General features: G+C 29.6%; 8 protein-coding genes across 11 annotated transcripts; 2 read left to right on the forward strand and 6 right to left on the reverse strand.

The window, feature by feature from the left end:
- Positions 1 to 39,293: 39,293 nt before the first annotated feature.
- Positions 39,294 to 45,008, reverse strand: LOC119683278 (protein hugin-like). Its single transcript, XM_038096918.1, has 3 exons — positions 44,882 to 45,008; positions 40,113 to 40,383; positions 39,294 to 39,773 (listed from the first exon to the last, which is right to left on the reverse strand). Exons 1-3 carry the CDS (start codon positions 44,969 to 44,971, stop codon positions 39,574 to 39,576), a joined length of 561 nt encoding a protein of 186 aa, XP_037952846.1. The 5' UTR covers positions 44,972 to 45,008; the 3' UTR covers positions 39,294 to 39,573.
- A 17,192-nt stretch (positions 45,009 to 62,200) lies between these two features.
- On the forward strand, positions 62,201 to 85,908 carry LOC119682814 (octopamine receptor beta-3R). 2 transcript variants are annotated; one of them, XM_038096327.1, is made up of 8 exons: positions 62,201 to 62,950; positions 67,742 to 67,942; positions 70,757 to 71,032; positions 71,113 to 71,284; positions 71,555 to 73,832; positions 77,400 to 77,741; positions 84,387 to 84,495; positions 85,351 to 85,908. In XM_038096327.1, the coding sequence occupies exons 1-8, from the start codon at positions 62,325 to 62,327 to the stop codon at positions 85,559 to 85,561; spliced, it is 4,215 nt and encodes a 1,404-aa protein (XP_037952255.1). In that variant the 5' UTR covers positions 62,201 to 62,324; the 3' UTR covers positions 85,562 to 85,908. The 2 variants fall into 2 exon arrangements, with proteins under 2 accessions (XP_037952255.1, XP_037952256.1); XM_038096328.1 differs by lacking the exon at positions 77,400 to 77,741.
- Positions 85,909 to 91,147: 5,239 nt separating this feature from the next.
- LOC119681943 (putative E3 ubiquitin-protein ligase LIN) lies at positions 91,148 to 92,565 on the reverse strand. Its single transcript, XM_038095255.1, has 3 exons — positions 92,419 to 92,565; positions 91,645 to 92,193; positions 91,148 to 91,574 (listed from the first exon to the last, which is right to left on the reverse strand). The coding sequence occupies exons 1-3, from the start codon at positions 92,524 to 92,526 to the stop codon at positions 91,347 to 91,349; spliced, it is 885 nt and encodes a 294-aa protein (XP_037951183.1). The 5' UTR covers positions 92,527 to 92,565; the 3' UTR covers positions 91,148 to 91,346.
- Positions 92,566 to 94,737: 2,172 nt separating this feature from the next.
- On the forward strand, positions 94,738 to 101,433 carry LOC119680110 (serine-rich adhesin for platelets-like). 2 transcript variants are annotated; one of them, XM_038092782.1, is made up of 9 exons: positions 94,738 to 95,111; positions 95,309 to 95,446; positions 95,509 to 95,642; positions 95,708 to 95,823; positions 95,892 to 96,177; positions 96,234 to 96,371; positions 97,290 to 97,912; positions 97,979 to 98,300; positions 100,358 to 101,433. In XM_038092782.1, the coding sequence occupies exons 1-9, from the start codon at positions 94,996 to 94,998 to the stop codon at positions 101,383 to 101,385; spliced, it is 2,901 nt and encodes a 966-aa protein (XP_037948710.1). In that variant the 5' UTR covers positions 94,738 to 94,995; the 3' UTR covers positions 101,386 to 101,433. The 2 variants fall into 2 exon arrangements, with proteins under 2 accessions (XP_037948710.1, XP_037948711.1); XM_038092783.1 differs by having other exon boundaries at positions 96,237 to 96,371.
- A 2,966-nt stretch (positions 101,434 to 104,399) lies between these two features.
- Positions 104,400 to 107,851, reverse strand: LOC119678819 (BTB/POZ domain-containing protein KCTD3). Its single transcript, XM_038090881.1, has 6 exons — positions 107,429 to 107,851; positions 106,295 to 107,270; positions 105,910 to 106,222; positions 105,721 to 105,840; positions 105,420 to 105,559; positions 104,400 to 105,365 (listed from the first exon to the last, which is right to left on the reverse strand). Exons 1-6 carry the CDS (start codon positions 107,485 to 107,487, stop codon positions 104,664 to 104,666), a joined length of 2,310 nt encoding a protein of 769 aa, XP_037946809.1. The 5' UTR covers positions 107,488 to 107,851; the 3' UTR covers positions 104,400 to 104,663.
- Positions 107,852 to 114,267: 6,416 nt separating this feature from the next.
- On the reverse strand, positions 114,268 to 121,428 carry LOC119682025 (F-box only protein 11). 2 transcript variants are annotated; one of them, XM_038095357.1, is made up of 9 exons: positions 120,795 to 121,428; positions 120,278 to 120,724; positions 120,172 to 120,225; positions 119,230 to 120,056; positions 118,414 to 119,166; positions 118,170 to 118,350; positions 117,685 to 118,025; positions 114,950 to 115,683; positions 114,268 to 114,611 (listed from the first exon to the last, which is right to left on the reverse strand). In XM_038095357.1, the coding sequence occupies exons 1-9, from the start codon at positions 120,886 to 120,888 to the stop codon at positions 114,482 to 114,484; spliced, it is 3,561 nt and encodes a 1,186-aa protein (XP_037951285.1). In that variant the 5' UTR covers positions 120,889 to 121,428; the 3' UTR covers positions 114,268 to 114,481. The 2 variants fall into 2 exon arrangements, with proteins under 2 accessions (XP_037951285.1, XP_037951286.1); XM_038095358.1 differs by lacking the exon at positions 120,172 to 120,225.
- Positions 121,429 to 123,867: 2,439 nt separating this feature from the next.
- On the reverse strand, positions 123,868 to 127,086 carry LOC119682026 (probable ATP-dependent RNA helicase DDX43). Its single transcript, XM_038095359.1, has 8 exons — positions 127,009 to 127,086; positions 125,946 to 126,379; positions 125,760 to 125,873; positions 125,171 to 125,676; positions 124,711 to 125,101; positions 124,505 to 124,645; positions 124,321 to 124,421; positions 123,868 to 124,263 (listed from the first exon to the last, which is right to left on the reverse strand). The coding sequence occupies exons 2-8, from the start codon at positions 126,360 to 126,362 to the stop codon at positions 123,993 to 123,995; spliced, it is 1,941 nt and encodes a 646-aa protein (XP_037951287.1). The 5' UTR covers positions 126,363 to 126,379; positions 127,009 to 127,086; the 3' UTR covers positions 123,868 to 123,992.
- A 7,876-nt stretch (positions 127,087 to 134,962) lies between these two features.
- On the reverse strand, positions 134,963 to 138,263 carry LOC119682027 (probable ATP-dependent RNA helicase DDX43). Its single transcript, XM_038095360.1, has 8 exons — positions 138,116 to 138,263; positions 137,027 to 137,460; positions 136,841 to 136,954; positions 136,252 to 136,757; positions 135,792 to 136,182; positions 135,586 to 135,726; positions 135,407 to 135,507; positions 134,963 to 135,349 (listed from the first exon to the last, which is right to left on the reverse strand). Exons 2-8 carry the CDS (start codon positions 137,441 to 137,443, stop codon positions 135,082 to 135,084), a joined length of 1,938 nt encoding a protein of 645 aa, XP_037951288.1. The 5' UTR covers positions 137,444 to 137,460; positions 138,116 to 138,263; the 3' UTR covers positions 134,963 to 135,081.
- Between the last annotated feature and the right edge of the window lie 2,261 nt (positions 138,264 to 140,524).

The raw sequence follows: 140,524 nt of genomic DNA on the forward strand, positions 1-140,524 counted from the left end.
AAATTAAACGTGAAGTAGTGCAGAAAGTGTAAAGTGATTCTTTGATATTTAATGTAATTTGAATAAGTTGTAAAAAGAAAAATATATGTTAAAAACAATAAAAAAATATAAGAAAAACATTAAACACTAAATAAAAACAATCAATACTAAAAACGATAGTTACTTTAATGAGAAAAAAACAATTATTATTCGAAATTACAATAAATAATCCAACAAATACGCAACCAAAACAAACCATTTAAACTACAACAATAACAGCAAAAACAACAAAAGCAACAACAATAAGCGCACACGGTAATATTCTTAAACGCAACTCGTCACAAATAAACGTGCACTTCTTTGCTTTGCTCGTGCTCATGTCCTGTGTGTGTATGTGTGTGTGTGTGCGCGACATTTACACTTAAATGCATGTGTGTTTATGTAATTTATTTGAACAGAAAACACAAAAAAACAAAACAAAAAAAAACAACTACAACAACAAATAAATAAGGAAACCAAAACAAAACGCTACCAAAGCCGTAAACTTTATTCTCGAATAAAGTAAAAAGTAAGTATGAAACTTTAATTTAAGGCGTTAAATATTTCCAAATAAATTAAATGAACTTTTAATGTTAGTTTATCGAGAATTTTTAAAAGCTATTGAATAAATAAGAACGTTATTTACTTATTGTGTATTGAGAATTAAATTAATTATTTAAAAATAATAAGAATATTAATTGAAATTAACGAAATTAAATGAACTTTTAATGTTAATTTATCGAGAATTTTTAAAAGCTATTAAATAAATAAAAACATTAATTATTAATTTGTATTGAGAATTAAATTAATTAATTAATAATAATTATAATATTAACTGGAATGTTATTAGTTAAGGCAAGAGAGTTGTTGAAAGAAAGAAAGAAGTTATTAGTCCATTTTAAGAATCTTTAATTTATTTTGCTATTTAAGCCATTTCTAATGCTTACATCATATACTCGTAACGATATTAAGGATATTACATTATGCCTCCCACAAATACTTTAAATCGATTTTTTCCTCTTCAAAAAGGTACTAAATGCAACTAAAAAAGAAAATTCAATCAATTTTTATTAAATTCATAAATTTAATTTATAGTTAATTTAATATAAAGTGAATTATAAATTTAATATACATTCAATTTATATCTAATTTATTAATTTTTAATATAAATCAATTATAACTGATGTAAAATAAAACTGTACATGTAAAATTTGCAATACATTTGGAAGTATATGATTGGAAGTCCAATAAAATATTTTAAAATATAATATTTATTAATTAAAAGGAAATATTTAATATTAAATAATATAATAAATAATATATTAGCTAAACTAAAATGGATTATTCAAAATTTTGCTCTGATTCTGCTCAATAGTTATACGGTTAGCAGTTTATGAAATAACTCATCCTTCATATGGGTCATTCTCATACAAGTGGAAGGAATTTTGATCTTCAAAATTTTTTTATTATCTTCTTTTTTAAAAAGAGAATACCGATATCCCGGAGCATGAGTTACGGACCCATTTGGAAATAAGCAGTTTCGATGTATAGCATTTAAATATATACCATTTTAATTGTTTAAATAATTTCTAAAATTTGTGACGAATTGTCTTTACAATGCAATAAATTTTAAGGTTTTATTATTAATAGACTCTAAGATATAAGAATTTAAAAATTGAGCTAAAATGCCAATTCTTAAAATCCTATTAGTCGGTGATGTGGTCAAAAACTGTACCGTTTGTATAAGAATAACCATTTACACTATCTCTTATCTTATAAACTAAAGAAATACGACTATGAAGCTGTCGTAGACCGTAAAAGTGGTGTTAACGAAAATTAAGGGAATAATTTTGGTGAAAATTTGTTTTAGAATTAAGAGCCTATAGCATAACAATAATATGATAATAATATATTTTTATAATCTAAAACATTCAAAATATATCCCTAGATGTTTTTTTAAATTCTCAAAATTACTGTCATTGTAATAATCCAATACCGCCATCATTTACTTCAATAGGATAGACGCATTCTCGTAAGGAGAAAATGCGCTACATTCTTTTAGATGATACCTTCATTGCACTCTTTCTAGCCTGGCATGTGTCTCATATATGATATAACAAAACGTTATTTATGCTCAAATGAGTAGTGGGTGTAGTGGACACGAGTAGTGTAGTGGACACGGCTATTCCGCTAACATAAACTAAACTGTATGATTCAAATACTTGCAGATACAAAATTTAAGATTTTTTCAATTTTTTGTCAAAATACTATTCCTTTATATGTTTTAAAAGCATTTCTTTTTAGTTATTCCAAGTAAGTCTGGACAAGTCCTCATTATTCCAATTTAATTCGGAATTATTCACATGTGCGGTTAATTTGCTTCTGATCAAAAATCATTTTTTTGGAAATTTTTTTAGTATTTCAAAATATTTTAATATAAATGGATATATACAATCACGGTTGCCACTTGAAAATTTTTTTCTGTACCAAAATTGGTTTAAAAAGGTACTATTTTTGTAAAGAAAGGTCCAAAATTTTTTTGGACCTTTTTGTTTTTCGTCCTGTGTTTTACATAGTGTTATAAATGAAGAAAATATAAAATAGTGCAAAGTTGTATTTATAAAAAAAATTAATTGGAAATATCCACATTAAAGTTGGGTCGTCAAAAAAAAAGTACCAATTTTTGGTACTAAAGTACCATAAGTGGCAACCGAGTATACAATCTACAATTGTTTGAATTTTCTATTCCTATTGCTCTGTGAGGAGACAGAATTTTGATGTGCTCATCATATAATTTCGCAATCATTACAATCTATCAACTGCACATTTCATTATCATAACGCAATGACATTGAGATCTTCTTTTTCGGGGCTTACATCCCTCAAATATGTCACTAGGATGGTAAAATATTCACTATTAATACTTCTTCGCTTCTTAATTAATGCGATGAACATTATGCAGATGTTGTATTACCTACCCAAAAAGTATTTTATTCCTGTCACTTAAGATCACTATATTCAGATCTCATTTTTCAAAACATTATACTTGATTTTAGAAAACCTAGGAAATTCGAAAATTTGTTCTAATAGCTACATCGGCTAAAATAACTATATCCTAAAACACATAGATCCACTAATGTACACAATGGTATTCGATGTACACATTTTTAATAGTTCGTCAATCACGTCAAACAATAGTTCGTCAAACAATAAAATCTTAATTAATTCTATGATAAATCAATTTATTAAAACAAGCAACCCGTTAAGCTAAATTGGAAATATTTATACCTCTTTATCTACAAACCATATGAGAATTATAATTTCTTTTGATATTATCATTATTTAACTTTAAAAATAAATGCCAAGTCATGTAAAAATCAAAATAATAGTTAATAAAGAATATATATACAAACAAACGTATACACAAATGTATATAAAAATTTTGAAGTAATTAAAATTTTCAATATTTATTAAAAAATATTATATATTTTGAGAACAAAAATATGAAAACCGCCTTTAATGCAGCATTATTCTAAAAGCACATTTGAATTCAAATTAAAAGATATCGTCTTAAAATTGATTTAAAAATTATAGTAAATTATTTTAATAACTAATTTTTCCAGTGTTTTACATTAATCTCGAGTGTTATACAGATTTACCAAACGAAAATGCAAATTGCACTTAAAGTGAGTCTCGATTAAAAAAGTTACCCCAGATTTACTAATCGTAAACGCCCTATAGCTAGCTAGTACTAGAAATGTACCGATTTGAAATCAGTCCTATGCGGCTTTTTTTTGGCTTTTTATATCTTCAAATCATCTGGGAAGTTACAAACAACAACACTTTGTGTATAATAATATTTAAAGAGATTTGTATTCGAATTTAGTTGAGTATTTCATTTTAACAAAAATAAAACTCTTTAAGTATAGTGAAACTGCAGAAAAAGGTATAAAATAATTCAATAATAAATATAAAATCATTATATGATATATTGATATAAAGACAGTATCGAGAGTAACTGGCTTTTAAAGTAGTGTTTCGGAAAAATTCTTCAAGAAATTGTTGCTTACATTATTTAAGTTGATTAAATGATTTCATTAAATGATACACTAATTGTATTAAGATGAATTATGAATAAAAGCAAAAAGTCTATTAATACCAGCGGCAATTTGATGTTTGAAACCAGTTTGTGGTAAATCGGAAAAGGAAGAGTGTATGTTTATATCACTCAAATTTCACGCATCGCACATTGTTGTGTTTCTTTAGTTTCTAAATTCTTTGTTAGCAAACCTAAGATTTGTTTCATACCTATCGAAACTACACTATACTACACACAAACGTTTTATACGATCAGACAAAATAATACAAATTTTAAGCTTCATACTTAAGCTTAATGTTAGTGTAAACGCTATTAAAGAAAATTTTCCATCGTCAAGAAGCCGCTAGTTCAAATATATATGAGAAACAAAATTGCTTATGAAATATTAAATTTTATTAAAAAATATTTAATTAAAACAATTTTCTATTAAACTCAACGACCAGAAAACGCATTTGAGTTAGGTCACGAACTTTGTTCTTCGATGCACTTCTAATATATTTAAACCCAATATTGAAAATAAATTGAAAAAATTGAAAAAAAAATTGTTAAAAACTTTTTAATCAATATTTTCATTTTTTTTTTATTTTTTTTATTTTTCGAGACATAAAAGTTCATGTTTTTTGTAATTGAAATATTGAAATTCATAAAGAAACAAAAACAAACAAAAAAGGAAAATAAAAATAAAACAAATTTTCTGTTATCCTCTTATGCCTACGAATATTTTTTTTAATTTCATTCTCTTTTTGATGTCATTTCACTTCATCACTCAGTCGAGCCGTTGTTACACTTGTCACTTAACTTGCTGCACTGTTTCATCAATGACGCTTGATCCGAGTCACTGCCATATTCGACTGAAAGAACATGAGCTCAATATGCTTTTCTCTTTTTTTTTTGCTTGCTTTTTTTTACCAACGTGTGTGCTTTACGTTGTTTTAATTTATTTTTTTTTTTCATACTTCAACTTTTTTTTTTATTTTATGCTATATTGACCTAATGGCACGCATATAATCCTTTTTCAACGCACGTTTTTGATCTCGTCAAATTACAATTTTGTTGTCAAAGCAATGACAAATGTCAAAAATAAAATAGAATAAAATAGAATTAACGAAACTGTGCAAAACGTGAAAAATCATGCCAAAATACGGATTTTTTTCTTATTTCGACGAAAATTCCATGCAATTTGTTTATTTTGTCGTTTGGTTTCGTTTCATTTCTGCAAGGCAACAAATGAAATATTTGATTTTTTTTTCGACATTCCGATTCTCGATTCTATTCTTGGTTCAATACTCGATGCTATTCTCGATTCTGCTGTCGACAACATTTGTGTACTCGGGCAATATTTTGCTTTTAGTTAAGCACCAACAAACGCTGGGAAAATATTTGGTTTAGTTCAGCTTATAAAAAAAAAAATTGTTATTAAGGAAACTCATAAAAAATGCTTTTCCGTTAAGTAAAAAATATAGTTACAGTAGAAAAAAAATGTCATATGTGAGCAATTATCGATTGTAAAGCTTAATTAAGAGCAATTTTCACAATTACTTGGTACGTCATTAAAAACTAAATATTTTCAATGCAATCAATAACAATTTTAGTTATGACTACTCTAACTTTTACTGTTGCTAAACAAATTAACTTATGACTTCTGTAACTATATATATGACTATTTTTAGTTTATCATTATAATTTAAAAGTTTACTTAGCGATATCAAATCGAAACGTCATAAACTCACATTGCTCTTTTGCAAAGGTTCCATTGCGTGTACCGTACTCCGGTGCTGAGCAATAAATTTATTAGCGAAAATCAATAGTAATCAATTACGTAAAAGGTCAATAATATATACGAATGTAATCATAGAAATGTTTAAGAATACCTATTGTAGAAGTAGAAATACACACATTAACAACAATTAAAAGTTACCTAGTATAGCAAGCGTCACTCGTCCGTCTTGCTTTTAGTAAAAAGAAAAACAACTTATAACAAAGAAAAATGGAAATGGCATTAGAATCTTGGAAAATTTTATGATTTATTTTGTTTCAATTCAAATTTTCCAAAAATATTAACAAAGCCACATCAATTTTGTATTTATTTTTACTAAAGTTTCAATTATCCTTTCGACACATTTTTTCTTATTAAACAAAACTTATTCTCATGACTAAGAAACACTTAATTGGATAAGTTTAGTACACTGTAAACATACAATCCATGTGCCATAATAAGATGAACACATAACCTCAGAATACATGCCAACTTAAAATTCTGTAGAATTAGGATAACCATATGTAATATTAATTAAGGTGATTTAAAAGGTGATTTAAATGAGCAATAAACAAATTTTAGGAATATATAGCATATAGAAGTATCTTTTCTAAAAATTTTTCGAACAGATAGTTTTGTATTCTTTTTGGTGCATTCATTTTACTTGCATGCAATAGTATCTTATATCATTTCATTTTAGTTTTGTAATAGTATTCAATTGAAATGCAAGTTGCAGTTAAATTATATGGAAAAATAAAGTAATAACATTTAGTATTAATTATATTAAGTTTGAATGATTTGTTCTTCATAACTAACCATCGCATTGCTTTATACGCCCTAGTCGGTTTTCAAAGCAGCACGGCTAAAATTATATCTAAACTAATTAATACCAACAGTAACCATTGATTCTTTATGAAGAGCAGTAATGTGCTTTTTTCGCATTATTTCGAAAATATCAACAATCAAAGTGTTAACCCACTAAAACAACCTCTAAGGATTAAATAGAGAAGGTTTTCCGCTATTGATGCAAAGAACAATGTGGGAAACTGCATTCCAGTAATTAGAGGTGAGAGTTAAAATAAAGACACCTTAAGATCTACAGGTTGTATACATATGTTGTTAGTACAGTAATCACGAACGGAGATATTAGTATTGACATTAGCAATCTGCTAAATATATTCTTATTTAAATTATTTCCTTGCTCCGGTAGATCTTTAACGTATATTCTTTTTCCAACAAGTTTTAATTCAGATTCAGTAAGCAATTGAGAAATAAAGTCCTATCTCGACAAAGAATAATAACGCTATACTAGTCTCTTTTTCTGCTTGATCCTACTGTATGTTGCAGAAGCTTGTACAATAACCAACAGTGCTGAAAAAATGTAAGAAGCATTCGAGAGAAGAATTCAGCGGAGTTCTATAGTCTATTTCACGTTGGCAACAAGTATCGAATTAGGTAGAATGTTGAACTGTATGAGCTTTACATTAACATAGTTGAACACATAATAATGTAGTAAAATGGTACAAGTAAAACTACTGGTTGTCATTAAACATTTATGGAATATATTAGAAGAAATAAAAAAGAAAATATTCATTTCTGATGTTATCACTGTTTCTCTTACTACTTTTTATAAACCTAAAAACCAGAAATATATATCCGATTCTTCTTACTAATTTTTAGTATCTCTAACAGTTTCACATAATATATACAATAACTATTGACTTGTTTGTAGAAAATAGTGTGTGATAAAAATGAAGCTAATATATTATCAATATTCTTATTCTCACGTTTCCTCTTTCTAATCTTGACTGGGGCGTTTGTATTAATTGCGTGTGTATTAATTATTGGATCAAATAAAAAATAATAATATAGACTTCTTCTTATTAATTCTTTGGCTGGTCTCTTAAACAGCTTCGCATTATATATTGCATTAAGTGTACGTATTAATAACTGACTTCATATTTAAGTTGACTCAAGTCTTGTGATTTACTTAAACACAAATTAAACTCAAATATTTTTCCTTAACTAATAAAGAAAAGTTTTATATTAAAATATGAATTTTAAATTGTAACAAAAATATAATAAGGATTTTAATGAAACTTCAACCCTTACAATAACTTAACAATCAATAATATTTTATTCAAATTCAAATATTTATCTACTTTTACTCCTACAAATTTATAAGTTTTGAATTTCAAAAGTTTTGTTTTGAATTTTCGCAAGTTTTTCTGGGAAATCAATCAAAGGCTCGCTTCCGTTTTCTAATTTCACAGCCAAAAATAAACACTTGAGCCAAAACAATTTAAAATATAAGCCAAAAATCGACAAACTTAACACTTTTCATAATTTCAGTCAATGATTGTTTATTGCCAGAGTTAATGTTTGCACAGCGCTGAAGCTCATTTAATAAACAACAAATGCTTGGCCGACGGCAACGAGCAGCCTATGAGGAGGCGATGGGAAGGCGAGAGCGGCGGAAATCTGTCAATGAGCAATGCAAATACATTTGAATCAGTATTTCATTTGGCTCAGCTTTGCGCATAACTGCTTTGGTATTTCATTCACTTCGCATTTTATTAGCCGCTAAATACCTTTAATGTTATTTACTTTGACTCAATCAAAATGGCAAACAGAAAAGGCAAAACTAATTTGTATGGTGGCAGGCAAAAAACAACAACAGCTACACGAATGCCAAAAACATGCAAAACACACAACACACATACAACTCTCCACTCACAACAAAAAGCAAGCTTAATAATATTTAATAAAAGCAAAACCTAAACAATGCTGCAAACACAACACACATTTGAATATCAGCAGGAGAGGCAGCAGTAAGGCAGAAGTGACTAGAATTCATAAACTTCAATATTGAATAATATAACACACACACATATATATACATACACTCATATTTACATGCGCATACATTTATAAACATTTGATTGTTAGGAATATGAAATTGTTTTTGTATTCGATATTCGCACAAAAGCAAATAAACCAAAATGCGAGTATCAGAAATAAAATTATACCAAGCGAGGCTCGTGCATATTTTCCGTACCTTTTTTGAGGTAAATTGAGCGCTACAATGGAAACACATTGGCTCATTGACAATGGCTGAGCGACGGCATTTCCTCATTAAATCACTTCCGCCGCATGGTAAACGGGCGCGTATGTGTCTGTAATACATCCTTTGTGTGAGGCGGCGTGTATATGTTTCTTTTTGTTTATTGTTGGAATTAAATTGTATTTGTATGAGTTGTTACATTAGGCGTTAAGCGCTTTATGTCATTTTTCCCTTTTAGGTTATTAGTACGTCAAAGTCCTTACGTCCAACATATCATCCTTTCGTTGACGACCCAACCAACCAACTTCTATAGAAACTTTGCCATTTTTATTCAATCATTTGTTAGGCAGTGTCTTTTTTTTATATTTTATGTGTTCTTTGTGGTTGACTACCGCAAACCTTTCATCCTTACACCGTTGACAACATCCTTCTTGGGTATATCAAAGTATGTATGTATTTCTAACCAAAAAATTATATTTGTGTGTTTCTAAGCAAATTCACTCACCACTCTAGTGCAGAATGTGCTGTAGAGTGTGAGCAGAAGTGTGCGAGCAGTTAGTCCTTTAGCCTCTTTAACGTTGAATCATATTTTGTCTTTCCTTTTTTTTTATAGACCAAATCGCTTTTGAATATTTTCGCCGTTATTGATTTTGGATATATTCCAAGTATTCCTTGGCTCAGCGAAAATTGTTACTGTGAAAAGTTTCACTTTTTTTGTTCTCGAACGAGTATTGTTATATTGTCCTGCTGTTCACACCTCAATTTTAATCTCTACTTATTTAAAAGTGAAGTTTTATTATTTCGAAATTTCTAGTTATACAGCAAAATATGGAGAAAATGTCAAATCCTGATTTTGAGGTTATATTTTATGAAAAACTTTTTCTTAACTTTGGCTTAATCTTTGATTAAAGACATTATTGAATATCTGCTTCTTTTGTGCAAAACCGATCTGACTATGGCAAGCTGTAAAGAAAGCAACTAACAACAGTTGGGCTGTGAAAAAGACATTCTTTGCCCTTTTATTAAATTTTAAACCAACAATTTGTCCTCAACCAACATAGCTTATATTGGCTTTATGTGGTTTTGACTTAGTTCGGTTTGGCTTGGTTTGATTATGCCTTAGCAAATATTTTATTTTGGTCTGCATCACTTAAGACTTCCCACTGGGCGGGCGGGCGTACTTTCGACTTTTTAACATTTTTAATTTGGAATTTGCGCACAGTTGGGACATAAAAAGCAGTTACAAATTTAAATTGAATTCCATTTTTTTATTTATTTTTTTTTTGCACTTTTATTTCTTAATATTTGTGGTCAGTTGAGCAACTTTCCTTTTTCCTTCTGGTTCTTATTTAAGCTTATGGCTTATCCCTTTCAAGGCAAAGGCAAGTATTCCTAAAACCATCTGAAATGAGGTTAAATATAAGGATTTTTGGTTATTGAACTTTTAAAGCAGTTTCCTTTTATAGGGTCATTATTAAGGATTATTCAGTTGATTAAAAAGCCTTAAAGATACTTTTCAGTTATAAAATTAAAAAAGAAAATACACTATATATACCTATTTCAAATCAATAAATAGCAATATGTAAGAAATTTTTACATAATAATTTTTTTTTTATAAATTTATAACATTTAATAGGATTAAAAATACTATTAAAAAAACTTCGAATTTATAAGCATAAGGCACTTACGCTTAAAAATCTACTGAAATGGTTTATTAATATTAAAAACTATTTTATTTGATATATTTTCGAATAATAATTCTGACTGAAAAGATTTATTATCAATATATAAAATATTTAAATGCAAAATATGTGAAAGGTATAAGATATAAGAAAAGTTTTTCGTTACAAAATATGGAAATTGTATATCCTACAGGCACATGCCACACTTAAGTAAAATTGAACATTGAAATTAGTTTTTATACGCCCTGTTCACTGCATTTAGTAGATTGAAATTTTACTCATGCTTTGATGCTCTTGAAAAGATGTGGAGTGGAAACCAATACATGTACAATATTTTTCTTAGATCATTTTATATCAAATTTATATTAAAAAAACACACCGATAATGAAGCTCATCGTCATGATAAAATTACAGGCGAAATAATTATTAATGATTATGATTAAAGAACTACCTGAAATTGCAGTTTCTCATATTTAATAGCATACCTCGCTTTGTGTATTTTTCAAGATCATGTACACCTTCTGAGATTATAATGATTCGAAAACCAGATAATGACACATCTGTAGTCACCTGATACAGACGAAAAAGTTTTATATCAAAATTTTCAAAAATCTTAGAGAAACTATTACTGTTATACCACGACATCAATTTGGATTTAGAAAAAAACATAATACAATAAAACAGTTACATAGAACTGTCTCACATGTGAGAAAAGCATTTGAAAAAATACAATACTGCACTAAAACTTCATTGTTCTCACACAGTCACTTCTGTCATATTGATGTTAAAATCAAATTTAATTTATTGTTATGGAATAAAAAATAAATAATTAAATAAATAAGTAGTTTTCAGTATTAAAGCATCGTAAAATAGTATTTATATTTTAAACGTTGCACCTTAATACTTAACTTTCAAATGAATACTGAGTAACTCAAGAAATCATTTATAAGAAATAATTCTAATTGAATTTAAAAACAATTATACAAAAGGTAAAACATTATTATAAGTAAACCCATTTTCATGCAACTGCACTCTAATTTGAATAAAAAATCCATTTAGATAGTTATATACGCAAACCTCTTACGCTATTCCTCTAAGGACTTGAAAATTATTACGACGAACGGACGATATTTTTCCCTTCCAAGAAAAGAAAAATAAATCAATACAGTTGGCCTCGCACGTGAACCGTTGACCCCTGCGTAAATAAATTATTTATAATAAAATAGTTAAAGTTTAAGTTATAGAGATTGGAAGTAGAAAAAGCTTTTAACAGAACTGAAAGAAATGGCAAATATTTTACTCAATAAATAACAAATTCGTAAATAATTAATATATATTATAAAAATATTAATGCAAATAGAAAATAATCGATAGCTTAAGATTTTAGCCAAAAACATTTTTTTTATAAGTTTATTAATAATATAAATTATATGTTCGTAATTTATTAACACTATTAGTTTTTTAAGTTGCATAAATCTTTTAATTTTCTAAAATTAACATTAGTAACATTAGCATGATTCTTACGTTACTAGATTCTATACATAAGAAAAGAATATATGAATCATGCAACAGATAATGCCTCTACAAAAGAATAGTATTGAAATTTAACGATTAAAAACATAAACATAATTAATAAAATCAATTATTCTACAGCTGATTTATGATTTCGTTTTAATATAAACACAGCAAGTGTTTTGTTATTAAGACTTTCTCAGTGTGCGAATATAGAAGTCAAGTACGGCTTTAGGTCAGTTGGTTAATGAGCGTTGACTCTAAGCTTCAAATTTGGCAGGGCAAATTTGGTACTCGCAGTCTCAAAAAATTATTTACGAATAATTAAATTCAAGAATTATTTCCAAAGTATTTGGCAATACTCGAAACAGCTGAATGGTCAGCCAAAAATTCAATTAATTAAAATAATACAAAATGAATTTTTGTTGTTGTAGTTCACTACTGTCCGAAAAACCTTTTTACAAAATTAAAAAATAAAATGAAAGTAGAAAATATAAATTTTTGTTCAAAACCTTTCAGTAAATAAAAAATTAAAAATAAATAAAACTATTATAAATTAAATTAAATTACTAAAAGAATTATTAAATTATTATCAGTAGATTTTCAACTAACAATTTTTAAAGCACGGAATATTTAATTGTCGCCATCTTGTGTAATTATTGTGTAATTAATAGGATTTAAAATACCAATGACTAAATATTATGCGCAGATATCTTCTGTCTTTTTTGCCTTTTATTTTTAGTCTAATTTTATCTTGCATATGTTAGCTTACAAGAGTTAAACGCTTAGTCCATGATTTCTCTTATCAAGTATTATTATATTTTCAAAATCTGGCTTATGTTATTTATGTGTACAAAATTGAGACAGAACTCTGTCTTGTTTATTTTTGTTAACATCTCAGATGTGCTAAGTTTATCTTTTATTCAACACTCTTTTTCCACCGTCCCGTTGCAATTAATTTGTACTAATATCTTAATGTCCATACAAATCTCGAAAACCGACAGGCTACCCTACTTAGCACTATCTAATCTCAGAGTAATCACTAACCGCACGGAACAGTACGCAGATCTTAGATCAGTCATTAAATAATCACGAAGCTTATGAAGAAAACACAAATTAGTCATTGAGATGTGTGGGACTTTACAGAAACCCCCAGCTATCAAGGAGTAAAAGTGCCCAGATGCACTAACTCGGAAAAGATTCAACGTATTTACGGGGCCGTGAATTGACTATATATGCACAATACATTGATATAGTTTTACTACAATAAATGATTTAAGTTCAACAATAGTAGTATTATATACCAATAAATTGACTTTAAGAACTAACGTCAGGTAAAATAAAAGTAAGTTCAAACATCTACTATAAACTTTAAAACTGCACGTAAAACTGTTTATACTGCAGCTTTTAGAAAAATTTACTACACTTTTGAGTGCTTTATCTTGCAACACTGCAAACATTAATGTGAAGTAACTTTTGCAACGATTCGAAATGTGAAAATAAATCACTTAAATTCTGCTGAACTTATTCAATTTGCTATAATGCAGTATTATGGGAAATGTAATTAGTAGATTTAGTGATTTTGTAATAAAATTCTGCAGTAGCAACGATAAATTTCGTTGAAGTTTTGAACATTAAAATAGCTTTGTGCGTCATTACTTACACAATTTTACAATAGAAAAAAGCATATGTCACTCTTAAGTGCAAAAAATTTAGTACCAGCAAACGTGGTTCCACTCATAATAAATAAATTAATATATTGAAAAACTGGCATAGAAACAAATGAACACGTCCACATAATGTAATATTGCCGCTGCCGCTGCCGCTGCTGGTACTGCCGCTTCAGTCATTGATGTCATGTCATACGTACAAGTATGTGTAAAGTAAAGGATGTGAAACGCTTTACATACCACATTTTATAGTAAATAATGCTGTGCTGCAATTCGTTTACATTCGTTTTCAAGGTTGTTACGCTGTGGCTTTATATATGTAAGTTGAATGGTGTCATGGTACACCTACGAAAAAATCGAAATTTAATGTAGCTGCCAAAATAAAAGAAAAATATAACAAAAAAAAAACCCAAGTTTAAAGAAGAATGCATTTTATGGAAAACAAATTTTACAAAATGACTGTTTAAGTGTGCATGTATGCCGTTGAAACAGCACATTTTAAGACAAAGTTCATGCACACATACACACGTGCATACACTTATAAAAGGGAATAATGAAAATGAAAAGAACCGAAAAATGTTGGCATATTGCCAACAATTATTTACAAAAATAGGCGCACGGCTGTATTTTACAGTCACAGTGTCACTAACACAAAATGTACTTATACGAATGCATCCTGCAAACACACTTAAAAAATGCACACAAGCATATTTCCACATTATTCACACTTGTCTGTTTGTCTGTTTGTCTATTTGTCTATTTGTGTGTTAGTTGGGAGGGTACGATAAAGAACGTTGCGAAAAGAGAAAAGTGCAAGAATATTTGAATTACTGAATGAAACCTCGAAAAATCAGCTGATACTCGTTTTACTTTTAGTTGAAATTGTTTTCGGTTTTCTGAATTTTCTGAATTTTCTGCAAGACTTTCACCTTGAAATTATGAGTCAACAATGGGTAAAGGACAATTTTCACTGCCAATTGACAGTTATTTGAATTTATTTACTTTCTGCTTTAAATGAGTGTGAGTGACTTTTAAGCTTTGCAAATAATAACGAGTCCCTTGTGCGTATCGTTGTTCATAAATATTTACTTAACTAAGAACACAACACAATGAGCAAAAGAGCAAATAATCAAGGCAAGTAATACATACGAGTTTAAGCAACACAACAAGTGCACAATTGTTATTCATGTGAAAATGTGAAAGAAGAATACATGTATGTGTGTGTGTAAGTGTTCCCCGAAAAATCACTTGATAATGGGTTCACATTGGAAATCGAATATTGTTGTTAGAAGCATTTTTATTGTTTTCACATGTTTTATCAATGGTACATATGAATACCTTTCGGTTAAACATTGTTTAAAAATCCCTCTGTATTTATGTGTACTCGATTTATAATGCCATAGAACAATAAATTATGGAGTTTCGATTTTGTAATTGAAGGTTAGAATAAATTCAATACATTAAAGATTGTACAATTTAAAACATATAGTACAATCACGTACAATAATTCAGATACAAGTAATTTTCTTTCTATTTGAATATGTAATGGATAGCAAAGATATTTAATACATATATGTTTATGTTAACTTTATGATGATTTTTATTGGGATCTGGAAATATAGCTACTCGTCCCACATTAAAATTATTAGGAAAAATTTCTTTAATAAATGGAATTGTTAACTTACGAAATTTTTTGATTATATAAATGGATTGACTTTTTAATACAAAACCAAAAAACCGAATCTATACGATATGGACAATATCTAACTTATTCAATTTCTTTTCATAATAAATTCTTGCGAAAAAATTTTATTGAATTAAGCAAATGTTAGTGAGACAGTAAAATCTCAAACTAAAAATAAATAAATAAATATACAAACCATGCTGATTTGATACCACTGTTTCAGGAAGACATCCTAAACTTTCATCCAGGATTTCATATATTCAGTTTAAGGTTTGCCAATTTACAATACCAATCGTTTAGCAACCGCAGAACGTGTTATTATCTATAGTCATAGTCATATACAAACCATGCTAATTAGATACAACTGTTTCAGAAACATATCTCAATTAGAACTTTCATCCAGGGTTTCATATGTTCAGTTTTATGTTCAGTTTGCCATTTTACAATACCCATCGTTTAACAAGCGCACAATATGTTATTACCCAAAGTCATCACTGATTTAAAATATAATTTATAATAACTTTACAAAGTATCAAATATACTTTAGAGTATTGTACAAAAATTTATAAAGAAATCGAAAAAACATTAACAATTCTACATAAAACTACTAAAATTATTATAAGCACATGTCTGTTTATCTAACTTCAGACTTTAAATTACATAAATAAAGATTTATTTAATAAATTTTGTACAAAATAATTGATTTATTACGGGAGATACTTTTATTTTGAATATTCCACATTTCGCTAAATACACAACAGAGACAAGGACATGTGTGAATTATATGGAATCATACTTGTCTAAATGAAGGAATACAGGAATTTTTTTGTATTTATTTGTGTTGTTGAATACAATTCGTTATATCTTTTCACTACACCATAGCTAAACATTTAAACAGATACAATACTGTATCTGATACTTTGCAATACATTTAACTCTGTTTCGCAACAGAACGTGATTTCTACTGTTGCTGCAATATCATACTTGCTACCAGCCTTCATACTACGGAACATTGTTCATATAATCGTATCTTTATAGTACATAGAAGTTGATGTTTATATAAGTACATGAGTATTTGCATATGCTACGATTATATATATTTACTCTTGCAATCACAATAATTATATTTTCCAACTTAAACTCACACTCAAACACATCCATACACATTGAATGCACATAAATACATGTAATTAAATTGAAATACGATTTAAGATTTCCATTCTTGACAGTCTTTCTTCCAGATTGCTCACTCGTATCCAAGGCATTTGTTACATTCAGAGCTCAGACAATGCCAACATTTGAATTCATCCGCCCACGCAGACAATTTGCACTGCATACATTTGCTACTGCTGCTGTATTTGCTGTCATTAAGGAAAAAGTTATTAAATATTTTTTCAATTTCAGTCAAATAGGAATCCTTAATTTCAGCTTTTGGCGTGAAATGTACGTATACATTTCGCATTTGTAAGCTATATTAAAATTTGCAGTGATGTGCTTAAACAAATCATTTTCGCAACAATTGTGAATTCTGAAAGGATGCCTCTTCACTTATTAAAGAATGAAAAATTAGCAAAATTTTCAGAAAAAGTTTTTAGCTTAATTTCCATTATTTCCTTGCAGTCTTACTACTTACATGCACAATTATGATCATAGTTCTAGAGCTTCCATTTCCAAGTATTCCGAATTTCGCATAATACATTAACTAAATTACAAAATTTCAAGTTCATTTCAAAAGTGAGATTATAAATACCTCTCAAAATTGTTAATTGCACTTTGAGCAAACTATCTGAACTTGAGATTCAAGCGAAGTGAACGCATTATTTTGGAAAATTAAGTAATTACACATCACTGTAATAGACATATAGAGAACAATATAGAGAAATTTTGAATTGAAATAATGTTACTGCATTAAGGTATTAAATTTCATGTAGCATAACTTTCATATTCAAATTTAAATTAATTTGACAATTAAACGACTGGTTATGGTGGCTTCTTATGAAACAAACTTTAGAAGTTTTTAGACGAATCGATAAGGGGTTGGTGTACTAAGTAAAAGTAGGAAAAAGTACCCATTTAAACAAGAGAATAGCAAAGTATACCAGAAAAACTACTGATATATAATTGATAAACGGAATTTAATTACAATCGAACAAGTATATCCGAAAAGGCAGATGAGCACACTACAAATGTGTTCAAAGTAATATTTTGTAATAAAATGAAGCTGTATAGGATAACACTAAGTCAACCCCTTTCCCTTCTGTGTATATTTTCACAAACCTAGTATTGCTGCAGATATTACATTTTAATGTGAAGAATTTTTTTTTTGTAAATTTATGAAAAGTATAATAATAAATATTTACAATTAGTTAATTAGTCTTTTAACTAAACTAGTTTTATGTGACAAAAGTGGCCCTCGGCTCTCCCCATGTCCTCGCTAGGCTCATGTTTACAGTTTACCATAGTGCAATATTAAATGATGTTACTCATACGCTCTGTTGTTTTCTTTAAAAAAGTAAACGTTAATAATTTATTTAAAATATCAATTATAGTGTAGCCGTGGGTAATAAATTTAATATGCTTTTGAAAATATGTTTCTTCAAGAACGAAAAAGTTATTTATTTAAATCATGGTACGCCCATGCTACAATCACATTTAATAAAAAATGTTTTTACTCATGTGTTTTTACGTCCAGGCATCGCTTTTTGTGAGCAAAAAAACTCTAACAGTTCACTTTAGATACCGATCAGAATACACCGGTTTATGATGAGTTTAAAATTCTCTTAAAAATGTGTTTCTAAGGGGATTAAAAAAATAAATTGTGACTTAATTTTTATGTGACATAGACTCTGTTTATCATTTTACATGTAAGTGACACATTTTGATGTATGAGGTTTTCTATGAGATCTCAAAAAAGTTCGTGTTTGCTAGTCTCTCAGTAAAAAACTTCGTGTTGGGATCAATTTGAAAGAATGTGTACCGCACTTTCAATTTCACTAATTTATTAAAAATATAATGGGTTCCAATTCAATATATAATCAATATTAATACTTTAAGTAACATCTGCTTCAGGCACAAATCCAAGTCACCATATCTCTTGTTTATTTACGTTAATATTAAAAATTAGAAACTAATAATATTTACTACAGTAAAGATAACTATAGTTAAAATTTTGGTGCAAATAAAATATTATTTTTCAAAAATTAGTTAATAAGTTATGTATTATTTGAACATTTATCCAATTAGCCTGCTTTAAAGATAAAAATAATAGATAATGATTATTTATTAATTTTATGGATTCTTAAGTAGAGAAACTTTTGCTATCAATATGATCGTCATCATCCGTGACTATACAATCCACAACAGTCCTACTCTTCTCTTTCTCTGTTTTTGCTTTTGTTTTCCAATTTCTTATGTTCGTCCTGCTGCACACTTCCTTTCCATCCTTTTTTTGATCGCCCTCTTCTTCTGCTGGTTCCTCTTTCGTTCTCTTAAATCTTAAGGAGTATTCTCATATCCGCCATTCGTATCATATGTCCAACCCATCTTAATCGCCGATTTTCATAAATTTGTTGATTGTATCACCTTCAGCTAGCCGTACTAGCTCATGGTTGTATCTTATAAGTTACATCCCGTTTTCTTTCACTGAGCCAAAAATGTTTTTGAGTATTTTATTGCTTGCTTCAGTTTCAGTTAATCTCCATATCTCGCAGCCATATGTTACTACTGGGCGAATCAATGTTTTGTACATTTTTAATTTTGTTTTCTGCGAAATATTATACTTGTAATTAGTCGTCTTAATCCATAATAGGCTTTATTTCGAGCTTGAACCTTATCTTTTAATGTAATCATTGATAGATTGTGCTAACAATATATATAAATTAAATTATTACAAAATTTATTTTAACTCTGTAAACTTCAAAACATTTATTCAAAACATTTTTTGAAAAGTTCAATACTTTAAATATTTTAAACATTTTTATAAGGTCTCAAGAGTTTTAATTTATTAATGTATGAATACCTGACACTGACTAATGAGGACTTAAGGTAACAATAACGTATTAAGTGTCACATATCCCACTCATAAGTATCAAAAAGGATTAATTATAAAGATGACAATGCAATATTTTAGTTTAAAATTTTTATTTAATAGTCAACTAAGCACACACATAATTTTCTACTACACATAAAACCGTTTATACTAGATATAATTCCCACAATACCCACAAATTTCACAAATGTCACTAACAAGAACCCAAATTAGCATTTGAAAGTACGTGGATCTAACCAATCTTTCATTTACCTTAACTAATTTCCGCAAACCATGAATTTTAAGCATCATTTTGTGAGATTAACATTTTAAATATTTTTTCTTTATAACGACTTAAATATCTGTGAAGTATTTTAATACAAAATAAACACATTCATTGTCAAAGTCACACGACTCACGACACACGACACAAGTGAACTAACAACTATATCAAAATCTCAAGGATTAAAATTCAAGGCTCTTCTAGCAAGGCAACAAACCACTTAAAATGACTATAACAAAAACAACAACAACAACAAAAACAATAACAAAAATGCCGGATAACAGAAGTGGTAAAGCGGTGGTCGCTCCCAAAGGTCGTTTTAAAATTTTTATATGATGTCAGCAGAAAATATAGTTTAAGTTTCGAAAAAGGATATAAGAAGGCGAAAACGAAAACGAATAGTTAAAGCAAAGTTAAGCCAATTTTTATCAAACCAAAGAATAAATTACAACCACAACATAAATCCATGAGCCATAAAAGCAACATTCGCGTGAGTAGCGAGAGTAGCTGTGAACGTCAACAGCAACGTACACACATGTGTTTATGTGTGTGTGTATGCATGTACACCAGCACAATAGCGGCAGTATGAACACAAGCAAGGGATTTCATTCATTGTCATAACGTCAAACAGTAAATAAACTTTGCTTCCCAATTTCAAAATAAACTCAATACCGAATATGTGACTGTGTGAGTTACGTTTAGTGCTGTCATTATGGCAAACTCCACACAACATTACTCCCAAAAGCACTTCATGCATTGTCCAAGACTTGTCCATCTCTACCATTTGCTTCGACTATCGCTACTGTTCGTGTTTACTTTGCTTTTAATACGAAAATGTACTTCGTGATTTTATTATCGTTCTTCTTGTTTTTGTTGTAATTTTTGTTATTGTTGTTGTTGTTATTGTTATTGTTGAATATCAACTGAAAGCGGCTTGCCGGCTTACTTGTGGGTGCGCCGGATTTTGTTGTTATGGTTAATTTCATTTTTGTTTTTTATTTTTGTTTTTGTTTTCTACCTTTGTTTTTGTTTTTTGCTTTTATTGTAGATGTCATATGCTTAACTACAATTTATAAATTGCAGCCACTTAAACGTAAAACCATAGAATAATTTCACTAAAACACTCACTAAACTGTTTTCACTTTGTGAATGGTTAGTTTAACGAATGTTTGGTTATGCAAGGGGCAAGCTGAAGAGGTGACACGGAAGGAAGGGGTGTTCGCTTCACGAAGTAAGAAACATAAAAAAAACTGCAAAAATGAAGAAACGTGTGCTTTTCTAAGGAAACACACAGGACGCACTTCCTCTGCACAATAATTAGTTGGTTGCGTTTCTAATTATCTTTGCCAGGATATTTTACTGTGCTTATAACGTGTTTCATTTAATTGCTTAGATATTTTTTTCTTTTTAATTTAATTGTTGTTTAATGAGTCGAATGTTTTGTTGATTAGGAAGAATAAAATTTAGCCGAAACTTTCTTTGCAAATTTTCTAATTAAAGTCGAATAAAAAGCATACATATCATTATCATTAGTGGTTGTAATAGCCTAGGTCGGGCCTTAATTTTTTCAAGGATCATTCAAATATATCTGTCTCTCGCTGCTGCCACCCAGTTGTTGATCTGGTGAGTGTTTGTCAACCACCTTGAACATCTATATTGTGTATGATATGTTAGATATGTTGTATCCTCTATTTGCTTCTATCTTTTATTAGTCCCACCCGTTACAATCGTTAGTAACTTTGCGTCAATCATTTGGCATATTTATGCATTTTGCTCGAGATAATCCTGAAAATCAAAGTACCAGATTTGAATCTGGTAATCCTGAGAATCTGGTTAAATACACTGAGTATATGTTCTGATCTTAAATTAAAATATTCAGAATCAAGTTTCCCAGATTTGCGTTTTAAGTTTTTTTTTGAATATGTAGTCCTTAAAAAGACATAAGTAATTTTAATCAATGGATCACAATGTCTATCATGATATCCGCCAGGCATCATAATAACGTTCATCCCCGGTTTGTGGTTCTACAGGGTTGTGTTTTCCGTATTTTTATAAGTGTACTGTTTTCAGTTTTCAATATCTGCTTTAACGTTAGTTATATTATACCAGCGTGCAGTAACACATCAAAAATGTGGCTGGAAGAAATATAATCAAAATTTTTTTGGTATAGAACTGAAAAGATTTAGAATGAAGTCGTGGCCGTAGTTACTAGTGTCACAGTTTGAAGTGGTATTTAATCTAAGAACAGATGATGTTGTCATAGGATCAAGCGGTATTATTTGAAGCGTTTTTTTTTGTTGTAGCGAAAATCATAAAGAATTCTTGCGGGAATAGGCGATGATATATCTAATTTCATTTTTTTATAAACATATAAAATATTCCTGAAATCAATGCTTACAAAAAATGTTGTCTTATTTCGGCGGCAATTGAAATTAAATTTTTTGTTAATAATTCAAATGAAATCAAAGTCAATTTTTTAATTGAAACACTTTGAATATGTATAAAAAAAAAATGAACAAATAAGTAAAAGTGTGAAAATGCTTACCATTTAAAAATATTTATATTAAATTCAAATTTATATTTGCTCTGTATATGTACATATAAATAAAATATTTAACATTTAAATCCAATGCATTCAAGTCAATGCCAAACTTTAATATAAGAGCAATTTTTCAATTTAATACGTACGAGTATGAGAAGCATTTTAAAAATGTTTGCAATTTACTTGAACAAAGAGTATTTATTTAAAATAAAGTAGACATTTTTTCATAGCAAATATTATAACTACTTTTTATATGAAGCAACACATATATAAATATTTTACGTAACACTTTCCATCGCCTCAGGCGCCTTGAATGCGGCAACAGAAAGTTAACTTCAACGTTTTTACGTTAACCCTTTTTTTTCCTACATTGAGGGCACAGCATCATACAAGCCTGTCTGCCTGGCTGCCTGCATGCACACTGTGAGTCACAGGTTGAATATTTCTATAGTTACATTTTCATGGTTGAACGTCTGTACACCTGTGAAATGTTATTGTTTTTCATTTTCCGCTTTCCGAATGTGCTCAACAACATCACACAACATACACAATCCATGAATCCTTGAATCCTTATAACACAATAAATTTTGCAAATTTTGCATGCAATTTTTGTTTGAAGTTGACAAAACATAATGGCCAGGAGCGGCTCAAAAAGCGACTTGTTAACAAGGAAAAAAACAGTAATACTGCAAAATAACAGGAAAATCGACAAAATAATTGACTTAAAGTTTTGTTGAAAATTGTTTTCCAATGATTGGTTTATTGCCAACAAACATTTCCATCTGAACATACCCACCCGCAAGTGTGGATATGCAATGCGATTTGTCAAATTCGAAAGCATACACGTGCTCACCTGGAGCTCTATTTTAAATTTAAATTCATGTACCAAAAAAATAAAAATAATATAAGGATACGGGTGAATCCAATTTTATATTTTTTGAATTTCTAAAATTGAAAACTTTTAAATAAACGTGACTTAAAACCACAGAAATGAACATTTTTAATTTACATAAAATCAAAAAGAAATTTTAAATTAGAAAAAAAAATATTTATTTTAGTCTTAGATCAGAGATTATTATGTTGATCAAACTTATGTTCAGACTTATGTTCGATATTTAATATACTCTTTTTTTGAATTAAAATAGTTCAAACTCCAAATTTTAATATTCTATCTAAAATCATGTTTGAGATTTTCGAAAAAATCGGAAAAAGGAATATTTTTAGTGCGAAATTTAAAAGAACTAAAGGGCATCGATAGTTAATACAGAAGAAATCCCATTTCAAAAACTATTACAATATTAAAGTTTTAAACTAACTTTTTGCTACATCAAAAAATAGTGGATTTTGATCGCTTGTGCTTCGTGTAAAATTTCAAAAAACAATTTCAACAATAATAAAGCCTGAGATGCCATTTAAAAAGAGTTCTCGGAACTAACAAAGATCCTAAGGAAATGAATCATACATAACCTATGTTGGAAATGCACTAGGCAGAAATAAGACAGATATAATACAGATTTCTTATTTTTCAAAGTTCATCCAATAAAAAAAAATCCTCCCAGATATATAAAAAAAAATTTGCTTTTTCATATTGATTCATTAGGATCGTTACACCATTGGAAAGGTGTAAACCATTTCAAAACTTTTACAAAACCTGACATGCATTTTAAGGAAAATTTTGCAATTAACTAATATCCTTTAAAAAATACATCACAGGCATATTAAACCTATATTACATGTGAACTAGATGGTGACTAAATATATATGAAGCAGAATCTTTGAGTTGCCCTAAACATGGTCTATATCCTACCATATTTATTGTAATATTGCCAAGTAAAATTTTTTATTCATCAGGAATATCACTTCGGATTAATGTCTTTACGGGTATCTTAATGAGATTGCTAGAAAGTTTTTTAAGATAATAAATTTTGAGAAGTAAACTGAAGTAAACTATATCAGCTTAAAGCGTTAGAGAAAAATGTACTCAAAAAGATAATTAATATTGATTCTCCATATAAATCAATTTTAAGCTAGTAAAAAGCCTAACTCTCATTTCATGGTGAGATCTTACAGTTAAATATAATTAACTTAGCAAAGATTTCTGAAAAATAACTTAGAAATTCCTTCGAAAATAATTCTCTAATATGTTAAGTTCATCCTATCACACGGTACATAATCACGAAGCAAGTGCAAAGCAATTTCTTCGTCTTCTGCACACTTTTAGCAAAAGTTCTTCAATTGAATATTCAGTATCCTATATATTACGTATCTTATCCATGTATAACAACTAATACTACCGCATCCGTATTAAAAGCATCTCTTAAATTAATTTTAAGAGATTTAGGTGAGGTTTAAGATTTAACAGAAGGGTTCATCTGCGCAAGAGTTTTCAGTTAAACTGTGATATCTTGGTTTAATCGGCAACTTATTTGTTGCAAGTAAGATGCCATTATCTAAGAAATAAATATCAGGGAGCCAAATACCTGCCTTGGCAAGCTCGTCTGTCCTGCAATTGCTCGAGATATCCCTGTGTGTTGAACACTAACACGTTTAGCTAACCCGTTAAGAGAAACGCTGCATTGAAATTAAATAGGCTTTATATATCTTAAGGAACTAACTATATTAGTATATAGTGTGACAAAAAAAAGTGTCATAAAGCAGATGACTCCATTAAAAGCCATTAAAAGGCAATTAGAGTATACCGGAACTCGAGATCATGTCCTTTGAATAGTTTTAAAATTGCTTCTTAAGCAATTAAACATTTGCAATTTCATTGCATAAAATATAGTATATAAAATCATAAAAACAAATAAACAGTAATTATAAAAACGTGTTATTTGCAGCTTCAATTTTTCCCCTGTTAGTTGTTATAAAATCTCTTACATCAGCAGATTTAATGCAAACTATAATAAAATAAAATGATTGTATAAATTGTTTACTTTGCAAGTTTAATTACAATTTTCCACTAGAACTATTTTGTAACATTGCATAAATAATTTAAATTATATGATGCAAAATGAACTACTTTTTAAAATAAACTATTTTATATTATTTTAAACTTTGTTTCACTTTTACAAAATTAACAAAACTGAAGTGGAGAGTTAATACGATGCAAATATTGTAATTATTCTTATTATTTATCCTGAAAAGTTTTATTTGGTCTAGAATATATAATTCAAATTCTAAAGGACTGAAATCCTTTAAATTCAAAACCAAAAATAAAATTGTGTGAAATGTTTAAAATTTGCAAATTTTTGCGCTTCCGAATTTGCCGGGAAATAATGCAAGTAAGTTAATTGTCACCAAATGACAATTGAAATAATGCAAATCATTTGGCAACATATTACAACGAATCCTGTCAGATGCATCAGCACTTTCGCCGCTCACTTAAAACCATTCAAAACTAACCAATAAACTCTAAATCATAATGAATGTGCAAATTATTAGCACACTTTTAGGGGCTGCGCAAATTGAGTATTTAACGAAACGTGATTTATTCAAAAATTGCATCACTGGAACTGAATCAATTAATTAATGCACCGAATTAGGTAAATTACAAAGTTAATAATAATTTTGCAGCAGAACCCAACTCCAATAGAAATACCTAGAATGACATCGTGGCGCAATGACTATTAAATATTCAATGTGAAATTGTATTTATTTCAAATGAACTGCGGCGTAATTATTTTTAAAAGGTTATTTAATTTTAGTTCATTGATTGCTGAAATTAGTTGGAAACTATTTCAGTGATAGTTATAATTAAATAATGAATAACGTTTATGAATGGCCTCCGTGCAAAAAAAAAAAATAAAACTATTGAATCAATAGAATTTTTCATTCATGAAAACTTACTTTTAACATTTTTATGGTGATTATATTTGACATTTAACGTTGACCTTAAAATTGAAAACATTTCCAAGGTATAACATAACACACATACCAAATGCGTTGCCACACTTGAAAATTTATTGCCACACAAATGCATTTAAGTTATGTAAAATACGCCTATAAATATGCAAAATGAAAATGCAGCTCACTTAACACATGTTTGCTAACTTGCCAACGTTAATATTAGTTTTGAAATTGTTGTAATGTTAAGGATCGATTAACATTTACCAACCTACCGATATACTTGAGAGTTGCAACTGCCTATGAACAACAATAACAGCTAAACGAAGTCTTAGATGCAATTACTATGCAGCTCCAATCGATATAATTTTAATATTGGTCGGCATTGGTAAAATGGTAAATGTTTTTCTAGCAAAATGTAGAATATTAATGTATTGTACTTACTGAAGACAAATAGAAAAAGGATATTACTTTAATGCACTGCTAGATGTCATGGAGAATGTATTGAATTTAATAACATCGAGTTAAATAAATTTCATCTAAGGTCAGAACTCCTCTAGTTTGCTCTAGTGTTTATTTGTCCAATAAATTTTAGTACTGTTTGCTTAGTATTTTGAACTTTTCAATTAAATTAAAAATTGAAATTTAATTTAATTTAATTGAACTTTTAAATTTAAAAACATTTTTTTATACATTCAATGCAATAAAATTTAAAAATAATAGTAATTAAAAGTTTAAATGATTGATGCATATAAGTATTATGAGTTGAAGAAATAAATCAAAACCTTTTCTATTTGTCTTCAAGGTATAAAAATTAAGAGTAATTGAACCACGCTATTATTCATTACTTTTTGAAAGGGACACTACCCCTAAAAGCCCTATTGTGCTCCTTAGTCGGATTTGAGTATTTTTCCAAGTCCGATTTCTTTAATGAAAGACAGTAAAAGCCTATCTTTCCTAGTCTTGATCCTTATGATCAATGAAACACCCTCCCAAGCATATGGTAAACAGTTTGTCTCTCTTCTCTAGATTATATGCAGTCTGGGTTGAATTGAATTCCTAATGTCGTTAGGTAATTATTCAATCTACAGTGATCGGTCAATAATCCCGTGATGACTCTCAGTTTATTTTTTGATTATTCTATGCAATCTTTGAAGCGTTTTAAGGTGTAAGTCCCTAAAAGCATTTTAGATTGAGATAGGCTTGGTAGCCTTTCTCAATAGTGTTCTCTTTCTCTTTGTGTACTACGTCACAAGATCAGAATAGTTGTCCTATATTTAATGCCGCTGTAGTTTTCTTAGCCTCAAAATTCCTATGCCTGATGAATTCAAAGACCACAATCAAAGAATTTTGCTTGAATAAGTTTTCGGAATATAAAAATTTTAATGTTATTTTTTTTTTTTTTTGAAAATAGCTGTACATATAAGACCATATATCAAGTTAGAATTTTCTTTGGGTTAAATTGAATTACACAAAATATCAAATTAGAACTATTCGCGTTGAAACTTTATTCAATAAAATTTTCAAGTTAACCGGCTATAATAAGGAAGAAAAATATATTAGCATTAAATGCACATTTCGGCTGTTAAATAATAAATAAAGTTTTGATATATAGCATGCTCTCTAACAAGTTTATTATAGATTATAACATCGTTAAAATGGTGCCACAAGGGTCAATTTTTTTGTTAAAAGAACTCACTGTTGATGGGGACGATCCGGATAGAACTTGAATTTACAAAATAATTAGCGAAAATCTCGTAAAGACAATAAGTGCATTATTATTCATTTTGCGATTCTTATTCTTTAACACTGTTTTAGTGAATTAAAACTGTCATTGAAGATATTTAAGGTGTAAGGTTTAAGGTTTAATCTTTATTTTAGTTGAAAACTTTCAATTCATTTACTATGAAAATTTCAACTATTTTCGCATCCAACTAAAACTTTTTTTATTAAATTTAAAAAACTATTGTCGTGAAATCGCCCTACAGTTGGTGCTATGGCTAGAAAAATAATGCTGTACCAAGAACTATTGTACCAACTTTTTTTAATAATGACATTAATTTCTTGGTCCATGAATATGTTAACAAACCAAATATTCACATCTGGGGCAATAAAAATCTATAGTACTGTAGTCACTGCAGCAGCAACTTTCTAAAAACCATTGCGTCCACAAAAGGTCAGTGTATGATGTGACATTTGGTGCGAACCATACGGAAACGGAACTGTACTTATTGATGATGAGATACAAAGCTTCAACTCTGATTACTACAACCACAAGACCATCAATTTTTTTTTCTTAATAAAATAAAAAAATGGATATGAAAAATATTTGGTTTTAATAGAATTAGAATAGAATATTTTTTGCCACAAGCAAAACAACACGTCTTGTTTTGGTTTAGTTACATAAAAAAGTTCCCGGACGAATGCTAGGTCTAAACAATATACTGAAATAAAAATGTTGACTAAAATCTCAGCCAAGAGCGTGTTTTAATTGCGTTTAATTTCAGAACCAAAAAACGGATTACACCTCATACAAGAGCTTTAGACCTTTAGAACCCTTTATACTTAAGTAAAAACTGTTTTCGTAGGCGCTGTTGCTCACTTTAATTTTATTAAGAATTTAATTGAGTTCAAAATATCGTATATATATTTAAAAAATTCAATTTCTTTATAATATAAAATATTTATATAAATTAAAAAAATATTTATTACTGACTATCACTACCGAAATTATTTGATAGTGTTGTAGACAAAAACTATTAATAGCAAAAACTAATAAAAATTCAGTCATGTGAAAAAATTTATAAATGGTTTGACCTTTTTAATAAATAACTAAATTAGTTAGTTCATATTAGAAATATTTGATATTAAAAAAATCTAATAATAGCAACAAAAAACTTTTTATAGCAACACCTGAAAAAGATTCAATTAAGTAGAAAATTGCATATATGGTGTATCATTTTCAATATATGACTTAAATAGTTAATTTCTTTCGAATATTTTAAAAACTTATCGATAAAAACTATCGATAGATTGCTACCTCTGAAGTTTGAACTCTAAGCCATTAACAGAGTTTGAAGCATATTACAAGCATCTGCCTATTTTAAGATAGACAAGATTTGTAATCTTAGTGTTGGATTTTTTAGAATAGATAATCAATAAATAAATAAATTTGAAAAAATAAATCTTCATTTTAAATAACTAAAGCCGTTTTTGTTTACTGAATCTGGAGTAACTTTTTCAATCGAAACTCACTTTTAGTGCATATTTCATTCTCGAGATTTCGTTCACACTTGAGATTAATTTATAACAATTTAAATATTTTGCTGCAGTAGCAAGATTTTCCAGAAATTAACAGCTGTTTTATGATATGATTTGACAAATAGAGTGTAATTTGATACGGTTTATATACTTATGAAATATATAAATGTCTACAAACTCTGCTACAAAATTGATAGATTACTCCTTGATTGCGCAACAAAATTTGACAGATCAAGAGTAAATCTAGATTGATTCCAGATTTATCAATGGAACACGCCATAATGTAATTAGGTCGTAATTTGAACTTCCCGCATTCAAGCGACTTTATTAAATTGAATTTTAATTGAAAAGTAAAGCTCTTTACTTTTCTCCCACAAATAGTCGGTGCTGAAACCATATAAAATAAAATAAGTAAAAGTGAACGTACCAGCGAACACCACCAAAAATGCAAAAGAATATAAAAAAGTTCTAGTTAAGGTTCTAGTTCTAGTTAAAACCTCAAAAAAAGTGCTGGGTAACAGCACTAAAAATGTCGTAAAATATTGAAATCATCTACTTTTAATATTAGTACGTAGTATTGAAAACAATTTTGTGATTTAGTGGAATTAATACAGCGTGTAATTTATAGTTCATTACAAGTACTTATTTACATAATAGACAGTTACAGACGTGATCCGTCGTTAGCTTCCATCAGCCAGCTTGATTAGTTGCTTGCTGCGCCAGTTGGTAGTAACGAGCGCCCTCAAATCGTTAGTCACCTGGTCCTTCCACCGAAGATGCGGAAGTCTTCTAACGCGTTTTCGAACTGCGAGTTCCCAATCAAACACGTTTCTTTATTACAAGTACTTATATCTAATATAATAGTTAAAACTAATTTAATAAAAAAATGCAAATTTTAACTCAGAAAACTTAAACAAAATATTAATATTATTTTCTTTGATTTAATTTTATTTTTCAGAATCGCTTCTACTTCAGCACTCAGATAAGAATTACACGAGGGTAAGCACTACAAAAGACAATAACTCTTACTTGGAAGCAATTTCTTTACTTTCTTTATGTAAATTTTATTATTCTATTATTTATATTTAGTTAACAAAAAACCTTTTCACTATTACACTATGAACTTTTATGCAGACTTTTGTAATATTTAAATTATTCACTCAGGCTTAATGTAATATATCACATCTACAACTCAAGTACCAACTTTGACATTTGGCTTATCATCCATAGTAAACAATATTTCACAATTTTGTACTTTCACTTTTAATAGAAATTTTAATAAATTTTATGCCTGTCAAATATCACACATTCCTATAACACACACCTACATATACAAATATATACATTTACTATATATATATATTATATATGTACATAGTACAAGTATATATCCTACTTTTCTTTCGTACTGTGCGTTAATATTTCCTTTTGTCACTTTGTACTGTACAAACAGCACCGAGTACAACAAATCACAGGGGATCAGTGGGTCTTAGTATGGAAGAAAATGAATGCACAAATGTAAATAAATTTTTATTAAAATATTTTTCAAACTTTATGAGAAATTTTTAAGCCAGTCATTAAATTTATACACAATGGGCTTATTAGTTTTTCTAAATGAATGGTCTAAATGTCAACTTAGTATTATGTCAATTTAACTAATCATTTGAGTAAAATTTATTTTAATTAAACTATTTCGTATATGTGTATTATTGTAGGAATTTAATTTGAATTTAATAATAATTGGTTTATGTTATTATTCAATATACATAAAATCCCTTAAGCAAATAATAAACTTTTCCAAAATGTTATTCATCAATATTAGTTATTCTTTCAAAACAAAATTTTAACGGATTATTTGATATTAATATTTAATAATATAAATGCATAAAAATATTTATATATGTATATATATATCCAAATGTCCAAAATCAAATATATTGTATAAATATTTAGCTTAAAAAAAAATGAAAGGAAAGAGACAAAAATTCCATTTGCATGCCTGAAAGGTTAAAGTTCATGAGTAGAAATTGACAGTGACTAATCAAATACTTCATTATTTGTACTAATATATATTGACATATTGATGTTTAATATTTAAAGAGAAGTAACATGTTCATTTGATGGAAATTCAGTCAAAAATTATTTCATGTCATACAAAAACTTTTGCTTTTTCTGGCTAATCTTGATAGGGGAGGAAGGAAAAACACAATTTTTATGATTTTTTGTGGTTTTTTCTCACATGTGTTTGCCTTCGGAGTCCTGCTATCTGCTGTGGGCGATAAGGCAACAAGCTGTTGGCCTGCATTATACAAATACATTCATATTTTGCTGCAAAGGAATTAATATAATTTCTTCTACAAGACAACACAAAAAAGTAAAACTTACGGAATCATACATTTAATAAAAGGAAAATATTTAATATATGCGTATTCACAACAATATGGCGTTGTCATTGTAGAAACGCGTTTACATACGCACGAAAGTAAGCAGAAACAGACTTTATGACATAGAAAATCCTACATATTTGCACATTTGTTACAAGGAACTATCTGACAAGTTTTTGCCAACTGCTAAGACTGCTTGTAGTAAGCAAAAATGCTTGTTCAACAATATTTGCCAGTTTACGCTCAATTTACTTAAAGATACTCTACTTAGCAACAAGAAATGAAAACGAACAAAAGCTCGTGCACAAATAGAGTAACCGAACAAGAGGCTTAAATATGCTTTCAAACTCAAACAAGGACAACTCTTTGCTCTTCCTCTTGCTCTTGCTCTTGATATGGTGTCCACAGTACTTTTGCAGTCACAAAAGAATAGTCCTTCCGCTCATAGTAAGTCAACAAATATGCCTTATGCCTTATGCCTTCTATTATTTTAATTGCACATGCATTCATATTCAAATTTATGCAATCTTAATCCTTACTGTTTACACTGCTCAATTACTCATAAGTTCGCTTTTTCAAGTGCATATTTTCATACATATTACATGCCACAAGAGCAGTAATTAAGGCAATATTTTATTAAATTTTAAATAAATTAAATTTATTTTCGTGGTCATGAAAATATTATAGCAGTTTCACTTTTGGAAGTAAAATTTTTATAGTCAACAAAGTCAACGGCTTAATTTTTTTTTTCACCAATTCCTTGGAAACCAATAAAATTTTATATCGTATTCTTTGTTTTTTTTTGTTGATTTATAAATGAATTTTTATATTGTCATTGACAATAAATTCATTTGGGATATTAACTGCATTAATAAAAAAATATTTATATTAAAACAAAATAAGATTAAAATGATTAAAAATGTATAAAAAAAATGACTCAATAGGGAATTCATAAAATAAAATTATGCCTATGCTCTAAAATAAATAAGAGTATATAAATAATAGATTTGACAGAATATTTTATAATTTTTTATAATTACTTTTCTACGAAACATGCTTACAAATTTATACATTATTTACCATTTATTAGGCACAAAACTTTTTACCCACTAATGAAAACATTTGATGAGAAAGTAAAATTGTTAAATTGCAACGTCACTCATACGCACTGTGGAGCGTAAAAGCATGAAATTATCTTTTAAAAGTTTTGAAGAAGAAATTGTTGCTCACCCAATATTTAAGTAAGAATTTTGTACGAAAAGAAATTATAACTTTACTATTACATTGAATGTAACACTATTACAATATAATTAAAAAAAAAAGTAATTGAGTTTAATTGACTTAAATTGTAATTAAGAATACCTTAATAAAATACATTTTGACTTTTATCAAAGGCAAATAACGTTTTTTTTCTTAGTTAAGCTTTGTAGTACAAAGAATTCTCTAAGGTGACAATAATAAATATGTGATTAGATAGGCAAGCGGTCATACAATCAATGACTTCAGTAGTATTACACACGACTGCCCTTCATCAAATCAGTGACCTTGGTCAGATTTAATTTAGACTTTCCTAATATTTTACCTCAGTAGTATTTAGAACGAAATTTACTCAGAATTACCTGGTATCAAATCAATCACATCAGTAGTATTAAGATCAGAGTTTAATCAAAATGAACTGGCATTAAATAAATGGCCTCGATAGTATTACGATCAAAATTTTCTCAGAATTGTCTAAACAATATCTTATCATTATTTTTATTTGGTGCCGCATTTATAGACCTTTAAATTGTTGCATTCTAATTTTTTCTATTTTACACTATTTTTTATATCATACATGTTCACAATATAAGTATTGCCTATTTCTTTTCAATTGTTACCAGAATCCCAAAGATACTTTTTTCTGTGTCTTAGACAAGCCATTGTAAGTTCCTTTGTACTCATTAGATATTATAAATATTAGTCGTCGTCGTCGTGTAATGTGTTATAAATTTTATCGTATTATAAATATTATATTAGCCATGATTAGCTAAGCCATGACTATTAAATCCAAACTGCGCAGCTAGCGTCAGCCAATCAGAAGCCAGTCGTCGTCGTCGTCGTTATAAATTTTATGATCATCAGATATTAGTTCATTTTAATCAATTTCGCATTAAAGTATAAATTGCAATATTTGATTCTTTAAATTTGTCTTAATGTAGCCTAATACCGTTCGATTGGCAAATCTAGGATAAATCTAGGTAAGATTTACTTTTAATGTAATTTTTATTTTCGATTAGTAATTATCGAGCAAAATGGATAATATTTGAGACTAATTAATAATACGCTAGATATCGACGGACGACATTGTGTCACAGTCGCTATTTTAATTATATTTATTTTTATATTTATTTATATATTAATTTAAGATGCATCATACTGTAAAAATGAAATTTAAAATGAAAATAAATATACATACATACTCTAGATATTTCGCCAGAGTAGTTAACAGCTGCTTTAAATAATTTGACAAATATAGTGTAATTTGATACGGTATAAATACTCATGAAATATATAAATGTCTGCTAACACTACTACAAAATTGATAGATTACTCTAAAAATGTTCGATTGGGCAACAAAATTTAACAGATCGAGTATTAATTTAGACCGAGTCATGATTTATCAATCGAAAAGGCCATGAGTGTCTGATTTTTTCCTTAGTTTAATGATAGTGACTGAATTTCCATCATGTTTGTTTATGTGCAAGTGTTAACTATAAGTGACTCTCTCTGCTCTTAACTCTTTCGAAATACCATATTCACATTTTAAGACCTTCCAAGTCATTTTCTTGGTTATTTCTGATTATTCACATGTCCATAGCGTAATGTGGATGAATAATTTAGACAGTTGAAAATCATATTAGATATTATTTAAATCATATGTGTAAACTAGTTAAAACACTGTCAAAATTATATCAGATATTATTATATACATATATGTTAAACTAATTTTATATATAACAGAGCCCTAAAATTATTCACAAAAGTTGATACGTTACCCAACCCCGCCCTAACAAACCATAAGTCTATCTCAGGACGCACTGGAAGATATGCTGATCTACGGTCCGTCAGCAGTTAGAAGAAAAAAATTTTTTTTTTTTTTTTTTTTAATTTAATATAATACTGCAACTAGTTTATTACAATGAAACTAACAAGCAATTTTAGTTTAACAAATATAAAATTGAATTTAAAGTAAAGATGCTTAAGCTAATTACCAACAAGATCGTTGGGTAGAGTTCTTTTGAATCTTCTATCTGATTGCATAGGATAAGAGAGACACATAGCCTCTGCATTTACGTGATGCCTAAGTCTGTAGGCATGAGAATTTGCAAACTTAGTGATGACGTCCGCTACATATTCAATGTCGAGATCCCGATGAAGATCAGAGTTACGTATATACCAAGGCGCTTTAACAATACACCTCAATACCTTATTTTGGAAACGTTGAATAACCATACGGTTAGTTTTATTTGTGCAGCCCCAAATCTGTATGCCATAACTCCAAGCGGGTCTAAGGACCTGTTTATATAATAAAAGTTTGTTTTCTAGTGAGAGTTGGGATTTCTTTCCCATAAGCCAATACAGTTTCTTCCATTTAATATCAAGCTCTTCTCTTTTTATTTAGACATGTTCTTTCCAACGCAATTTCACATCTAGCGTCATGCCAAGATATTTAGCAGTATTTTTGCATGGGATTACACAACCATTCAAATAAACAGGCTTATTTTGAATTTTCCGATTTGTGAAGTTAATGTGAACAGATTTAGTACTATTAAGTTTTATTCGTTTTATTTAAGAAAAATAAATGGTAGTGATTCTAGTATAATTAAAGTTTAGTATGTGGCAGGAATAAGCCCCCCAGCCACAAAAGAGTAAAATTGCGCAATACCACTAACTCAAATCACAACAACAACAAAAACAACAACAACAACAACAACAACAACAACAACGATATATATATATAACTTAATCAAAAGAAATATAATTAAATCTATATTTCCATAGCGTAAAGTAGATGAGTAACCTAGAAAATTGAAAACTATATTAGATATTATAATATACATATGTTTAAGTAATTTTAAATATTGTTAAATCAAGAGAAGCATAATTTAATATGTATATCATACCATGTGAACCAAGAACTCTTGCTGTCATTCTGATGAAAGTCGCCTTCGCAGACAATGGACAATAAATTTTTCAACATTAAATTTGATTAAACAAACCGAAACAGAGAAGGAAATAAGCAATAAAATCTCAAAATTTTAGTAGCTTTACAATTTGTAATAAATTCACAACAGGCTCGAAAACTTTTTAGTGTTATTATGTAAATACAAACCATAAAAATGGTTAAACATAAAATATTTTTGGAATATAATTCAAAGATATACAAATGTTTTTAAAGGGTACATTTTTGTGGTGCCTTTCATTGTTCTTATAATTTTTTTTCTGTTTTTTTTTTCGTTGAGAAAGGAAAAAGGTTTTCTCTTGATGTGAAGTATAGCAAAAAAAAAAACGGTTATTTATTTTGAACAATTTCCCAACACATTTTTTCTTGCAGCTAATTTTGCATATAAATTTTGTTAAGGAAAAATAAATTTTGTAGAACCTACCCATTTAGGCTTTCACAAATACCAAACATGCTTATATGTCTTAAGGTACCAAATATACATACTAACTGTACACAAACAATAACGTGGAAGTAATCCTTTAGTTACTTATTGGCATACAACTGAGCTGAACCTTAAGTCTTTTAAGCTCTACAGGCGCTGTGGCCGTAGAGTACACTAATGCAAAACAAATATAATGGCAGCAGTATGGCATTTAATCAGCAAAATTGTTCTACCACGGCCCCCCCGCCGCTAATATGTACTCATGTATATGTGATCAACTCTACTGTATATGTGCGTGTTAGTATCTCTTCTAGGCAAGTTCGTACATGCTAAGCTCAAGCTCAATTGCTTTGGGGAAAGATTTAAATTTATTGCCATTTACGGAGTTATCATGTTTCGATATATGAGTTATCATGCCACTAAATTTTAGGCATTTCTTTCATGCGGTTTCGTTTCGTTATGTTTTCCCATGATTTAATTTTTATTTATTTTTGTTGTGGTTGTTGTTGTTGTTGTTGTTTTTGTTGTTTTTGGTTTGTTTTTATCTTTCATGCTGCTCAGCTGTCATTTAAGTAGCACGTCTTAAAGCGCTAAAATGTACGTACATGCCATAAGCAATTTAGTAACCGAAAAGTATGCAATGAAATTAATGTTATAGCAGCAGTTTGGGGGCATAAAAAGGTAAAGTACGTCTGTGCATATTTAAGTGTGAACGCACAACATAAATTTAGTTAAGGTAAGTTCAGGTTACGTATTGCAACAATTGATAAGACTCGGTAAGTGCCATTAGCCCAAAAACTTTTCAAAATTATGAGTAACATTTAAGAGTAACTTTTACCTTTGCTACATAGCCTGCAGTAATGTACATACATATACAAATATGTATATATATATTCTGACATGTACACATATCTATACGTATGTAATTGTTATAAATCGAGCATTTGTTATTGTTGTGCTGAACTAAACTTTTCCTTTTCTATAGATTTTATACAGTATAAATGACGCCATTTGAATTTGTTTTTATCTTAATACGTGCCTTTAACGCACTTTTGCATTTTCTTTATTTTTTTTTTAATTTTGTTCTTTATTTTATATATTTTTTCCATTTTATATATTACAATTTATATATGTCCATATATCATTCGGTTGTGTACAATTTTCTTCAACATTTACTCGAGTACTTAAATTTGATTCATTTATTTTAATACATGCAAGTACAATCACTTGAACACATACTGAGACTGTAATAAATTATACCCGCAAAGAAAAGTTAGTAATAATTCAGTTATATATATGAAATAATAATTTTTAAATGGAATAAAGCAATAATGTAGTTAAGTAGAGTGGTAATGGTATAGTTTAAAATGTTAATAAATAACATTATTAAAAATTACATTCCATATTATATATATATGTATATATTTATATAGATAGATATATATGTACACGTTTTTTTATTTTAAGTTTTTGGCTCTTTTCTTATTCAGTAGCATACAGTGCGTATACGTTACTTCATACTGAAGTGTACTTGGCTTACAGTGCGTATGAGTATCTTTTAATAATTAAATTCAACAATTTGTCGCATATTTTAGTTACTAATGAAACTGTCAGAAATAAATTTAAAAGCCATTTTTATAATATTTATATAATTCTCTTTACAGAAAGCTATTATTTCGATCCAATTAAAATCATTGAAAGTCAGAGGTTGTTCTTTATAAGTGATAAATATATATGTATATATACTTCTCACTATATGTCTTATAAATTTTAATAATTAAACATAGTAATATCTTATACACTTCGTTTAATAATAATTGAATTAATATTGAATATTTCTCTAAAAATTAGATACAATTAACGTCATGCAAACACTGAGTTTGTTCTTTATAAAGTTAAGTGCCTTACAATCTTCAGAAATTTGCATAGTAATATCATGTAATCTTCTTTTCTTTTTAATTGTATTAATCTTAAAAATTAAAATACTTTTCTTAAAATTCGATCCAATTAAAATAAAATCATTTAAATTCAAAAGATGTTTTTTTTTGTGATAAATATATATGCCTTTAAAGATTTAATAACAGTAAAAATACAGTAATATTATGGCATCTTCGTTTCTTTTTAATTGAATTAATATTAAAGATTTAAATACTTTTATTAAAGTTCAATCTAATTCAAATCATTTAAAGTCAGAAAATGTTCTTTTTTTGTGATAAAGATATATAAATTAAAAAGTTTAATAATAGACATATAAAGTATTCTTCTTTGTTAATAATTGATTTAATATTGAATAATGAAATATTTTGCTAAATATATTTTTTCACAATTGACTTCTTTTGTCAACACTTATCAGGAGATAGTACAGTGTTTAGTATAGGTTAATTTCTTTATTACTCAATGATCCTTAATTTGATCCGTCAAAATGTTCTTACTTAGAGAATCGTATCCTCAACAAATGCTTTGCACTTTTAAACTAAATTAATGCATAATATATATATATATAATTTTACTTTTAAAGTATTTTCATTTTTTTTTTTTTTTGTCCAACAAATTCTTTATAATAATTTTAATTGAAGGCAATGAAAATGAAATAAAAAAAATTTTCTCAGTTATACAATATGAAAGAACAAAATTACTGCCTGTCTATACTGATATCCTTTTAATAATTTACAAATCGTTACTAATGGAACCACTTTCATGTTGCAACTATATAATTATCGGAATAATATATTAAGTATTTTTAAACTAGTTCAAATTTGTTTATCTTTTTTTTTTTATTTTGTCCTTTCGAAAGTATTCCATTCCATCCTTTTTGTTTTTTTTTTATTTTGTTATTATTTCATTAACATTGAAAATTTTTTCCTAAGCAAAGCCTCAATTAAAATTATCCACATTGTTGGCAATTACATATATTTCAATTACTTTTATTTGTAGTATAAGTGTATTTTTATATATATTTTTTTTTAATTTTTTTCACCTCAACCTTGCATAATTTTGTATCCTTTGACAATGAACGCTAGCAACAATAACAACAATATATATAATTAAGAATAGAAATGAAAAAAATGAAATTAAATAAAATTGTGGTTTAAAAAATTTATTAAAAGTCGCACATTTGTGTACGTTTTCCCAGACGAGGTTTAAATGGCACCGATTTCTTAATGACGCGCGATACAAATTGTCGTGACATGCCAACTTCATCCTCAGGATTGCCATTAGCGCCACCGTCCATTAACTGAAAGTCAATGCTGCGGCCAAGGCGTGGAGTACGCACGCGATATGTGGGCTCATTGCTTTGTACTACAATGGAGATTAAAAATACCACAAGGAAATATATTAGGAATTAGTATTTTTTAATAAAGCAACAGCAAAAAAAATATATATATACCTAACTAATACCTGAACATATATAAAATATTTAAAATAAAAAAAAGTTTTAAAAAATAAATTCCCTCAACAAAACAAAACACCGCATTAGCGTGATAAAAATATCACGAAAATAGAAAATTAATTCAACTAATCAGTCTGACCACCTATTGTGTCTTACTCCATTCTAATATTATGCATATACCATATATATCATATAATTTTATAGGGGTGTTCCTTTCACTCATATAATATAGACTGTTTAATACTCACACTGCTTCAACTTTTGCAAAAGTAAGTAATAGGTAACTGGTGGCATATTATCCAAATCGAAGTCCTGTGTTGGTGTTGTTGCTGCAGCGGCTTGGGCAATGCTATTATCCTCAAGGTCTTCAAGAATGTCATTCAAGTCTTTATATTCAACCAAATCGCGTTGAGATCGCTTCTGCCTCGCCTCAGTTTTTACTGCTGTGTGCCTAATTTGCTGTTCGGGTGTGAATGGTGCGTTTTCGATGTGATTCGGTAAATCCACCTTTTTCGTAGCCTAAATGTACAGGAAGTGTACGGAAAAAAAACACAAACAAAAAACGGAAATGCCATTAGAGTTTCATGAAATTTTTTCATTCCGTTTTTATTATTAAGTGCGACTTTAAGGTTGTATTGTGTCTGTTGATGCTGTTGCTAAAGCTGAAGCTGAAACTGAAGCTGAAGCTGAAGCAGAAGCTGTCACAGTTCATAAAGTACTTTTACAACTTTTTTTTTAGTATTTTCTTTTTTGTTTCAGTTTTATTGCTTTGCATTTTATTTTTCATTTCACTTTGTCGAAGTAAGATTTGCACTGTTATTCACAACTTTCGACACGTGTAAGGTTATTGTTTAATTTTTTCATTTTTTTCCGTACTTTTATTTGCTTGTATACAAATACGAGAAACCTTTGGGATTTACAGGTCTATAGTGTTCCCTCTCCCTACCAATTCATACATACATATATGCCTATACAGATACTTATATTTTAATTTGTAACTTCATTTCAACAAGCCCTAAGTATTCCTTAAGAGAAAATCAATACGCAAACCGTATTAACGAAATTTTGGTGTCAGAATCAAATTAAGTTACTGAAGATAAATTTCTTACTTATTTTTATGACAAATATCCAGAGAATTAAACTCAGTTACAACGAAACTTTTGCCATATTTGTTAATATATATAACAGAAAAAGAAACGAAATAAAAACTTCAGTTATTATTCTTATGAATAATATGATTCTTTAAATAAAATTTTATGTGGCAAAAATTATTAATACTATTAAAGAATAATTCGTATTAAATATTTAATTAAGTAAGTTAATTGATCTATTCAATTAACCTTTTAGCCAACACCACAAAGTTTATTCTTAAACATATGTAGGTATACATAATACACCCGGGAGTATATAAATAAGATCCCGGAACACACGCAACATAAAAGGGTTTAAACATATATTTTTTTAGATATGGTTTTCCATACTCTTCTACCATATTTATTAAAAGAAAAAATATTATGTTTTGAGATTAAAGTTACATCTAATTATTGGAACTCTATTACTCTATTACTTACTTTAACAAAATGCTGAAATATTAAATAATATTTTTTATATGTAAAAGTTATGAAACCTGAACATTATGAGCTTGTTTCATCTACCATAAAACTTTAATTTATAACTCAATAATCTGAATTACTCGTTAATGGAAGGATATCTCTTTATTGACGATGAACGAAATAAGATATTGAACTAACAGCTACATCTCATTTAAAAGTTATAACACACAAAATATCTAAAAACAAGTAAAACAAATGGATTTATTAGTGGAAGACCTTGCGAATGTGGTAGATTATTCAAACCTATACAATCAAAAATTCATTAATTAGGTAATCAAGCTAAAGTTTTGTTTGGGGTAGTCATGATGATACGTTGTTGACTTGTTAACATATCAAAATAATTATTGAAAAATATGATCCATTAAACGCTGAAACCATTAAATTCCACTGAAGAATATCCACTTCTGATATTACTTGAGGAGAACTATCAAGTTATTCTGGATTCTTAATATTTCTACTCGTACAATTTCTTGTATTGTTTAAAGCTTGTTTGACTCTATCAGCGTCATTATTTTATGAGCATTATTGACTAGCTTTAAATTTCATAAGAATAAACTAGATGCGAAAAATTCCAATACCTTCAAAAACTAGACTATAGCCATCGGTTGCAATTTTTCCCATAGCTCAATGTCATTTTAGTGTCATCTAGACTTCTTAGTGCATACTGTCAAATTGATACTAAGTATAGTTTTTGGTCGCTTGTACTGCTGGAATCTGTTGTGGATAATATTTCAGAAAATAATATAAAAGATATAGCACTAAATACTCTATTTACCAAGCGATTTCTTTAAAAAATTTTATTGCATACTATTAGGAGTGAAAAAATTTGATTGTCTATAATTAGACCATTTTGGTAGAGTTGGTATCACAAAGAAAAGAAGAACAATGTAATTAACATTTAGAAACTGAAACATAAGTTTGTGAAATATTTATTATTTTAAATTTATTTCAATTGAATAGCTTTAGTAGATAAAGCTGAATCGGCGACTTATTTCATATTGGAAGACATATAAGATTGCACCTGATTAAATTACTTTTTCGAAATAATAATTTTAATAAAAGAGAGATATTCATAAAATTTCACCTAATCAAGTTACTTTCTGGAAATAATAATTTTAATAAAAGAGAGATATGCATAAATTTTCACCTGGTCCAGCTATTTTTTAGTAATAATAATTTCACTAAAAGAGAGATTATTGAAGGATTGTATTTGATCGTGAATGATATTTTTTGTAAATGCTAAAAAAGAAATAAAGAAATCTTTTCAGTGATCAATATAAATACAAGAAACAATTATTTTTTTAGTAAGAAAAATGTTCTCAAAAAAAAAATTAGTTTATCTATTTCTATCTAGAAATCAGGAATTTTTGAATTTTGATATATGAAATCATCTTCATATGTCTATTTAATCTATTTAGTTTTTTAATTTATCATAAAAGTCTTTTCTTTTCAAAAGCTTCAACCTCAGATATTATTTAAGAAAAATTTCTTAAAATACCTTAGAGTTCAGATTTTATCTATAATAGACAACATCATAGTTTTATTGCCAACTTTCCTTAATTCATTTCGAATTGTTCTGACTAACATTATGTACTAATATACAATGTTAACGAAATAAAAAAAGAGATTTATGACTAATGTTTAATTCTAAAAGAAATGCGCTACAAATTAAATACTTTTACAAAACTAAACATTTTAGACATTTTTAAACAATTTATTATATCATAAATTAATATATTTATATTAAATGGTGAAAACTGTAAGACCCTCTCTGACTAAATGTAAATGTTGCATGAGATAAAGGCGAAGAATATTTGAAATAAATTTACAACAAAACAGTACAGTGTAATACTGTTGTACTTGTTGGTATTTATCTTGTTGGCAAATGGCATTCAAGACATGTTTATAATTCAATAGTTGGAAATAACTTATTATTTCAAGAATGCTCAAGTTAACGCAAGTAAGCCTAAGACTAAACTGTCTTAACAATAAATTGTATTCTACAATTTAGTTTTTAAAATAAAATACTGAGTATAAAAATTCTAAAGTATTAAAAACATTTAACTATTTTATTTATTTAGAAATAGAGTTTCCTCAATTTTGCCTTCTTCCTATTCGAAAACAGATTTCTTAGCAGAGAACATAAAATTTTCATTCAAAATTATTTAATTTATTTAATATTAAAGTTTTCCTACTATTGCCCTTCTTTCGATTCAAAACTAGATTTCTTATTAGAGAACATAAAAATTTATATTGAATTTTTTTTATTTAATAAGTATAAAAGTGTTATTACTATCACCCTCCTTTCTTCCTATTGGAAAATAAATTCCAATTTAAATCATTTCAAAACTTATCATTTTCTACTTATCGCAGTTTGATATGGTAAAATGGAAAATTTGCAAATATTTAAACAATAATGAGAAAGAGAAATGATTACTTGGAAGCTGCTTGCACATAAAACCACAGCACGTATGAATAACCACGAAATCAATTTAAATATAAAATTTACTTAAACGTGAAACATGAAATGAAATGACATGAAATTTTACTCTCGTCGAGCACAAATGAAACCACAAGTGAATTCATTTTGAAATAAAGATCGTATATTCGTAGAATTTTTCTAAATAAATAAAACGTTGTAGCTGCAAAAGTTATATAAAAGTACAAGCATTGCAAATCCCATTACATTCAGCAAATAGAGAAAGAGTAGGAGAAGGAGAAAAAACTAATTGAAAAGAACTGAAGAAAACCAAGAAAATTAAAAAAATTCTGCATTGAAAATTGTTGCATTTTAGCTGTATTTCAACTCAAACTGCAACTCAAACTATGATGTGCATTGACCAACAGAAACTTATGCCAGAAACAATTTTTACCTAAGGTTTTGAGATATATTTTAAAACTTTAAATAATGCTAACATTTCTGCCAAATACAAAATATTTAATTCATTTTAAAGCATACATTTAGGATTATTTCGGACCACTTCGGAGTTCATTGGGTTGCATGTGCTATATTTTGGGTTCAAGTATGCCCAGTAAGCCATGAGTTTGGTGTGTGCTTGAATTTCTATTGGCCTTGTCGAAATTTATGCATTATTTTACTGAAACATGAAATAACTCAAATGGCACTAATCGAAAGTGTATGAAATTTTAAGAAATTTGTTAAATGCATAGAATGTTTTTCGTATATGGAATGCACAATTACATATTTTAGTTATGAATGCCATTGTATGGATAAAAACTTTCACAAACTGAAATACCAATGGAAAATAGAAACAATACTTTATTGAATTCTTCAATGACAATATTTAAAAAGAAATTTTCCTTGAATTTATTTATTTTATTTATTTTATTTATTATTTATTTAATATTTTGAATTTATTTTATTTAAAATTTTAAACTCTTACTTGATGTTCATTGGTTATTGCCTTGCAATTGCTTAAAGAGTAATAGCACAGCAACATTAACAAAAAAGTGCAACAACTTAAACCACTCATTTTTCACTAAAAAAACTATAAAAATAAAATTATTCAATTTAAAATTATAGTATTTGACTTTTATATTTAATTTCGGACAACACTACACTTTTGGCGTTTCCTTCACAACTGATCCTGGTTGCTTGTGGAAGACGATTTTTTATAGTGAATTTAGAATTTAGCGGTACTTCTTGGATATCTTAGAGTCTTCGTCTCTGTTGACGTTTTCTCCTATTAAGTGACAGTTCATGATTTGTTATTTATTGTTTAACTAATTTAGGCGAGCATTATAATGAATGCAGTAATAACAATGATAATACGATAATAAGAGATAAATGTCAATTTGTCACTTTAACTTAATAGTGTTAAACGCTACAGGATATCAGTTGCAAAATAACAAAGACACCAAACGAGCAACAACAACAACAGCAACAGCAACAACAATAACAGCAACAACAACAATAGCAACAACAATAGCAAGAGCAACGTTGACGCATTAATACAACAATACAAATAAGTTCCAGTTGACATCCTGCTGAGGTGTTGTCTGTGCGATGTTCGTGTACAATATGCGAGTGCGTATTCAACTATGAACTGCATACTTTTAGGCGTTTATGTAAAATAGCATCAGCAGTTCAAATCGCTTAATTTGATCACTTGCCTGTGCTGCTGCACAGTGCCACTTGCTGCTTCACTTGCCAATAAATCAATCAATCTTATTTAAACGTTCTAACGTTGCCTCTCTCTGGTTTAATTATTCATGTCGTGTTAAACGGACGATGCTGTGTTCACATGTATGTGGGCGTGTTAAAGGTTGTCTATATATTTCATATATTCTATTTTCTATAGTATGTGAATACTTTAATCTGTTCATTTTTGTATGTTTTTTATTTTATTTTTTTTTTTTTTATTTTGTGAAATTTCATTTATTTTTCTTCTCTAATTTACATGCGAAGCAAGTGGTCATTTCTTTTTCACTGCTTTGTTTATTTTGGTACTTTATTTGTTTTTCATTATTCGACATATTTCTAATCAGTTTAAATTGGCATAAAATTATTACATAAACACCCACGAGCATATTTTACAACCTTTTCACTTTGTGATTTGTGTCAGTTCAATAGATGTGTACACATCCCACATGTGAGTACCAAACTTCTGCTAGGATGAACACCAAAAAAAAAAAGGATTACATATTTGAATATTCAAAATCGACTCAGCAACAGCTTATTGGTCAAGTAGCAAATTTATATAAAAAATATATAAAAAAAAGAAATTTAATACAAAAAAAAATGTTTCACAAATAATAGTGTTCCAGTTAAAAAAAAAAAATAAGAGTTAATAGTTAAATACATATAGCGGAAGTTTATGCGTTTTTTTTTAATTATAACATAGTAAGTGCAACTGTTGACTTAAAAAAAAATATATAATAACTAAAGATATAATAATAGTTTAACATCTCTTAAAAATAATAATAAATTAAACAAAAATAAAAGTCAATAGTTAAACATACCTATATAGCGAAAGTTAATACGTTTTTGCAAAAAACAAATAAAAAAACTAAAAAGAAAATAAAAGTTAAATATATTTCTACATATAGTGATTGATTTTAAATGTCTGTTTTGAGGAAGGAAACGAAATTCTTAATATAAACTAATGTCTTCAATAAAGAGGTTTTCATCGAACAGTAGTGAAACTGCAAGAACAAAAAATTTTTTTTATCATTTTTAATTAATTGATGATGGTTAATTGCACAAAACCATAAAACTGTTTCGAGTATTGCCAAATACCCATCAGCAGTGGTCTTGGAACTATTTATTATATTTAGTTAATTATATAATTATACATATATAATTATAATTATTAAATTTATTATATTTATATTCGTAAATAATTTTTTGAAACTGCAAGTACCAAGGGTTGAGTTTGTACCCTGCCAAATTTGAAGCTCAGAGTCAAAGTTCATAAGCCAACTCGACTAATTAGTGATATTTATATGGTTTTTTTTAATTATATCATAGCAATTCAATTATTGTTTAAACAAGAATGAAAAATAAAAAAATTACAGTTCATAGTTCAATATATTTATTTTTCTATATTTATATGACTATGGTATATATTTAATCATGACACTTGCAGCCCAAATAAATTATGTACGAACTATAAACTAATTTTAGAAAAATTCGAATATTTCCTAAGACGACTAATGATAAGTACTTGGCAGTACCCGAAAGAACATTGTATGGTCAGCCAAATTTCAATACATTAACTAAAATTTTAGTTGTTGTCTTTTTATTTCTACTCGAAACCTTATAACTTTTACACAGTTTGTTTTCGTCATAAAACGAGTCACTTTCGACAAATAAAAATTAATATTAAATATATTTACATATATGTAGCGATAGGTTATGCGTTTTTGTCATTTTAACACAACAAGTGCAGGTGTTGTTTAAGCAACAACAACAAATAAAGAATTAACAGTTAAAAGCAATAATATATACAGCGGTAATTTATGCGTTGCAACAAATGCAATTGCTGTTTAACAATGAATGAGAAATTAACAAAATTCCAAAACGCAATTCAAGTGCAACTTTGGTTCAGTGTTTTATATGGGTTCGATATTTCTTTGATAATATTTAACACAGCTATACGGTCATCAAAAAAACTTCACTGTACTTAAAATAGATTTTTAAATTGACTTATTTGTTTATTTAAACCAATTTTTAGTCATTTACAAATCTATAGTTATCATATAATTTATAGTTTAAAAGTTCGGAAATATCTTTCCGCACCAAAGTTCTGAAGAATGAAAATCCAACCTATTGCCAGTAATAATTTACAATTCCGAAGTTTTCTTATAATTTATGACTATAATGACTACAACAACCCATTACTGGGTTTCAGTCTCACGAGATGTGTCTCTTTAGGCGTCTTTGCTGCGTGCATGCCTTCTCCAACTTTGCTTATTAAGTGCTTCCATAATTTGATCACTCCACCGAATATACGGTGTTTATCTACACTTTCTACAACTTCGATAAAATTTTTTCGCTGGAGCATCTTCATCCCATCTCACAACATGAACAAGCCAACGAAGCTGCTGCATGTTTAATCGTTGAATTATATCAGTTTTGTGATAAAGCTCGTGATTCATTCCGATGCGACGACAAGCTGTACTTTCTTATTCCTCTTCATAGGCCTAATATTTGTAGTAGTCTATTGAAGTCACATTTATTATTAAGGTATGTCAATCTATGAAGAAGTTTAGTAATAACATCTAGTAGCTTTGTAGTGTCATCTATTTGAATGAAAACAAGTCTATGCCAGAATAACTTATTGCCTCTAACTGGTAGAGAACTAAAAATCTTATAGAGAACTTTTCAGCACGAAAATATTAAATAATTTTTAGGTATTTAATTTTCTCTCCATTATTGCCCGATTTACTTTAATTATATTTATTGTCGAAAGGACATAAAAATTAAAATGTAACAAAATAATAAAATAAAAAAATTTAAAATATATTAAAAATAAAATAATTTTGTAATTAAAAATTCTGGAAAACAAATTAAAAACTCTCAAAAAAACAAGTTCCAAATTAAAATGTAATAGAACCGAAAGTAATATTACTTTTAATAATTGAAGTACAATTTATTTTTTTTGTTTCTGTCATATTTTCTTCAATTTATATTATATTTCAAAATCTTCGAAAGAAACCAATTATAAGTTCTTTATGAAATTTCTAAAGAAAAAGTTCTTTTAAAAATAATTTACTTTATTGAATAAGAGAAGTTCTTGAAAACTTTGACAGTCTGCCTTGAGTGTTACCAATCACAGAACAATTGTAACAAATGCACGCCAAAAAATTTAAATTATATAAGCAATTGGACTAATTTATGCACGCACTCGTGTACTTTTGAACTTGAAAAGTTGACATTTAATAAAGAAAATTATCCTTACACGTTCTCACGTTCAACGACTAAAAATTCGTTACATGTCGACGGGGAATGAGAAGTTGGAAAAATAAAATGTTGCAAATGAAACTGAATTATGATACATTATTCTAAAATCCAATTTATTTAAATCGATATACATATTACTATAATAAATTATAATTTAAATAAAAAAAATGTAACCATGTGAAATCTGGTTAAACAGTCTGGTGAAATCTGGTTAATCGAAATCTAAAGGCGAAAGATATAAATAGTCTAATGCCGAGTTCAATGCCTTCATTCAACTTTCATTGAATCGAATGCAGGCTGTAACCTATAAGGAAGAGAAATCATTATATTTATACATTGGCCTTTTTTTCTTAAGATTAACTTGGAGATAACGCAATAGATCTTATAGATCGCAGTGTATAATTGTCACTTCCGATAATAATAAATATCAACTTACAACGATTAAACTATGTTCGAGCCTCGACACTAATTGTTTGATATATAAGAAACTTCAAATCTAAATGGTTTTAAAAAATATTGTTTAGCAATATCCAAAACAGATCTATTGTCAGTTACTCACCTATTTAGCTAAAACAAACCATTGCCGAGTCTCCCCAGGCGCCTCTGCTGCGTGCGCGCCTCACTGGCCTCGTTCATCGTTCGTCCATGCTTCTGCGCCATACAGAAACATAGGAAAGATAAGCGACTTATAAAACGTAAGTTTCGTTTGTCAAGAGAGAACTCTGCATCCCAATTGCGTACTGAGCCCATAGTATCACCTATTAGCAATGATGGTTTTTCACCAGAGTTGACATTAAAAAGAAAATTATTGAATGCTCTTAGTTTTTCACTCAAATTTGTTCAAAAATTACTTATTAATTAATTATGAGTAAAGTATCAAATTATTTTTGATTTTTATTAGGAAACGGATTTGAGGAAGAATTGATAAATCATATCTGAGTCTCATTACACTCTTTTCACTACTATATAATTCAGTATTTTTACTCCTGTCTCATTACTTATTGTTTCTTACTATGCATACTTTATGTTTATAATATAAACATGGACGTGGCAAAGTACGAGAGTAAACATATGGAAAAGTGAAACCCTTCAAATGTCCAAACCAATAATTCACATTGAAAATGGGATCCATGCGATAATGCTCCCTGTGATGCAGTATGGTTATGTAGATGCCTGATCTACCATTGGTTGCATAATTTGCCACCGGATTTTGTCGCAATTTGAAGAATACTCGAAATATCCGTATGGTCAGCCAAAAATTCAATTACTTAAAATAATAAAAAATATTTGTTGTTGCAGTTCATTACTGTACAAAAAAAAGAAAATAAACACTTCCTTTTCTTTTTCAGGATTTCTTCCCCCGAAACCAATTTAGGATTACTTCAGGGAGGATCACTTATAAGTTGACTATCCATGCCACTTGCTTCTCGCAGAACCTGCGTCTAGTTTGCTCTTCGTTTTATATTAGTTTGCATTCAGGTTTTTCTTTTTTTCCCTTAATTTTCAATGAATTATGTGATTTGGTTTCAATTTTCTGCTCATTCTGTCATTTTTGAATTGATATTCTCGACTATAAAGTGACCTACACTGTATTCTTTCTCCATACCATCTTTCGCAATTGAAGAAAGTATACTTAGCATAGTCCTCGACTGATTCGCGGTATATATAGCTGCGCTGTTCTGCTTTTTAAAACTGTATAGATATTTTCCAAAATATCCATGACCAGATAATAATTCCTTTTCATCTACAATTTTAGATTCGGAATAAACTTTGCTATGCATCTTCCTCGGGGGGGGGGCCCGCGTGCCCTCTGGGAGCGAGTACACAAGGCAACGTGTCTGATTGCATTTAACATGGAAAATGCCAGCGCAATCCTTGTTGTCCTCAATCCAAGTTGTCGCACAGCCTCCTCGTGGCACCCCTGGATAGTTACCTGGCACCCGCTGGGTAATGAACTAATAGTGCGTACGGCGAGTCCTATCCCCAGGACTTTAAATTTGGGTTGTGCACAGGGTTTGGTACCCGTCACGTAAAATCAACCACCAATGAAGGACGCAAGAATGCCTCGGAACTGGAAACCGAATAACGTTGACGACCAATGCAAACGATTAAAGGACTATGATTTACGGATATGCACCTGGAATGTCCGGACCCTTTATAGGGAAGGTGCCTCTATCCAACTGGCGGAAGCCCTCAATAAATGTAAGGCTGACGTCACCGCCATCCAGGAAATGCGATGGATAGGACAAGGCTGCTCTAAAAGAGCAAACTGTGATGTATACTACAGCTGCCATGCAAATCGACGTGAATTTGGATGCGGTTTTGTGGTAAGCAAGAGACTATCAAAATTAGTCCAGCGATTCACACCGGTGAACGAAAGGCTTGCCACACTCCGTATCAAGGCAAAATTTTTTAACATCACGTTAATTTGCGCTCACGCGCCGACAGAAGAAAAGGACGACTTGACCAAAGATACATTCTACGCGAGACTCGAGGAAATTTATGACCGCAGTCCCGCCCACGACGTTAAAATTGTTCTCGGGGATTTTAATGCAAAGGTTGGAAGAGAAGAAGTCTTTGGTCCAACTGTCGGAAAATTTAGCCTCCATGAATCAACCTCCAACAACGGTTTAAGGCTAATTGATTTCGCTGCGGCGCGAAATATGGTAGTATGTAGCACCAGATTCCCACACCGTGATATTCACAAGGCAACGTGGCTATCTCCCGATCAAGCAACACGAAACCAGATTGATCACTTCGTGATTGACGCAAGGCACGCTTCTAGTGTGCTGGACGTACGTTCATTCCGTGGTCCAAATATCGACTCAGATCACTACCTTGTCGCAGCCAAGGTACGCATGCGGCTTAGTACCGCCAACAACGTACGCTCCAATGTTCAGAAAAAACTAGACGTTAATAAGCTGCGATCACGAGAGACAGCCGAAGCCTTCGCCGCTCAGCTCTCTAGCCGATTAAACAACCAACCCTCCCGTTCCGATAATGCCGGTAGACAGTGGGGACATATCTCTCACTCCCTACGCACAACAGCGGAAGATGTCCTTGGTTTCCAACGTCCCCCACGGCGAAACCAATGGTACGACGAAGAGTGTCGCCAAGCTACTGCTGCGAAGAACGCGGCCTATAAAAGGACCCTGCAGTCAGCAGCAACGCGAACCGTGCATGAACAATATCGGGAGATGAGGAAGGTAGAGAGGTGCCTATTCAGACGGAAGAAACGAGATCAAGAAAGGCGCGAGCGAGAGGAAATCGAGGTGTGTAGAAATAGGAATGATGCCCGTAAATTTTATCAAAAAGTCAACCGTCTGACTCAAGGCTTTAAGCCTGGTGCATCAACCTGTAAGGACGAAAATGGTAATCTGGTTACAGATACGCAGAATGTACTGAAAGTATGGAAGGAGCATTTCTCCAAACTACTATCTGGCGATGATAACATCAACTCTGCCATTGAAGAAATGCCCTCTGTATCCCCAATCGAAAATGATGATGTTGAAATTCCACCACCTAGCCATAACGAAGTGCGTGTTGCTATACAGCGACTTAAGAACAACAAAGCGGCAGGCGCAGATGGCCTGCCTGCTGAATTGTTCAAGGCCGGCGGCGATATGCTGATAGGGTGCATGCATCAGCTTATCTGCAGAATATGGTTAGATGAAAGTATGCCCAGCGATTGGAATCTCAGTAGCCTTTGTCCTGTCTTGAAAAAAGGTGACCCGACGATTTGCGCCAACTATCGCGGGATTAGCCTGATACCTGTCGCGTACAAGGTTCTTTCAACTGTACTGTGTGAAAGGTTGAAGCCACATGCCAACTCACTGATTGGACCTTATCAGTGCGGCTTTCGACCTGGTCGCTCCACCATTGATCAGATATTCACACTGCGACAAATCCTGGAAAAAGCCCACGAACATAACATCGACACTCATCACCTTTTTGTCGATTATAAAGCAGCTTTCGATAGCCCCATTAGGGATCACGTTTACGCCGCAATGTCTGAGCTCGGTATCCCTGCAAAATTAATTCGACTTTGCAGAATGACGCTGAGTAATACCCGTAGCTCCGGCAAGGTAGGATCGAGTCTCTCTGAACCTTTTGATACCGTGCGAGGCTTCAGACAAGGTGATCCCTTATCATGTGACCTCTTCAATTTCGTCATGGAAGTGATCATGCGCAGGGCAGGTGTTCATCGTAATGGAACAATATTCTACAAATGTGTCCAGCTCCTTGCTTACGCCGACGACATTGACATCATTGGGCGTAGCAAGCGTGATGTTACAGCTGCTTTTGCTGCTATCGAAAAGGAATCTGCAAGAATGGGTTTAGCGGTGAATGAGGGAAAAACGAAGTATATGTCGGCTACTGGTAGAAATGTGCGTCGCTCGGACGCCGGGCTAGTGGCTGGCGACTATACTTTCGATTCTGTCAAGGATTTCATCTACCTTGGCACCGCCGTAACGAATACAAATGATGTCAGTCTGGAGATCAGACGAAGAATCGCCATTGCTAATAGGTGCTACTATGGGCTCAGTAGGCAATTGGGATGTAGAGCTCTCTCTCGACAAACAAAACTTACGCTCTATAGGTCGCTCATCCTCCCTGTGCTTTATCACGACATTGACGTAATTCAGCGCATTAACATCCAGCGGCTTCGCTGGCTTGGTCATGTCGTGAGAATGGATGAAGACGCTCCGGCGAAAAAGGTGTTTGAAGCAGTAGTTGGCGGAAGAAGACGTAGAGGTAGACCGTGTCTCCGGTGGAGTGATCAAGTTGAGGGAGCACTAACTGGACTTGATATACGAGACTGGAGAAGGCGCGCACGCAGCAGAGGCGCCTGGGGAGACATGCTGCGTCAGGCCGAAACTCGGTAACGGGTTGTTATGGCCACATAAGTAAGTAAGTAAGTAATGCATCTTCCTCTTAAATTGAAAGTTCCATCGTTATTGCCAAATCTGAAAGGTTTGTTCTTTTATGTCTTGAAAATCTCTTGAGTTGTTTGTCGATCTCTGGTCCCAGCGTTTTCTCCGTTCATGTGTCTGTAGGTCCATAATTACCTGTTCTATGCGTGATTTCAGCTTTAAAACTGTTCATTTTTTTTTGCAAAATATTATTTATTATTGGTTATGTACTGCTATTTATATGTGACTTCCTTACATTCTGTTGAGTATACAAAAAGTGTATTTATATTAAGCATTTGTAGTATTTATTTTTATAATATGTCAACTTAATGTCGTTCATTTAAAAATCTGACTCTGACTCAAAAACTTTGTCGTCCTTTCAACAAGAAATCCTTTCAAAAACACGTGTCTAAATGTTCGATGTATTTTCTTAAATTGATTTCAGTACCTATTAGGTACAGCCAATTTGCTCAATAAGCAACTCTTTCGATGCATAAATATTTATTTCAGATTTTCTCTAACACAGATTTCAACTAACTTATTTGTAGGTATATGCGTATATATGATTTCAGATTTCATCTATGCGGCTAAGTCTAGGAACACAGAAGCCGTACGTGTTTTGGCATAAATTGAATGAAATGTCGTATTTACAAAACATTAAATGGGGACATAAAAATTGTATTTTAACTGCAATTCTTGTAGTCTCTGATCATTGTTTCAATAATATTTTTCATCGAATCCTGCTATTAAGTTAATAATGTTTATAAATTTCGATTTTATTTTTATGTATTGCTAATATTACAGCCTCTTCAGCGATTCTTTGCCAAATTTACGAATTTTGCTACTGTTTCGCCGGAATTGACGTGCCAGTCCCAGTCCCAGTACTAGTGGCAGTGCCAGTGCCAGAGTCGAGCCGTTCATTGTTTATTCAGTCAGTCTCAACAAGCGCTTAATATTTAATGCCACTTTTATGTCTCTTCCCGGCCATCTTCAGTGCTGCCACTCACATTTATTATTTACATTTGATTGTTGATGCGATTTCATTGCCAAAACCGTTTTAGCAAATGTGCCTTTTTATGAGTGTTTTCTGTGTGTCCTTGTGCCCTTACAGTTTCAATGTTGCTCTGCTAAGGAACTCCATAGTAGAGAAGTACCAAAAAAAATAAATACAAGTTCAATGTTTACAATTAGTATATTCTGATTTACCAAATTTTAGGCAAATAATTTAAAATGTTCACAGCACAAGTGGAATACAAAGTGCGTGGAAAAATTTGAATCCTAAAAAAAGGACACTAAACGAAAAAAAGGTTGCTGAGTACGTAAAAGGACTCCCTAATTGAATTAAGTGTAGTAGAAATACTTAAAAATGATTTGTTCCGTTTATTAATCGAATTTTTATCTATTTTTTTTTTCGTTCTTTTTTTTTCATTTTATTATTTTTTGCCTATAGGCACACATAAGTGCAAATAATACTGCTACCGAAAAATTAAGCCTATTAAGTTTTTATTCTGGATTGTGCATTTTGATGTGACAAAAAGGGTCGAATTTGATAGGATTTTGTCGAAATTAACTGTAGAGGATTTTAATTTTAAATTTTACTCGTTTCTTTTATATTAATTTTGTGTCCTTTATTAAATTTTTGATTAAATACAATAATAGATACAAATTGCAGCAGCTAATACTATATATACGTATTGGGCATGACAATTTCAAATTAAAAATGTTAACGATTATTTATTGACTTATTGGTTATACGCAAGAAATTTTATAGGAATCAATTAAAATAAATTTAACTGTGAAAGTAATTATTATAAAAATCATATTTAAATTTATTTTAAGTATTTAAACCATTTGAATATCAAAGTAAACGGAAAATTAAAAATAATATGTGTACAAACCAACTCAGCTTCAACGATTCCGGGAGAAATGATTCAAAAAGGTGTCCAAGCTAAAATCTCTTGGCTGCTGGGTGAATGAATATTGAAACTATACAAAAGCAGTTGGAACAATTATTTACAGTCATGATTTCAGCACTCAGACGACAATCCGTTAAGGAAATGCTACGTACTGTCTATTTCTTTTTTCGCCATAGTGATTTCGACGACGAAAATGTCGAATATTGAAGGGCTAAGAGCTTTGGAAACCTTAATATTTAGTTTAGTCAATACTTCTCTTAGCTATAGAGATTTGGACAAAAAAAAATTTTAAAAAAAATTTAGTTATCCCCAAACTAGCCAACACTTCTCTTTATCATGAAAATTTTAACGACAAAAAATATGAGTTATGAAAGGAAGATTAGAAGTCCACTAGAATGTATATGGTTAATACTTCACTTCCAACTACTACTACTTCATACTACTACTTTCAACTTGAACTTATTGTTAAAAATGATAATCCAAGCAGCATAGCACTATCGCACTGGAATAATATTTTACGAAAATGTGATGCTGCGTATGCCGATGATATTGATATCATGGCCTGATATTCTGGAAATTTAGACCAGAACATTGACTGATACGAACAGGCTGAAAGCTTTCGTAATTCGAACGTCCCAAAAATTCCGTGATTTGACGAGATCACAAATAAAAAAACTTTGATTAAATTGTAACAAGTAACCTCTGAAAAAGATTAAATATCGAGGGACAGTGTAACCTGATCACATCAAAATAAAGTAAATTGAAAAAAAAACAGATTAGAGAACAAGCTGATTTTGTGCCTATAAAAAGAATCGACTTTAACAATAAAGTTTAAATCTAAATAAATAATAATGAAAACAGTTTTAATGGAATTATTAACAATATATTCTGATATATGTTGCATATATATTTGTACGATATTTATTCGGTGACATATTTTTGATCATTGCATATATTTTATATTATCGCTAAAATTTATAATCGAATGTGCAAATAATGAAGAGTTTTCAATACATTTTGTATATCTTAAAAATCTGCTTCAAACCAAATTATTATAAATAATGAGAAAATAAATAAGAATATTGATTCTCTCATAAACCACATATTGAGAATATTGCATTTAAACTTGTGGAGTTAGATATTATATGTTATGAAATTTTTCGTTTATAAAACTATCGACATACTACAATATTAAAAGTGCTTATATAGAAATTTACTGCATTAATTTCTTTTTTAGTGCAGTTAACTAGCATTTTTAAAAATTTAAGTATTTATATAGAAATTATTTGTAATAAGATAAATTCTTATACAAATGATCTACATAAAATATTTTTAATATTAAAAATATTTGAACAGGAACTAAACTTAAGTTACAATCTTTCTACGTTTTCTAACCTATAATTCATGGATAGAAGGTATCTCACAAATTCACTTCTCAAAAATTAACGTTTGTCGCTTTTGTGAAATGTATATTAGAACGTCTAAATACATTATCGTGAATGATCTAGAATGAACAGCGCACAGACTTGTTATTTCGCATAAAATATAAAATGGAACACCACCATATAAGGTGCTTACATTTAAAAATATCTAAACTTCAGTTAAGACAACATAATGCTCAAATATTAATAATATAAATAAATGTAATAATGTAATATTTGTATTAATTAGATATCAAATCTCAGAATGGCTACAGGCTCCTCAGGGAGGTATGACGATCTAATGTCAATTATTGCTTAGTCTGATGAAGTGATGAACTATAATCCAGTCAAGGCGTAAAGAGCGGTTTTAAAAATACCTCAAGTAAAGAAAGAACAAAAGTGCATTGGTTTAAATAGCTTCAACATAATAAGATATAAGAGATTTTCTTTTTTATATTTTTATGTAAGAATTGACATTGGTTTGCCTTTTCTTTCCTATTTTTGGTGTTGTTAGCTGGCACTTCTGCTTATTTTAACCAGTTTTTGTGCTGTTATCTAACGACTTTTGCTCACATTTGTCGTGCTTGAAACTTTATCTCATTTCTTAACGGTTTTAATTCTATTAGTTAACACTAATATCGCTTTAGGTTATTTAACTATTTATTTATTAAAGCTAAATATCAAATAGATGCTTGCGAACATAGAAAGAAGAATTTAACTCATAATAAGATTAGGTTACATTGGAGTGGCGGTCTTGTGCACCAAAGTTCATTTTAGCACAAATATCAAGTAGATGCTTGCAAATATGGAAAGAAGAGGTTAACTCGTAATAAGATTAGGCTACATTGGATTAGCGATCTTACGCACCAAAGTTCATTTAAAAAGTTAATTCATATTAGTATATGGATTGTATTGGTACAGGTTTAATTACTTTAGTAATTCTTTCAAAACTTTTAGAAATCATTTAAGCCATAACAACATTGATTTACACAATATTCATCTCAAGTTAACGCAAAGATACGTTTCGTATTTTTACTTTTGAAATTTATTTTATTTATATAAATTTAAATAAATTTCGTTTATAAATATTTAAATAATTTAAGTAAAATTATAAAATTATAAAATTCTTAACAATTAGCCAAAAAGTCTATGTAAAATAAATTAAAAATCAAATAATAAGACTAATTAAGAAACACTACAGCATCCTGCACATCCATCTTCATCCTTTCCTTCAAAGTCTTTTTTATTTGAAAAATGTCAAATAAAAGATTTTTATCAAATTTTTCTTTGATTGCAACTAATTTTTCCCTTAAATCCTTTATCGAAACAATGAATGTCTTCTACTTAGTAAATCATTTATTCAAATTTCTTTTTTGTGTTTCGCACCCAGATTTTTGGCTCCTGACCCAATACATTCGGTGATTATTTGCATTTATCTGTTGGTTAAGATTTTTATTCCTTAATTACATTCAGTTTTTCAAGTTCCTCTTATTGTCGCACAATTACTTAATCCACGAAAAATTATCACCTTTTTTTGGTAAATAATTTTTCAATTTTAAACAAAAGAGTTTCTCCCAAACTCAATGAGAATTCGTAATTAATTTGGAGAAATTATCATCAGCCAAATTACAGGTTAAAAGACCCATTAAATAAAAAGCACGTTTATGAAGGCACAACAATTTTAATTTAATTTTGTAGGTGTTTCACTTAATTTGATTAATATTTTAAATTACCTGGAATTCATTTACGAAACTGTTGACAGAGGAGGATGAAATATATCATCTTATCATATTTTTAAATGATTTTAATATATTCTAAATAAATTTTAATAAATTTAAGACTATTAGATATTATTTTATAATAAATCGGCACTTTATTAGCATTAATTATCATAAGTTCACACTTATAAGTTCGAGAAACACGATTTATTTGCGAATAACAAAATTAAAACTTTAAGGACTTTCGCCTTTTCGAGTTATATATTCAAAATTTCATTTCAATCTTTCAATAAAGTATTTATTAAGACTACGTTTGAAGTGTCAGTTTATATTTCAATAATGGAAAAATTGAATATCGGACAGAGATTAGTAGGAAAAGATTAAAGAAAATGGGTATTCATACTGAAATGATAAAAATGTTAAGTAAATCTGCTTCTTTTGAAAATAAACGCCGTATGATTAAGAAGTGTTAAATAGTAGCATCAGAAGGCATCGATAATATACACTACATGGTGTTCGAAAATGTTTGACTGACTAAGAGAGATTTAGTTAAAATTCTATGCAATTCATTAGACACAATTAGTAATATTTTACATCAAATTTTGGATTTCAAAAAGCTATGTGTGGAATAAGTGCCATATTCCATAACAATATACATTCCACAAAAACACTTTGAAATCCACTTTGTCAACAGCTTCTGAACACAAAAAGAGATTCTATAATTTTTTTTTATAATAGCTTATATTATTGGGTTCATCGTTGCATCACTAAAAGTGAGATCTGGACTTTCCATTATGAGCCTTTATCAAAGCAACGGGCTAAAAGTAGAAAAGTTCGTTTCTACGAACCCCAAAATTATTAAATCTTCTGCTGACCAAAGATGGACAGTGACACATTAGATGAAACTCATTTACCTCCTCTTTTATGGAGTAACAACAACGAAAAAAGCTGTTAAGAAGTAGAGCAAGACTCATTGCATGTCACTCAGCAACTGTTATGTTGAGTAGGTTACACTTTTACGCCTTAATTGAACCAACTGAGCTTTTTAGCTGATAAAAAATTCATGACGATCATACTTAAACGAAAAAAATATGATTTTGAAAATGACTAGTTTTGAAAAAGAAGCAAACATATAGTCCCAACCGAGGTCTGGACGCAGGCTAGCGAAGAAAAAAAAAATTTTTTTAATGTTTAACCAGCACGGGGACCCTACCCTGAAGTATTCTCAATAAAATTCCTGGGGAGATACGGTCTGGCATACGAAAGGGATTGTTTTTAGTCCATGCATACCGAGCATACATATTGTGACGGCATAGTGACAATGCGTTAGGCATTTTTAAACTTCCTCTCCGCACAAAAATAAATAAAAAATTAGTTAGGTAATATTAATTTAGAATAGAGTTTGGACTTATTTATTTTGTCTTTAAACTTTAAACTCTACCCTTAATATATTTTTATGGTAGAGTAATTATTAACCAATTCCGAATTCCACAATAATGAACTTCTACTTTCTTATTTAAGAGTCCTCATCCTTATATCCTTTCTTTACAATTTAACACATCAAACATGAAATGAAGCTTTATTACGCTTCATTAGAATAATTCGCAATTATTCATTTTAATATGAATTGAGAGTGATTTTTCATTAGTCGATACATTAATTCAAACAATATTTGATTGAAACTGAAAGGAAATCCTTTTTATTCATTGAAATTCTTTTGAATTTGTGAAACTTCTCGGCACTTAAAAGTCTTTCAAAACTTAAATTTTTGCACTGATTGATTTCATCATTGAAATGATGAAATCCTTGCATTAAAAATCCTCACCAATCCTTACCAACTGACGTTGATGGATTCACAAGGGCAAAGGCAGAACGCAGGCATTTATTCAAATCCATGAAGTACCAACTGCTTAAGTGAAAGACGTTCTTATTTACAATATTACAATATTTCTGGTAATCGTAGCGTTAAAAATCACAACCCTGTAGGGCAACAAATATTTTACTTACGAGTATTTTTAGTTATTTCTGGTATTTTCACATTTTCACATTTTGAGTTTTTTTGTATTTTTGCAGAATTTATGAGTTTATCAAGGACGAATTTTATAAGCCACAAGCACACGACAGCAGTTGAATATCGGCTTTCTATTCGCTTCTATATAATATATATATATCTGACATTCATATATATCATATTATATGTATACAAATGTATAAATAGTATACGGAATCACAGTTTGGCTCGGATGTGGAAGTGGAAAGTGAAAAGTGAGAGTGAGATTTGTACCGAATATTGCTATAATCAGAAAATAAAGGGTCGCTATCAAAATATAGTAAATTACAAACACGCGCCTGTGGCTCGCCAATTTTTAATAAAATATTTCCATAGTTTTTATGGCATTTCCATTTGTTTTTATTAAATATTTTCATAAAATGTGGCAAAAGGATGCAATTAAATTAATGTTTTTCGGTGTTATTGCATATATTTTTAAAATAGCATTTATATAAATATTTTTAAATTTCTATTTCCAATTATTTTTATTAATATTTGCAAATCCTTTCAACTGTAAATATATTTTTACTTATTATTAAATTCTTATTATTAAAAAATATTCACAAAGCTTAGTATTCAGTGTTAAACCAACAGCCGTAAAGATAAACACTTTTTATATCAGCTTAATTGAATTATTTATTAAAATTATAAATTTTTTTTTTGTGTTTTTAAGTAGAATATACAGTATAGAATATGCAAATAATTTAATTAACCAAAATTCTCATTTTAATTACAGATTCATTCAATTAAAATTCATGTGAGGAAACGGAAACAGTAACAATAATAGTCACACCAGCGCATATTGCCTTCTCAGCACATCCATGCTATCAGAAATTTTCGTACAGATTCAATGGAAATAATGTTGCCATTCGAAATGGCACGGAAATTCCTACTATTACCATTGTTGATAATGATGAATTGCGATGCGGAGTCTTCACCTACTATTTGCATTACAAATTGCAATTATTTTTGCAATCATTTCAAATTTCAATCATAATTCATTCGTTATTATTGAAAACGTGATGTGCCCGTAAATGTAAAAATGCTGTTGGCGCCTTATGCATACAAAATCGGGAAACAAACAGCAGTTAGCAGACAAACAACGACAATCGCACTACTTCAGAAATTATTATGGCCCTTTATATCTCTAAAAATTGAAACAACAACAGCAACAGCTACAGCAACAGCTACAACAACAACAACAACATCAAAAATAACAACAAATACAACAACACCAAATTCAGTGAAAAATAATTCAATTAAAGTAAAACTTGCTATCCAACAAATACATAACATAATAGCAATAAGCGCATTTCTCAACCAACATAAAGAGTCCTTAGTCAATTTAGATACAATTTTTGTTAGTTACGCCCATTACCAATCGTACGTATGACAAATACACAATGTCAACGCTGTATCATGTTGCTGACTCGGATTTGTCTCTTAGCAGCACTTACCCCAATGTGGAAACGGCAGCTGCCGAAACTGATGCTGCTTTAACAACATTTGATTCTGACTTGGATGCCAGTACATTTGATATTGATTTCACATCAACTGCACTGACAACCACAACGGCAACTATATCAGGTATATCAGCAAGGAACGCTAGTTTTTTGTTGCCCGAATTGTCGAATTGGACAAATACAATAGCAACAACAACAGCAACTGCCATTTCGAGTGCAATACCAACAACGGCTGTGGCAGCAACAACAGCAGCGAAGTCAGCAATAAATACATTTAAAGATACTCTAATACAAGCACAAACAGCACTAACAACGACAATTCCATCAGCAACTCCAGGAACAGCAACAACAAGTATAGCAGCAGCAATTAACAGTTCGAATGTTCATCCAACCTTATATCCATTTAATGGCACAAACACAAACGATGGCACAGATATCCTTGAGGATAATTGGTTCAACTTGTTGCTTCTCATATTGAAAGGATTTATATTTTCGTCCATCATCCTAGCAGCAGTACTTGGAAATGCTTTGGTTATTATATCAGTGCAACGTAACCGAAAGTTACGGTAAGTCAATCAAAACGTCGACAAATGTCGTTTTCGGTGGAGATATTCCGTACTTTCGCTAGTGGAAAGGTCAGTCAGTTAATTAAATTCCAGTTTGCTAAGATTTCAGGACTGATGAAGTCGATCATCTGAAAAAAATCTCATGTTTTTTTAGATAAGAAAAAATAGCGAAGTAATCCTTGTAACGAAGCAGAAAAATAAGTATACATAGAATGAAGTAAAGATTTAAGTAACTAGTTTCATGTGATTTCTAAAGAAATATAATTTAAAAAATGTTTATCACTATTTTAGTGAAAAAGAAATAATTTTTTTAATAAATTCCTAGAATTCAAATTTTTAACATTAATCCCTGTAAATATACAAAGGTTACCAATTGTTTTTAAATAAACCTTTTCATTCATTTCAATTGTAATTTAAAGATATGTCAACTACTTGCACTATGATAAGAATTAAACGCTTAACTCATATAAACATAAAAATCATATCATCTCTCTCATATAATAAGAGATCCACAGATAAGCATAAGGGTACACCAACTTAAATGAATAAGGCTACAAACTCAAGAAAATAACTCAGATTCATACACCTAAATTTTTAATCAACATTTCATATAGTCAATTTTTTATATTATTTTAGACCAAAATTCCAGCAACAAACAGGTCTATGTTCCAGAAATCCAGTAGTTTAAGACAACAAAGTGTAACTCTCAGCTCTCAAGAATATAAATATTTCTATTGTCCTTTCAGAATTGTACTAAGCTTAAGATACCAGAATCAAACAGGTTTATGTTTTAAAATAACAGTCGTCTAAGACAACAAAGTATAAAAGACATAAAATTTTCTATTTCTTTAGACCAAAACACCAGAAATGGACATGGCTATGTTCCAGAATATCAGTAAACTACAATAAAAATACGCCACATATAACTCTCATTTCACTTTCATCATTCGAAAGGGCAATAAATTTTTTATTACTTTAGAACAGGATCCTAAAATCAAACAGATCTATGTTCGAGAATATTAGTCGCCTTAGAATTATTGAACTAACAGTATACTTATGAAAAAACTCTTTAGGGAACTGAATCACTTGAAAGGATTCAGTATTCTAAGGCAATAGCCTTAGAGGAACGTGACAAATTTATATGTAACCAACTTGCAGTCTGTCACAAACTCGCCTTTAAAGCCTTAACTTAATCAAATATGTCTTTCTTTGCTAACATTTCCAGCTATGTCAGAATTTTTAAACTCTCATGTTTTTTTTTGACTAAAAGAATTTGAAATTAACTATTGCCACAATCTTTAAATCCGACAAAAATTTCATTTCGTTTTAACAGTAATTAATTAAGTCTTTTCTCTCATTTTATGAAACGATTTTTTTCCGTACACTGCATTGTATCATACTTCTTCTGTTAATAATTAAAAGATGAAATGCCTTTGGTTTTCAGTTCTTTAGCGACTTTGTGCCTGCTGACATGCTGGTCTTCTTAAGACTTATTCATAATTTCATTCGTTTTTGAGGTGACTGAAAACTTTTTTCAAAAATTGATAACATTCTCTCTCTCTCTCTGCGTTTCTCTCTTTTTCTCTCCTTCTGCCTCTGAGTGTCTCTCTGTCTCGGTCTCTCTCTCAGTCTCTGTATCTCTATCTCTCTCGGTCTCTGTATGCACGGTTGCCACTTATGGTACTTTAGTACCAAAATTGGTACTTTTTTTTCCGTTTGGTACTCTGGTACTCATGTTCAAAAAATGGTACATTTTCAGCGACCCAACTTTATTGTGGATATTGTATTGTTTTATACTTTTTGTACATTTTATATAAATTGTATTTTCTTATAAAAAGACAATAGAAAAATTTTGGACCTTTTTTTTACAGAAATGGTACCTTTTTAAACCAATTTTGGTACAGAAAAAAATTTTCAAGTGGCAACCGTGTCTGTATGTCTTTCACTCTCTATCTCGGCTTCTCTCTACCTCTATTTTTTTTTTGTAATTTAACTATTGTCACTTAAACTCAAAAATTTATTTAATAATAATCAACTAATCCATTCATTAAAAAAAGGAAATATTACCAGTTTTAACTGACCTTTTCGAAACTATTACAAAAACATAGTCAAACAAACAGAAATTCACCGAATATTTTTTGCCTAACCAAATATAGATTTATGAGAATTTTAGAACTCTTATAATAACTTAGTTTTTTAATGCAGAACAATCATATTTTTGATTCTCTTAATATATTAGAGTCGTAATAAAGCTCTCACCTTATATGCAGATGTCCAGGCTTGATAAGTAGCAGGGTCACAATTTTTGGAAAACCCTTTTTTATTTATCCAAAAGCATTGGTATCGGTACCAATTTGATAATATTTTAAGCATTTTGGAATATTTTTGTTTTTATTTTTTTTTTCCTTTTTATGTTAAATTGTTACGTCAAAACTAAATTGAAGTCGGTTTTGTTGGGGGCTTATCCCTACCCCACACTAAACTTTAACTATACTAGAATCATTATCGTTTATTTATCTTCTAACTGATGACGGACCGTAGGTCAGCATATCTGCCTGTGCGTCCTGAGGTGGACTTACGGTTTGTTAGGGCGGGGTTGGGCAACGTATCAATTTTTGTGAATAATTTTAGGGGTCTGTCATTGATATATTTTTCACTGACTCGATTCTTAAATCTCTATGCATGTCGGTTTTGTTTTTTTTTTAAAGAATTTTAACTTTTATTTCGAACGTTAATTTTAGTATATTTCTATACGTACTTCGGCAAATTCACTTTTCCCTTCATCTGGAGAATTCCTAATATATGGTAAAAAAAATATATGCGACTTATAAACTATTTATACTCATTACACTCCCTACTTATTATTACTTAATTAAAAATAAATATAAGATCTGCAATAAGTATAAATAGTTTATTAGTTGTATAGATGCTTTTAATATTAGGTTTTCCACTTCACCTACTTTATATTTATTAATTTATCAATATTACTATTTTAAGCTTTTAATTTTAAATTTAAAAACTAACTATTTATATAAGCTTATTTCAAATAAAAATTACTGAGAGGATTTAATTGGAATATCAAATCTTTCCACTCACAGGGATTTTATTTTTTCGTGTTATGTAGGATTATTTGCTAACACGAGTATTGAGTTTAAAAACATTTTGTGTTTGATTATTCTCTATGTTATATATCAAATATTAACATATATATATATATATATATATATATGTGTCAATAAAAACTACTATACTTACCTTAACATACTTTTCACTATATATATATATACACAATATAAATATTTTATCTAAACTCAGTTCATCTGTGCAGTACCTGCTGTTTGACAAAACTTTTTAAGCAAATAAATTCTTATTTCAAATTAACAATTACATATCCTTTCATATTGACATAAAGCCGGTCATGTGCTTCATGTTCCTTTTCAGTAGAAAATCCACTTAGTGTCCAACATATCCAACTTATCTAACGTGCAAAACTCATACGAAAATGTGTTCCTTTATTTAATTCTCACAAAATAAATTCTATTTACTGCAGATCCTTTTCTGTGCCATTTGCAGCACACACTGTCATACGTGCTGCAGTGAAGAAACTATTTCATTTAGTTTTCCCTATGAGACAAATGAGCCAAAGTGGATTGAAGTGGATACTGTAATGTTATTGCAGCAAATACTTAATCAAAACTGAAGGTGATGATGGACATTGTCAACGACATTAAAGCCATTTTGCTTTGAAATTATGTGCCTGCCTTGCCTGGCTTATCTGTTTTACTGCTTGGCCCAGTGGTGAAATTAAAAGCTTATCACTTATATTTGAAAAAAAATATACTCGAATGAACGAATTTCACTTGAGTAAAACGTGAAAATGGTGCAGTGGGATCCAATAGGCTTAGAACAAATAAATTAAGTTATTTTTAAAAGCTTGAACCTCAAATTATATATCACTTAAAATTTCGAAGTTTACCTTTCCGCTAGGATATTATCTGAATCAAGAAAGTTTTCAACCTACAGAAACTGTGTCAATGTTTCTACCATTGCCGGATTAATGCCATTTGCAAAATTTGTGAGTATTAGTAAATAATTGACAAACTTTCCTTTGAAATAAAGAAAGTTTATGCTTTTCATGCTTTTAAAGTATAGTAAATCTTTAATAAATTCATAGGACCTGTACTTTTTACCTCTAAAAAATTTCAATAACCTTGTGGTTCGTCTTCTCGTGCACGATCCCCTTTACTTTAATTCAAAATGAAGAGAAAATCAAGCACGTAATGCAAGCACATTCAAGTACATTTACAAATCAGAAAAATATAATTTATGTAAGCACGTAAACTTGGAGTTTGAAAAAGGATGTAAAAATTAGAGTAAATAAAAAGCAACTGCGGAGGACAATGCAGCGAGTAACTCAATTTCGGATTCGTCGTTACAAAATTTATGCGCTTTCAGAACCAAATTATTCTATACAAGCTACGTTGAATAAATGCATCTTTCCAAGGAGTACTAATTGCACTTTGTCTGCGGCACTCTAGGTTTTAGATGCAAAATAACAGCACATCTAGAAAGTCAACTCCTCTCGTTTCAGGCATTTCCGTATCCTAGCAAAATCATAAAGAAAATTTAATTTTGTCGCAATTGTTGGAAATTTTGTTTCTTTCCTTATTATCCGCTATTATTGCATTTTCCACCTTAAGTTGTCGTTGTGCAAATATTTATGCTTTATGTAATTTTCCGTTTTGTTTGTTGTTTGTGTATCCTTTGTAATGATATTACCTCTCCTTGCAGCGTCATAACAAATTATTTTGTTGTCTCCTTGGCAATGGCTGATATGTTGGTTGCACTTTGCGCGATGACATTCAATGCATCCGTGGAGCTCTCAGGTGGCAAATGGATGTTTGGACCATTCATGTGTAATGTATACAACAGTCTGGATGTGTACTTCTCAACAGCGAGCATATTGCATCTGTGCTGCATATCAGTGGATAGGTAAGTAATTCTATAACAATTGGCAGTTTATTGTACGTATGAGTATAAATTTTGTAATAAATATAATGATAAAAGCTTTAAGTGATATTGACTTTAAATTTTTCAAGATGTATAACTAAAAATAGCATTAGAATTATGAATATATTTATTGTACTTTCTAAGTTTAAGAATAAAAAATTTATTAACCGTTTAATTAAAAAAATTAATTATTTAAAGATCCATTAACACTTACGAAACATTTTAACATTTTAATAAAAGGCAAGATCTTCACAAAAATCAAACAAACTATGAAAGAGCTGTAACCAATATTAGTATCATCCATAAATCGCGTAGTTAATACAAAAAGCGATGCATTAGTCGAAATAACGACATATATCTGACGCCAACCGATTATTTACTTATCTGAGCCACATTCCTCTGCCGACTAAATCGATATGATAAACGATATTAGAAGTAATATATAGTCAGCTGCAATTGGTATTGCTAATTTAAACTTTACGTTAGTTTATACAATATCAAATATTATATGCTAAGCGATATCATATTTATCTGAGCCACATTCTTATACCGACTGTATCGAGTTATCGTCAGTGACATCTTTTTAGTTGTGAAAAAAGATTGGTATTTTCTAGATACTCAGCAGTCTTCGAAATTTTCTTAGCCTTTAATCCGTATCTCTTGCATACCATATTTCATATTGTGACCACTATCTTATGTATTTATTGGATTAAGTTATAATATTCATCCTAAGGTTTCAATTATGGCTATTATACCTAATACTGTATTCATCTTAAAACATTCTGAAACTTTTAATGTAAATTTAGCTATTTATAAAAAGAGGTCTCGTAGCTGACTCAAATTCTTCAAAAAGTAAGTCACTAAAATGCTAAAAATTTACAAAATATATCTAAACCATTTTTTTGTCCTCTTTAAAAATCTAGGAGGAAAAGATTATTTTCCATGCTTTCCGACAATAAGACTGATATGTTTACGAAACAACCGATTAACCAACTTGTTTACAATCTCATACACATCAATGAATTATTCAATCCTGTACGATATTAGATATCGATATCGATAGAGAAAATTTTTAATAAGTGATTGCGTTATGGAAACGTAAACCTAGATTTGATATTTCAAATGTATTCCTAGAACAGCCTGTCTTTCACAGGATTTATCATAGGGAATCGCGTTCGTAATTTGGTTTTTGCTCTGTTATTATTCAATTATTCAAAAAGTGTTCAATTTTCTAATAAATTAAGTTTAATTGTCGAATACAACTATTGTCCATAATGATGCTTACTAATACTCTAATCAAAAAACTAAAATTGTGTTCAACCTTAGGTTTGTTGAAACCCAAAAGCTCAGTCGTTTCTCGCTATCTAATCTAGGTCATAGTCTAAGCGATTACTGCATAAGTTATTGGTCCCGCAATGGTGTGGTTTTCAATTAAAAATTATTTCTGTGTAAAATAGAGAAGGGGTTAATAGTAACCAGTAGATGTTTCCAAAAACAACTAATATTAACAATATCCAAATCAGTTGAATGTACACCCCATGAATTCATGTGATTAAAGTTTTTAAAAAAATTTCTGAATTTTTTTTTTCAATAATCAGATGTATTCTTTAAAAGGAAATCAAACCGATGCCATTTCTCTTATACGTGTTTGACTTAGTTCTTATTGATAAAGAAATTCAATAGGGAGGTTTCGAACAGAAGTAAATTATAACAACAAAATTTTTATTTATTTTTAATTAGTAGAATTTTTAGCTGACTAGGCAGTGTTTACGAACACTGAGAAAAATAGTGTGGATTTTAACTAAATCTCTGGTTAAATTATTCTTACTCAATGAATCATGTTGGTTCAAACAAATCACACATGTCAGTTTTCACATCTACTTTACCACATGAGCTAAAATTTTACTAACAAAATGATGGGGTCAATTTAACTAGCAGAGCATATTTTTCTGAGTGGGGAAAATTTAAATAATAAATAAATTTTCTCCTTTGTGTTTGAGTAGGCAACTAAAAGAGAGAGAGAATATATTGTACTTCATTATCTTTGCTGGGTATTCAATTACATGTGTACTATACTTCTATTGTCTGAGAGCAATAATTAAACAATCCAGACATTGTCTACTGTTTTACGATTCTTTCGAAACTTTTCACATTTGTAATAAATAATCGCATATATTAAAGTACTTAAATGGAATAAATTTAATTTACATCTGTTCTACGAGTGTATCTGATTGCTGCTTGTATTACAAGCCATCCCATACGTATACCTCATATACCATTTCAGGACTCGCTGAAAATGGCATCCAATGATGAACGCTGAAACTTTGTCAGTTCATGAGAATAAAAAATAATTGCTGCAAAATTAGTAATTAACAGAAAATTTATTATGTGAAAAAGTAAAACAATTCTTTCCAAAGTGTTTCAAATGAAAGCAATGTGGCAAATAAAATGATTAATGTTATCCTAAATGCAACCGCAAAAGGCAAACAAAGCCTGTTAATTGTTCGGTTTCCTCTTATAAAAGCATTAAATGCAAAGCAAAACCAAACAAAGCTGGAAGGAATGAAAAGAGGTTTACACTTGGGAGTTTCCGATGGCCAGAATTTGTGTTTTTAATTAGTTTTTATATTCTAAGCAAAATGTAACAGCTGATGCCCTCACATTTGCAATAAATATAAGTGAAAAAAACGAGTACTGAAATATATCATTAACATTATGGTTTCCTTTTTCTTTTTTTGCTGCTATTCTGTTCGATTTAACACACCTCCCATGTCATCAACTGCACGCATTTACCAGATACTACGCCATTGTACGCCCACTCGAGTATCCCTTGAACATGACACATAAAACAGTTTGTTTTATGTTGGCAAATGTTTGGATATTACCGGCGCTGATTTCGTTTACTCCCATTTTTCTTGGTTGGTATACCACAGCCGAACACTTAAAGCAGGTGTCGCTGAATCCGGATCAATGCTCTTTTGTAGTCAACAAGGCCTACGCGTTAATCTCGAGTTCGGTTAGCTTTTGGATACCAGGCATTGTTATGTTGGTGATGTATTGGCGCATTTATAAGTAAGTTTAATTACATGGCAAATATTGGTTTTCATTCTTTCACTCAGTCCATTCATAATGCTGTGCTATTGTTCTTACAGAGAAGCGGTACGTCAACGTAAGGCCTTAAGCCGCACAAGTTCAAATATTTTGTTGAATAGCGTGCACATGGGACACACGCAACATGCTACAAATCTGAATTACTTACATCCCAGTGACTGTGATTTGAATCTGACCAAGGAGGAAACACACAGTGCTATCAGCAATTTAGAGGTATGCTTAACTTCAACTGGAAAGCATGACTACTTTAAGATGTTTAACTTCATTTCGTAGAGAATGCTACTTTAATCCCAATTTTATTTCAACTTTTTTTGAAGTTCATAAAAAAGAAACTAAATTAACTATGAGTACATATATCTTCTTCTTTATTAGAGAGTTCTACTTTATTCGGAATTATATTTTAATTTTTGTTGTAGTACATAAAACTGTACTAACTGTGAGCATGTTTTCTTTTCTTTCTCTTTATTTAAATAATGAATTCAGGATATACTGCCGCAAACTGATGATGACGAAAGAGATGAATGTGATGAGTTACGTGTTCCTTCACCACCTCCACGACGTCTGAGTCGAAGTAGCATTGATTTACGCGATCTAGAGCAAGAGCGCTATGAGAAAGTAACACACACAGACAGTGCTCCATCCATGATTGCACTACACTATGCAGCCCAACAGCAACTGCAAGGCGGACAAGAATCAACTTTCAGTCCTCAATTAAAAGCAGATGCACTCTATGATATATCTCAGCCATTTCCCTCCAAACCACTAAACACATCTTCATCACCCATACATTCCAACAGCAATTCACCCACAGCACAAACAAAACAACAGCACAAAAGAAGCAAACAGCAAAAAGGTTGTGAATCTGAGCAATATCAAATTTTCGGCTTGAATAGCGATGATAGTGAGTCGAATGATTACTATGACAGCATACTGAATTTAAAGATAAAACAACAGCACCAACAGGCCCCAATGACATTTCTGCCAATCGCAGAGGATAATAAAGAACTTAAGCGTTTAATTGAAGATAACTATTTGTACTACAAGAAGCAAACAACGGCAGGCGATGCTAAAACTACTGCAGAAATAATGCAATGTGACAGCAAGTTTCCCGCTTTGAGTGAAACTGATTTCATCAAAATGAAAAACGGCGAAAATCGTAACCGAAGTGGTGACTCACAGAAGAAACCGTTTGCGCTGAGCGACTCCGAGTTTCTCAAAGCTTTGAATGAGACAAAATCGAAAAGGAAGTTATTGGAATCACTGAAGGAAGGCAGCGTCAAAGAACAGAAAGGTTTCAATATTATGTCATTATTAACGAAAACTAAACGTTCCAGCACTGAATGTTTCTCCATTGAGAAGAAACGTCATCAAGCAACTTCAGAAGAAATACGCAGCAGTCGTACAAATTTATTTAGACGCTCGCGCAATCGAAAGCTATCACATAGCTATAATGGTGCTATTGGAAATAGAGAACGCAAAGCAGATGCACGTTCTAGGCAACATAGTGATACAGATACAGATAACTTTAACGTTATACTGCCAAGCATGCATACAGAAAGTCAAGATAATCCAGGTCGTTTCAACACACCTGACATACTATTAGACATTAATGTACTTAACGAACAAACCAATACCAACACACAAGATATTGTGCTAATACAAACAAACGAGTTTGAAGCACTAACATCACCCAAACATCACAATATCACATCCATACAACTTATAGATTTGGGCAGTAATAGCATACAGGAAGTTGGGAGTGATGATTTTGCGCTATTGGCTGAATGTTTTACAGAATCTCCACATATACCGGCGACACCGCCTCCATCACTTTCACCGCCTTCGCTCAATGAACCCGTCATATTAGAGCAGCACAATCAAATTCAACAGGAACAACGAATTGTTGAACTACCAGACAAAAACAATTTAATAATCACATCCAGCACTGATTTAGTAGAACTCTTTCGCTCACTTAGTTTTCCTGTGGCTGAAAGACAACCTACTGATCTAGCACCACGTAGAAAATTGCATTCATCTACAACCTCCAGCGAATCTAAACACAAATCAACACAACATATCAAACAACGTTTAAGCACACTCAGTGATCAGGTGCTCGTGGCAAAGAGCAATACGCACTTCTTCATGTCCCCACCAGCAACACCAAATTTCAATTCTGCTCAACATTTACCAGCACTCAAACCATTAAACTACCAAAACACACAAAATAATCCAGTCAATGTGTACTTTCTCTCGCCACCACCCACTGCAGCAGCACAGCAGTTCACCATTCTTTCGCCTAGCAGTAATCAATTCATAAGTGATACTTCCACTGTTTCATTAGATATGGTCACTTCACTACCAATTCCACAACAACAAGTTATGCAGCCGACACTTATAGTACCTACAGCCAGCACCATTCAAAACATGCCACCCAAACCGGAAATCATACTCGACTCAACGCTTTCGCCAACTTCCATACACAGCGGCAATAATGGGGTGGATGGCTCTTTGGTAGGAGAGGACAAAGACTTAACATCGCCAATATTCCGACGTCAGAACAGCGAACCGGAAAACTCACTCACAACTACCTCAGCTGGAAAGCATCGTAGTAGTTTACTGACAGGCTATGAAGGCATACAAACCGTACGTAAACGCCAAGCCTCAGTGGTTACATACGACGTAAATGTCATAAATTTCTCACAAGACAACAGCGATTGTCGCAGCTACATTCCTTTAGGACGTGTTTCGACCAGTTCAGCAAGTAAGTCTATCGCTTATTTTTTCTTTAGTATTTGGTATCATATTAAACAAAACTTACTGCTATTTGTTTTTTTCTTCGAATATATTATATAAACACACAGTGATATAAGTAATTTATAAACTGAATCTTGAAGGGTTATTTCAGTTAGTCTGGTTTTTTTTAAAATTTTAACTTCCAAAGTTACTAATATATAACTATAGATTCTCGTAATCTAAATTGAATTACTGTTTTAGTAAGTCTGGTTTTTTTGTTGTGGTGACCTCCAAGGTACAAATATATAACTGAACTCTTATTATCTAAATTCGGCTCTTTACAGGTGTGTTGTTGTTGTACTTCAAATAATTTTTTAAAAGAAAAATAAATAAAAAGGATACAGTAATATGGATCGAATCTCCACTTTCAGTTTTGCTAAATATCCACTGTTTCAAAAGACTTCCTTTTTAGTTTAAAAACACTACTCCTAGGTTATAGGTTTTGATGGACCTGCACTGTAGATAAAAAAGCTGCGATTATAAAACATTATATACTTTAAAGGACATACATTTGGAAAATATATATTATAAACGTTTTAGCCTCTTCAACTCGAACTAGCACAATTTTTAAAATCTATGCTGACACCAAATAATTTGAAATTATAAAGTTTATCCTCCTCGATCTGTAACAATCACACAACATATTATAGAATGCATTTGTAATCTTTATTTTCTAAAGTTGTTATTAAATCCAAATAATTTCGGCTGATGAAAAAACAAAATAAAGACACTCCATAGTTTTTAGCATAAAGTTTCGACTGATTTACAGCAAAATAAAATTAAAATCACAGAAATCACAGAACTTATATCTAATATGAATGATTATGGAGATTAAATTACAAATCAGTTCTTAAACTACAAGTCCACCTTTATCATTCCTAATAGTCTACTTAATATCCATAATAGAAACCTTTCAAAAAGTTATGTGTTTATCTCCTTGTATAAACACGTTTGTTGCTTTTAGAATAAATTACTATCGCAAAGAAAATGGCTATAATTCCTTTAAACAACTATATATATTGACTTGTTAATAAAAGGAGAAAAATCTAATATATACAATAAAATTATTACAAAAAAGGAACGAGTAAATCACTGCGAAAATCATCAAGAAGATGACGATATCGAAACAGTGAAGGCGAACAGGGAAGTATGTAGACTAAAATAATCACCCACGAAATAATACGGAACAACCACTTTTAAATACTGGATGCATATTAAACGGGTGACCCTTATGGCTCTGTAAATCAAAGCAACAGATTAATAAATATTTTGAAGTGCTGCAATAAAGCACTAAAATGAATTGCGTTGTCTTTACTCAATGGCGGCTTTCCGAACGGATGGCTTTTATGACTCTGTAAATCAAAGCAATAAGTTAATAAGAAATTAATCTAAAGTGCTACAACTAAGCACAAAAATTAATTCTTATTCACAATTATTATAACTTCAATATGATCTATGAAGTTATTAATGTTTTTTATTAACTGTAAGTCAATTTATCGACAGGCTTGATCTGCCTAATTGAACAAAAGGTTTCTACCCAATTTCTCTCATAAGTTACTTGCATTTATTAGCAATAAAGATATAGTCATCATTTCAATGGTCTGTTTTATTATACCCATCCGGAATATATATAATGTCCGATACTAACTTTACTATATTTCAAACATTTTCACGATCCTTATATCTTCTTTATTTTTGGTAATATAAACAACGTTCATCTAACTAAAGATGAAGAATAGTTATTTACTAGATACCAAACACTATATGTTGTTAACAATTGCTGTGAATTTGATAGAAAACAAGAAGGAAAGCAACACGATTTTAAATAAATTTGTATTAAATTACATAAGTCACCAAGGATCTTATTCAATGATCGTTACTCTTATAACTCTTATACTTTAAAAAAACAAGACGAATGCATTGCCTAGCCTAAAATAATGTTCCAAAATTTCCAAAAATGAAAGATTCTAAACTGATTTTATCAATAAACTCGTCAATATAAATCAATTTCATTTCAACGGAATAATGAAGGCTATTACCTGGTGAAACTATCTTCTCACACTGTCCAGATCTCGAATAATTATATAAAAGCAGCATGAGAATTACTAAGTACTTCATTTAGTAACTTTACAGATCATTGCAATCTGTGTTTTCACTTACATAAATTTAACATTTCTGATACTGATATTTGTCGCCTTTATGAAATTTACATAGAAAGCTCTATCATGCCCTGTTCATGATAAATAAACCATTTTTTTAGGTCATCTTGTACTTGACAAAGACTGCTCTATTCACCATGTATGTGTCGTTCTTATACCTTCATATGAACTCTAGAGCACCAAATCCCAAACTGTATTTCAATTTGTAAAATTTCTATATATACAGAGTTAAAACACAAGGTTAGTCTCAGTTGAGCTATTCTGTGATCACTATATCTTATACATAAAGAATTTCTAATAAATTTTTATATGAAAAATTATATGAGAAGTTTTAGTTTTATTTTTTTAAGCTTTGTGTATAGTATTTCTTAAAAAAAACACAAGAATCTTTAATATTGTTTGAATGTACCTTGCTTATACCCTGCCACCTAGTGTATTCAACCCAGAGTTTCTGAAGTCAGCTATGCAAGCAGTGGCGAACCTTTTTATAAGTGCATGCCAAGTATTGGTACTTTTCGGTTAGTGCTTGTGTTCCCTATATTCTGCCACCTAGTATATTCTACCCTAAGTTTTTGATGTCAGCTATGCAAGCGCTAGCAAATCTTTCTATTAGTGCATGCCAAATATTGGAACTTTTCTGTTGTTGATCTTTTGGTGTGCCCAGACCTTGGTATCTTTTAAAATTGTTTCAAACCACAAAAAAGTTCCTCACTTTCATGATCACAAATGCCATCTGACTATTTGTACTATACTATTCTATACTCCGTGGGTTCGCCATCGCTGTTTTGTACTGTAATTATATCAATTGATCTAAGTTGAATATGTGTTTGATTTTCCTAAGATAATATTGATATATCTCAGAAATTTCATTCATTTTAATGAATAAGTTTAAAATAAAACAAAAAATAAAGAAATTTATTAAGCAAAAATAAAAACTTTAAATAAAAATTATTTATTAAATTATTCCTTTTAATCGAATTAATTTAACTAAATTAATCTAAAAAAATAACTTATAAAAATTATAACCAAAAAGTTGTAAGATATTCTCGTGCATGATTTGCCTGCAAAAATTTTTTTATTCATTTTGATAAAAAAAAAAAAATAAATAATTTAAAAAATTTTTTATTACAAAAAACATGTGCTCTTTTTCTATCTATCTCTCTTTCTTCCTCTCTATAATACTCCTTAAATATAACATATATATTTATATGTATACATATATCCTAATCCTATATGTAAATATTGTATTAATGTTTCAAAATGCCCTATTTTCTCTTTCTGTATTTGTTGTTACAACCTCGTAAACTATACGTACGTACCAAACAACTATTTCAACTTAAATGTGTATGTATGTATGAAACCTACAACCACAATAGAACCAGATATATCTAATAAATCATCCCTAACAAGACGTGGTGGCATCTGTATTTTTGTTGATGAAGATGAAATTGATATGATAGAGCAGAACAATGGCGATAGCCAATTGAAAAGTATTACGTTTAAAAATCCATACAACAACAGCACAAAATCTCGCACAAATATTGGCAAATGTCGTTTATGTGGTGCCGATTTAAAATCGAATATATCCGCACAAAACGATAATCCAGTCACTAATCAAAATCAAACAACAGCAAAGCACAAACGTTTTTGGCAAAAAAAAATCTGGCAACGTGCTAAACGGAAACAATGCCTTACCAGATGTAAATGTGGCGCTACCGGTGAGTTTGCAAAGAGCTTACCTAAAGTTTACTTAGATGAACAAGTTATATTTTTTGTTATGCATTTTACATGATATAATATGAGAAACTTAGCTGAACTATAAATAAACGAAATGATTTAATATTGTATGGCAAACAAAATGGCTACAATTCCATTTTGTTTGTTCGGTTTGTTCAGTGCACGACTGCACGACTAAAGTAGAAAATTAAATAAAAAAAAATGTTTAAAATATGTAGCAAAAAAAATTGCAAAAAAAAACAAAAACAAAAACAAAATGTATTAAAAACTAACGATGAACAGCGGCAAGCACTATTCTCTATCTACTACTACTAAATTTAACAACTATGTACTGTCAATGCTGTTACTATTACCACTACCATTACTACTATTACTACTACTACTACTACCACTACTTATACTACTACTACAACAACTACAACTATAACCACAATTACAATAACAATTTCTCTTTCTAGTTGAATGCTCGTTTTTGTAAAACGTTTTTATGTGCGCTATGTTTGCTATTCTTTGTGCTTCTATGTAAATAAGTTTGCGTTTTGTCTTTCGTTAATTGTTGTACTATCCACTCAAATCAAACTCTCACACACACTCATCGCCGGCTTTGACGTTACTTTTATGATAAATGAAATTTTTTGCAGTGTACATATTCATTATGCTTTTTTGTGGTTAACAGAATTACAAGGTTTGCATTTCATTTATCTTCAAAAGTATTACCAATCATTAACACTGATATATTATATAGCGGTTTTAGTCATGAAAGGCCTCACCACATATTGGCTCTCTTAATGAGAAATGCAATCATACAAAACTTTTTTTAGAAATTGAAATTGTTTATTAAATATAAATAAAATTTATTTTAATGCTTTTATTGTGATTGCTTAAAAGGATTACATTGAAATATTTGGAGATAAAAGATTTAAAGTTATAAATAAAAAATTTATAAACATGAAATAAACGTTTTGTTTAAATAAAAGTAAAACAAAAAAAAATTAATATAATAAATAATAATTAATTAAATTAAAAAAATTTAATAAATGATTTTAATTAACTAATTATATAAATTAAAAAATCCAAAAAAAATATGAATTATTTTTTTTGTCATGAAAACAAATAATAATAATTATAATATAAATATCTCTATATCAATTCAAAATTTTTCACATAACATTAAAAATAATTTAATAAGTTTTAAAAACTATTATAAATTTATTTAATAATTTTTTGTTATAAAACCAATAAATATAATAGGATAAATATCTTTAGATCGATTAAAAAGAGCTTATCAAATTTAAGAGAGTAATATTTCTTACTAATATAATATTCAAAAGATTAAAAATAATTCTTAAAAAAAAATTTAATTCTTAATTTAAAAAAAATATAATAAATTTATTATGTTATATTATGTAAAAATATAATAAATTTATTATGTTTTTTTTTAAACGACAAATTATAATAATATGAATATCTTCACATCAATTAGGAATAGATGACCAACTTTAATAGAATAACATTATTTACGGGAACTGCATTCAATAAATTTTAAGTACAATATTAAAAATAATTCTATAACTTTTAAAAAACAAAATTAATTTGTTATATATTTTTTTCATAAGAACAATAAATAGTAATAGTATAAATATATTTAGATCGATTAAAAAAAGATTATCAACTTTAAGAGATTAATATTTCTTACGAAAATTATATTCAAAAATTTTTAAATAGAAGATTAAAAATAATTCTATAAGAAATTCAAAAAAATATATAATAAATTCCTTATAGATTTTTTTTCGTAAAAACTATAAATTATAATAATAATATAATATAATATAAATCCCAAAAATGCTTACTAATTTAAATTAATTTCAAATCTTCAAAACCATTAAATTATATTAAATTATAAATATTTTTCCTGTGTATAAACACAAATATTTTGCCAGTTCTGTGTGCATAGACGAACTCAGCCATAAGAACTAAAATGTTGAAATGTCGGTCTCAGCTTAAGATCAAATTAAAAGGAAGGGTACGAATGGCATAAAAGTAGGGACGAGGGTAGTGTAATAATACCAATGTTAAAATAAAATAAGTAATTGTATATTGGATGCAAAATTTTTAAAAATATTTTTAATAGTTTGGAATTCGTTGTTTTATAATTGACTTTAAATACATACATACTCCCATTAGTATTGTATAGACTGTTCCTCTTTAAGTATACTGCTTAAAGAACTTTATCAAATTAGTATTAGATTTGAATAGACTGTTCCTCTTTAAGTACACTGCTTAAAGAACCTTATCAAATTGGGGAATACACTATTAACTTTTAATGTAAATAACTTTTTTTTCATCTCTAAATATTAAATATTTATCCACTATTGATAAATATTTAATATCTTTCTTCAATCACTTAAAATTCCGCTTAGGAAGATAAACTATTTTATGACGATACCCTCATAACTTATAGTGTGAATATAGGTTTAAATACTTGACAGCTACAATATTTTTTGACACAACTTGAGGCTTAAGTTCCTTGACGATATGAAAGGAATAAATGAAGAATACCCGTAATCATAAGTTTTTATAAATATATATTTCACTTCTTAATCCATGCCCATTTTTCATTAATAATACAAATTCAAACGTTTTTGCTGAAATTGCTTAAATTCGCTTATTGCTTATACATTTGCACATTTTAGATTGCTTCATTCACTTTTTCATATAATTTTGCAAATCGCATTTTTGACATATTTGCTAAATGTACTTGTTGTTGTTATTCTTAAGTCGTCTGTCTTTATTAAGGTTCATTAATCAACTACTTTATTTAAACGTTATTCATTAGTCTGAAACACTCACAGCACCGATAGCAATTCGCTTAATTTATACCTAAGCTCGTTTGAGTTATTATGCCTGAATTTACATGAACTTGATTATGTAGTGGGAGTTCGCAGCATGGCACAATTGTACGGTTTAATTAAGTTCTGAAATTAATATCGTAATTAATATATCTTAATAGTTAGTAACGTAACCGAATATGGCTATTAACCGATTATGCTTTTTACCACAAACATACACATCAATACGGCACTTTGCAGGTAATTTCGCAGGCGAGCATTCATTTGAATGCAAACCCAATGGAAGGAGGAAATTAAATTCCATTTGGAATTGCAATAAATTGCTTGCTTTTATTTATGATATGAAATTCTATACTAGATTAGTTTAATTAACTTTAAATTAAATAATAGGCCGAAGAATTAATGCACATAATTGTTGTGCAATTAAAAGAGGTAAATCAAAGCTGTAGTGACATTTCAGCAATTAATGCAGGAGGACAGTCATTTAAGTGACTGTCAGATAATTTATATATTTCTGTTATCAGATTGTTTATTAGGCAGGAAATTGTCACCAACAAACGCCATTTACTTCCATTGTATGAAAGCAACTATTTCCTCTTATTAATTATTAATAGTAATTAATTTCATACAGAATGCTATTTTAAATACAGAAATCACACCAATACTTTTGAAATAAAATAAATGAATTTTTATTTATTTTTATATTTCGGAACTTATAACAATGATATTTTTGTATTCAGTAGAGACTGCAAAGTTTAAGAATAATAAATTGTATGATGATTTTAATATGCATCTCTGGTTTAATGTTCAATGAATTGTATAAGTGCATAGATAGATTATATAGGCTATAAAATTATAAAATAGGTATATACCTACTTCTTGTGCTTATTTTCTAATAAGTGAAGTCTCAGTGGACAAACTACAAGGTATGCATCCATACCTGTTCAATTTGATTCACGGTCCATTTTTTAATCAACTGTAGTCGACCGATTGAGAACCACTGACTTAAAATCATTCATTTAAAATTAAATTATAAATTACAAAGTTTTATATTATTAAACTCATATAAAACTATTCCTTTTTATATAAGCTCTTTATTTCATATAAACACTTCCTTTTTCTATAAACTTATGTTCTTATACATAAAATCATCGAAGATAAAGTTTATCCATTAACGTTTTTTGCGATCTCTTTTAAAATATCTCTATGCATGCATACTTCCATATGCATTATATAGATTCTCCTTCTTTGAATAAGTTCCTTAAACGACCTAAGCAAAGTAGGGAATAATCTATTAACATTTATTATAAGCAGGATGATGATGCACTCTATATTAGGTATATTAGATGATTTCTGCGTCTAAAAAACAAAAAAAAGTCGTTTCTAAGATAATATTTGTAATATTTCCAGTATTTACCAAGGTACATTTTATCAAAAAAAATAGTCTCTCTGAAAACAGCGTTTATTTAAAATATCACCAATATCTCAAATTAAATTTTTTTAACCAAAAAATTCGTATGCTGTATAGTCCTTTAATCGTCATTGAATACTCTGTCCAACATGTGTTCATATTAAAATAGGTTTAATTAATTTAATAAATTTAATTTTTTTGAAAAATTGTCTTCCACTAATCGTCTCTAAAGCAAAACTGTCTAACATATTTATTATTCAACAAATATATTTATTCTCTTCAGAAGCTATATACGAAAAAATAGTGCATGATTAAAGGAAAATCACATGAAAAATTTATATAATATATTGATCTTCTCTCCTATATGACTTCCGCTATGTCTTAAGCCAAGAATTCATATTCAAATCATATATGCACCATAGTAAAATATATAGAAGTCCCTTGAAATGAAATTATAGTTGGTTTAATACATTTAATATCGAAGTCCTTTGAAAATTAATTATTATCATTCTTATGTGATTAATTATTTTCACTATAGTTCATGACAGTGTTCGACAAAATCAGAGAGAAATGAATGTCATCAACTGGAGGCTAAAAGCCAAAAATAGAGAATAATGGGAGAATTTCGTAAAACAAGCTTAGATTCTACATGGACTGTAGTATAGCTATGGATGATTCTGATGATGACTATAGTCAGTGGCGTAACTACATTTTTTAGGCCTGTAAGCAAATTCTAACTAAGGGGCCCCTACCAACATACTAAGGGGCCCCTCTTTTTATACTCTTTACACGAAAAAATGTAAAAAGGGTATATAAGGTTTGTCAATATTTTCGTAACGCATTAAAGGAAACTTCGGAAATACCATTAAGTATATATCAGTATACTTTTACAGTTCAAACTACTCTCTCAGCTTTTGAACTCTTCGAATAAAACTTTATACACATACTTTTCGGGAGCGCACCCTGTTCACCATTTGATTTGATTGAAATTGGACGTCTATTTCTTGTAGCTGTGATATAAACTAAACAATCGGATATAAGGTTTCTCCGTTTTTAATAAAGGTATTCAAATGGAATATGGTGTATACAGTACTGATATTTGCAAAAGACAACGTACAAAATTATTTTCAAATGGGTTTAAATTTAGATATAGCTTCCATATAAACTCTCGATCAAGACACATATTTTTCTTAGAAAAACTTTTTTATTTCATAAATAGGTTTAATATTTTATTTGAAGTACATACATATTATGTACTTTAAATTTAAAATTTACGTATCTTTTATAAAATGCAATATGAAATTATTCCAACAAAAAACGTTTCGTCCCACTTTTGAGAATTTATTAAAAAGAAATACAATGAATACAAAAATTTATAGTGGGGCCCCCTAAATTCGGGGGCCCGAAAGCGTTGCTTCCAGTTGCTTCCCTGTAGTTACGCCACTGACTATAGTTCATAAAATAAATGTTACAGTGTTGCAAAAGATTTATTTATATTAAACAAATAATATATAAAGCTCTGGTATAATTTTTATTTATTAATTAATTCTATATTAACTTTTTCATGAAATCGATTCTAAAGAAATTTATTTTTTTCGGGACTTGTTCATTTCAATGTACTATTTACTTAAAACTAAAATAGATATATCCAAACTTCTATACGTTTTAAATATATGGAAATATAATTAATATATATATTAATGTATACTGAAAATAAGAACATTTCTTTATACTTAATTACTATTGATCTTGTCTTTGCATAGACTAAATATACTACTCCAAAATTTTTATAATTATTTCAAACGTTCTTAATCCGTCTTGCTTCAAATATAATCCTTTTTGTTAGAGAATAACACTGTTAAAAATATAGATAATAAATATTAAAATATATTGTGATGCATACATAATAATGTAAATAATGTATTATTATATTGCATAAAAATCTCAAATTTTTTTGATAGTTGCAATAACACACAAGTATTTATATCATTAATGAAATACCTTACATTTATATTACTCTTATTCACATTTAAACTTTTATTCTCATCAGACAACTTTTTTCATATTTCAATCTTTTCAAGTATAAAATAACATCAATAAATTTTCTTATATATTTTGCTATTAATTTTTTCCTTTTTAATTATTTATTAACTTTATTATAATATCAAAAAATATTTACAATGAATGCCATTTTCGCCTAAAATATATATTTATACATATCTATATATATAATGAGTGATATTCATATAAATATACGAGTTATAAAAATGTTCTGAAATGCGTTTAATTTACAGCATTGCCAGTCTGTTTTATTTTTTAATAAAGATAATTAATCGCATTGATTGCTTATTATAAACATTTTTCAGGTGGTTCTGTTAGGCCCACAAAAGGATGGAAGGCTGAACATAAGGCTGCACGCACTTTAGGGATTATAATGGGTGTTTTTCTACTTTGCTGGTTGCCATTCTTTTTGTGGTAAGTATATATATAAAGAAATTAAAAAAGAAAGTTAAAACGTTCTAAAGGAAAAATTAAACAAAATAATACAATATAAAAAATATTGGAATATGAATAATTCTTATATACGTATATATATATATATATATTGTACACAAAAAAAAATAAGCTATAGGTTTAGTGAAGTTTAATGATAGTTCTGTGATATATAATTTAACATTAGCTTATGTCTTAAAATACCCTATATATGTACGCTAAGACTGAAAAAAACTGATATATATATTAAATAAATACCTTAATTTTTGTTTTGCAATACTTACGACTTTAAACAAAATAAAATATGATTTTTTATTAATTTAAGCTTAAATATTAAATATAATTAAAATAAATTTTTTTTATTACTTAATTCAATTTACTTTTTTATTTCATTAATAATAAAAATTTTTTATTATTCACCTCTATTCCAAAATAGTTTTTCTTCGCTATTTAATATTTTGAATTTAATTAAAACAAATGATTTTTATTACTTATTTAAATTCTTATTTTTGTTTCATATATAATAAAATTTGTTGTAATCCACCTCTGTTCAGAAATTCATAAATAAAATTTTGTTTTAATTCACGTCTATTCAAAAAACCCTTTTTTAAATAATGTTTTTCCTTCGTCATTTAAAGTATTGAATATAATTAAAATATATTCTTTTTATTATTTAATTTCATTTTTTTTTTTTTTGTAATTTTTATTTTTAAAATTTGTTTTCCTTCATCATAATTGATTTTTAAAATTGATATTATTATTATAAATATTTTTTATTCAATTATTATTATTATTAAATCAAGTATATTGTATTGAATTGTTTATCTTAACCCGCAGGTATGTTATAACTTCACTATGTGGTGCTGCCTGCCCTTGTCCAGATGTTGTTGTGGTGGTACTATTCTGGATCGGTTACTTCAATTCAACTCTGAATCCATTGATTTATGCGTATTTTAATCGGGATTTCCGAGAAGCTTTTCGCAATACACTGGAATGTGTTTTACCTTGCCTACAAAAGCGCAATCCTTACAATGCTTATTATGTGTAGCAGTTCAAATAAATGTAAATAAGACGGAATAAACCTATTCAAAATAATGCGCTTTCCCCACTTAAGATTATACATAGATTATAGAAATTGATTGCAATAAAAAAGTTATAAGTTTTTAATTGCATTGAATTTATATTTAAAAAAGGACGAGACGTATAATTTAAAGGATATTAAGAATGCACGTTATGCCGAACAGATAACCATCGTTTTTTTACTCCTTGGTAATTTGGTGTACGTTTAGAAGTGCTTAAGTTAACTACGATGTCGTCATTATATTATTTAATTAAGATTTGGTAATTTGGTAAGAAGGTTTTATGATTTTATTAGTATAAAGAAATTAGGTTTAATGTTTAGTATGTAATATGTTGAAATATGTAGTGTTAAGAGTAATATATGTGATAAAAATATTCATTTCCTAAGGTAAGTTTAGTAAATAATTACAATTAGTATAATGTTACTAAAAGATTTAGAGAAGAAGCAATAAAACTATCATAAGAATTTATATTTTTCTCTAATTTTGATTTATAGTTTAAAGAAAATTTTTTTAAGTAAAAATTATTTTTATCCTATGGCTAGTAATCCATTTCAAATAAAAATCAATTTCGAATAGAATGTAAATTTTGTAATTTTATGATTAATAAAATGAGTTACTTTTAATTATGAAGATACTAGCATATATTTAGGAAACTATTATAAACCAAAGTATTATATGTACGTGTGGAACTGTAGTCGCAGATAAGTAGTAATTTATAAGTAATAAAATTATTTCTAATTTTTCGATAAAAAATTTAACAAATTAAAGTGATTGTAAATATTCGCTTCTTTAGGAAATAAACTATATTAATTTCTACTGTTATTATCTTTAATGCCATCGTTAATTGTATTCGCATCTCTGACCTTTTCCACTACATAATGTATTCTGTAATTTTTATTTGAATTGATCTCTTGTGTTTTTGTGATAGAACTTAATGGGCTCTATAGAGCTTAAATGATAGAGCTTAAAGAATTATCCATTCAAGTGCAAAATTTATATACTAAGAAGAAAAAAGCAAATTTGCAAAAACAATGATGTTGTGTCGTGTAGAATACAAATATGTTTGTACATATAAAGTTCATTTAAGTGAAATAACAATATCGCTAAATAACAAAATATCTATTGCAAATAAATTATTATAAAATAAAGCTGTATGAAGTATGAAGTATATATAAACAAGAGATGTGTGTCACTTAATAACAAAAACATTATCAAAACCTAATTTTATTACTTTAGTAAATCATATTATGAATTTTGTTTTTGAAAATTGTGTTAATTAATTAACTTAATTATTTCACTTAATTATTAATTAATTTGTTCATTAATAGAATTGAATCGAAAAATATCCGTTTTTTTAACTGAAAACTTAACTTTGCTCGAGTGGTGCAACGTCATTTTATATTCTAACATATTCCTCCAAAATTTCCTATACCTCGGAAATATCATTTTTTGGTCCATGCGATGTTTCTAAAGGCTCATTTAAAAGTTCATTTGTAATTTTCCCCCTAATAACGTAAGCCAGCCTAATTATACATTCAACAACATATACAAAGGCAGAATTTTTGGTGCTTAAATTAAAAATTCAGATGGAAACATTTAATTGAAATATATCAATAAAATATATATAATACATGAAATATATTTAGTATGTTCATAGTAAGTTCATATGAGTACAATTATTTGAAAAATATCAAGTAAATCAATTATAATTCTCATTTTGTTTACTTTGTATATTCTATAAATTTTGGAAAGTGAATTTAGAAAAGTTTGTTCACTTAATATAATACGATAGTCACTCGATCGTTTGTGTTGCTACTTCTATTTCCATTGGAAAAGTACATATATTTGAAACTTTTGTTACAATTGATTTAAAGCTTTTAACTTGTGCCACTAGATTAGAAAAATTTAATTCAGTCAATTATATTTAATGTAAAATATTCCAAAATATTTTAAAAGAAATTGGCAATATGTTGAAAACCATTTAATATAAAAAAATTAATTATATTTAATGTAAAATAGTCTAAAATGTTTTGAGAAGGAATTTTTAAAACGAATTACAAATATATAGAAAATCAGTTAATAGAAAAAATAAATTATACTTATTCAAAAGGTATACATAAACTTTTAATAATTAAATGTTTTAATGACCAAAAGAAATTTTTTTAAAATTAATTTTTTCACGGGCTAATTAGTCAGTTATTAAATAATGATATTTTTTTAAAAAAATTTTTATTATTTAGTATAAAAATCGTTTAAAACTAAATAATAAAAATTTATTTTTTTAAAAAAATATCATTATTTAATAACTGACCAATTAGCCCGTGAAATAATTAATTTTAAATAAACATTTAATTAAAGCATATTAAAAATAATTGATATAGAATGGTCCAAAATATTTTTGGAGTGTTTCGGGATTCAAAGCCCATTCACCTTTGTATACGCTACTGAGTACATCACATTAACTTAAACCACTTCATGAATTTTTTTGATTCTGATTAAGTGAAGCACATTTAAAGCTTAAATTAACAATAATTATTGACACGATTTTTAAAAAAATTGAGTATTAAATTACTATATAATTTCTTTAACATATTAGCTTTCACTATTTTCCACAGTTGTTGATGTTTCTAAAAGACATCCTTTAAATTTAAAGTACTTCCGGATACTGCTTTATAAAATCAGCAAAAACTTAACTCAAATATAGTCAACGAATTATTAAATGCAATTACAATGCAAAATATTCAACAAATTTTATTGTACAAATATTTAATATTGTAGCTATATGTATAAATAATTAATTAAATAAATGAATATATGGTATATTAACAGACACATAACATGCCATCAGGATATTTATTAAAGGCTTCATAAGCTTTTAATTAAAGTTAAATATTGTGGTCAACACTTAGTCATAGCAAGACAAACAAAAAATTAAACTGCATAAACCGATTTGTGTAATGTAACTATATGACACTATGTATTATTATATATACATACATATATATATTTATATATATTAGTTAATCATTTGTGTGTTTATATGTGTAAAATGTAAGATAATATAATAAATATATATACTATTATCAACTGTAATTAAATACTACCAAGCGTAAACCACAGACAACTTCAGTAGGTCAAACGTAACAAGTTACGACAATTAAAATTAACAGAAATTTAAGTAAATTTAATTAATTGAAATGATTAACAAATTAAAAAAAAAAACTGCTAAAATCTAGATGTAAGTCAAAAAATAAAAATAATATTACTGTTAAAAAATAAAACAAATAGGAAAAAAACTATTATAAATTGCATTAAAATTTTATTAAAAATTAAGCAAAATTTTTTTTTTAATGCAGAAGGACAATCCTCAAAAGAGAAAGGACATGTTATGTTAATTAATTTGAGGGCAAAATTAATTATTTTTAGGTTTTAAATAATTTGTATTTAATTTTTTCAAAAAAATAATATTTATTAACTATTTTGGTATTTTTGTGATATTTATATTGTGTGTATGTCTGCTAATTAATTTACAAGCATAAAATTGTATATATGATAAATTAAAATTATGATAAAAATTATAAATTAAATTTTAAAAAGAGAAGTTCTTTCTTAAAACAAATAAATATGAAAGTTTAAAAGAAATGAGTGAGAATTTTTTTCATTTTTAACAAAATATTTGTTGTTAATGGTTCTATAGTAATCGCTGCAAACGCAACAAGTCCGCTTCTATTCATCCTAACATCATGGAAATTTGACAGCATATCCCTTCAGTGATCAAGGACGTATTTAATGGAAATCAAGATAATCTAAAAATAATACAATTCTAACAATTTTTGGATTTTATAACTAAAGATGTATTAAATATAGTTCAAGGGAATATAGAATAGATAATGTGAAGATAGTAAAAGCAACACGAGTCTTTTACTATGTATTTTTGTTTATGACCATTGACGTATTCAGTGAAGATCAAGTGAGTATATACCTATTGAATAGATAATTGAAAGATAATAAAAACAACACAACTCTTATGTACTTCTGTAATAGTAACTAGAAATGTTGATAATGAAATATTAGAAAATTATATGCGCCTTTGGACTATTAAAAACATACACACAAAGAACCTTCAAAGTAGGGATGTTTATTAACAAAAATTTCTTTTTTTGATGAATTTTTTATTTACCTATTATTCATATATGTATTTACTTATATATAATCTACACTTTAAATCGAAACTTGTTATAAGAATATATAACGATAGCATTCTATGAATGATTTGTATCTTTTAACTCGCCTTCCATTGTTCTTTATCAAATTGTGCCCGGAATACTGTGGCCCCCAGACCCTTGCGAGATTCACATAATTTTACTTGTCTTGGTTTTTCAAGAAAATCACCTATTAAATCCTAATATTTTGATATGGTCAAGAACAAAAAGCATACTGGCCAAAAAGCATAATGGGGATGGAGTCTAAAAAACAATCGATATTATTTGGACTCAAAGTCTAATATTGTAAGTTAACCAACATAAGCGAGATTGAGTCTTTAGTCTTTATAACACTAAGAAAAAGGTCCAGTCGAATAATAAACAATGTATTTTGAAAAATTACTATACATTATAAAGCTTTATTCTATTAATGTGCCGTCAAAAGAGTAAAAATTATTTACTTTCATAAACGGCTCTAAAAAGTCGGTAGATATTATAAAATATTGTATTCACTACAGAAATATATAATCCACTAACTTCAGTGAAATCATATAAGCGGACTTAAAAAAATTAAATATTTTGACACTTATATTTGTTACACTTTGTCTTCGAATTATATATACCGATTCTTTGAATTCCATCCCCATTTACCCGGGTAACTTAAAATATTTGAGCTTATGTCAACTGATTCTTAATCCCCAATAAATCAATAATCTAAAAATATTGGACTTTGACTTAAAACTATATCGACTGATTCATGAATTTAAATTTCATCGTCAGTTACGTTTAAATATTTGATCAAATTATTTTGACTGGTTATTTGAATTTAAATCTCATTTAATCGGTTACCTTCAAATATTATACTTTGTCTTCAAATTATATATACTGGTTCTTTGGTTCTTTTACCCCCATTTAGCCGTTTAACTTAAAATATTACACTTTGATGCCAGAATATTTCGACTATTGAAATCGGCTGACTTATAATAATAGAGTCTGATATCAAATATGTACTATGGACTGATCCTTTAGATTAAGGATGAACTCATAAAGTTGGTTACTTATAACCTCTGATATTATATTTATGTTAATGGAGTTTGAATCTAAATGTTATCGATACCGTTAAATAGTTTGGTTGACTATGATTGAAGCATTTCATCTAGTGTTTTTAATGTTTTGTAATATTTAATGATATGATATACATGAAGTTTTACTGCAATATTTATATAAAATTTAAGTATTTATTGAAACTATTTGTGTATGTATTTCCTATACATTCATACATATTTATAAATAATATATTAAATTTAAATGTATTAATAATATGTATGTATCACTACGGTCACCAGACATGTATTTCTGGCATAGACTACCTGTAATTATCAGAATTATGTATATACATATTTTGACAATCTTATACGCACTATAAACAGAATTACTAAGATTTTCTTTAGAAAAGACATAAACAGAAAAGATAGTAATATTTTTGTATAATATAAATTTTTAATCTACAATGTACTTTTTCAGTTATAAATAATTCTTAAGTAATCTGTTAAACGAATTTCGCTCTTCGTATGAGCCCATCACTTGTAGCAATAAAAACATTATTATTCGATCCACAACATAAGAAATTCACACAACTACCAACGTCCACTTCGCCAATATCTTTTGGTCTAGTTGAATCTAAATCAGTTAAGCCTTTAACTTTATTATCGTAACCGCCGGAATAGAGAAATTTCTCATCAGCGCATATGGAATTCACAATCATCTCATGACAATTCTGTTTCAAGAATATTTAATAATGTAAGTATATAAAATTGCTTAAATATTTTAAAAATATTTCAACTAACCGGCAGTTTCCATACATTTTCAAAACGGAGACGTGGCAAATTTTTCACTAACACTATTCCCATACCAGTACGATCTGCGAAAGCTAGGAAAGTACGCTTTTTGTCCACAAGAGGTCCGGCAAATGTCAAAGGTGATTTTCCAGGAAATACTGCTTTGTTACTATATTTACCCGATTTCGTTGAGTTCATTTCCGATACAACCACATCCAAATCACGCACTGTGTATATCAATGATTGCTCCGCCGCTAATGATTTAACTTCTTCAACTAAATTATATTTAAAAACCATTTTGTCCTTTATCCAATTTGTAACGACACCCTTATCATCGCCCGTGTACAAGGTTTCACCGTCGCAGTACATCGACTGTATTGCGTCTTCACAACAAAACAGCTCCTGCACGTTTTCATTGTCGTAGGGTGGGAGCATGAATTTCACAGATCCATCACAGCTACTCGAGTAGACTTTGCCATTACTATTTATTGCTATGGCATAAATATACGCCTCGTGTGCGTCCACTGTTTTAATTAGATTTAGATCATTATCCCAAATCTGTAAGGGAAATTAATTACACATTACATTAGATTACACATTTATGGATTTTATTTTGTGCGTATGCGATGCGAACTATGAGTTTGCCATTGCCTCGTCATTGGCTATTGCTCTTTTATTTATTTTTTATTATTTTCTTTTTTTATTTTTTTGCTTTTTTCTATTTGTTGAGTGTATTTCCTTTTATTACAACATTAACAAATTGTTATATGGAATTATACTGACTTTGATTTTACCATCGGCACCGCCCGAAAACACTTGATTATTGTAGTAAGCCACGCAAGTAGCATCGCCCTCATGCTTCTCCGTGGAGACCTTTTCAATTTTCGCCATAATCACAATATTTTCCGTATTTAAATTAATCGACGTAATTCACGGTACTCTGCTCTTTTGTTTTATAATAGAAGTTAAATTATTTAAATTAAATTATTTTATTTTTTTTTCCTATAAGTTTATATATCTTAACCGACATCGAATCGAAATTAATGGAAATATCTTTTAGTTTTCCAATTTACTTATCTTTTTTTAGAGAACTTCTGGCAGAATTCTTTAAACAGAACTAATAGTAAATTTTCTTCCAAGTCAGATCTCGACCCAATGTTTGCCGAAACGTCTATATTTAGCGTTCGCTATTTATATTTTCACGAACAGAACCAACATCCGCAGAGTGCAAGACATTCAACTACCGGAATTGTTTTCTTTTTTGTATATTTACTGAAAGCGAGAAATGTAATTGGATTTTATAAATTAAAATTGTATTAATTAATGCCAAATATATTGAAAATATAAATTTATTAATCATTTTAAAGATTTAAACAAAAAATAAATAACAAAAATTCACATAGCCAGGAAGGAGTTCGGAGTTCGGAAAACATATTCATAGTTGTGAAAAAGTTTTATATGTATATCTAACAAAACTGTCAGAACCGATTAGAAATGGTCAACTAATCATTCCATAATGTCTGTCTTTTGTCTTTTGTGACGCTGCTGACTAGAAGAAAACTGTGTTTTACCTCATACGACAGTTCCAACTTGGCCTGTGGAATATTAAAAATGTTTGGAGGCTGTTTTCTTACCAATTTAAAGAGCATCTATCCTACAAAATTAAGCTAGCCTCTTTAAGTTGATTGATTTTACTTATATGGGGGTGTAGTGCTTTTTTCTCGAGCTGTGCTGTTATTCGTGCGCGGACGAATCTTCGCACTTTGTACTTTTATTAATGGTCGCCTTCATCTGGCGTGTGAAAAACATTTATCGGAGGACCGTTATAACAGACCGTTATTTACGCCCAAATGTGATTTACAAAGCCAGCAACTCAACCTAACCTAACCTAAACCACAACACAGTGAGGATATTAATTGATCCATTATGATAATGTGTAGAATGAGATGAATTAGTTATTGTAGTAATGTGCGGATCCGCAGTTGAATTTATTATTAATTCACACATTACACAATCAATTAATGATTATTAATCGACCGTTTATATGACCAATTGATGATCATTAATCGACTGATTACATGATCAATTGAGATTATTAATTGACAGATCACATGATGAATTGTTGCGGATGATGCTATATAGTAACGAAAGTGACCTTTTATTTATATATTTATAGATACTATTTCAGCGTAAAGCGTCATCAGCAAATAATGCTAAAGTTATCGGTTGTGGTCTCGGTATATCTGCTCTATAAATGTCGAAAAGCGTTAGATATAATGACACACTCGGTTCTATAAATTGATCTAAGAGTTGCGTTATTTATTTTTACTTGAATAGGACGATCTTTTGGTTAACACTTGTAAACTGACGGCTCTTCCGCCTCTCCATAAGCAGTCTATTAAGCCCTTAAATTAAAGATGTTGGAATGGCCTTAAAAGATTTTTCTCCTTTGTTTCCAGAATGCATCATGTGGCGGTAAGAATTTAGAACATTTACGATTTAACTGTTCCCCTTATGCACCCCTATTTACCTGTTTAATTTCTTTCAATTCTCTTCTCGCCGCTTTGCGAGTTCTATTTCTATATAATAAGGCATTTCAGATATTTATTTATAGTAAAGAGTAATTGTTAATTTTTCTTCCTTTAAATATTAAATATAAGTTAATCATATTTTCCATATTGCTAGTTATACAAGGAATTTTACTATTGATTATCTTCGTCGTTGCGATAGTTTAAATCGAGTGAATTTTAGAAAAAATCGAATGTTCATGCATTCATTTTTGTCTTTTTAAGCTGGGTGGACGTGGACGACTATGCCTAAGTCATATCAAGAAAAAACAAAATATTTTGTCAAAAATTTCATATCTGAATATATATTAAATTAATTTGACTGTCTATAGTTCCCTTTAAACAATTATCATATAAAAACAAATAACTTTTTGCTAAAGTTTCTTAAGAAATATTTTTTACGTTTTTCTAGAAAATCTTGATGCGTTCTGTACCTTATGCACGAAATGTCAAATAATGGTCCATATTCATTTTGTACCGCTGCTGATTCTTTCACTTTATAAGTTTTGACATAAAATGAAAGGTGTGCCAAATAAGAAAAACAAGATGTTTTGTTCATTTTTCATATATAGAAGTGCTTTATTCCTTTAATTTATGAAGTATAAATATTGTTTTATTTAACAAAAGTTTTGATAAGTAATTTATCAATAAAATTTCTACAAAAAAGTGTCCTAAAAGAAGTATAATAAAGATAATTTATTATGTTACTTTCACAAGTACAACGCGACCGCAAGGCGGATTTAAAATAAAACAAAACAAGCGTATTATAGATTTATAGTTTATATTGGAAGTTATGAGTCCAGAGTACCACTTACATAGTTATTACGTGCTCCTTATGACCATTAATGTTACCTTAACACTAATCGTAATGTTAGCGGCGTGCCTATGTTGCAAGAAAAAATTACCAAAGTGAGTGAAACTTTTTTCTTTTTGTATTGGTATGCACAGTGAAATTGTTGTTGCTTGCAAGGGAAAGTGAGCACTGCAACTAATCACTTTTCAGCTGAAATATTGATCCGTCAATATGGACACAATTTAAATTAAAAATATGCACACAAAATATTACATTTAATACAAATCCTTTCTTCTTTTATATTTTTTTTTAGAAATGACCTGCTCGGTCTTGAGGGTATGGTCAAGCTGAAAAACCCCGATGAAGTAATTGTGGTTACGACACTAGGTGTTAGTGAGTCACAGGCCGATCTAAATTTATCTACAATCTCAAATGCAGATTCGGAGAAAAGGTTTATATATTTATTTTATTTAATGTTTTGTATAATTTTTATTATATATTAATGCAATTTAGAGCAAGCACCGCTGCACACCGCAGCTTACCGGATATACCCGTTGCTGAGGTTAATGGCGATAACGGGTCCGAACTATACGAAACAGTCGCTGACAAAAGACAATTGAATGCACAAGACAGCCAGGACAAAAGTCGTACGTACCGTATTAAAATAGAGTATAAAAAAATGTATATATATATGTATAATTTTGTTTATTAGCTTCTCCTAGTTTGAAAAAACTTGCCAGTGTTTCTCAACACAGTTCTATAAGCCAAGCTGACGATGTAAGTTCACCTTATTCTCGTGTTAAAAACTCACCACATGATTACGCTAAAGTAAGTTAATGATATGATCGAAATAGTTGAATTTAAAATTAATATTTATTTACAAAATATTTCATTAGGTTCGTTCTACCGAACATCCATATGCACAATTAAATGTTCCATCAACTTCCGCAGTGGCACAAGCTGCTGCAACGAATAACAGCCAAAATTCTACAAATACTGAATCAGTAAATCGAAATTCACATCACAGTGGTTCCTCGCTTAATCTCAACGATAACACATCACAAGTTGAAATACCAGCAGCATCCGCAATAGCCGGTATGATATCAGCCAGCCAGGACTTACCATATATGACACCACCAATAGCAAGTCAACATTTCAGTGGCGATTCACAAGATTCCTCAAGTAAATTAGCTTATGATCAATGAATTTTACCAACATTTTTATTATTCATTTTCTAGAAGGCTATACCAGTATTAGTGTACGTGAACCATTAGCTAATATACTAGCACAGCAACCAGCAAAGCCAGTAAAAAGAAATGCACCACTAACAAAAGATGTAAATGATTCCCATTATGCAACAGTATCAGATGATTCAGGTAACTTTTTTTTTATAGGCACAAAAGCATTATAGAATTAAAGCATTAACACAAATGTGTATTTAAAGTTAATCGTTTAAAGGTTACTAATGACAGTTTATATCTCCTAAATTAGCAAACAAATGATCACATAAGATGTAAATAATGATTTATGCTCCTATCTTTTGCTCCATATCAATTTAATTATTGCTATTTTAAGTCTACAAATAGTCACCTTTTATAAATTATATCACACATATAACCGCAGCTGAATGTTACTAATTAGCTATTATACTATTTAATGTATTTGAAGAAATTAAAAAGCAACTAATTTTTTGAGTAGTATAAAAATATTTTATATTTCCAAATAATTTATATCCTATATCATATTTTCTACCGCTCTCTCACTCGCTGAATTATAACTTCCATTTCCCTAATATATTTATTTTATAATTTTTATTATTCTATATTATAGTTTATCTTATAGTTTATATTGTTAAAACTCAAGGAAAATTTTGAATTTAAACACTTTCTTATCCTAACACGGTGTATTCACTAGCTAGGTTTAGCCCAGAGTTTTATGTTAGTGAAGAAGTGAAGTGAAGAACTGTGTGCAAAAGCATACCCTGTGTAGACACAGTGTGAGAGTATAAGGCGTTTGCAGCCAGTACTATATAACCGAGCTTAAGGTAGGTTATTTAACACTTAATATTTTAAAAAAATTAATAAGCGTTAAATAATCAACCTTAAGCTCGGTTAAATTAAATGTTAATTAAATTGGGTTCGCAATAATAATTACTAAATTATTATTGAAACTAAATTCTTAATATAAACTATTGTTTTCAATAGAGAGTTTTTTATCGAACTGTAGTGAATTGTAACAACAAAATTTTAATTAATAAAATAACTAAATAAACTTTTTTTTTTGTTTTTGGTTAGATGAAACTTATGCTGCTATTGAAGATCCAAATGGTCGTATCATACCCAATCTTACGGCTGATATATACACAAGCGGTTCAGAAACTTATGCCCAAATCCAACCAATGCAATCCAATTCAATTGTAGTTTCGGTAGAGATAAATAATCTTAATTCCAGCAATTTATCGTCCACAAGTCTAGGGACTAACTACAGTAGTTTTCAACATATAGAACATAGTCCTAGTTCAGTTTCAACACAACAGAGTATCAATCACAATAGACCGATTTCTGATCACGTAACACCCATACCACCGCCCGTTGATAGTTTACGTGCACAAATGCACTCGAGGCAGGCCTCATCATCCTCTAATAATAGTTCATCAATGGGTAATTTAGGTTCACCGAAACCCGAAAAGCGCCAAGCTAACTCTCCGCTACCACCTACACCAAAATCAAATTCTTCTCAACAACAATTGCATACGATCAGTAATAGTAATCTAGCATCTGGGCGTAGCTCTATTATATCTGTAATTGAGTGTGGTATTTTAACAGAGAATGCAGAACGACCAACAAATGATAATTCACCACAGAAAAAAAGTAAAAGTCTTAGTCCCTCCAAAGATATTGAAGGCATGTATGCTAAGGTAATATTATTATATTATAATTTATTTATTAAAAACAATTAATAGTTATAATAAATTTATCAATAGGTTATGAAGAAAAATAAAATAACAAGAAATTCTTCTTCATCACAAAATAATTCACCCGTTTTAACTCGCAAGTACAATGAAAATATTAATGCAATTGGTTTAAGCCCTCTCGATGCAGCAGCTGATGAACTATTGGAAAGTAGTAGAATAGCATTTAATTCGATTAATGAAAAAAATCGAACACGTAGTAATAGCTATACTGCTAAAGATCATAGTTATGAGACTATACCTGCTGATGCTATGCGCGGTGCCGTCGGCATAGAAAATCGAAAATCGGATTGCTATGCTAATATATTGCAAAAGGAACGTCTGCAAGAAAGTGGTGAGTTCGCATTTTAATCTAGAAAAAATAATTGCCAATGTTGCTTTGGTCCTAATTTTCCTAATCCTTTCTATTGTTGTCTCTATTAAAATTGATTTATTTCGCCACATTTCTATTGCAAAATTAGTTTTTCAAAAATGAAATATTTCTGCAATTTGATTCAACAAAAATATCAACTTTTTTATTTGGATGAAGCGGTTAGTATGAATAAAGGCTTGTTTTCAAATCTAAAAATCTAAGCAATTTACGCTACATATTCAAATAAACTATATGCATGCTATTTATTTAATATCAGACATTACTGATTCCTAGTTAGTATGCGAAGTATTTAAATAATTATATTTTATTTTAAATATATTATCTCTGATTCATTAATTTTCTATTAGTTGCTACGAGTATATATTTTTGCAAAACGAATTATGGTAAAATAATTATTTACCTTATTATTTATTTTAAGAAAATTGTTTTGCTTTTTGTTTCTTATTTATTTTTATTATTATAAAGTATTAATTTTTGTTTAAATTATTGTTATTGTGACAGTCCAGAAAGTGCTTGCTTCACATATGCTTTATTCTATCCATCACATCCGCAACGTTAATTAAACATTCTAGAGACTTATACTACCTTTACATTGTGAGATTAAGTTCATCTTTACTTTTAATCTGAACTGTTTACATTATACATTGGAGATATATTTTCATTTTTTATTTGCATTTTCAAATTTTCAATGTTTGATTTGATTAGATTTTGACATTTCTTTTCCAATTCTTCTAAGATCGTAAAAAAATCTATGATATTAAAACATTTACAGAGTTCACACACAGAGAAATAATCACCATTTCTAATGAGATTAGTACTTTAATCTCGATTATTGCTTTAATCTCACAATGTAAACACCGTATTATGTTTTAGTTGATCTTAGTATGCTACAAGTCCTTGCCTTAAATTACATCTTTGTTGAACGTTCCAGTTGGTTTTTAACCAATCAAGGTTTGTACCATAACACAATGTACGAATAGGTTTAAGAGTATCCCTAACATCGCCCTTAGAACTTACCTGCATACCTATTGTATCACTTAAAAAGATTTTTTAACAGAAAGTACTGACATGACCAATAATTTTCTAAGAAAAGCCACTTTTTCACCAGTCACTGATAAGAATTCATCGGTGATACATTTTTTCAACTAATTTGTCTATAAATTTATCCCCAAACCAGTTTTTATATGTGACCATACATAACCATAGTTTATTAATTTATTTCAACTATAAAGATTAAAAAAAATTTTTTTTTACCGATTCCAATAATAATGTGTAACAATTTGACCCTAACGTTTCTCAACTGATATTCCATTTATAAATTTAAAATAATTCGCAAACTTATATGTCAGGACATATATTCAACCTCATACTTCTTATATTTATATATAAATTTGACATATAAAGTCTGAATTTAATGGTCTGATTTAAATCCGCAGAGATCTACTTTTAAGATCCCTTTAGGGGGTGGTGAATTGCATTTGGTCGTTGTGGTTGACGAGTGGCTCTGAGACGTAGACCCAGCCATTCTTGAAATATGCCTTCGTACCTATATTCACTGAATAATAATGACTTACCTGAATAAATACGACGAAAAGCTACAATATTTAAATTTTTAATTATTGAAACACAAACATATGTGTTTCCATTCCGTTAATATTATTAAAATATAAATTATTTATTCAATTATATTTATTAATTAAAATTATATTAATAATAATTTAATAATACAACAACATATGTTGCCGCACATTTTGGTAAAATATTTAAAGTATTAAGATCTATACTGATCTAATTTATTATTCCTTAACACTATTTCTACTTACTATAATATTAGTTTCTTTTATATAACTGCTTATAAAAATATATATTTATATATATATATATATTTAACATTTTTTGTTCATTTTCAACAATATCTTGTAGTTATCTTAACTATATATTTAGCAATAATCATTTTTAAGCTGCACGAATTTTATTTGTCTGGTAAAGTTACTAAATAATACTTTTTACTCTTACAGTTGATCCAAAGGAATCAATGTCTTCAGTAAACAGTAATACAAATAGCCAATTAATTAACCGACTAGACAAACCACCGATAAACTTAGACAGGGAACTTGCCTACCGAAATGAAAAACATTATGAAACTATTGCAGGACCTCATTCAGGAAATAATGATCCTGGTTATGAAACTCTTAATAAATCTAATAATAAAAATGAACCTGGACTCGAGAAAAAGTCATCGGACTATGATCCCAACTATGAAGTACTGAAAGATCCAAAATACTCTAATAAATCTGTAAATTGTGCAGGTTTATCAGATGATGGTTATGCCAAAGTATCGGAAAAGAAACTTAAAATCGATGATGACACTATTGATGGTTATAGCAAAGTACGTGGGGAAGATTGTGATGATGGCACCATTCCTGGTTATAGTACCATTGGAGAGCCAAAAAACAATGATACGAATCATAATTATGCCAGTATTTTAGAAACAAAAGCCGAAGCAACTATTAATACACCTGATACTGAATCTGATCATTATGCACATATAGCAGAAGCACATACATCAAATTCAACGAGTTTACCTTTGAGTTCTTCATCAACTACATGCAAGTCGACAGAACAGGATGATAGCACAACTCTAACAACGCGCTTATCTGAAAATACTTTAACCTCTCCAACATCAATAAACTCTTCGTTTATACTGCACAATAGTTCTTCGACAAATGTTACGAGAAGTACAAGCACTTTAAGTACACGTCAAACCCCAACATCATTATCACAATATGAATCTCTAACAGGCAGTGACACTGATCCAAACTATGAATCAGTATCTTACCTTAACACTAACAGAGAGAATCCATACGAGAGGCTACAAACAGACTATTCAGATACACAATTAAGTAGTCCGGTGACACCTGAAGATAATAAAAAGCCATCTCCCACTGGTGGAGATTCGGCGAATGGTACGATCAAGACAAAAAGTAATACATCGACATCAGACCTGAACGCAGAAGTTCTAGTCGATGATTATTTTCAAGTATAAATTAAATTAAATTTAAGTATTAAATAATTTTAATAAGTTAAAAACTATTAAGGCTTTGCTTAGCAATTTTTATATTTAAGCACATATCAGCAAAAAATAATTTTTTTTTGCTTTAAACAAAATACTTTATAAACTTATTTAATGTATTTTTAAGCAACGAAAGCAGTATAGTGTTAAGCGTTTCATGTACTTTTTTCATGAAGGTTGTAGGTATTATAACTCTTGCACTGTAAACTAAGTTATCGTAAGCATTTATATAAATCATTTTAAATTAAATAATGCTTAATATTAAATTTAATATTAAACGCTTGATAAACAATAAAACTATTTTCAAAATATATTTTTTCCATGGTTAAATCTTTAGTTGAAATGCACTACGCGCTTACATATCAAAATCAAGCTCTACAATAGATTCTATCAAACTTAACGCACATTCGCTATGAAATGAACTCATGCACCTTACTCTTACATATAAGCATATAATATATTGAAACTCTACGTATATGTATATTATTATACATTTACATATGTATACATATATGCATATATATGTATACTTAAAATTGATAACATGCTGTAACAGTACGACATGATGTCTTATTTGTATTCGTCCAGAAAATTTTTCTTTTTTACCAAAGCAACAATTTGAGCTGATTAATAGATAATAATATATATAAAAATACATATTTATTTTTTACATATTTTTTTTTACTGTACATTCTGCTGTAATAAAAATATTTTTCTTACTTGACATATTTTTTTTCTCACATATTTTGAAATGGAAAAATAAACCAAATATTAAGAGCTTAAATGATCAGATATTCACAATCTCCAGTGATACCATATAAGCTCTTAATTTCATATAATATAAATATATTATTTTCAACTTTAGAAACATGTTTAAGTACATTATATAAATAATGTTTAATGTATTAATTGCTGACTATTATAATATAAATTTAAACTACATTTCTTTTTCAAAGTGTACAAAAAGTATTAGATTAAAAAATTAGATTCTTCAATTAAATCGAAAAATTATTCCAGTATGACTTAAAAAGTTATTAAGCGCAACTATGTTATTGCTAAATAATATTTTTATATTTCTAAAATTATATTAGTATGCATAGACAAAAGTTTTTTATACTATGTGTTAATAAGTATAAAGAATATGATTCATACAATTAAAATTTTATTTATTTAAATAATTTTACAGCTTATTGATTTCTAAAAGCTGAATTAATGAAAAAGTTTCATTTTTATTGCAAATGTTTTTTCTGATTTTTATAAATTTTTATTTATATACAATACGTTTATATATTATGTAAATTATTTATATCAACTGTTTTATTTAAAACATATATATATAAATTTTTAGTTAATTTTACAATTCATATATAATATTACAAACAAGTATTCTTGTGTATTTTATTTATAAATAAATACAAAAATGATTTTACGTATATGTAAAAAAAGTGAATACTTTACCTTATTTTTTAATATCGGCAATATACAATTTCAAACTGAATTGAAAGTACATCAAATGTATGACAAAACATTGCACAATTGGGTGAGATGGGGAAGGTGGACTAGTGTAAGACAGGAACAAGAAAATTAGACGGAAATGTTAAGCCTACTTTAAGTCGCGGCGAAAACATGATATCAGCGTCCATGATATCACGTAACGGAATACGTGATATCATTTTCAGCGCTAGTCGTCAGTGTATCCATAATACGAAAAAATGGATCAATGTATTTAGTGGCAAAAAGTATAAGGGAGCATTTGCTACATTCATAGTACCCAAACTATTAACAAGAGATGGTATTAATACTCTAAAAATTAAGAATATAAGTTAAGTAAATGCTTATGATCATAATTGCAACCTAACCTACCTTATAGATCTATAAAGTTATTATTAGTTCCTATAGGAGGCTATAGTCACCTATAGTCTCTTTTTTTATATAAAAGTGGTGACAGATTTTAATTTTTCTTATGACAGAAAATAATCTGTCAACGGTAACAGTTGTGATTAATAGAGTTGTAATAGAGTCATAAAATCGTTTCAATCAATCAATAAATTCGACGAGAATTAAGGCCTCAAGGCCTTTCTATGACTATATTCTTCAATAAGAAATACTTTGTCTTATTTAAAAAATGTTTTTAATTCACTGCATAACTATGATACATGTGAATCCAAATCGGACTTAAATTTGGTCAATTAAAAGAAACTATTATCTCAATAGTAACTCTATTTTAAACTATGTCAACTTAAACTCGGCTTCAAGATAAGGCTAAGGATAAAGGTTCTGTCATAGCAGGATAAAGGAATTTATTAGAAGACGAGTATATTGGTTGGAATGCGATATGCTGAGGAGGTAAAAGCGAAGGAGAGCGGTTTTAATTTAAAATTTTATTGGCTACCGAATAAATAAAAACGTTCTTTTTGTTTATTAAGAAATTTTGATTACCAGATATAAAAATCAATTAAAGATATTTTTACTATACCGTTTAAAAGACGCTTAATAATTTTAATATTAAAAATATAGAAACAAATATAAAGGAATTATATGATTGGGATAGAAACACAAGCATTTTAATTCCAAAATCCCTCATCATTTTAGAGGACTATACGCCTATGAGGACTAATTTAGATGAGCTTAAAATATTCGTACAAGTTTCAGATTTATTTTGATATACAATACTATATGCAGTAACTTAACGAAAAAAAGTTAAGGGACATAGGTATGTAGAGTAATGTTTTGAGAAAAATCAAAATAGCCGGTATTCGCAAATAATGGAAAAACGGAACACAAGAAAAAAATCGTTATAATTTTTCAGTTCTACGGAAAATGTCGCTATAAAAAATGTAGGTCTTATCTTCGAAAAAAAAATTTTTAATTATTTGTAAACAAGTGTTTTTTGTAAAATACCTTTAATGAGTTAAGTTTAGATAATTTTATTTATAATAAAACAAATAAATTTACACTAATATATTCAATGACAATAAATTTTTTTTAACATAATATAACACAATTAAGTGGATTCACTAGTGTAAATGAACATCGAGACAAAATTTACAATAACCTTAATAAAATTAATTTAAAATTCGCCATTCAGAGACTTAAATAGTAAATAAAATGCCTATACCATATGCACATAAGGAACATGTACTCATATTTGCTAAAGATTATATATTAGAAAGCTCAATTGTTACTAAATCAAATAAATATTTTTGAAATACGCCCGACAGCAACGCCCCAACTTACGCCGCCTCCGCATTTCATTCGCTATTATTTCCACCGCACTGTTGTTGCAGTTGCTGCTGTAATGGATTTAAAGGTTGTTGTTGCTGTTGATTATTTAATTGATTCAACAATGCTATATTACTCGCTTTCATACGAGCTATTGTGGCATTTGCCAAGCTCCCAACAGCTGAAAGACACGGTGACATACAAGGCGTCGAACTGAGGCTATTACTGATTTCACATTGGTCAAGTAGGCGGAGAAGCTCATTTGTGTCGGGTCCGCCTGAAATTTTCTGCTGGGGTTCATCCTTATAAAATAACGCAAATGCTGTAGTTAAATCCCATATTTGAATAGCACCATTACAGTGTCCAGTTATCATAAAACGTGAACCCATACGTGATAATACCTCAAATGATGTTATCGTAGAACCATCTACAGATTTTATGATACAAACACGCACACCATTTGATGCCAAGCGTACATAGAGTTGATCTGTTTCAGGAACAACTTTTTGCACAAAAATTTGCTCACAATAATCGCCGTAAGGACCGAAATCATTGCCTGCTGCATAACTATATTGAGTATCAGTAGCTTCCAGTGAAACAATTTTAAAAGATGCTTCAGGCATAGATCCAGGCTGAGTAGAGAGCATGCCACGAAAACGTGTAAGACTCCATGTACGTACATGATGATATTCGCTGCATACAGATATGAGATATTTTTCAGAGAGGGTAACCTGCAGAAAATATATGTATCTAAACAGCACATGAAATATATATCACTAAAATACCTTGGTAACAGGACTCTGATGAACAGTAAAAGTTTCAAATAAATGCGGACCATGTCCAGCAGTTTCTGGATGCTGCACGATTATGCGTACGGCACCAGATTTAGTGCCGTATGCGATTTCAATCCAATTACCAGATATGCCTATAAAGAATACCAAATTATAGTAGTATTCGTTCTATATTGCGATGAAACCATGTTAGTTATTAATAAATTTTATGTACAAAAAGAATAAATTTCATTAAATAAAATATAAATAGTAATTAATATTAAAGTGTCTGAATATAAATGTAAATAAATGTTACTTGATGTTTTCGGTGTTAAATAAACTGATATTGCAGTTATGGGATCCAAGTTGGGATCTTTGTATAATTCGGTCACAAGCAAATCATTATCCTTCATGCGTAAGGGGAATTTTTGCATATCTAAAAATTAATATCAAAATTAACATTAAATTTTATAGATAATTGGAAAGAAATTTAGAATCAACCTACCAATATAGTATATTGAGCCATTGTTGCAACCAAGCAATAGGAACGACCCAGCTGAATCAAATGATAGAACTGGTACCAGATCTTGAGTTTGCCAATGTTGCGTCATTGCATGCCAGACTCCTATTTTACCAGATGAAGAGAGCGCCACTAACTGGCTGCCAATAAAGAATAAATATTCAACCCGCACATTTAAATTGAAAATTCCAATGTCCGTTTTGACTCCACCTTCGTGAATGCTCCATAAGCGTATTTCGTTCCCATATGAAATTGCAACCATTTTGTGTGGTATTGGTTCAGCTGTAGAGGTAAGAACCTGAAACACATACACATAAACACATGTGAAATTAAATTTTATTTAAGATATAGAAATACAAATTCACTATACTTTGGAATTAATAGCAATTCTTTCAATTGTTGAATCAATGTGCGGTGAAGTGAATACCAATTGCCAACCACTTGAGTCTTTTACGCGATGACAAGTCACAAAATGAGCGTATGCCACTGCTATCCAATTTTGATGTGCTTTAATAATTTGCACACGTAGTGGATCTACCCAATTACTAGTTAAAGTTGGGCTAAAAACTAATCCTACATCGTTTTTAATTATCTTATTCAAATCAGCTGATGAATTTCGCGAATGACGCATAAAATCTACTGACGCTGTACGCGAATGGCTGGATCCAGTTGTCCAAGGACGGACATCAACACCATTAGTACCAGACCGTCCGGCTCTTAAGTCCCATGAGGAATTACGTGAATGCGTAGAGGAATGTCTACTAGTTGTTGTAGATGGTTCAGGTACACGCACCATTGAACCCGGTCGTGCATTTGTCATACCAGACGAAATGCCAGTAGAAGTACTTGGAAGACACGATTCCAATGGCGCATTACCCTGTGTGCTTGAATTAGAATTGTGGGCAGAATTAAGTGGTTTCCCTGTTGTCACTGGTGTATTATTTGCTGCAGGCGGTTGAACATTGCCCTGCATATCACCCTCATTTCCAATAGGTGTTGAAGTTATCGATAAATTGTCATTTGATGGAATCAATGGTGCCACTAAATAACCATAGAATAACACATCTCCACATGATGAATGATTCAAGTCCTCACATAATGCCAAACGTTTAACCAATGGTGTTATACCATAGTATTCTGACTCATGCCGCAAAGCGCGTATTTCACAAGTTTTGATATCAATATCCTTGGTACGTAAATAATTAAGTATTATAGAAAAAAGAGCAGGGTCTCTATCAATAAATATAGCACCACTCTCATCTCGTAAGCTTGATATGCGACCATTCAAAAGAGCAGTAAAAAATGTATCAGGAATCCAAGTCAGCGTTTGACGAGAAGTGGAAAATCTATGCAAATTAAATTATTACAGATATTATAAATAAACTATTAATGCAAAAAAATACAATAAAACATTTTAAATTATTTAAAATTTAAAAATATTTAAAGATTAATTTAAATAATCCAATATAATTTATTAAGAAAAATTAAGACTTTTTCAACCTACCTTTGACCACCCACATTTAAGTTCACCAAATCGCCTCCACTGTACGAAAAATAGGACATCTCTTCTTCAGCAATTTCGACTTCCGTCGTAAAATGATCGAAACGAATCTTTAAGAACACACACAGCCACACAATCAATCTACTTTCATTTTCATTTTCGTTTTCATGTTTTTACTTATTTCTTATTTATATACACAAATTGAAATATACACATATATTTACACAATGCAAACGGTCTAATTTTAGCTTAATCTTCTCCGATTTCCTCACAGATAGTTTCGTATTTCCAAGAGTACTGAAAATTGATTCTTGCTCCAAAACAAATGCGTCAGTATTTCGGTTTTGTTTTAGATTGAAAGTTGACGTTGTTGCTTTTATTTATTTACATGACATTGTTGCCATATTTTTGATTTGCGAAATAGTTCTACAATATTGCCAGTAGATTACAAAAAAAAAAACAAAATTAATCTTTGTTATAGGCCGTTTGTGAGTTCGAGTAAATTGGGGTAAAGTAAATTGAAATTTCCTAGAGATTTTTTGCACTGCACTTATGTAAATATTTATTTATTTATTTTTTATTAATTGCACTTATTTATTTTTGTTTAAAAGTTTTCAAATTTATTTGTTTATTTATTAAATACCTTATAAAATTTTCACAAAATTTTCACCTTATTTTTATCTAATTAACCCTACTCGAAATTCTTGTAAATACCAAGATTCGCTGCCATACCGATATAGTTTACTATTTCCCTCCATTTACCATTAATTTACTTGAACTCGCATACGGCCGTAATAGCTGCTTTCTGCAGCTTTTAAGTATGGCAAAAAATAGCAAGTAACATATTATAGATGTCGTATTATCTTGTATATATGCACATAATGCAAGCATAATACATTTTGTATAAAATAAAATAATAAAGCTAAAATTAAAATGAATAGAGAATTAAAAGGAATGGTAAGAATGTTGGAATTTTCAAAATAAAACATTGAAATTTTTTCTTTTTTTTCCAATTTTTAAATATATGAATTTTTTGAATTTTTGTTGACATATGATTTTTGACATATGATTGCAATATTCGTTGGAATTTCCCATGAAGGTTCACAATAATACGCTTATTGCGTTGGTAATACTTTTTTCTTTACTAGCAGAAGTGTTCTGACCTAGATGGAGAAAATAGTGTTTTTTCCATACATGTTTTTGCATACATTCAACAACTTGCTGTTTTTTGCCACATTTGCGAGCCATCGAAAACGCCTAAAGTTACATCCACACTAAAGTGGTGACATTACCTGCGAATGCTCGCTCGTTCGCAAGTGTTCGTTTTAGTGTGGATGTGCCTTAATATTTCACTTTTAAATTTGTAAAACTTTTTAATTTTGCTTTAACTTTTGTTAACAATACTTTAACATATGACTGGAATATTTATGGAAATTTCCAATCAAGGTTCACAATAGTTCGATTATTGCTTTGGTAACATTTTTTTCTGTCATTGCTAAAATGTTTGCCCACGTTACAATATACGTAATAATACATATATTTCAGCAACTTTAAGCGAGCACTTTGCTATTTTTTGCCACACTTAAAAGCTACCGAAGGCACTTTATACTTATAGTTTGATTTATCCAACCACTTTAGCATACTTTATATGAAATTTGTATGCAAAATTTGCATATATTAATGCACATTTGCCGAGATTAGTACAATAGACTAAACATAGCATCTAGAAATGATGACGATGAAAATGACTAATTGCGTATATAGTAAACACTAAGATTTTTACTTTGAAATCAAAACGATTAAATGTACTTTTAAAATTTGTGTGTAATCAAAATATATTATATGCGTACTACAAATATTTTTGTTTAATATTCGATTGGACAACAAACAGATCTAGAGTAAATACCAATCGAAAACTCCATAACACATGTCAATTTCATTTTGCTTTTCTACAGTCTCTATTTTCATTATGTAACATTGCTTTAGACACTTTACGGAGGTTACCAACCAACTATTTCAGGAGTACTATTTTCATTATGAATCATTGCTTTGGACGTTCTCTTAGGATGCTACAAGTGCCTATGTCTGTTGGCTACGCTTATGTTGATGCACACACACACATACTGTCGCCATGGAGCTATAACATTTAATTTAGAGGCGACCTTATCACATGGGACAGCTTTCCACTATGCAATATTAATTTGATCAGTTTTAGGAGGTAAGTGCCACATATGCCTTCTTTAGCTACGCTTATGATGTAGGAAAAAGTTATGCATTTAATGAATTTCGTTCAATATATTAAACGTTATTTAGGACGTGTGCGAGTTAGGCTAAGTTGATGCTAAACCAAATGGGAGATTTTTTGCACTGCACACATTTTGCCATTTATCAACACGTATCGACATATCACTACATTATCGGCACAACTTAGAATTTCCCTCATTTAGGTCGTGTGCAAGTTAGGCTAAGTTGATGCTAAACCAATCATCTTAGAATTTCCCTCATTTAGAACGCAACTTAGCCTAACTCGCACACGTCCTTAGAACGCAACTTAGGTCGTGTGCGAGTTAGGCTAAGTTGCGTTCTAAATGAGGGAAATTCTAAGTTGTGTCGATAATGTATTGATGTGTCGATACGTGTTGATAAATGGCAAAATGTGTGCAGTGCAAAAAATCCCAAAAAATCTCCCATTTGGTTTAGCATCAACTTAGCCTAACTCGCACACGACGTTAGCCTAACTCGCACACGACCTTAATTATTTTGATGACCCTTTGATACAGAACACTTCTTATTACTTCAACTGATTTTATATAATTTTTTTTTCAGTTACCCTAGAGTCTACACGAGAAAGTAGTTCGAAATTTGCCTGTACGTATCAATGGCATGCGCAATGAATATGTTAATTGAATAAATTGAAATCAGAAATAAAAAAGAGAAATTAAGGTCGTGTGCGAGTTAGGCTAAGTTGATGCTAAACCAAATGGGAGATTTTTTGGGATTTTTTGCACTGCACACATTTAGCCATTTATCAACACGTATCGGCATATCACTACATTATCGGCACAACTTAGAATTTCCCTCATTTAGAACGCAACTTAGCCTAACTCGCACACGACCTAAATTAAAATTAATTTTAGGACGTGTGCGAGTTAGGCTAAGTTGATGCTAAACCAAATGGGAGATTTTTTAGGATTTTTTGCACTGCACACATTTAGCCATTTATCAACACGTATCGGCATATCACTACATTATCGGCACAACTTAGAATTTCCCTCATTTAGAACCCAACTTAGCCTAACTCGCACACGACCTTAATTAAATTTGAAATTTCCTAGGAATTTTTTGCACTGCACTTATGTAAATACTTATTTATTGCACTTATTTATTATTTATGGTTAAAAGTTTTTAATTTACCTAATTTTTACCTAATTTACCATATTTGAAATTCTGGTACTATATTTCGCTGCCATACCGATATAATTTACTATTTCCCTCAATTTACTCGAACTTGCACGCGGCCGTAATATTGTACCAAATGTAAAATCTGTTTTGTTTAAAATTAAAAAAAAAACGGCACTTTATTTTTAATAAAATAATATAACATCTGAATTTTTTTTTAATAAAAATTTGTTAATTTTATTTTTTTTCAATTTTTGCAAGAAATAAACGCGGGATACTGTTTTATTGACACAGAGTAAAATTATCACAGCAAATTAAGTAAACTTTTTAATGTTTCTTCACTTACCTTAAATATTTACACACATTTATGATAATTTAATTAGAATTAGAAAATATTTGCAATTTAAATAACATATATTTAAAAAGAAATAAATAAATAATAAAAAATATATGAAATAAATCATGTGTATATTTTACAGTGACAAATGTCAAAAAGATACGTCAAATTACTTTCTCTGCAAGTTAGAGAGTGTATGAATGCATTTGTAAAAAATTGTAAGTATATATCAACCTTTTTCGAGCTACTTTCTCATGTAGCCTCTAGGTTACAATAGTCCGAAATCAGTTCAAATCAGAGATAAGCCAATACTCCATTTCCCACATAAAAAACATTCGTTATGTTGATCTGTCATAAAGTTTTTCTTATCACTGTTATTCTTATAGTAATTGATAGATTGAGATGGAATTTTTTTCTTATTTGAATTTTTATTATATTTTACTTTCTCCACTTTCTCCTGCTTTAATGTAAAAGAAAACAAGTAAAAATAAAATCAGCTGTTTTGGCAATTCAATTTGCATTTTTAACGAAACCAAATTAAATGGGGATATTTTATTTGTTTTTTTTATTGTTTTTTTTGTCATTTATTCACTTTATCAATTACTAAGTTAGTGATCTAAGTTTCAATTTTATAAATCGTAAACATTATCATAGCTAATGACTTTTACGTACATTTTAAATTTTATCATGATATACCAAAGGAATACCCTCTCATTAAAAGCAAAATGTTAAATTTGGAAAAAATCAAAGCTCGTCTACAAGCAAGTCTCATTAGGCCGTTTTTTTTTGTATGTTTGTGTCGCCTTTAGCAAGGAACCTATGTCCAATCTTGATGGGTAACAAAACCTGCAAAGCATCACCCTAAGAACTATATTTAAGATTTCCAAGTAACTAAACTAAATTATTCACCATAATAGGTAGTCATCCCAACAATTCATCATCATCCGTGACTTTACAGTCCCTGTAAGACCTAAGCCTGTTTAACAACAGTCTTCCATTCTTATCTGTTTTTTGCTTTTGTTTTTCAATTTCTTATGTTCATTTCTTCTAAGTCTTGCTTCTAAGACAGTGTCTTTCCATCGCTTTTTTGATCGCCCTCTTCTTCTGCTCACACCAACAATTATTAGGCTCAAAAGTATTTAAGCGACGGAATAAAGATATGCCGATTTACTTCAATAAAGCTATGACCAACTCCATTCAATTATAATTCATAATTTACCAATTGGGTGGGTCAGACCCCTACTTAGTCAATAGTCATTCTTTTCTTTTTTCATGTCATTTTTTCTTTTAAACAAAAAAAGTTCTCTTCTGTTTTTATAATGCCATTTTCTATTAAAAATAGATGTTATTTTTTTATGTAATTATTTATAGTTTATTTTTAAGTATGCATGTAATTATTTATTTTGTTAAGATCTAATAAATCCACATTTGAATTCCTATATCGTTAATACTTTTCTTTAAATGTAATACATATTTTTTTGTAATTGAATTAAATCGATATTCATTATTATTTTTTATTTAAAGCGTACACTAACAAAACTTTTGAGGTCATTTTAATATTTTACCACATTTTTTGCATATAAAGAACATTAAATTTTTAAAATGTTTATTCAACATTTTTCATACGACATGAACATTTTTTTATATATAATTTTTACTACATTAAGTTTGTAATTTATTAAAAACACATATAAAATTGCTTTTGAGTTTAAGCTTGATTCATTTCTTCCATAAATTTTTTTTATTACAACACATATTTTATTGCTATTACTTCAATAAGTAGGTGTACCTCTGTATTTCTTATATTTCATATTAATGTATAGTGAGTTTTTTATTTTTGTTTGTTGTTTATGATATTATTTATAGTATAGAGAGAATAATTACAATAATACGATAAAGTCGATAAATGAATTTTACACATAAAACAAATTGTCTTAAAAATATTCAACTATAAAAATATTAATATTTTACTTAAATGAAACATGTAATTCGATATTAAAAAAAAAATTTTACATTAAACAAAATATAACACATAGTACATTGTAAACAGTAGTTATTTCTAGAGATTTTTTAACGGATGCATTTTAGTTGATTTAAATACTCAATTACAAAATATTAAAATCTATCATTTCTAAACTACACTAAATGACACAAGAGATTTTTTAAATTTATTACACTTAGTTCAATATTATATTATATATTATTTGCTTAACATATTTTATTACTATTTTATTAATAATTTTAAACTACTTATATTTCTTATATTAAAACGTATAATCAGTAGCACTACTTAGTTTTTAGAATAAGTGACTAATATTGAAAACATTGCAAAGATGCCAGTATCGTCTTCGATGCGGTGGGCGCCGCATAACATGAACTTTCCAAAGTTATAGTACCGATTAAATTGCTGATTAATTAGTAGTAGTGTATAGTACACAACTTATTTGTAGCAATACATGATTTGGGTTAATGTAGTCAACATATGACTAACACTTTACAGTAGTAGTAGCAGTATTTTTAATAATTTAAATATTTTTTCTTAAACGTACTGAATTTATTATTCGATCATTTAGTAGTAGTTTAAATAATTAAAACATTTTTATTTTTATTGATAACATTTTGATTTTAAAATACGGGATTATGTTTTACTGTTAAAACTTATTCTTTATCAGCGCATTTGTTTGTAGTGCTATTACATGTTTATACATTCTACGTGATTATGATTATCGTAAATATATGTACCATTTGATTAAATTTTTCACTGGGATTTTTTTCTTTTTTTTCGTTGTAAATTGAAAAAAAAATTAAGTTTGAAAACAAAGCTCGAAAGTTCAAAATATAGAATTGCACATTAAAGTAATTTATATACAAAAAAAAAAAAAAAAAAAATTATAAAAACATATATACAATTATAAAATAAATTTCTATATATTTCTTAAAAATGAGTATATCGTGTTTTAAAAAGGTACTCAAAAATTATTTCAAATAATTAAACACAAACTAATGTATATATAAATATATACAACACATTTAATAATAAAATTAAAACGAAACAATTAATATAATAATTGTAAAAAATACTAAAATAATTGTAAAAACTTAGAAATAGATTTTGCATTTTATTATTAATACGAACATAATAGAAAGTAATTAATATTTCAAAATATTGCATATATACTAATGATCAGTACGACTAATTATGTAATTACGTATATAGTGTTAGTAGCATAATATATAAATTGTGTTTTTTTTTACTTATTTTAATTAAAAAATATTTCCATCCTAAATGAAGTTATAAATTATTTGCTGTAAATTGAAATTTAATTCACCATAAGTGTGTGTGATTCCATAGGCGCTGCCGAATCATATAAAGTGTCCGTATCCTGTGTGGGCTCACCTTGCAATTGACACTGATTCGATAAAGTGCCAGCACCACAATCACAGAAAAACCTTATGAAATGAATATAGAATATATTTATTTTTAATTGTAGTGATTTTTATTAATAATTATTTATTTGGATGCATTAAGGGAAACCCTTTTTATTGCACCATCTTAAGGCTAATTTATGATACCAAAAGATAAAAAACAAGAAACGATATAAATAATAGAGAGTAGTAATAAATATCGGGCTTGAATTTTATATTTTATTTTTATAGGCAAAGTTAGCTTATCGTACGTATATATTTTGATACATCTATAATATTTAATGTAAATACGTAGTGAAAATTATAGCAATAGTTAGAAATTAATGATTACACTTAATTATTATTTTAATTGTAAAAATTACCTATCATGACGTATAAACTCCACATCATGTCCTGCGTGACAATTTTTAATGCAATTAACACAAATTGCATTACGATCTGTAGTGTTACATGTTTGACAGCGATAGAAATCGTGCATTGGAAATGAAGTATAACTACTTATTTTGTATAAGCATTGACCTCCCGAAACGGCCTTTTCCACTTCATCTTCATTATTAAAAATATTATTGCCACGCGTTATTGGCTGCACTCCACTTGCTAAACACAAACCACCAAATTTATTTTTGAATATTTGATTGTGTTCTAACGTGGCAGTAGCGTTATTAGTGATTTCTACACCTGCAGCTTGGCCATCATAAATACGATTCCTTCGTAATATGGGATGTGATTGCGTTGAGATAAGCACCCCAGCTTGAGTATTGCGGAATATATCATTCTCCTCTAAAATGCCTTTACCTCCGTTGAATATACAAATTCCACCATCGCGACCATCATAGATTTTATTCCTTCGCAAAGTTGGGTTCGAATCTGTTTTAATCCAAACTCCCGCCATAGCGTTATCAAATATTTCATTTTGCTCAAGAAGGCCAAGCCCGCCATTGTAGACAAGCACACCACCATTTTGACCACCCCAAATCTTATTACCACGTATAACTGGATTACTACCAGTTCGTATTTGTACGCCAGAATATAAATGATTGAATATATCATTATCCTCTAATTTTCCATGTCCATTATCATAAAAGTAAACTCCAACCTTTTAATTAAAAAAAATTCCAATTTACCATACTTTATATAAAAAATTTTAGGGCTGATTTAGCAGTCATGACTTAAGCCATTAGAGTTGATAACTTCAGCAAAACTTAACCCAGCGTCTACATTAACATTTTTTTCAGTAACACATGTAAATTTTTGTTCACCGACATAATTGGATAATTAATAAATAATCTGTATTTGCATTCAAACGCAAAAATCTTGCCCATCTTGCCAGTATAGGGAGTGCAGACTAGTAGTGCCAAAAATGTAATTATCCGTTACCTTGTATGCGTTACTCAAGAAACAGCCGAGTAACGAATACAAACTTTTTATTGTATTCGTTAATTTTACTCATCTTACTAATGAGTAGTATTGTTATAACTACGCTTTTGAGTACTTGATAACGATTACCTTTAGCAATTGTTTTCGCGGTATAATAATAACTACTTTATTTTGAACAAAATTTTTCTACGCTATCAAATGGAATAAAAAAGTTTTAAAACATTTATATAAAAAAAGTGAAATATGGATTCATTTGAAACCAGTAGGAGGTGGAAAGCTAAACACAAAATATGCGGATCAAACAATTCATTTAAATAATTATTCTAACTTATTAAATCTATAATTTATTATTTTTAATATATATGCATTTAAAAATTCCTTTTATTGCCGAAGAAAAGCATTTAAACTTCAGCAACGAAAACCAGTAACGAAAGCGCAGTAACGAATACTGAGTAACGAGTACAAATACGCAAAAGTAACGAAGTATGGCACCACTAGTGCAGACTTAAATAAATTTAAAAAAACAACTCTTTATTATTTTGATTTTGAGTTTGTAACTTGATAACAACGAAATCAGATCATTTCTGTAGTACTTATATGCCTCTATTAGTAGTCTAATAGTAGATTGGGTTAAATGAAACTGACTGGTAACCTGGCAATACCAGATGGAGTTTAGCGTCTATGTTTCGCACTTTTTTAAAGATATTTTTAAGCATATTTTCACACCAGATCTTAGTGGGATTCGAACCCAGACTCTCTGTTCCATTAAATGATAAGTTGAATTTAATTTTATGACATTCATTCGACTGTGTATGTAATATATCCTGAAGATGTGTTTCATAACATCAACTATAGTTACCCAGCTCTAGCTGGAACCAGAGTGAATTATGTGTTTAGCTGTTTTAAAAAAGTATTCACTGCTTAGATAGAAATCATTTCACGCTTTATTAGGGTTCCATAATTGACTAGCAGTTAAAAACATGTGGTAAATAGTGGTAGAAAGGACCTTAGACCCTAAGTGAGTTGGTCAATTGGACTAACTGCCTCAGTAACCTGACTTAAGTTATATTAGTTAGCAACAATAACAATTAGTAAAACAATGGCATATTGAATGTGCCCTAAGAATTTTTCGACTGCTAAGGTTGTTAAATTTTAGGAATTAGTGAAAATATACATAAAAGTAATTAAAAAAATATAACAATTTATTAGAAATGGACTAGAAATAAAACTAGAAGAGAACTTTCTATGCAAAAATTCCTGACTGCAGAAAATAAAAAATTATAAAGGATTTCTTATGAAGAGCGTAATTGAGTTAACGGAGAAGACTGCGATAAATGTAGGAAATGGAAATATAGAAATAGTCTATGCAAATATTTTAATAGCAATTCCAGGAATGAGACAAGCCACAATAAATTTTTTGACATAAATATTAAGACAAAAAATATGAAAAGCATTCCTGCCAAACACTCAAAATGAAATGCCTTTATCCGAAACACTGCCACACTTTACTAATCCGTTTGCAAATATATGGGTTTAAAACGAAAAGATAAATTTTATTTATATTTATGTTTTCCAACAGAAACAAATCAAAATAATAAACACTCATTTCTTATGTGACTTAAGTTATGCTTAAGTCAAGATTTACACTTAAGGAATACTTAAGTTTGCTTTAAGCCTTAAGTCATGGCTATAAAATCAGCCCTTAATCACATATAATTACCTGTTTACCAGAATGAATTCGATTTCTTCTTAATACAGGGGTGCTTCCAGTTGTTATCCATACGCCGGCTAGCGTATTCGAATATACTTCATTCTCTTCAATTAAACCTTGACCTTTTTCATGTACATATATTCCACCGTGTTGCCCATGATGTATTTTATTATGCCTAACGATCGGATCACTATTTGTTCGTATTTGTATACCAGCCAAAGCATTCCCATATATATTGTTATGTTCTATTAATCCTCGTCCCTCGCCAAATATATATACACCACCTTGATGACCGTTATAAATTTCATTTTTTCGTATAGTTGGATTACTATTTGATGTGATCCATACGCCTATTGATATAAGATTAATTTAAAATTATATTTTATTATTAGTTTTTATACCTATATTTTCTATGTTATAAATTCTTGATATAATTTAATAAAATGACTTTTGGCTTTACACTGTAGTTTTCCTAAAATATTCTTTAAACTCACCTGCAAAATTATTTGAATGAATTCGATTTTCAATAAATTGGCCCAATCCATTTTCATGTACATATATGCCACCAGTTTGTCCATGATGTATTTCACACTTAACAACAGTAGGATTTGCGCCAGCTTTCACTTCAAAGCCGGCTATTCTGTTGTTATGTATATCATTCTTTTCAAAATATCCCTTAAATATGAAGAAAATTTTAATTAATTGCTTTAATATATATTTAACAAGATATTTACTAACCATTCCATTTTCAAATGTAAAAATACCCACATCACGACCGTGATGGATATGATTTTCTCTCATTATTGGACTGGCATAATTTTTAACCCAAATACCTGCCAATGCATTTCGACTAATTTCATTGTGTTCATAAGTGCCCTGAGCATAATCAGTTACGTATAATCCTACATTTTCACAGTCGCTTATGTCACAATTCCTTATAACAGGATTCGCATTTACACCACCGACACATACAGCCGCTCCTACCACTGAAGAACTGCGGATTATGCAATTATCTACCGTAGGTGAGCAATTTTCTCCAATATCCAAACAGTAATGTTTGTGATGTGACACAGTAGATGTTACATCAGGAGAGAACTTCAGTGTTAGGTATCCAACATAGGCATATTTAGCACCTTCTACAAACATAACTGTGGAACCGGCTTCACGTTCCAGAATAACGGATTCTGCAACATTACCCGGGGCAGCACCAATAAGTGCTACATCGGAATCAATAAAAAGGTATTCTCCTTTATAATGACCAGTGTGCAGGAAAATTAATGGTCCTGGGTGCTCATTCGGTGGCACATTGTCTTCATATAAATTAGCTAACGCATTCACGCTCGCACTACCTGTAGGATTAGAAAGACCCGCTGTTACACCTCCTCCTGGTGTAACTGCTGCAGCTGCAGCAGCAGCGCGTTCTTCTGGATAATCCAGAGCTGCTTGAATTGTGTTAAAAAACACAATATTACGTCCTGAATATTTTTTATCCTACAATAATATATTAATTAATATTGTTTTTATATTGTGTTGAATTTTTTTTTATATTTTTACCTGATAACCAGGACGTACATGAACGCCTCTATAAAGCTGCCTAAAACTCTCCTTCCATGGATTAGTATATTCAATTTCTTCAGGTTTCTCAAATACAAATTTACATAGTTCTGGATTAAATAGAGGCATATCATATTCAAATACTGATTGATACAAACGTTTCCATAACTCAGTATCGTTTGCTATTGTATTAAAACGTTTGCAGACCAGTGATAATCGACATAAATCCTGCTCCATTAGATATGAAAATATTACCAAAAGCACCTCATCTGGCATTTCATATTGTAGATATTGTGCTGCTGTTGGACCCACTTGAGTACAGTTACTTGTGCCTATTGTAACATTTGCGATATCTGCACTTTGTGCATATAACCTTCGGGAACGTTTACGCGCAGGCAACATAAAATTGTTATCTTCTATGGCTGCAGCTCCACCTATTGGTAAAGCACTACAATGTTGCTGGGGTACAGAACTATGAACAGTTGGTGGTGGAGCTAGAGGTGCACCAGTTGTGTGAGCATTATTAACAGGAAATGTAGCACTAGTGGAAGGAGCATGTACTATTGCTGAGGATGACGATGCCGAAGCAGAGGATGTTGATGTAACATTTATCGTAGGCGGTGAAGTACAGATGGAAGATGATATTGTGCTGCAAGTACCTGTTAAAATTCCTGTATGTGATAAAGCATTGGAGCAACTTGATGATGCAGTTGTATTTGAATTGCACCATTGCTCATGGTTAGTGGCAGGTATTTTACGTCGCAAATCATACGGAGATTGATGGCAAAATCCTATTGAAGCAGCGGAAGATGTTGATGAATTACAAACTAAAAAAATATAATAATATTTTTGAATGAATTCTACTTCAGGGTATACATATTTGAATTATAAATATTGGTATATATATATATATATATATAGATGTCTAATGAGTTTGTTTACCTCCATTGTTTGAAATCATGGTAACATTACCAGTTGAATTAACATTTGATAAACCTGAAGAAATTATAACTTAATCAATTAATAATGGAAAACAAAATCTACAAACCTGTACAACTACTACTGCTACCAGCATCGGAATCAATTATTTGCGAATTTGCAAAATTCGAAACGGAAGAATTAAAATTCGATATACTAGGAATATTGTTTTGGTTCGAAACTGATAAACCAATACTGCTACTACTTGATGAGGATCCAAAGTTACATAGGACTCCAATTTCACTTGACGATTGTGAGCAAGTCCTCGTTGATGCATTAAATAACTCAGACGACACTGATCCTGCTCCTGTTGAGTTTGTTAACACTGAATTCGATGGAGTTGATACCGCAACTAATGAAGAATTTGGAACTATAGATGAAGAGCACGACACCATGGTTGAAGATGCAACACATGCATTGTTTGAATTCGCTGGATTATTATTTTGTAGTGTCGAACTAGAACTAGAGGCTGCACCAGAGGCAGGTATATTTTGCAACATTGGATCCATTATATTACCTAAAGTTTGTAAGTTTATAATATATTATTTTAATTTGAATAAAAATAAATAAATTTGAATAAAAATTACCTGTAGGGCGATTTGGTAATGCAATACGATTGGCACCTTTTCGTCTGGAACGGCGCACATAGGAGCGCGACGATGTAAATGAAGCGCTGGGCATTTTCTAAGCAGTTTTATAAATATTAGGATTTAGTATGGCAAATTTATTAAATTTTTAATTGTTTTTCATATAATATGCTTTCCCTGTTCGATAAACATTTCATCCCCATTCAAGAGTACAATAATCATACACATGTACCACTTAATATCGCACTTAAAATTTCTTAATTTTCTACTTTATTAAACTCTATGTTGTATGTAGTTAAAAATATCACACTTTTTATTATATACTATTTTATAAATTTATGTAAAAAAATTCTATTTATGTGGGGTAAAAAGGAGCTCAACATTTGGAACGCCATTTTCAATTTTTCATTAAACTTTTTTGTTCAACGTTTGGAGTCTTTTTTTATACAATACCAGTCCACAGAGGCACAAAATTTTTTATTTTGTATATTTATTCGTAGCCTTTTGTTTTCATCTCCGCTGTGCTTCCTTTAAAACTCTTTAGTGAAAACAGTACGGAATAGTTTATAATATAGCTTGCTTTGTTTTACTTATAATACTTGTGCAATAACATATTTTTTTGATGTATTTTCGTTGTTTGGCAGCTGAAAATTTTTTGTGTGCGGAAATTGTTTTCTTTACTATTTTTTATATTTCATTTCAGTTTTAATGATTTATATTAATTAATGAATTATTTAATAATGTTTTGCAAATATAATTATTAACTTTAATTGCACATTTAGAACTTTTCTGCAGAGGAGCTACTTTTCCGCACACAAAACCTCTGAGAGGAAAATAACACAGTGTTACCGTATTGAAATTATTACAACTTAATAGCACCCGTAATAAAACGGCAATATTCAGGAGCGTATTCAGTATACGAAAGAGTATCAATTACAGTAAATATAAGTTGCAATTATATGCTTCTAATAAGCATTAATAGCATAGAACAATAAAACATATATATCATGCCAAACTCGCAACAGCGTCAAAAGGAAATATTGCTTTAACGTAACATAATGACAACGTGTTTTGTTGTAAACTACATAATATGGTATAAAAATTTTTTTGGACAATTCTATTTATATAATTTAAAAACATAAATGTATTTAGCTAAAAATTCCATAACTAAATAAGACTATATGTAAATAAGGACCACAACAGCTGATTTGACAGTTCAAGTGGCATGCTGTGATTGCAAATACGCCACGCAATTGTTGTTGCTTACAATGCAAAATGCAGTGCTCTGTCAGTGACAAATTTTCAATTTGCATGAAAATCAACAATTGCGGTAACGTGATTACAATCATAATATGACCTCAAACAATTAATTAGTTAATTGTATTTTAATTAAACAATTGATACCCTATGGTGCGTTAGTTTCCTAAGTTTTCAAATTTCGATAATGCTTACAATATTTAACAAACATTGAACACTAAAACATCTAAAATATATTCTGCTCAAATTATGCATACTAACGGACCTATTCTGTGCACTTGACAGATTTGTCAAATTCTTTAATAAAATTTTTGATTTTTATAAAGCAGAAAGCTTTTTGGTATTCTGGACACATCTTGACAAATTTCAAAGCTCAAGTACCTAATGCTTCTCACCACACTATGGTGTAAAGTGTTTTGTATAGAAAACTGTTCGTAATTGTTAGTAAAAAATGCTTGTAAAGAGCACATATTTTAAGTTGTCAAAAGCATTTTTCATGCAGTCAAATAACAACAAAAAATATGCTTGTAAAAATGCTTAAAAATAGCATATTTTTATAGTTGTCAACAGCATTTATAGTATTGACAACTAACAAGGAAAAGAGCTATTTATTTATGTCACAGAATACCAAAACCTTTACAGCAGTCAATTTTGACAAGTGTCAATGTTTGACAAGTTTATCAAGTGCACAGAATAGGTCCGTAAATAAAAACCATGGTTTTTCAAAAAATCAAAGAGAAGATTATTTATTTGAATTAAAAATAATGCAATTAGGCGCTAAAAAATAATAAATAATAATAATAATAAAACATCTTTCAAACATTCATCGATTGATTATCGTCATATATTTTATTTTTTAAATATTTATTAAAATTAGTAGCTAACGACTCATTATAAACAATTGGAAAGTTATTGCCAATAATTTATTTACAATTAATTTTTGTAACCACTCAAACCAAGTCAATTATTATTTTACACACATATATTTTTTTTTAAATAGGTATATCAGTTATATAATTATAATCAACATATAATTCCAAATATTACTTTAAATTATTTTTTTAAAACGTTTAGACAAGCATATGATGCTATATGAATATATTTGCCGTTTAAATTTTTCTACAATTGTGTAGTAATGATGAACAATAATGATGTTTTATTCGTTTCGAATTTCTTAACTTCATTTTAGAAAAACTCTTAAACATATATAACTTATTAAAGAATGAATTTTTGAAGCTTCAGCTTATAGAAGTAAATTTGGCATATGAAATGTAATCGATTTGCTTATCTTTGTTTAAAATATGTACCATTTATATTTGACTTTTCCTATTCGCCACATGTTTTTAAAAGAGTTGAATGCATTTTTTAAATCCAGATCAGGACTGCCCAGACTAAACGCCTTTGCGGTCTAATACAAATCACTATACAAATTGGACAGCCGCAGAAACAAAGTCCACATTTTGAAATCATTTAATACTGTTTTTCCTCCAAAAACGCAAAAATGCTTCTTATATCATAACTTTACCGATTAAAGAGTTACGTCTAAATAGCCACTATGGAGAAAAATTATAAATGTCATTTCAGAAGTATTCTTTCCATTCTTTCCATTTGAACTCCGTTTAAGTTTAACGTTATATATTAATTAACTTATTGTCAAATATATCATGTGCATCATTGTGTTATTTATTGCATATATATAGCATGAAGTATATATTGTCATACATATGTAAATAATATATAATATAGAGATTTTTTATTATTTGAATATCTAAATAATGATAAGATAATTATAAAATTTTATTATATATACATGGAATTATTGTGGTTTTATACAACCGCATAATTTTTATAAACATTTCAGCTTCTTTCTACTGAGAGTTTCTTTCTACATTATTTCCTATACATACCATCATGAAATTAAATGGGTATACAACATATTTATTAGAAACGGCGGCTAACTGTCTTTATATCACGGCTTAGTTTAATTAGATCTCTATGTTGTTTAAGTTTATAACGCTCAGCCATATCACGTAGCTCTTTGGGGACATCCTGTGCAGCTTCTTCTAAAATACGAATCAGTTCTGGCGTTACTGCCCAATCGGCACGGGAAATATAACTTATGGCAGTGCCAGTTCGCCCAGCGCGTCCAGTTCTACCAACACGATGAACATACTCCTCAATATTATGCGGAAAATCAAAATTAATAACATGACTAAATGAAAAACAATTAATACAACAAATTCGGTTTCAAATACTACTAAGCACTTACGTAATGTCCTCAATATCTAAACCTCTTGAAGCAACATCTGTCGCTATCAAAACCTGTATATCGCCTGACGCTATATCAGCCAGTGCTTGTTCTCGATCGGTCTAAAGACAATTTTTTTAAGTTTATAAGTTTATAAATTTTATGTTCTGAGACATTACTCTAATTAAGTTAATGCATTATGTACCTGATCACGAGAACCATGTATACATTGTGTGGACAGGCCTTTTAGAGATAAATCACTGGACAAATCGTCAGCACGAGCTCGCTTAGAACAAAAGATAATAACCTTATCGGTTGATTTAAGGTTTTTTAAAAATGCAAGGACCTGCAACAAGAATAAGTACATTGTTCTTCACAATTCTTCTTATTTAAGTTTTCAAATAATATTACCGTATTAAATTTGTCCGCATCCTCCAAGAGTTCTACATTTTGACTCACAGTATGAGTGGCAGTTAAATCAAGCGAACCAACACACACTTGAATAGGATTGTTCATATAACTTTCGGCCAATCTACCAACACTTGGTGGCCAGGTGGCACTAGTCATGACGGTCTGCCTGTCAGGACGTATCTCGAGTAGAATTTTTCGAATCTGTGGCTCGAAACCCATATCCAGCATACGATCCGCTTCGTCAAGTATTAAATATGTAACTGATGTAATGTCTATAACTTTAGCTTGAACCAAATCATTAAGACGTCCAGGAGTACAAATAACGCATTCAGCTCCTTCTTTGAAAACACTAATTTGGTCACGACGATTCCCACCACCATAAATGCATACACTGAATAAGAATTTCATAATTTTTTTCTTCATTCATTTTAAACTATGGTTTAACTATTTCCTAACTTACGCTTTTATTCCACGGAACGAGTACTTGTTAACTTCTTTTGCTATTTGTAATGCTAATTCTCGCGTTGGCGCTAAAATTAATATATTTGGACCATTACGTTTCTCACGTGGTGTAGTCTGTCCATCAGTATGAATCAAAGCAGGAAGCAGAAATGCTAAAGTTTTTCCAGTCCCTGTTTGGGCTATACCTATCATATCCTCGCCTCTCAATAATATAGGCCATGCTTGCTTCTGTATTGGTGATGGTTCATTAAAATTTTGTTTCTTTAACTCATCAAGGATATCAGGATAATCTTTGAAACAATGTTGAAATTTCCAAATTGGTTTCGGTATATCAGGACACATTTGATCTTCATTTGTCACCAAACGGGAAACACTTATATTATTGTTTAAATAACGCATTTCATTCACTTCTTCTTCTGTCTTAATAGCGACTTCCTCTACTTCTTCATAAAAATTTTTTCTCAAGTCTGGCAGATGCGCCCAGTGTAACCTACGATGTTCTTCCTGTAATCAAAAATGCCTCATGTGAGCAAAATAAATATGGTAAATCGATAACTTAATATGTAGATTTTAAAAATTTTTCTTACAACTTTTCTATTCAAAGTTTCCCAATCGATAGGCTGCAATACTACATGGTTTTCGGCGCCACCATTATATACATTTTTCGTAGGCGCATTTAATCTAATTCCACCACTTTCTCCCTAAATTAATTTTGTTATGAGATATTATATTAATATATATCCATATTCTCATTCTTTTTAATTTATACTTACAGATTTTGGAGCTGCAACCTGAATATTGTCATTTTCGGAAGAAGCATTAAAACGATTCATTGTATTTTCTTTTAATACAACTTTGGGATTGTGCGAGACTTCGTGATTTGGAAATGAAAAATTTCTATTTTCTTGACCAGACATAATATCACGAATATATTTGACTGCATCGTCAACATTTTTTCTATTACGACCCTTGACAGAAATTTCCTTGGTGTCATTGTTTATATGTATATAAACGTTGAAGTTTGTTCTAATTTCTTTAATTTTACAACCGCCACGACCAATTATGGCACCAATGTAAGCAGGGTCTGCAGGAAATTTCTCCATAAAATCATCAAAATGATTTAAGTTTGAGTTTAAAACTCCACACTCGTTCCTTTCAGATTGAGTTGCACCAGTTCCAAAAGTATCCATTTTGAAGTAAGCAAAATCTAAATAAAGGAATACCTGATTATTCCGTTTTCTATAAAACGAACCAAATTTCAAACATTCAAATCACGACCGCTTTTACGAACTCCTCAATCATAACATATGAAACGGTATTTAAAATTGACTATTAAAATTAAAAATATGTTTTTTAACATTGATTATTAGGGAATAAAGCAATTGCACTCTTATGTTTAAAGTATGTCGAAAATAATACTGCCGCCGCCTTCTTAAGTCTCATCACGCAATGATTCTTATATAAATATTTCAAATGGAGATTTTTTTTGCAAATACGTCACATAACCTTAAATATATGTGAATTGCAGTGATTTTTTTTTATAGTTAATTTTTGTTTTTTAATTATAGTTTTAAAATTCTTTAAATAAAGAAACAATGATTTCTTTAAAACTTTTTGTTTAATATGTGCATTATATTTGCAGTTATTTCTTGGAACAAGCAAAATTGGCGGCTGTTTCAAGTTCTTGTCGGTTGCGAAAACAAATCAAAAATTCTTAATACTATAAAATATTTTTAACAAGTTCCAGAATTAATTGAAAAAAGTTGAACATATATTCGAACTGAAGTCATGAAACACGTATCACGAATCACGAATTTTTTGGAGGAAGATACATACCAGCCTTAAAACCAAATCCAATTGAAAAGCACAAGCCGCTAAAAAACGATCCGACCACCGACTCGTCTCTTGCAAAAGTAACTAATGAAAAAGAAAACTTGTGTTGTTCTTTCAAAATTAATATAAATACATTTGGCAGCCCATTCACAGATTACTCGATGTAACTATATTTATTTGGCTTATGCTCTATAGTACATTTACACTAACGAAAATGATTTATCATTCGAAGAGCTTTCATATAAATAAGATGATTTACAATAAATCAGCTCATTTTAGACCAAACATGTTGAACGCAACCCTTAAAAATAAATTTCCTACAGGGGAAATGACCAAAATTTGAAGTATGTGTCATATATTTTTAAATATGAAATGTAAACAAACAACAGCTGAGCTGTAAACAAGTGAACTAACAAAATAAGCATTAAATAAAATCTGTTTTTATTAATTGAATATGAAATTGATATATAAAATGTATATATGTAAATGATTTAATATATCAGTCATATATTTAATTTTTTAGTATGATATATTATTAAGTAAAGTTAGTTTATTTTTAAATGTAAATTAAAATTTTTTGTATTCAAAAATTACATTTGCAATAGATATTTAAATAATTGATTTTAGATTTAATTAAATCAAATATTATTTTCAGGCACAAAAAATGAAGAGAAGCAGACACGCGTGGTCGAAAAGTACAGGGAGGCACTTTTTGGAATTATGAGAGGAAAGACATATATATTTGCAATGAGATATCCACGAAACTTCAGAATAGGGGTTTCACTTCGTTAAAAGTGTAAACGAAGGTCCACAACTTTACACAAAGGTTTAGGTAAATATTTAATAATAATAATACATTAAAACTGTTTTGTTTTTTATTATGTTACTTACTTTCATATACCATAATAAAAAAGATTTCAATGTAATTTTGTTAATATTGATTATTCTTAATCAGAAAAGAACAGTGTGTTGGAGTTTCTATATATACTTCTATATATTAAAGAGATTTCTAGACAATTTGCTCATACATAACACTACAAAATTAGTGTTTGAAAGTATTGTAGGTGAGTTTTCACAAATTTGTTTAAGTTCTTCAAAATAATGAATGTGTTTATTAATTAGATTAGGGCCCATCATCAAATGCTGCATCGTTGCTGTCACCATGATCATTTCTACGTCCATCGGTAGTTCCAATATCCACGTCTGAAGATTCTGAAACACCTGCAAAAAAAAGACAATTTAAATGACACCTTTTTAAAAATTTCAGAATCGGATGTATGTAAAGAATCATCACATCGAGCTGCAAGGTATTTGAATTTAATGGAAGAAAGCAATGTTACTTCGTCGTATATTGCGTCATCAATGGAAAAAGGCTTTTTATATAGAGTTTTTCACACTTCCTGACAAAATAGTTTCAGTCAAATGCACACGGTTGACTGCCAACGCCAAACCGATTTACTAAGCGAGCCAAGGCAATACAACCCAATGGCAATTCTCTTTTCTAAAGAAATGGAAATCCGAAAGGTTGTATCTTTTATTCTGTAGTCCTTTCAACAATTCACATAGATCCTTAATACATTCCAAACTCATACGAATATTTTCTTTGAAAAAATTTGGACCATTGTTTTGGCAATCCACTTCCCAGAATTTCTTTGTTCTTTTCTGAAAAAAGAAATGTTACTACTTTCATCGTTGCTCATGCTGGTAACTTTGGTCGTATTTATATCTGGGAATCTTGAACGCTCTTCTCTCCCGTCATATACTTCGTAATGCGTGATGGGAGTGTGTTTTAGCTTGACCGACCATTCATTCGCGTTAAGATTGGGTACGTGGCCAATATTATTGATTACACTTGTTGTGGTACCCCCTATATACACATTTGGAGATAGTTCCGTTTTTTTCAGCAATATCTCTCCCATACGGAAGTTAACCTTTGCCGGGACTATTTTACCCGATCTGACCGGTATCGAAATAGTGCCAGCTATACAAATTTGCTCACTATCTTCTCCTATAATTAGGGGTATTTGTGACTATTCACCCCATTTATAAAGCTAACTTTTTTGTTTTTGGTGTCCAAAATGGCCCTGTTCCACAATCCGTCCCTTCCTATTAGTTCTTCTGCGGGGATATCCGTTCCTTCCGGGACGACGTGCATCAAAAATTGTAAATGAGGCATAGCTTATGCTCTATTCTGACCTTGCCTGACCTTCGCATAAGTCTTTCGACTCGTTCTAGCTTTTAAGCTTACCTTTAAAGCCCCTAGGACTCTTCCATATTAAACGAACACCACGGAAAAGAGCCATATAATCATAGTATTGATAAATTTAACTAATTTCCCAATTATGCGTTTCCTCTAGATTGATTGTGTATTCCTTTCCAACTCCTCCTCTTCCTCATGCTGTAATATGACCAATTTCTCTTGAAACTATACTTATTTGTTTACTTTCTCTTTTTCTGGGTTTATAATGCATTGTATACTCGCACCTTGAGAAATTATTGTGAAAACCTTATTGACCGTTGGTGATACCCCTAACGGTCAATACTCCACTACCCATATTAGAACCCCGAAACTGAGGTCTTGACGGTGGGTTTGCTGCGTTTCTATGATTAACATATTTCCCTCGGCGCTGGCTACTACCTGATACCGGATATTCGCGGAATCTTCTTTGAGAAAATCTGAGCTGACAATCTTTTCTCCCAAAACATTGCTCGTCTTGTAGTTCCCTTTTACCCTACAGTAAGGATTATCCTCGTGACCGTTTATTTTACACGTTTTACAGAAAATATTGCGCAACCTCTTAAAGCAGTTTTCCTCTCTGTGTCCTAATTTATCGCAGAAGTTACAAATTAATCTGCCTTGGTTGTTAGGCCTTCTAGCGGAACCTGATGTTTCTCCCTTGGTACATGCCGGTCCAACCTAATGTTCATAAGTGCCACATTTGGTGTAATATGAAGTAATATGACGCTAGCGACACTCATCTCTAACGTGACCTGCTCTTCGACAAAAGGTGCATTCCACCTCCTTCGTGGCTCCTTTAGGTTCTTCGCTTTTGTTCAGGGAATAATTAATATAATCCCGCTTCTAGTTCTGCTGTGCTATCCTGGGTATCCAGATCATGGTATATCAGTGACTCTTTGGTTCTCTCGCTTTTCAGTCTTCTTATGAAGCTTCTTGAAGCCACCGCTTTCAGATCATTTGTAAGACCGCTACGGTCATTTTTTTCCCAGCTTCTACTGATGATATCCATGCCGTCCAGTAACAAACTTTCCACATTACTGCCAAATACGATCGTGTTTTCCGACGGGCCCTGCGTTATGTTCATCAATCCCTCTCGAATCTGCTAAAGAGTGGTCTTCCTGTAAAAATTCCTCTTTACAAAGTCATATAGCTCGTCCACAGTTCCGAACTTCTTGCCGCCCATTCTACTATATGCTATCCCTCTCAATTTTTGTTTTATGCATCGTATAATACAATGAATATTCGATGAATTTGCTGCACCTCCCCATTCCTGCTCGAAAAGTTTGGATCCTTCTTCAAAGCTCTCACCTTCTGCTGTTATATCCTGCCCTTCACCTCCTGTGAAAAGTGGTCATATATTATTAACAGAGTTCATTATGGCAGTTACCTTTGCCATATTGGAAACTGTTTGTTCAGCTCTTTTCACTTTGTGTGTTACTCCAGTAAGCGCTACTGGCAGTTGCGAACCGTCCGCGCTTGGTGTTGCAAGTTTATTGAACGTATCTAATTTTCTTCTTGTGTTTTCCAGCTGCACTTTTAGTGTTTCATTGATGTGATCCTTTTCTATCAATTTACCGTTTTCCGTTAGTTGTTCCGAAATTTCCTTCTCTGTTTTACCTCTACTTCTAAAGCTCTGGATAAGGCGTTCGTTCTTTTCTTGTGCTGTTACTAATAGTTCAGTCAATTCCTCTTGCTCCCTTCTAAACTTTGTACACTTGAGTTCCAACCCCCGCTTCCTAGCTTCCCTAGCTTCCTGCAGCTGCGCTTGTTTCTGCTGCTGTTCTTCAGATTTTAAATCCTCCACTTGCTCTATCAAATCCAGCAGATAAGTTATCTCTGCTAATTGCAAGAATCGTCTCGATTTAATATTATCTTTGTGGAATTTATTTTTTTTTTTAAATAAAAATAAAGTTTTTATTAGGAGTCCACACAAATACTAAATTCCCACGTTGCGAATTTTGGTGGGATGTGAATTCAGGAAAAGAAATAATACCACCGGTAACCACTATTAATAACATTCCAATAAATTTTGCCTCTGAAATATTACTGAATTGGTAATAAGAAAGACGACCCAACAAAAATAAGAAGTGTGTAGAAAACCAAAGTTAGTAAATGAATTTTGAAACCCTTAAATAAACTTTCATATTTGCATGATATGGTACTCGCCAGATATCACACCCGTTACCTAAAACTTTATCAGCTTGTGAATCCAGTATTGCACGGCTGTCGTACCAAGCTATACTTTGTTAGAAGGCACGTGCAACCGATAACACTGAAACGGAAGAATGGAGCGCTGACAGCCTTCACCTGATTAACAATAAAACTTTAAATCATAAATTAGTTGAAGTTTGGATATTGTTGTTATATCAACAATTTAGTACATAAGGAAAAACTAACTAAAAAAAAATCTGATTGGAACCAATACTCAATCTATTATTGAGTTAAAAAACGTGAAGACATCTCTTACTTTATTTATGAAACAGAAAGAAAATCAATTAATTAAATTAATTAAATTAAAGGTAGAGATAAAGAAAAAAAAAATGTAAAAAGAGGAAAATTTATTAATATTTATAAAATTCAAGTACAAACATTATTATGTATAAATACCAAAGAAAAATTTTAAATGTGTATATTATATTAATCTAATGTTAATATATATATATATAGATATATACCTTTCAACAATGTAACTGTCCGCAATACAATTTGGTAAATTTAATTATTTTTGCGTTAAATCTTTTGTGTAAGGATTTTATGGTGTAAGTCATGTTTTTATACTTGACATTTTAATTATATTATATTTAATCCTTTTATTCCTAGGTGGAACAGAGCGCCGTAAAAGGGAGCCGTTGGTTATTATTTCTTTCGGTTTCAGTCATCGTGTAGATTCAGAGGTACGTGTGATTAACCCATGCATCCTATACTGGTACTGGGGCTGCCAGTTAAGGCCACCAGTCTGATCTTCAGACTCAAGAGTCCTAGAAAACGGCTGGCTTCTGGGCGAAGATTGAAGATTCTGTATCTTACCTACATCCCGGGACGTCAAGGAGAAAAAAGACCATCCGGGTCGCCAACCCTTGTGGATTGCTCTTAGTTTCAGATGTTCCCCATTGACCTTACCAGCAAGGGAGTAGCTACACTGCCGTCGGCATCGCTTTCAGGATCATTGCACCCTACTAAGCCTTCTCGCCACACAGGGCCACAATCCCCGAGGAAGTGACATTTTAATTACTATTAATTAAACTTTTTTAAGAGAAATTTTTATTTTTATTTTAATTGTTATACAATAATTTTAAAAAAACATATTTTACTAAGTTTATATAATTTATTATTAGTCATATCAATTATTTTGATATTATTTTGATATCAATTATTTTAACTATGTCAATCTTTTGTAATTTTTAAATTCAATTAGACTGCATATTAAGCTTGTAATTTAAATAAATCTTTTCTTTCAAAAAAAAAACAAGGTGAATAAATAATACCCGAGTATGCAAATGCAACATTAAAAAAATTAACCCCAAAATTTTTTATATTTTTTTTAAACAAAGTCTAATGCAGTGGGTAAAATACATAATATAACAAAACAAAAACTGCAGACGCGAAACTCAGTCACTCACATCTCATTTGTATATATATATATATATATATATATATATAACAAAAAAACTATAATATTAAGTCACCAAAATCAGCAATTATGAAAACGGCCACCAACAATAACAACAATGTAACAATGTAACAGTAACTAATATGAAAACACTGCATGCTTGCATTTGCATACAGCCACTGTTCATTGCCAATACTTATATATACAAAAAGTAAACACAAACAAAAATTTTGCTTGCTACCCCCGTTTGGGCACGTGAAATAAACGACGTTATTCAATTCTTTCAAATGCTTAAAAAAAATAATGAATCTTGCTTACTCTTGTAAATAGCAAAATTGTCCAAGAAAAGAAAATAAAAGGCCAATCATCTATAAGATAATTTAATATTTAAACTGTTAAAACAAAATAAATAAAAAAATATTGGGTGCTACGCTAGAAGTTACCCCAAAAAAAACCAATATATGTACATATAAATTAAAAAAAGCTTTTTATTTAATATACAATTACTTGAAATTAACTTCAAATAAACTCAACTTCAATTAAGATACATTTAATATTTTATATAAAAATGAACAATCGCATCATGACACAAACAAAACCCTGCTTAGATAAATATTCAAAAGTATACAACCACAAATAATAAAAATAGACGGTATAAGTAAAAAGAAAAATAAAATTTTTCACAATCCACTTACCAGAATCCTAACGGCTACGCCAAAACGTATATCGTCAAAATGTATATGTTGCTACATCGTTTTGAAGAGCTAGTCAATTCACTTTGAAATTCTGTTAATTAGCAACCGACATGGAAATAATAAATCATACAAACGGATGAAATATTACCGACCTCTCTCAAAGGTGAAGATGTCTTTAAGCTCCGCAATCCAATAATTCTAACGGATATGCCATTTCAATTCAAAAGATTGCAATTCACAATTCTATTGGCGTCTGCAATCACCATCTAAAGCGAGCTTAGTTCAATATTTAGGATACTGTGGTTCAACTCTCAACACAGATAATCTTCCACATGAACAACTATATGTTACTTGTTCTATAGTCCACAAATCGAACAATATATATCTACACTCGCAATGGAATAATAAAATAAAATTATTGATAAAATTTATCAATATTTGGAAAGCGTGCTTTCTCATTTCTTTCTTTTCCATTTAATCAAACAGCCATGTAAACGCGTATAGCTGCTTTTATTAAATATTATATGTATACAACTTTAACAAATTTTATTAAATTAAATGACGTTTATTATTTAAATATATTAAATTAAAGATTTATTTCAAATGACATCGATAACGATCCTCGCCATCGCTATGTTGACATTGTTTATAATTTTATGAACTGATCAGATGAATTGATTTCTTAGGAGGTCTTATCTATGGCTTAGTGAGAAATGATCATTCGAAGTGATAGTAAAGATTTCAAGTTAGTATAATGGCATTCATTGGCTTGACTTGACCTTGACTTGACCTTGACTTGACCTTGACCTGACCTCAGTACTATACTTGAGCAGTGATCAATTGTCTATCAATTGTCTGTTTAAAATAACATTCAAATTAAAAATGTATAATGTGAAAAAAATATATATTTTATATTAAGTTCATTTTATACCACATCCAATACATTTATGAATCCTATTAAAACCGAATCCTATTAAAATTCATTTTAAATGAAACAACTAGAAAACTTACTAATACAGAAATTTAATCAACTTTATCAGCCTCTGATTAAAAATCGTATATAGCGATTACAATATTTAACTCACATCGTTGCCTGTACAAATAATTAATCTCCATCTTAAAAAAATTTCAAATAAAATATCTTATTTTCAGGAAAAAGTTGAAACTTTTACAAACGAAAAAGTAAGAACACAATAGAATCATCATAAAGTTGTAATTGATTAAATTTATTAAATTAACAAAGTTCACTGTATAAAAAACATATTTTAAATATTTCTTATTTAAAAATTTATTCTAAAATGTAATTTTGTATTTCAATTTAAATAATACACATTTTTAATTAATTTTATTTTAGATTTTTCTTATTGTACATTATTATACTAATAACATTAGAAATAGTTTATTAATTAATTTTCAATATTTTAACGATCAACACTTTTTTAAGTAAAACACTGATCGGTTCGAATCAAACAGGGTTATTCACGATCTTGTTTATCGAATAATACCCCTACCATATATTAAAAAAATATCATTTAGTAACGGCGATTAAAACCACCACCCCTTTTAAAATCTGTTCCACGTCTTTCTTTCATCTTGTCAAAACGATTGGACATTCTGTATAGTTCTTCTGGAGCTGCTTGACCAGCTTCTTCTAAAATACGAATGAGATCCTTTGCAACACCCCAATCCGAGCGTGTTATATAACTTATGGCAGTGCCAGTTCGCCCAGCGCGTCCAGTTCTACCAACACGATGAACATACTCCTCAATATTACGCGGAAAGTCAAAATTAATAACATGACTAAATGAAAAACAATTAATACAACAAATTCGGTTTCAAATACTACTAAGCACTTACGTAATATCCTCAATATCTAAACCTCTTGAAGCAACATCTGTCGCTATCAAAACCTGTATATCACCTGACGCTATATCAGCCAGTGCTTGTTCTCGATCGGTCTAAAGACAATTTTTTTTAAGTTTATAAGAATTTTATATTCTGAGACATTACTCTAATTAAGTTAATGCATTATGTACCTGATCACGAGAACCATGTATACATTGTGTTGACAGGCCTTTTAGAGATAAATCACTGGACAAATCGTCAGCACGAGCTCGCTTAGAACAGAAGATAATAACCTTATCGGTTGATTTAAGGTTTTTTAAAAATGCAAGGACCTGCAACAAGAATAAATACATTGTTCTTCATAATTCTTCTTATTTAAGTTTTCAAATAATATTACCGTATTAAATTTGTCCGCATCCTCCAAGAGTTCTACATTTTGACTCACAGTATGAGTGGCAGTTAAATCAAGCGAACCAACACACACTTGAATAGGATTGTTCATATAACTTTCGGCCAATCTACCAACACTTGGTGGCCAGGTGGCACTAGTCATGACGGTCTGCCTGTCAGGACGTATGTCGAGTAGAATTTTTCGGATCTGTGGCTCGAAACCCATATCCAGCATACGATCCGCTTCGTCTAGTATTAAATATGTAACTGATGTAATGTCTATAACTTTAGCTTGAACCAAATCATTAAGACGTCCAGGAGTACAAATAACGCATTCAGCTCCTTCTTTGAAAACACTAATTTGGTCACGACGATTCCCACCACCATAAATGCATACACTGAATAAGAATTTCATAATTTTTTTCTTCATTCATTTTAAACTATGGTTTAACTATTTCCTAACTTACGCTTTTATTCCACGGAACGAGTACTTGTTAACTTCTTTTGCTATTTGTAATGCTAATTCTCGCGTTGGCGCTAAAATTAATATATTTGGACCATTACGTTTCTCACGTGGTGTAGTCTGTCCATCAGTATGAATCAAAGCAGGAAGCAGAAATGCTAAAGTTTTTCCAGTCCCTGTTTGGGCTATACCTATCATATCCTCGCCTCTCAATAATATAGGCCATGCTTGCTTCTGTATTGGTGATGGTTCATTAAAATTTTGTTTCTTTAACTCATCAAGGATATCAGGATAATCTTTGAAACAATGTTGAAATTTCCAAATTGGTTTCGGTATATCAGGACACATTTGATCTTCATTTGTCACCAAACGGGAAACACTTATATTATTGTTTAAATAACGCATTTCATTCACTTCTTCTTCTGTCTTAATAGCGACTTCCTCTACTTCTTCATAAAAATTTTTTCTCAAGTCTGGCAGATGCGCCCAGTGTAACCTACGATGTTCTTCCTGTAATCAAAAATGCCTCATGTGAGCAAAATAAATATGGTAAATCGATAACTTAATATGTAGATTTTAAAAATTTTTCTTACAACTTTTCTATTCAAAGTTTCCCAATCGATAGGCTGCAATACTACATGGTTTTCGGCGCCACCATTATATACATTTTTCGTAGGCGCATTTAATCTAATTCCACCACTTTCTCCCTAAATTAATTTTGTTATGAGATATTATATTAATATATATCCATATTCTCATTCTTTTTAATTTATACTTACAGATTTTGGAGCTGCAACCTGAATATTGTCATTTTCGGAAGAAGCATTAAAACGATTCATTGTATTTTCTTTTAATACAACTTTGGGATTGTGCGAGACTTCGTGATTTGGAAATGAAAAATTTCTATTTTCTTGACCAGACATAATATCACGAATATATTTGACTGCATCGTCAACATTTTTTCTATTACGACCCTTGACAGAAATTTCCTTGGTGTCATTGTTTATATGTATATAAACGTTGAAGTTTGTTCTAATTTCTTTAATTTTACAACCGCCACGACCAATTATGGCACCAATGTAAGCAGGGTCTGCAGGAAATTTCTCCATAAAATCATCAAAATGATTTAAGTTTGAGTTTAAAACTCCACACTCGTTCCTTTCAGATTGAGTTGCACCAGTTCCAAAAGTATCCATTTTGAAGTAAGCAAAATCTAAATAAAGGAATACCTGATTATTCCGTTTTCTATAAAACGAACCAAATTTCAAACATTCAAATCGCGACCGCTTTTACGAACTCCTCAATCATAAGATATGAAACGGTATTTAAAATTGACTATTAGAATTAAAAATATGTTTAACATTGATTATTAGGGAATAAAGCAATTGCACTCTTATGTTTAAAGTATGTCGAAAATAATACTGCCGCCGCCTTCTTAAGTCTCATCACGCAATGATTCTTATATAAATATTTCAAATGGAGATTTTTTTTGCAAATACGTCACATAACCTTAAATATATGTGAATTGCAGTGATTTTTTTTTTATAGTTAATTTTTGTTTTTTAATTATAGTTTTAAAATTCTTTAAATAAAGAAACAATGATTTCTTTAAAACTTTTTGTTTAATATGTGCATTATATTTGCAGTTATTTCTTGGAACAAGCAAAATTGGCGGCTGTTTCAAGTTCTTGTCGGTTGCGAAAACAAATCAAAAATTCTTAATACTATAAAATATTTTTAACAAGTTCCAGAATTAATTGAAAAAAGTTGAACATATATTCGAACTGAAGTCATGAAACACGTATCAAGTATCACGAATCACGAATCATGAATCACGAAACACGAATTTTTTGGAGGAAGATACATACCAGCCTTAAAACCAAATCCAATTGAAAAAACACAAGCCGCTAAAAAAACGATCCGACCACCGACTCGTCTCTTGCAAAAGTAACCAATGAACAAGAAAACTTGTGTCGTTCTTTCAAAATTAATATAAATACATTTGGCAGCCCATACTCAAATTTGCGTGATGTAACTATATTAATTTGGTTTAGACTTTTTGGACACAAATGAATTTCACAAGGGGATAAATCGGATTAGCACACTATTTAATAGGTAAGCCCACATACTATTTTCATACTACATGTGTTAAATTATAAAAGTTTACAAAGTTCTGACATATTCATATCAAATTCATATAATCATATCAAATTCAATTCATAAAATTACGGTTACATTGATAAGAACAATGTACCGATTAGCATTCTGAGAAGAGCGTCTCAGAAGAACCTATACACTAATAACTCGATTAACAGCTACTTCGTACAACAGTAACCTCGATTAACGACCCAGCCGTATTTCTGATCGTGTTTAGCTTAACAGTGAAGAAAACGACAAACATGTCTTTTATAATGCAAGTAAGAGCTGGTTTGAGAATCAATATACCATAAAACTTTCTGCAAAAGGTACAACATTAAAAATGTCATACTAATGTCAAACAGAGATCAGTCGTGGAAAAAAACAAAAATGTGATCTCTTAAGAAATTTTGGAAGCACTTACGTCTGGAATACGTCGTCAAAACCCTGTGCCTGTACCTTATACCAACGTAAATGAAAAATCTGCTAAATTTGCGGAGAAAGAGGCAACTAGAGATCTCAAAATTAAAGATCTATTTCGTCAGAGTAGCTCGGATTGTTTTTGAGTTCATTATATTAATAATTATGTTAATGATTTTTTATATATTTTGTGCAATAGGCGGTGATTTATTCAAAATATATCGTTTGGTTTTCCCTTTTGTGTCTATTGATTTATCAATGGCCAATCTTTTGTCGCGAGTGTTATAAAATATTGAAAAATAATTTCATTCTAAAATGATAATGATAAATGCTACATCATTTTGAAGAGCTACTCAATTCACTTTGAAATTCTGTTAATTAGCAACCGACATGTAAATAAGAAATCATACAAACGGATTAAATATCAAACAGAATTTTTTAATTCACTCTAACCGTAATCGACTCTACCCCATTTACTGTGATTGAAAATCGTAGTATCAATTATCATATATCACAATATTATATTAATCATACAAATATTAGAGATCTCTCTCAAAGGTAAAGATGCCTTTAAGCTCCGCAATCCAATAATTCTAACGGATATGCCATTTCAATTCAAAAGATTGCAATTCACAATTCTATTGGCGTCTGCAATCACCATCTAAAGCGAGCTTAGTTCAATATTTAGGATACTGTGGTTCAACTCTCAACACAGATAATCTTCCACATGAACAACTATATGTTACTTGTTCTATAGTCCACAAATCGAACAATATATATCTACACTCGCAATGGAATAATAAAATAAAATTATTGATAAAATTTATCAATATTTGGAAAGCGTGCTTTCTAATTTCTTTCTTTTCCATTTAATCAGACAGTCATGTTAACACGTATCTGCGTATAGCTGCTTTTATTAAATATTATATGTATACAACTTTAACAAATTTTATTAAATTAAATGACGTTTATTATTTAAATTAATTAAATTAAAGATTTATTTCAAATGACATCGATAACGATCTTCGCTGATCAGATGAATTGATTTCTTAGGAGGTCTTATCTATGGCTTAGTGAGAAATGATCATTCGAAGTGATAGTAAAGATTTCAAGTTAGTATAATGGCATTCATTGGCTTGACTTGACCTTGACTTGACTACAGTACTATACTTGAGCAGTGATCAATTGTCTATCAATTGTCTGTTTAAAATAACATTCAAATTAAATATGTATAATGTGAAAAAAATATATATTTTATATTAAGTTCATTTTATACCTCATCCAATACATTTATGAATCCTATTAAAACTGAATCCTATTAAAATTCATTTTAAATGAAACAACTAGAAAACTTACTAATACAGAAATTTAATCAACTTTATCAGCCTCTGATTAAAAATCGTATATAGCGATTACAATATTTAACTCACATCGTTGCCTGTACAAATAATTAATCTCCATCTTAAAAAAATTTCAAATAAAATATCTTATTTTCAGGAAAAAGTTGAAACTTTTACAAACGAAAAAGTAAGAACACAATAGAATCATCATAAAGTTGTAATTGATTAAATTTATTAAATTAACAAAGTTCACTGTATAAAAAACATATTTTAAATATTTCTTATTTAAAACCTTATTCTAAAATGTAATTTTGTATTTCAATTTAAATAATACACATTTTTAATTAATTTTATTTTAGATTTTTCTTATTGTACATTACT

Source organism: Teleopsis dalmanni, chromosome 2 (genome assembly GCF_002237135.1).
Source record: "Teleopsis dalmanni isolate 2A chromosome 2, ASM223713v2, whole genome shotgun sequence".
Classification (NCBI taxonomy): domain Eukaryota; kingdom Metazoa; phylum Arthropoda; class Insecta; order Diptera; family Diopsidae; genus Teleopsis; species Teleopsis dalmanni.

Excerpts from the sequence above, each read along its gene's own strand:
- LOC119682027 (XM_038095360.1), bottom strand. The coding sequence starts at position 137,443 with ATGGATACTTTTGGAACTGGTGCAACTCAATCTGAAAGGAACGAGTGT. Across the intron at positions 136,758-136,840 it reads AAACTTTGAATAGAAAAGTT|GAAGAACATCGTAGGTTACA; the intron begins GTAAGAAAAATT and ends TTTTGATTACAG. Across the intron at positions 135,508-135,585 it reads TACATGGTTCTCGTGATCAG|ACCGATCGAGAACAAGCACT; the intron begins GTACATAATGCA and ends AATTGTCTTTAG.
- LOC119682026 (XM_038095359.1), bottom strand. The coding sequence starts at position 126,362 with ATGGATACTTTTGGAACTGGTGCAACTCAATCTGAAAGGAACGAGTGT. Across the intron at positions 124,646-124,710 it reads ATGCGGACAAATTTAATACG|GTCCTTGCATTTTTAAAAAA; the intron begins GTAATATTATTT and ends TTCTTGTTGCAG. Across the intron at positions 124,264-124,320 it reads TTAGATATTGAGGACATTAC|TCATGTTATTAATTTTGATT; the intron begins GTAAGTGCTTAG and ends TTTTTCATTTAG.
- LOC119681943 (XM_038095255.1), bottom strand. The coding sequence starts at position 92,526 with ATGGCGAAAATTGAAAAGGTCTCCACGGAGAAGCATGAGGGCGATGCT. Across the intron at positions 92,194-92,418 it reads GTGCCGATGGTAAAATCAAA|ATTTGGGATAATGATCTAAA; the intron begins GTCAGTATAATT and ends TTTCCCTTACAG. Across the intron at positions 91,575-91,644 it reads AAAATGTATGGAAACTGCCG|AATTGTCATGAGATGATTGT; the intron begins GTTAGTTGAAAT and ends TTCTTGAAACAG.
- LOC119680110 (XM_038092782.1), top strand. The coding sequence starts at position 94,996 with ATGAGTCCAGAGTACCACTTACATAGTTATTACGTGCTCCTTATGACC. Across the intron at positions 95,447-95,508 it reads AATGCAGATTCGGAGAAAAG|AGCAAGCACCGCTGCACACC; the intron begins GTTTATATATTT and ends AATGCAATTTAG. Across the intron at positions 96,372-97,289 it reads AACAGTATCAGATGATTCAG|ATGAAACTTATGCTGCTATT; the intron begins GTAACTTTTTTT and ends GTTTTTGGTTAG.
- LOC119682025 (XM_038095357.1), bottom strand. The coding sequence starts at position 120,888 with ATGCCCAGCGCTTCATTTACATCGTCGCGCTCCTATGTGCGCCGTTCC. Across the intron at positions 120,725-120,794 it reads ATTACCAAATCGCCCTACAG|GTAATATAATGGATCCAATG; the intron begins GTAATTTTTATT and ends TACAAACTTTAG. Across the intron at positions 120,057-120,171 it reads CATGATTTCAAACAATGGAG|TTTGTAATTCATCAACATCT; the intron begins GTAAACAAACTC and ends ATATTTTTTTAG.
- LOC119678819 (XM_038090881.1), bottom strand. The coding sequence starts at position 107,487 with ATGTCCTATTTTTCGTACAGTGGAGGCGATTTGGTGAACTTAAATGTG. Across the intron at positions 106,223-106,294 it reads GAATTGCTATTAATTCCAAA|GTTCTTACCTCTACAGCTGA; the intron begins GTATAGTGAATT and ends TATGTGTTTCAG. Across the intron at positions 105,366-105,419 it reads ATCAGAGTCCTGTTACCAAG|GTTACCCTCTCTGAAAAATA; the intron begins GTATTTTAGTGA and ends TATTTTCTGCAG.
- LOC119682814 (XM_038096327.1), top strand. The coding sequence starts at position 62,325 with ATGTCAACGCTGTATCATGTTGCTGACTCGGATTTGTCTCTTAGCAGC. Across the intron at positions 71,033-71,112 it reads ATGTATTGGCGCATTTATAA|AGAAGCGGTACGTCAACGTA; the intron begins GTAAGTTTAATT and ends TTGTTCTTACAG. Across the intron at positions 71,285-71,554 it reads GTGCTATCAGCAATTTAGAG|GATATACTGCCGCAAACTGA; the intron begins GTATGCTTAACT and ends TAATGAATTCAG.
- LOC119683278 (XM_038096918.1), bottom strand. The coding sequence starts at position 44,971 with ATGAGTGGTTTAAGTTGTTGCACTTTTTTGTTAATGTTGCTGTGCTAT. Across the intron at positions 40,384-44,881 it reads CAATAACCAATGAACATCAA|GCTACGAAAAAGGTGGATTT; the intron begins GTAAGAGTTTAA and ends CTGTACATTTAG. Across the intron at positions 39,774-40,112 it reads TTTGCAAAAGTTGAAGCAGT|TACAAAGCAATGAGCCCACA; the intron begins GTGAGTATTAAA and ends TCTCCATTGTAG.